Raw genomic sequence first — 144,179 nt, 5'->3', positions numbered from 1 at the left:
GAACACAAAACATAGAATGCCCAGAAGATCACAAATTCAATTCTGAGCCCAGAGGTGAAATTCCCTGGACTCTTATGATAGGTTTATGTACTTCTTTCTATACAGTATGCATATTGCCCTCAGTAGTCCTGGGTAATACTAGAAGCATTAACACTCAATTGATATGCCAATGGTGTTTAATAGTATGGCTTAACTGCAATACTCAATTAAAAATAGCGGTTTCTCAGGTAACCCAGTTTCTTAAGGTTAGTGTAGAGCTCGGCAGAAAAAGTAAAATGCTATGGATCAGATATTAAAATATAGTATGCTGGCGTGATGCAATTCCAAAATGTTCCTGGATTTCTTTTGACAAGGGTGTCAGTAAAATGTAAACAGTGTTGGCAGTGTAGCACGACTATCTCTTTGGTAATTCAGTAATAAATAATGAACTCAACCTATGGGCAGGCCTGGAGACAATGAATGCCTTCAATGTGGTACTCTGTCTGATGCAAAATTCTGAGCTTTTGTGAAAGACTAGGTAAGATATGGAAGGAGTGGATTTCATTAGAAATGTGTTTGAAACATTGCAGAGCTCACCCTGGTATAGTAATTGTAACATCCCACACAACGCAAGTGATGTGGTTGTGCAGAGGAAAGATTCAGCTGTGAAGAATAAACAACTGAAATCGATCACGGTATTGTCAGGGATAAAGAAGCCAGGGCCAAAATCAACCCCACATGCAGAGAAGGACCCATGGAGCTACGACCACTTGATAAGTAGGTGTTTTTTATTCTGGTTCAGCTTGATAGAGTAGCCCAGGCCAATCAATGGAGCACAGAAGAAAACCAAGCACAGGTAAATCCACCACTGGCCGCCTCGTTGAGGTTGAGATTTCAAACTTCGTGATGAGGTCCAGAGTTTCAACTGTCACATCAGCACTTTGCTCTGGACTAACCAGCACGAACTGCTTTGTTAACAGCTGTCTTGGGAGGTGCAACTCTCAACTCTTATTTCATTGACCTCTGACTGCAAGGTTTAATTAACTCTGCAGTCCTAACGGGTGTCTCCAAAGAGTTCTTCCAATTTTTATGTGGGGAGTTCTTGACAGACAGATTCACTTGAACCTAATTGGTTTTGGCACGATTGCCTATTAGCGATCATCTGATTGGCATCAGATAACAAAGTGACTTAGTCTTTTGAGTGATTCAGATCTATCTCTGGGCCTACAATACGTCTTCACATGCCAAGTCATACTGCTGCTCAATTTCAGAATGCATTGTTACGTCCTCTGAGGCACATTTCAATCACTTTGTGGTTGATGGCCTATGTGAAGGAGTCTTTAACCTATACTGGATGTAGGGTCAGGCTATAATCTAACATTTATAGATGCATTTTTCTACTTTATCTTTTGAGGAGACCGACATCCTTACAGACACTTTGATATGGACAGTGTACAAGTGGAGGTAGACAAAATGCATCGCTCTACCTGAGTTTTCTATCAAATAAGCTGGGTAAATACCTTTTGTGTTTGTCCAAATCCCTCTCTTTGGGTATTTGGAAATGCACTTCAATTAAAATGTTCATTATTGATTAAAATATGATTTTGTTTGGGTACGGTTGGCTTTTGTGCACAAATAAGCCCATCACTCACTGAACTCCCACGAGTGCTCCTGCTGTCTTTTCTGCTAACAGACACTTTGTGAATGATCACTCAGCAACGTAATTACCTATATCCTGAAAGCGGTCCACTAACGAGACAAATAACTTTTTGAAACTTTGATTCATAGCAACTGTCCCTCAAACCACGCAGGGGAAGTAATAAAGTAAGGAAGCAGTTTAAAAGTTGGGATGTTCTGGTAGAAGGACGTGTCTGACAGAATCTGTCTGTAGGATGGTCGTCCGTAAAGCAGAGCGGAGTGAGCGGACCTCCCTGGAGGCTGCTGCTATCTGCTGTCCGACGAGGTCTACTGAGAGGATAAGGCAACACTGCCTGGTGATGCCTCCCTGCACGCCTCCCCCGGGATGCCCTGTGAACAGCCTGTCACAAGTACTGAGCACCCAGGCTCCAACTCGCTTCCATTTACACCAGCCTTTAATATGCATACATTCCATCGTTTTCACAAGATGTCGTGTTTTCTCTTTTGGCTATTTTCAGAAAGTTGACACCTATAGCTCACCACCTGAATGGCATCAGCCATTATATTTTGTTGGGATGATGAGAACCTTACCATGGAAACCGATAAATAGGGTGCATCATTTAATTTGCATTCACCCATGTTTACCTGTCTACAAATAGTTTTGCCAGAATATGTGTCTGTTATAGTATGTCTTTGACACTAAACCATAGATTTCACTGACACATACAGTAATGATTGATTCAGGTGTACTGCTGAAATTGTGCTTTAGCTGGGTAAAACAACAACATAAATCTAACTCCCAAGCGATCAGATCTTGCCTCCAGTATATGACCAGTGAATTGCTTAATAAGGAAAGATGTGAAAACTACCAGATGCCCTAGTAACAGTCCCAAACCCCCATCATATCCACAGCCGGGGCCCAATTAGAGCAGCTTTAGTGACAGGTCCTGCATTACTGGGCTCCACAGAGGAAAAAAGACCTCCTGGACTCTGTTTATCTCCATTGTCAATACTTGCTTCCCTGACACCATTAAAAATAGCCTTTGATGGTCTATTAATAAGAGCCAAAACAACATAAGCTGCCTGGCCAATACATGTTCAATTAGGATTATCCAGAGGAATAATTTATGGGAGTTTGGAGTTCATATCTGAGTGAAGCTTGTCAAACTGCAGAAACTTCCATAAGGCTTTTAGGGGTTCAAATTTGCAATTAACTCAAGTGACAGCGAGGAGAACAATGCACCTACCCAGGTCAGCCTCCCCCTAAAGCTTTTCCATTATTTTAACAAGCAAAACAGCATATTGTGTTAATAGATTTTTTCCCCAGTCCTCTGGAGCTAGAGTTTCCTGTTGTCAGTCTTCCTGATTATTAAGGAAGACAATTTGAATTAGAGACACTACATTAGTATTCACAATATGTTCCCCAGTAAAACAATGTCTATTCCCCACAATGTCGCACCTTCGACTCACCCCTTACCTCATCTTAAATGTTCACAATACAGCCTTTAATTCCCAAATGACTCTCCCTGTTTATAAGATACAACCCTCTGTAAAAGCAACACAACTTTGTGTAATCTTGTTGTGAACATTTGGAAGTTGTTAGTCCTAACATATGTTAAGAACGTTTGGTTTGGTCAACAAATCGCGTATAAACATACTATGTGGAAACTTTGTATCTAAAATTGTATTTTTACATTCAGGGAGGTATAGAGAAAATGAATGTATAGCATAGCTGGTGAATAAACCCAGAAAAATGTTGGAATCTCCAATAAGGCTTTCATATTGTATGATGTTAGCAGTTTCTCCGTATGTCGTTATTCAGACAATGACTCATCTATAGTTTACCTAGCTTCATACTGGAAACCAACCCACTGTCAAATACAATTAGATCACCACAATTCCTTTGAATTAATAAAAGACTCATGGAGAAGGCTTTGACACTAGCACTTCTTACTGTGGTGATGAAACGTGTCAATCGCTCCACTTGTTGTTGAAGCAGATAAGAGGTTTGGAGAGGGGAGAAGATCAATCTGAGTGGCATAAACTGGCTCCCAATGTTGGGAAGATGCCTGAACCATGAATCATCAGAACACAATGCTGCATTTAGTTGAGGGACAAGGCAGTCCAGTGGGCCTTCAGGAAGCCTGCATGCAACCGCGTCACCTGCAATGCTCCTGCCTCATCCTTCACAAGACAACATTCAACAACATGTGTCCTGGTGATGAATCTTTGCAGTACACAAGCAAATAAAAAAGGCCATGATTAATCTTCCGTTTTGAAGTTGGTGAAGTGAGGTCTGCTGGAATTACAGGATACTGCGGTTTATTGCAATTCCACAGTTGCCTTCAGCTGCTGCCTACCAGTCAAAGCTCAAGACCCCTGCTGCCAGCCAAAGGCTCCTCCCACGGTGGAACACATTTCACCGTGGGGCCGAGCAGATTCCACCTCACCTCATATTATCTGCGAAAATCCAGTTAACAGCAACAACAAAAAACTCTGAGCTTGTACATGATCTACAGTTTAAAAAAGCTATTTGCTCCCAAGCCCACACTCAAAACAAAACCTGCTGTAAATTGTGTCCTGCTCTCGACTCCTCTCTACTCGACTACAAATTCCAGACAACAGACATTGGAAGCAACTGGCTGAATTCTAATTTTGCTGCCACTGTTAAATTGCTATTTGCTAACAGAGAGAATTGTCCCTCTATTTGAATTTAGAATTTAGAGTTGACGAACACAACCTGTTGGTTTGTGAAGGAATTCCGCTGCATATTTCCCTTACTTCAATCAACGGGCATGTTACAGTATACCATCCTATAAACAAAAGGGATGTGAATGTACAAATCTGCCTATTGAGACAGGAAAACAACACTTTTACCTGATTGAAGTAGTCGGAACAGATCTGCTAAAAGTCCCATTTGAAAACCTGTGAGCAGTCTAGGCTCATTTAACTCTAGACAGCAGCTTCTCATCTAATGTATGAGGATGTACCAACCTCCCGGTAACCTCCATCTTACTGTTACTTTTCATTTAGATAGGAAAACAGATTGACCTAATGGAACCTCCAGGCTCCAGTCAGTACAAATCAATGAATTGTTTAATGGGCAAACAGAGATCACTGATACCTCTGTTAATGGTGTGTGTTGCAACAATAAGGTGGAAAACAACATTGCCGGTTGAGGTGCAAGTCAATACAGCAGATAAGTGAGTAAAACAAACAAAGCAAATGTTTTACTTCCTCCCTCATCTGAGATGCAAAACCTGCCTCTGAAATTGCATTAATAAATCAGTGTTGTACTACACAAACGTATCCTTCATAACAGCCCTGCATATTGAACACTCCACCCACCAATATTTCAAGCACTTATAGCAGCTTGGTAGGTTGTAACAGATGTTCACATTATTCTCATATTAACACAGACTGGTTCCAAAATGGCTCAGGTCCCACCCTCTGCAGTATCTCAACTATAGCGAAATAGTCTCAGTTCTTCGGCCACACAGCGTTTGTAAGTTATATTCTTCGAGAATAGATACAATGTAACTTAAAGCAGGAAAACTTTCAGACGCATGAACAACTGAATTGATCAACTCATTCAAATTTGACATGAATTATTTCAAAGTTCTGGTTGTCATGTTGTCTGGTAACCTTTGTGTTAACTTGGCGCAGTCTTAAGCAATGACAACATTCTCAACTGTTGGTCTCACCATTGTGCACATGAGATGAACGTTGTTACCTGGTTCCATCGAATGCCACCTGGCTGAATTCCCTGGGGACAGTGAACAGAGGGGCTTGTAATACTTGAGCAATTCGCTGAGAGCACAGTCGATTGAAAAATGATTATGGCCCAGCATCTGCAACTTGCTGTCACCATTCAAACAGCATTACAGCAGTTGGCACGAGGACACCTTGTTTTACAGCTGTGCTTGGAACTCAGAAAGCATTGCTGTCTTTTTGTGTGCATTTGATGAACAAAATACATCTGTAGTCCTCAGAAAATTAACCAGCATATTTGATTACACAACAATCAGCCCTGCATGTTGTAGACATTACATTTGAGTTGTGTTTTTGGTGATACATGAAGCCCTTCTAGTGCCTATTACAAATATTAAGCACAAATACATTCAAGGTAATGCGATGATGGTGGGGCAACTTTCCCAATGGGCACAGACGTCATTTCAACATCTATTCCACGTTGGTTCAACGTAATTTCATTGAAATGACATGGAAACAACATTGATTCAACCAGTGTGTGCCCAGCGGTTTAGCTCACCTAAGCAAGGTCACCCTTTCCACCAGTCAAAGGGGAGGGAGTGTTCACACGTCTCCTAGGGACATTTCAAACTGCATTTTTGTTTAAAATGCAACACAGAGTGGACAACAAAACAGGATCCGGAGGACATCTCTCATTTCCTTCCTAATAGTAGGATGAAAGCCCAACGTACCAGCATTATAGGGCAATCATTGAGATCTGCTTTAAATGTCAAGAATAATCCGTTTGAAATGGGTTGGAGATGGTTTGGATGCTTTTGTATCTTCTAACTGAAGGACTTGTATTGCTCCCCTTTGGCTGTCCTTCCACTACAGCTTTGTCATTGTGAGTGACAGGGAAATTATTACACGGTACATAAAAGTGTCTTATCAAGACCTGAGAACAATTGCCTGCCGAAGAAGTAACTTATTTCTTGGGAGGAAAGTCGCATGTGATCTCCCTTCCATCACTGAACTTAAACTTGAGGAGACGTAACTCCTGAGCCCTCTGTCACCCTTTTTTCATGGCACCTGCAGCTGGGGCCCTGAAATGACTCCTATGTCTTTAGCAGCTCAGGAAGTCTATTCTGCGTGAACACAGCAATCAAGAGCAGTCATTTACGTCCCAGGGTTCTCTATCAATCAACAATTCTACCTGATTACTATTGTGTTTTTTTTTTGCATTGCATTTCAATGTGTTCTAATGTGGAGTCTCCAGCAACGGAGAATAATTTGACACAATTCTGAAGATTTCTATGGGTGTCTGCATGTAGCTGATTCTCATGTCATTTCAGTTTAAGACGCACCAAGTGTCTTTGTATTGTACATCATGCCAGTCTTCTGTTCAAGTCATCAGGACACTGACACATCATAATGGCATGACAATGGGGCTCCTTTTGCTTAAATAAGATCTACTCAAATCACTGTTACTTTCCCCAGGTCTCCACAAAGCAGGCCTTGAACATTGGTTTTGAGTTGTGAATAACAAACGTTCATATTTGTATTTGAGACAGGTGGAAATAAAGGACCAATCTGAATGTTGGTGTCAGAATAATGATTATATAACACATTTGTCTGTCATGCGTCATACTTCAGGACAGGAGTGGTAAATTAAAACCCATCAAGCATTGCAGCAATATGACAGACAACCACCTCTTGAAGAGCTTAAGTGCTCAATGCAATATGTATGGAAAATATTTTCCACCAGAAGAACATGATGAGCTTTTAAGCAATGGAAAGACATTGAGAAAGTATTAGTGGTTTATGAAATGAGTTTTATAACTGAATACATTATTATGTTTATAGGGAGTGGATGTGGGGATGAATCCTTAACTGACATCCTCATGTCCTCCATCCGCCAGGATGTCACTCTGGCATAAGAACAAAGGGAGCCAAGTACTAAGTGTTGGCCTCTCTCAGTAACAACATGTACTAAGTGTTGGCCTCGCTCAGTAACAACATGTACTAAGTGTTGGCCTCTCTCAGTAACAACATGTACTAAGTGTTGACCTCTCTCAGTAACAACATGTACTAAGTGTTGGCCTCTCTCAGTAACAACATGTACTAAGTGTTGGCCTCTCTCAGTAACAACATGTACTAAGTGTTGGCCTCTCTCAGTAACAACATGTACTAAGTGTTGACCTCTCTCAGTAACAACATGTACTAAGTGTTGACCTCTCTCAGTAACAACATGTACTAAGTGTTGACCTCTCTCAGTAACAACATGTACTAAGTGTTGACCTCTCTCAGTAACAACATGTACTAAGTGTTGGCCTCTCTCAGTAACAACATGTACTAAGTGTTGACCTCTCTCAGTAACAACATGTACTAAGTGTTGACCTCTCTCAGTAACAACATGTACTAAGTGTTGACCTATCTCAGTAACAACATGTACTAAGTGTTGGCCTCTCTCAGTAACAACATGTACTAAGTGTTGACCTCTCTCAGTAACAACATGTACTAAGTGTTGGCCTCTCTCAGTAACAACATGTACTAAGTGTTGACCTCTCTCAGTAACAACATGTACTAAGTGTTGGCCTCTCTCAGTAACAACATGTACTAAGTGTTGGCCTCTCTCAGTAACAACATGTACTAAGTGTTGACCTCTCTCAGTAACAACATGTACTAAGTGTTGACCTCTCTCAGTAACAACATGTACTAAGTGTTGACCTCTCGCAGTAACAACGTGTACTAAGTGTTGGCCTCTCTCAGTAACAACATGTACTAAGTGTTGGCCTCTCTCAGTAACAACATGTACTAAGTGTTGGCCTCTCTCAGTAACAACATGTACTAAGTGTTGGCCTCTCTCAGTAACAACATGTACTATGTGTTGACCTCTCTCAGTAACAACATGTACTAAGTGTTGGCCTCTCTCAGTAACAACATGTACTAAGTGTTGGCCTCTCTCAGTAACAACATGTACTAAGTGTTGGCCTCTCTCAGTAACAACATGTACTAAGTGGTGGCCTCTCTCAGTAACAACATGTACTAAGTGTTGGCCTCTCTCAGTAACAACATGTACTAAGTGTTGGCCCCTCTCAGTAACAACATGTACTATGTGTTGACCTCTCTCAGTAACAACATGTACTAAGTGTTGGCCTCTCTCAGTAACAACATGTACTAAGTGTTGGCCTCTCTCAGTAACAACATGTACTATGTGTTGACCTCTCTCAGTAACAACATGTACTAAGTGTTGGCCTCTCTCAGTAACAACATGTACTAAGTGTTGACCTCTCTCAGTAACAACATGTACTAAGTGTTGGCCTCTCTCAGTAACAACATGTACTAAGTGTTGACCTCTCTCAGTAACAACATGTACTAAGTGTTGGCCTCTCTCAGTAACAACATGTACTAAGTGTTGGCCTCTCTCAGTAACAACATGTACTAAGTGTTGACCTCTCTCAGTAACAACATGTACTAAGTGGTGACCTCTCTGTGACAACATGTACTAAGTGGTGATCTCTCTCAGTAACAACACGTTCCCCGACCCCAACAGCTCTCTCATCAACCTGTACAAAAGAATGGACAAATACAGACCTAATTTCTCTGTAACACATTATTATTCTGTAAAACACATTTCCTTAATGTTTCCAGGAACATGACAATATCTCCAACCCTGAGGGAAAGGCATAGACAGTTTTACAGATGGTTCAATAGCCTTGTAACAGAGGGGATTGGTGGTGTTAAAATGCATCCATATTAACATTCTGGCTTCTGTACATCCTTCTTTGAGGCATAGAATCTATTTTCTATTCCGTAGCTTTCTCACAGGCACAGCACAACATACTTGTTAATGCATTATCCTGCCAACAACAATAACATGCAAGGTAGGAACATTATACACCAGGCCAACAGCCTATATTCTTGTGCTGACACACTGTCTCTTAACACCTTCTAGGTACTAAACCTCTTTTTACACCTAGTTAGTACTGGACCATTTGAATTCGACATCGATTGGGCAATAGTTGCTGCATTCTCAAACTATATTCAGCTAAAATTAGAAAAATGAAATATTTTTAAGAAATATGTTTCATGAAATACAAGATGCATTTTCATACTGGAAAAAAAGGTGTGCACTTTAAAAATAAATTACCTTTATTTAACTAATTCCAAGTCAGTTAAGAACAAATTCTTATTTACAATGACGGCCTACCCCGTCCAAACCCTAACCCGGACGACACTGGGCCAATTGCGCACCGCCCTATGGGATTCCCAATCACGGCCGGATGTGATACAGCCTGGAATCGAACCAGGGTCTGTAGTGATGCCCCTAGCACTGAGATGCAGTGCCTTGGACCACCGCACCTCACAGGAGCCCCCACTTAGAAATGTCCACTGTGCTCCGTCCACATGTACATTTCAATTGCTAATTTGTTTTTTTATTCCAGTCTGTGGCTTCCCTTTCATTTCTCTGTGTACATGCTCAGAAGAGGAACGACAGAGAAAATATATACAAACAGAAGTCAGTGGTGTCTGGTTGCTTCTGAGGTGTATTAGCATAAGCCCATCTGATTGGAATGGAAGCCACACCACGTAGGAAGAGGCATGGGAAAGATGTGGGCTGTGCCGGTGGTGGGCGGTTGTCAGAAGATATAAATGGTAGTGCGAGTAAGAACCCTTAAACCCTGTGCACACTGGCGGCAGTGGAGCACAAATATAATATATGCAATTCAATGGATACACTTCCACTGACAGAGGGATTACACCGCAGACAAGCCCAGCAGATAGCCTGGAGAGCAGTACTTTCACAGTATTGACCAGTGGCTCTCTCTGTTAGCTCTGTCAGTCACCGGGCAGCTTTTCCAGGCATGTGACATCAGTTATAAATTGTGTGACGAGGCATCCTCATGCTAGATTCTATGCCAGATTTAGCATGGTAGAATGTCAAGTGACGTGACTTCAAATGTGTTTTATGAAGTATGACCTTTGTGTGGTTTTGCATTGCAACTCTTCATTTTCACTCATGCTGTAAAAAAAAAGGATGTCATTACCTTCTCAATATTCACAACATTCCAATCACATGTAAGTTTACAGGTATGTAGCTAAATGCTTTTTGTTGTCAGATATTAATCACATTTAGAGAAATAGACTTACCTGACTTAGATTTTCCTAACTAATTAATAGGAGTCTTATTGGAACAGACACGTATACAACTGAGCTTCACAGCCAATATACAGAAAATACAACTTGAGGTTCACCTTGAAATCCTGACAGATAATTAAGAGTTGTCTCATGTTATTAAAGGTCCAATGCAGCTGTTTTCATCTGAATATCAAATCATTTCTGGGTAACGATTAAGTATCTTAATGTGATTATTTTCAATTAAAAAGGTCAAAAATAAAGAAAAATAGCAATTTATAGCAATACTTTATAGCAATACTTTAGCTAGGACTGTATGGGAGTGGTCTGAGTGAGAAACTGAAAACTAGCTGTTATTGACAGAGAGGTTTGGAACTCTTTCTTATTGGTCTATTAACTAATTTATCGCTTGGTGATGTCACCAGGCAGACAAACTCCATCCCACCAAAACAAGCTGAAATATCAGGTGTTTTTTTCAAACAGCTCTCATACTAAAAGGGCATTATCATAATTTTCACATTATTATTCCAACCTAGTGTGCAAATCGGAAGTCGGGAATGTTCCGGAAGTCAGAAGTTTACAGACACCTTAGCCAAATACATTTAAACTCAGTTTTTCCACAATTCTTGACATTTAATAGGTGTAAAAATTCCCTGTCTTAGGCCAGGTAGGATCACCACTTTATTTTAAGAATGTGAAATGTCAGAATAATAGTAGAGAGAATGATTTATTTCAGCTTTTATTTATTTCATCACATTCCCAGTGAGTCGGAAGTTTACATAAACTCAATTAGTATTTGGTAGTATTGCCTTTAAATTGTTTAACTTGGGTAAAACGTTTCAGGTAGACTTCCACAAGCTTCCCACAATAAGTTGGGTGAATGTTGGCCCATTCCTCCTGACAGAGCTGGTGTATCTGAGTCAGGTTTGTATGGCTCCTTGTTCGCACACGCTTTTTCAGTTCTACCCACATATTTTCTATAGGATTGAGGTCAGGGCTTTGCGATGGCCATACAATATCTTGACTTTGTTGTCCTTAAGCCATTTTGCCACAACTTTGGAAGTATGCTTGGGGTCATTGTCCATTTGGAAAACCCATTTGCGACCAAGCTTTAACTTCCTGACTGATGTCTTGAGATGTTGCTTCAATATATCCACGTAATGTTCCTTTCCTCATGATGCCATCTATTTTGTGAAGTGCACCAGTCCCTCCTGCAGCAAAGCACCCCCATAACATGATGCTGCAACCCCCGTGCTTTACAGTTGGGATGGTGTTCTTCGGCTTGCAAGGCTTGCGAGCAGTGGCTTCTTCCTTGCTGAGCGGCCTTTCAGGTTATGTCAATGTAGGACTCGTTTTACTGTGGATATAGATACTTTTAACCTGTTTCCTCCAGCATCTTCACAAGGTCCTTTGCTGTTGTTCTGGGATTGATTTGCACTTTTCGCACCAAAGTACGTTCATCTCTAGGAGACAGAACCCGTCTCCTTCCTGAGCGGTATGACGGCTGCGTGGTCTCGTGGTGTTTATACTTGTGTACTATTGTTTGTACAGATGAACGTGGTACCTTCAGGCGTTTGGAAATTGCTCCCAAGGATGAACCATATTTTTTCTGAGCAAAGAGGCACTGAGTTTGAAGGTAGGCCTTGAAATACATCCACAGGTACACCTCTAATTGACTCAAATTATGTCAGTTAGCCAGAAGCTTCTAAAGCTATGACATAATTTTCTGGAATTTTCCAAGCTGTTTAAAGTCACAGTCAACTTAGTCTATGTAAACTTCTGACCCACTGGAATTGTGATGCAGGGAATTATAAGTGAAATAATCTGTCTGAAAACAATTGTTGGAAAAATTACTTGTGTCATTCACACAGTAGATGTCCTAACTGACTTGCCAAAACTATAGTTTAGGGATAGCCTCCTTTTTTTCAATTTTCTCCTAAATGACATACCCAAATCTAACTGCCTGTAGCTCAGGCCCTGAAGCAAGGATATGCATATTCTTGGTACCATTTGAAAGGAAACACTTTCACTTTCACTTTCAGTTTGTGGAAATGTGAATTGAATGTAGGAGAATATAACACAATAGATCTGGTAGAAGAAAATACAAAGAAAAAAACAACTGGTCTTTTTCTACCACTATTTTTGAAATGCAAGAGAAAGATCATAGTTCTAGTCATTACTCTGGTTGTAATTCCGATAGTGTCCACAAGATGGCAGTAGTGTATGTGCAAAGTTTCAGATGGATAACTTGAACAATTAGTAAACAAGACTTTCAGTGCGATATCCCCAGGTACATTTGGGCAAATCGTGAAGGAGACATTCGCATTCATATTCCATTTTTCTGCAAGAATATCGTCAAACCTGTATACTTGGACTTTGATTTAGCTTTACAAGTATTGGTAGCCATATAAGTTCAACATTGGCAAAATATCCAGTTTTCATAACTTCATAACTCTGAATATCCAAAATGAAAAGGCATGCTGTCGTACAAGGTTAGTAGCTACATTTTACGACATATACATGGTTTCCTGATACTCCCGTAAAGCCCAGCTCATTGGCTATCTAGCTAGCTTTGTTTGACCCCGATTGGTGCTTATTTGACAAAGATACAGTCGTTCAAGTGACGGCCGCCCGCGTCATCGGCATGCCATGAAGGCGTCGCTCTCTGAACAAATATGGTGTCCTATAGGATATACTACACCCCTAATGAAATAGTGAAGTCTTGTTACCTTCTAGGATCTCTGAGGAATAGATACAAACGTGATTTGGCTGGTTGAAACAACGTTTAGGATGAGATTTTCACAGATTCCTTTCTTTGCAAATTGAACGATTGAAATACAAAATCAATCGTGCATGCTATATGGACCTTTTTAGGATATGAAAAAGGATTCTAACAAAACAACACTTAATGTTATCTCTGGGAACCTTTGGGTGATAAATAAGAGCAAGATTTCAGAATGTAAGTACATATTAAACCTTCAGAGGTGAATTTATCAAACCTATCATGGTGAAAAAGTGTTTTGTTGTTAGGAGCTCTCAAACAATAGCATGGCATTTTTTCGCAGTAATAGCTACCGTAAATTGGACAGTGCAGTTACATTAACAAGAATTTAAGCTTTCAGCCGATAAAATACACTTATGTACCGACATTTGTTGTTTCTCTAAAATCTGCGATCTTGACATAACGTGCTGCATGATTTATAACTGTCCCGTTGACGGAACGCCAATCCTTAAGAAGTTTTAACAAGAAACTTGTGGAGTTGTTGAAAAATGATTTTATTAAATGACTCCAACCTAAATGTATGTAAACTTCCAACTTCAACTGTATATAAAATATAAGGAAATCACGTTTTGGCTGAACTGGGCCTTTAAGCTTTGTCGTTAGTTGAGTAGATACTCAGAGGGATCTTAGTAAATATCAATTTGCTGCTAATATTGATCTTCAAGATCAATTAGAAACTTAAACAAATTCTGTTAGTGTTGGCATCAAATAACCAGGATTAAGATGTCTGTGGGCAGAACATATGTGATATTTGTTTTGCAAAAAATAACAAGTACAAGTTTGTAAAACATTGAAGGAAACCGTATTTCAACTAAATGACAGGCAACCTTATAACACGTCAATCATCAATAATAGTTTATTCATACTTACATTAGTGAAAATAAAGTTATTGAAATGAATCCAACAAATGTCAAAATATCTTGTGACTTGAAAGGAAATATGTTAGATGGCAGTGCAACATAATACCCGTCGTAAAATTAAGTGTTTTGGCTAAGTTTTGGCACATGAGTATTTGTAAATGGTCTAATAGGTGTTAAAAAAAACAGCAATAGCTGGAACAGTGAATCTTTATAAACCCTCTCTCTCATAGTGAGTTTTTCAGATTTTCTAAGATTCTCTGGGGAAGGGTCAATCAAAGCAACTTCAATCTTCATATATGAGTGTTCTGCATGAGCTGTACCTATTAAAAGTCATACATAATGCATTGAAACTATAGCTGCAAAATTCTGAGAAATAACATTTGAAAAATTAGACCGAAGGTCAAAATGGTAACATTGATATAATTTGATGCAGAAATGCTTAACTTCTATTTGAAATGGGAAATATCCGACTGAATATTTGCTTGTGCGTATGCATATACTGAATAGAAAATCAAAGGGTGCAGTAAGCATGATGAATATAGAAGAGATGTATATATGCCTGACTATTTTCCATCCCCTATTTGTGAATGACCTTTTTTGAACTTGTTTTTCATTTCGTTAAAGAATAGGTCACCATATTCAAAGGGTAGAGACCCAGTTTAAATTAATAATAGCTTTTGGTATATTGTAGTTCAGTACAAACTCCTCATTCCACCTTTTTTGACACTTTTCGTTTTGTCTTGTTAGAAGGTAGCACAGGTGCATACAAAGCTCTATACTATTTTATTGGTTGGTCATCTTCATCGTTGCTCAGTCTCAACTAAAGACTCTTCAAAATTAACATTTTGGATTTGGTTCATGTTAGTCTAAATGACATAAGGGGCTGGCATAATAGACACTGTATAATATTAGATGATGCCAATCCTGACAACTGAATCATAATTGTTTTCAAGTTTGCTATGTCACTTTCAATTGCCTTGCACCTCACTGCACAACTGTGATTGTCTTGGATGGGAAAGTACTGTTTCATCACCTAGCCCGAGAGACGGATTGTTCCCAGCGGGGTATGCAGCCCTTTTGCTCTTACCAGCCACAGGGAGAACTAGGCTTTAGTAAAGAGACTAGGATACTACCCTGACAAAACATCACCGATTTTATCCGCACAATTATTCAGACAGTTATTTATTAAATATGTTTTTGTTTCTCTCTGTGTACTCACCCCCCCACCCCCACCCCCCAAGACATTAATTCATCCTAGAATAGACAGTCAAATGTTAGATGAGAAAGATCCCCAGTAACCTAAATGTCAGGCCACCAGTGGTCTAGTTTATTCTGTGTGATATCCTAAAGCATAAAGGAATATAGACTTTAAAATTGAGGTCAAAGTGTCTCCAACTACTCTCAAAGAGGATCTTGGATATATTCTTATCTCAGAGGAGGAGTAGCTTGCACAGCCAAAGTAATGGGGGATATGATGAAGATGAAAACTACAGCCTATGACCAAAATATACTGTAGAGGTGAGACATTTTCATTAAGATTGGTGTTTTTCATTTTAAAACCACGTAACCACATCCTCTTAAAACAATGGCGGTGCATCTGGAAGATACAGTATTTAGGGTTCCTTCATAAAGTTGACAATATAACAAACATTTATCATAATGTTCTAGGAATGCCATTTTTTTTTCACTTTTGTAATCTTTCATGTCCGCATTCCTCTTTATCTGAAAAGAAGAATCTGTCCCTGTCTGACACATTATCTCCTAAACAATATGTAATTTATTATGGGTTACATCACACCATAAGGAAACAGGCCACAATGTGCCATCAGCTATAAACATTTCCCCTAAAGTTTATCTTCCAAAGGACATGTTACATTTGAGTTGAGACATAAATGAATGTGGTCCTAATTTAGGAACAAAAGCAGCGTGAACTGCTGTAGGACACTGTTTCGGTCAGCTCATTAATTGGCTGGCAATTAAGGGAACAATTCCCCCGGGGAGTTTTTGTCTTCAGCAAATGTACAGTATGTCAGCGTCATACTGCACTCTCGGATCTATTAGTCACAGTGTTGTGTGTCAAACAAAAAACGGCTTTAGCTTGAAGACTATGTGATAAGTCAGTCATCATTTCAATTCATGCAAGTAAATAGGAGGCGCTTTTGTGGATTAAGCCAGCTAATGTGTGCAGTGTTCCTCCACTGAGAAATAAACTAAACAAAAAAAAGGTGAGGCGTATCATACTATGATTACTAATACTAGCTCTCTTTGGCTGTGAACTCCTATATCGATGCCAACATGAACAACAGTATCCAATTAAGACCAAGATAGCAAGCATAGGGAACGAGATGGCATTGGCAGGAGTGTATTGAGTGTCCAATGGATCACATTGTTTTTCATTTTTGGCTTTCATTTGGAGCCAATTGGACTTTAATAACAGGGTTTCATTGCAGGGAAATTAAACCCGAAAGCACCAGAGGAGTGGAGTCTGAAAAATGATGAAATTAAATCTGTGAAATTGGTTGACAATTAAAGTAAACAGTGAGCCAAGTCCCACTCAGGCCTTGTTATGAGGAAAGGGCAATTTGTTATGTGGAATTATATTCCACATTATGGGGAGGCAACTCAAAATCAAAGTGTTCATTCTGTACAAAACACCACTAATTGACTACTCTGTGGTGTTGGAATATGATATTAGTAGCATGTCAGGTCTTTCTGCAGCGATCTTCAGAGGTGTCTATCTCCATTTTTGTTTCAGACTCCCTCAACGGGACTTTTCTATGTTGATCCCACATTTTAGTTACGACCGCCTCGGTATTCACTCTGTATTTACTCCTTAAGTGAAGGTGTGTCAAAACTCTAAATGTGTATGATCAACTTTAAACCTGTGGTTCTCAATCCAACTCTCGAAAGAATAAGAAACAAATACAGCTGCAACCCAACTCATCAAGTTACGCTGCAACACTAAATGAGAATAGTTTTACAATAAGCATGCAATTTCACATACTGTAGTAAATGAGAATATTACACATGTATTTGAATACAGTTCCATGTTTCACATTCGACTATAACTGCGATCCATTGGAGGTACTGTATCACCCTCAGCCCCCTCTCAGTCAATGCCTCAGCATTAGTATGGAAATAGTGAGAGGATCCAAGGATATGACAAGCAGGAACGTCCCTGTAATTAACTCTAATCCGCTTTAGACCTGCTCGCCAATCTGTTCCCAAGTCGGGTTGGTACATCCAGCATACAAGCTAGTCACAGCAACCTGCACATTTCAACAATGATTTGAGCATGATTCATACGACACAGAAAGCTGCGTACAAATTGTAAACATGGGCAACTTGTTCACCCTTCGTATCGGTGGTGTGGAGTCTGCAATAACCAGCTCCTAGGCTTAATGAGAACAATAGCAGGATGTTCAAGATTGCACCATATATATACACTACCTTGGCAACATTGAGTTCCACTGATGATTGTTCGTACATAACACTTCTGAAACGCAAAATGTTTGTTGACAGAGACAGTGGCTGCTATTTGTTTCTTCATAATATTTTTAACACGGGCACTCAAGACTGTTGTTTGTGGCATTTGAAAGTACCCAGGACATAGACCTTCTCAAAGCCATATTTATATTTAATCATAGGGTTCTGTTAGAGGTGAAGGTGTGTAGAAATGCTTCTCTCCTAATTACAGACTGTGAAAGCCCCGTAGCACCCAGATGACACGAGTGTCGTTGACTGTTAGACATAATTAGAATTTAGCAAAGGCAATAAAGAGTGCCTGTAAGTCTGCCCAAGTTTCATTTGGTTTGAGAAAACATGGTTGGTGGCACGTTCATAAACCCAACACATTAAAATAAAATAAAACCATTTTTGAAATAAAATATTCCATCCCTGTTTCCTTTTTGCATTCTACAGATTAAACATCGTCATCATCATCATCATCATCATCAGTGCCTGCAGGTCATTTATTTCAACCACTCTCTTTTGTTCCATCGCTGTAACAACTATGTGTTTTTAGGTCAACTACTGTCGTAGTGTCTGTGTGCTTTATTTTAGGACAAAGGTGACCACAACCTCTACCTTCACAGGGTGAAGAGTGCAGTGCTTGTTGGTCCTCTGAGCCCAAACAAAGTGCATGGCTGTGGAGCCTGAGATGTAGTTCCTGGATGACACATACACAGGGTGATGCAGTCATTCATTATAAACAACCTGCTGTATTTATATTCAGCAACAGAACATTATTCACTCATTGTTTCCGCTGAAATCTGACATCACATTCATTCACGCGGTATGTTCAAATTCAGATATTGACAATTGTTTCAAGAATATTGATATTTCTTTTTTTTCCCACACACCCTTAGGCATTGACGTACAGGCCTACAGTTACAGAAAAAGAAAGCGAGTGTGCGGCGAAGCGCATGGAATTCACGCAGTCAAACATCACTTCATCCTCAGGAAAATCAGATGGATACATATTGACAGAAGGGAAATGTGTCCAGATTGAGTGAAGGAAGTGAAAATGAACCCCCATGCCACATGCTGCAACTGACCAAATTCAATGTGAAGGCTAACAAACACTTCTCACATTTACTGCATCCTCTTCTTTTTCCCAGTTCTCAGAAACATGGTATTTTACAACAATGGGGAAGTACAGCTTACAATTCGCAAAGTGAAATATCCTCTATACATGTTAAACGCAAATCAGGATATCAGCCACAAGACGGTTTGCATTCATTTCACAGAGTATAGAAAAGTAGCTATATCCAGCTATATGCAAGTCATCCAACCAGAAGGGATTTGTCTGTGTTTGGCTGTCTATTTTCAACCAGCATCCTGATGATTCGTTATTCATCAATTTCCACTGTGATTGCACATCCTGTGCGACAATATAGACTGAGCTCATTTCAATTTTGTCATGGATAATGGCACTTCATTTTCTGCCGCTGAATCACAACAAAACATCCATCAAACTACCCTCATAATATCATCCCTGACAGGGCATTTAAAAACAAATGCAGAAAACACAGGATAACTCTCAATGCTTTGGAAGTGCATTTGACTCAATCTCAGTGTCGGTTATTGGATGTTAAATTCACATTCAGCACCAGCTATTCTCCAAATGTATCTCCATCATTACCCAAGATTATACTGATTAACACTGACATTTCATTTCGGTTCTGTAGATGACTTGCAATTGCAATGTAACTAAACAAATGTGCACAGTACAATGAAGAGCACAGACAGGTTCATTGTGTCATACAAATCCATATCTTGGGTCTTTGTGCATGTGTGTGTCACTAGCTGACAACTGAGTACCATTGGTGCATTTTTGACACAGCGAGCAGGAATTTGGAATAGATTTTGCAACGCTAACTATCTGGTTCTAGAGACCAGAAACCACCCTCAGCTGGATGGGCCATGTTTGGATGAATATGTAGAATCATGGCTTCGATAAAGACTGATGCAGCCATGCCTTGCAGACAGATTTGCTGTGCTTCTTGTCTGAGAAAGCCAAGGCCTCTGTGTACGCATAAATCAATAAGTCTGAACTACCATCTTCGCCTGGAACGAACCTGAATGACTTGGAATAAGGCCAACACCCTGACAAGAAGGAAGAGCAGTACACTGTCTTAGACACACACAGAGAAATGCTCAATGCCTGGCTTGTTGCTAAAACAAGATAATAGGGAAACTGTAACGTATACACTAGGAGTCAGGAAGCAGGTGAGTTTAATCATGAGTATAAGCAGATAAACAAACCAGGAGACGCATACTGAACGTGAACAAAAGCAATACTGATGGAAAACTGAAGGCTAAATAAAGGGGAAGTAATCAATGTAATGATGAAGTCCAGGTGTGCATAATGATGGTTGCCAGGTGTGTGTAATGTGGGTTGCCAGGACCAGTGGTTAGTTGAGTGCCGGAGAGATGGAACGGGAGTAGGCGTGACAGAAACTCGGCCTATTGACATAATGTACAGTACGACAAGCACATACTCTACTGTATATGGAAGCACATACCAACTGACACAGATGTATGTCATGGTAAATAAGCACCACCAATTGTTTCCCATGTATATCTACCTAATAGAGCAGGTGTTGTGCCTGATAAGAACATTTAATATTAGCCAATAACTCACAATGTTGACAACCAAAACTGGAGGCTTTTTATTTTGATTGTATAAAATGTATATTTAAATTGAGGCCTAATATGGACAAAGGCCCAGCGGTTATCATTTGAGGAAAACCGCTCTCTTCTAGTACCTACTTTTCTCCCCTCCACCATGTATTAATAGATCACAATAAAGTGCTTTGGCTCTCTCCTGATCCCTTAGATATCAATAATAGGCGTTTTAAAGTCAAATCAATAACTTAGAGCAAAAGGAATATAATTGCCTCCATGTTATCATGTAAAACAGACCCTTGAGTCCAGCTACATAATTCAGCTCAAACAAACAGTGTCCAGTTCTGTACAGCGTAGAGTCAATATAGCTAATCAAGAGGTTACTGAAGGACATATACAGTTCTTCATTTGTCTTAGTCGCCTTGCCCATTCGATCTTGAGCTTTAGCTACAATCATTTTGTACTAAGAGAGAAAAAAACAAACAACCAAATTACCAGAGCCTGTTAAAGGACTAGTTCACTATTTTACAATTTCATGTTAGATGGTTCCTTACCCTGAAAGTAGTCTATGGACCAGGAGAAACTGTCATCCATGGTTAAGGTATCTTTAAACAGCCATTACGAACTTTAGCCACCGCTAAAAATCTATGGAAGTGATGGGGGTATATGAGCATGTTTAGAAAAACAACGCTCAAATCAAATCCATATTTGGTTTGATGTTACTTAAAGTTGATTTGGCCATAAACAAACATGCTCACAAGCCTCCCATCACTTCCATTGATTGTTCGTTTATACTGGCTAAAGTTGGCTCAAGTTTGTAATGGCTGTATAACGAAAACTGAACCATGCGTTACAGTTACTCGCTCGAAGTCACGGGTCTACTAACCATTGGTCCTGGCAACCCACACTGCGCACACCTGGCAACAATCATTGCGCACACCTTCTCATCATTTTCTCCTTGATTACTCCCCCTTTATTTAGCCCTCAGTTGGTATTGTTCTCTCTCACGTTCAGTACACTTCTTATGTTTGGTCTTGTTTATCTTTTCATTATTAAATTCACTTACTTCCTGGCGTATACGTTATACATAGATGATTCCTCACCCTGAGGAGTAGTCTAACATCAAGTTGTAAAATAGTGAACTACTCCTTTAACAATAGCACCATAGCCTTATAGTGGAAACTACCCTGTGAAAACAGGGGGGCCCTGTCAAAATGTAAAATATGTGCCTCTTATTTATGGAACATCGATAATATGGACATTCTGTCTGCAACTTGGCCCTTTGATTAACTCACTTCATTTGGATCATCTCTCTGGGGCATGCCCTCGACCCCAGCTTCAGAATGCACTGCAGGCTGGCTACTTGTGGCTTTGTGGCTTTGCCAGTAATAAAAAGATTCCTGTTTACAGTAACACTTTTGCAATGGCATCAGTTAAAGCTACATAATGCCCATCAGCAACTTATTGTAGGCATTTATGAGAAACAAATCTCATAAAAATATGAAACAATTTCATACAAAAAGTTTTACTTGAAAACAAAGGAGAGCCGCACACTCTAGGCGCTCAGATGCAAAAATGTAATATCCAACGTTTCGACAGCCAAGCTGTCTTCATCAGGGTATAATCACAAACACTGCGGGTTGACTCGTTTATATAGTGTCAAAAGACACACAGATGTCTGTAATCATGGCCAAATGTGGCCTAATATCATTGGTTAATTCTCAAATATAAAAAATGGCATACAAAGAACACCATACAGAAAACATTCTTGTGATTATTGTGACTTTGCCATTGTAATTGTTTGTAAGCTTGTGTTGTCTAAAATGAATCTATGACCCTATGCTATCCATTTGTTTTTTGTGTGGTGTTCTTTGTATGCCATTTTTTATATTTGAGAATTAACCAATGATATTAGGCCACATTTGGCCATGATTACAGACATCTGTGTGTCTTTTGACACTATATAAACGAGTCATCCCGCAGTGTTTGTGATTATACCCTGATGAAGACAGCTTGGCTGTCGAAACGTTGGACGTTACATTTTTGCATCTGAGCTCCTAGAGTGTGCGGCTCTCCTTTATTTTCAAGTTTTCTACTCCGCTGGCCAGCACCTCGCCTAAATAGGTGTGCATTTATTTTTCTTCTAGATACAAAAAGTTTTAACCATCTGTTATTCTTCTTGAACTCACAATGCCTGATGTTGTTGGGCCAGACGAGCAACAAGGGCAACTACATTACAACGGCAGTTTCAAGGGTAACTTCAATAACAGAGCCAGTGAAAGTATAAAGCAGAATGTCTCCTTACTCAGAACATGTAACAGAAAGATGCAGCAGATTCCAAAGTAGAGAACGTAATAGACCTTCATTCTTCTCTTTACAGCGGCAACCCTAATGACTCCTTGTCGATACGAGGGAGGATCCTCTGGAGCAAAATAGAGTAATTACCTTGAGACGTTCTCATCATTAAAATAGCTACCTTTGACATGGGTAGCCACTTTATTGATCTCTTGGCCTTGCAGACTGAACCACTTCAAAGTCTAGGCCTGGTGAAAAAGCAAGATGTGTCAATATTGTCGCTTATGGAATATTTTATTTTTATTTTTCAATGAGAATTCCTGTCTCCTGGTTTAACTTTATCACGTTTATGCCAGACTAATTATCTTTTACTTTCATGCATCGACAGGGAGAGAGCCTTTGAATTACTTGCTCAACTCTTGTCAAGCTCGGCCTATCAAGAGGCAACAGCATGCATTATTCATCTCTACAAAACTCCCTGTGCCGTGTCAGAAACTACATCAACAGCCATGACTAGTCCTCTGATTGCTGCAGTGCCTTCAGAAAGTATTCATACCCATTTACTTTTTCCACATTTTGTTGTGTTACTGCCTGAATTTAAAATGGATTCAATTGAGATTTTGTGTCACTGGCCTACACACAATACCCCATAATGTCAAAGTGGAATTATGTTTGTACACATTTTTACAAATGAATTTAAAATGAAAAGCTGAAATGTCTTGAGTCAATAAATATTCAACCCCTTTGTTATGGCAAGCCTAAATAATTCACATAAGTTGCATGGACTCACTCTTTGTGCAATAAGTGTTTAACATCCATTTTGAATGACTACCTCATCTCTGTACCCCACACATACAATTATCTGTAAGGTCCCTCAGTCAAGCAGTGAATTTCAAACACAGATTAAACCCGGCGTCGCCTCTTCACTGTTGACATTGAGACTGGTGTTTTGTGGGTACTATTTAATGAAGCTGCCAGTTGAGGACTTGTGAGGCGTCTGTTTCTCAAACTAGACACTCTAATGTACTTGTCCTCTTGCTCAGTTGTGCACCGGGGCCTTCCACTCCTCTTTCTATTCTGATTAGAGCCGGTTTGCGCTGTTCTGTTAAGGGAGTAGTACACAGCGTTGTACAAGATCTTCAGTTTCTTGGCAATTTCTCGCATAGAATAGCCTTTATTTCTCAGAACAAGAATAGACTGACGAGTTTCAGAAGAAAGGTCTTTGTATCTAGCCATTTTGAGCCTGTAATCGAACCCACAAATGCTGATGCTCCAGACAGCCAGTTTTATTGCTTCTTTAATCAGAACAACAGTTTTCAGCTGTACTAACATAATTGCAAAAGGGTTTTCTAATGATCAGTTAGCCTTTTAAAATGATACACTTGGATTAGCTAACACAACGTGCCATTGGAACACAGGAGTGATGGTTGCTGATAATGGGCCTCTGTACGCCTATGTAGATATTCCATTAAAAATCTGCTGTTTCCAGCTACAATAATCATTTACAACATTAACAATGTCTACACTGTATTTCGGATCAATTTGATGTTATTTTAATGGACAAAATATGTGCTTTTCTTTCAAAAACAAGGACATTTCTAAGTGACCCCAAACTTTTGAACGACAGATTTGACAAAAATGTTTTATAAATCTTACAAAAAGGTTACAAAATAAATTGTTTTAACTTTTTCATTATGGGGTATAGTGTGTGGATGGGTGAGAAAAAGCCACTGTAAACCCATCTACATAACGCCACTATAAGTCTATATCTATTCAGCATTCATCTTAAAAACACAACACTTATACAAATTCAACATACTTTGCTTGTATCAAAAACTGTTTTCCTGGCTCTCTCTCTCTTGCTGTTGTTTCATTGTAAATGTGTTGAGGCCTCTAGACATTGATGCTCACATAATGTTCTTATATGTTTAATGTTGCTTTGCTCCTAACGTTGTGTGTTTGCTATCGTAACCATGCAAATCATTTTTTATTCAATGAAGATGGTCGAGTTTAAATAATTAACAGGGATATATTCTGTGGAACTGAATGTATTATGATGACTTGGCCAGTAGAGCCTGGGTCTTTTACAATAGAAGGTGCAAGCTTTTCCCAAGTCATCTGACTGTCAGCTCAGCTGTTGTTACCATGGCACCCCTGGCTGGTAAAGGAGGAACCACAAACTGCTGCAGACAGCAAATGCAAGAATAGAATAAGAATAGAGAAGAATGGTTGTGTTCTTTGCATAATTTGGAGACCATTTTGTGAAGACTCTCAAGAGTACAATATGCAAAGTCCAGTTAAGTGAATTCACCTCAGTAGGTGAATTTGAAATAAATTGACATGCCATATCTCTGAGCCAGAACTGTTCAAATTATGTACATTACACAGTTATTGTATGTAACTTTGCCACATCATTTGGATAATTGTGTCAAGATAAAGACAGTATATAGTAGATAATTAAGTTCTTAGAAGGGCAGGATATGAATTGAAACAGGCTATCGTAGAGAAACCTTGCACATTAAAGTAAATGGAACTTAAAAAGAATAGAACAAAATAATAACTGGCTTATTTCATTAAAAATAATGCATTAACAATTATTTATTTCTGTCGAGTATTTTTGATAAATGTTTTTCCTTTTGCTAAAATTCATTAAGGGAATACAATTCAATTACAGATGTAAAAGTTTAGAATCACAAAGGCTTTTGGGACATGAGGACAACAATAAAACAGAAATATCTCAGAACCCAAACTCTTTGAGAATACTGGTGAAACGAGAGATTCTCCAAGCCCACTTTCTTCATCACATGTGTCTTTGATAGACATGGTGCTGGTTCCAAAGAGTTAGGGAGCTTTTCACCGGAGTTTGAGGCAGCTTGTGGAAACCATTTATTGTGTGGAAAGTATTGGCAGCTTTTTTACCCCTCGAGGACTCAGCAAACTTCTCTTTAATGAAGGGGAAATATCAAACACCATCCACATCAGTACTCATTGCCTGTAGAGGCTTTCACTTGTTGTTTCACAGCAGTAGAATTACAGTTTAGCTTTTTTGTCTCTTACCACCAGTTAGCGGTGTGCATTGCACAGCACAGAGTGTAACAAGTCTGTGGGGTCTAATTGAAGTCCGAACAACAGATTGTCTTTGATCATCCTTCCAGATGGAATGAAGCACGGAGCGATCTCAATGTCAGTCGCTGGAGCCAAAACCTTTGTCTAATCAAAAAGTCTACCTAATGACACCTCTCACAATGGAGGAAAACTAAGCGATGGCTTTCTGGCATAAGAACGTACATACTAATTGTGCCCCCTTGACTCAGACAAATAGTGACATAACTAAGAACATTAGTTTCAAGTTTTAATGTCACATGCACAACTACAGTGAAATGTCTTTCTTGCAAACCCCAAAACGCAATAATCAATCACAATGTAATACTAGAAAAAAAAACACGAGAAATAAGAAGAAATATGAAGAACACAATAAGTAAGTAAGTAAGCAGACAGGGTCAGTTCCAATACCATATTTACAATGTGCAGGGATACTGGAGTGATGGACGTAGATATGTACAGGGGTAAGGAGACAGGGATACTGGAGTGATGGAGGTAGATATGTATAGGGGTAAGGTGACAGGGATACTGGAGTGATGGAGGTAGATATGTATAGGGGTAAGGTGACAGGGATACTGGAGTGATGGAGGTAGATATGTATAGGGGTAAGGTGACAGGGATACTGGAGTGATGGAGGTAGATATGTATAGGGGTAAGGTGACTAGGCAACTGGATATAAGATAAACAGAATAGCTGTGTGTGTGTGTGTGTGTGTGTGTGTGTGTGTGTGTGTGTGTGTGTGTGTGTGTGTGTGTGTGTGTGTGTGTGTGTGTGTGTGTGTGTGTGTGTGTGTGTGTGTGTGTGTGTGTGTGTGTGTGTGTGTGTGTGTGTGTGTGTGTGTGTGTGTGTGTGTGTGCGTATAGAGTCAGTATAAATGTATGTGTTAGTGAGCAGATGATGGAGTGAGTGTGTGTGTGTATAGGGCCCTGGGAGTGTTTAGGGCTCTGTGAGTGTGTAGGGCTCTGTGAGCGGGCAGGGCCATGTGAGTGTGTATAGAGACAGTGCAAAAGTAAAAGGTCAATAAGGATACAAGGTTATCTCAGATAGTATGTGTAGCTATTTTGTTAGCTATTTATCAGTCTTACTGCTTGGGGATAGAAGCTGTTCAGGAGCCTGTTACTGCTTGCCGTGCGGAAGCATAGAGAATAGTCTATGGCTTGGTGGTTGGAGTCTTTAACGATTTTCCGGGCCTTCCTACCACACCGCCTGATATAGATGTCCTGGATGGCAGGGAGCACGGCCCCCGTGATGTACTGGATGCACCACCCTCTGTAGCGCCGTGCAATCAAGTGCGGTGCTATTGCCATACCAGGCAGTGATGCAGCCAAATGCTCTCAAAGGTACAGCTGTAGAACTTTTTTGAGAATTTGAGGGCCCAAGCCAAACTTTTCCAACCTCCTGAGGAGGAGCAGGCGCTGTCGTGCCTTCTTCATGACTGCATGCGCATTTGGACCATTTTAAGTCTCGTGATTTGGACACCGAGGAACTTGAAGTTCTCAACCTGCTCCACTGTGGCCCCATCGATGTAGTCCACGATCAGCTAATTGGTCTTACTGACGTTGAGGGAGAGGTTGTTGTTCTGGCACCACACTGCCAGGTCACTGACCTCCTCCCTATAGGCTGACTCATCGTCTCCAGTGATCAGGTCTACCACCGTCGTGTCGTCAGCAAACTTGATGACGGTGTTGGAGTTGTGCGTGGCCAATCAGTCCTGGGCGAACAGGCAGTACAGGAGGGGACTAAGCACACAGCCCTGTAGGGCCCCTGAGTTGAGAGTCAGCGTGGTGGAGGTGATGTTGCCTACCCTCACCACCTGGGGTAGGCCCGTCAGGAAGTCTAGGATCCAGTTGCAGAGGGAGGTGTTCAAACCCTAAGTCCTAAGCTTGGTAATGAGCTTCGAGGGGACAATGGTGTTGAACGCTAAGCTGTAGTCAATGAACAGCATTCTCACATAGGTATTCCTCTTATCCAGGTGGGTGAGTGCAGTGTGGAGAGCAATTGAGATTGCGTCATCTATGGATCTGTTGGGGCAGGATGCAAATTGGAGTGGGTCTAGGGTGTTTGTGATGGTGGAGTTAATGTGTGCCATAACCAGCCTCTCAAAGCACTTGATTACATGATTACAGAAGTGAGTGCTACAGGCCAGTAGTCATTGTAGCATGAAGTCTTAGAGTTCTTGGGCACAGGAATGATGGAGGTCACCTTAAAACATGTGGGGATTACAGTCGGGGACAAGGAGAGGTTGAAAATTACCGTGAATATGCCTGCCAGCTGTTCTGCGCATGCTCTGAGATCGCACCCTGGAACACCATCAGGCTCTGCGGCTGTTGACCTGATTTAAAGACCCTTCTCACGTCGGCCTCGGAGAGCGAGATCACCCAGTCCTCTGGGTCGGTGACGGCCCTCACACCCAGCACCATGTTGTCGTTGTCAAAGCGTGCATAACATGCACTGTGTTCGTCTGGTAGAGAGGCATCGTTGGGCAGATCACAGTTGGGTCTTCGTTTGTAACCCGTATTAGCTGTAGCCCCTGCCACATGCGGTGGGCATCGGAGCCTGTGTCAAATGATTCCGCCTTATTCCTATATTGTCCTTTTGTTCTTTATACCTCAGATTTACATCACTCTATATCATCCATAGGTTCATATCCATACGCATTTATGAATGACTTGCCTTATAAATAATGTAGCAATATGGTTAATGCCCTGAATGTAAATAATGTTCACAACGTTATAACTCTCATGTGCGACGCAAAGGCAAGCTCATTTGACTTGCCAGTTGTCATTGACTATCACCAACAGTGTTCTGTTAAGCTGTGATTTAAAGGCACAATCTGTAAGATTTCCCACTGTTTAATGGCAACTTAATGATACATATACCAGCAGGATCAACCTGTTGAAATAACAGATTGTGCCTTTAGGAGGGATATCTGGATTCCTCAGTAAGGGCTTCAGGGTGATTCCCTTGAGTGAGAGACTCCGGTTTGATTCTCATCCAGCTCATTCCTGGCATTTCTGAGTGTTCGGTAGCCCCTTATGTCTGTCACCCATCCATCATTTCTCTTGACAATTGATTACACGTCTTGAACTTTAAAGTACAATGTAATTAGTAATTATTCTTAACGTTTGAGCTGAGAATAATAGTTCATCTTAACCCTAATGGAAGAATGTACCATCTGACAACCTTTCCTGAGTGAATGCATGCATCATTCTCTCTAATGTAGGATAAAAGGAAACGGTCATTTGTCTACTCAACTTGTTGTGTTAAAAAAAGTAAAACACTTTTCCGATTCCCCCACCCCCCCCCCCCCGATTCAGATAGTCCCTTGTCAAAAAGATGTTGTATTGAACACTCATCGGAGCTGTCTAAATGAAAGAGTTGCTTTGAGGGCATCAATTACATGATACACCTACAGTGACCTCTTGATTTCTACACTCGCAGTGCCACGAGATAGCAATTAGATGTCAACTATATTCAAAGCTATGAACTCTGCATGGCTGGAATGGAAAGGCCAATCAGACAATTTCCATTGAAAACATGAAAAGACAGTCAGTGTAAATTCTGTTTAACCTGTCATTTTAAACCCCTTCTTCTCACTATATGATTGGCAGCAATAAACAAATTCATTAGAAAATATATGGTGCTGGACGCTGTAGAGCAGATATATGGTTTTTATGGGATGAAAAAGTTTTCAAAGATTTCATAAACATTAAGATCATGCCTTAGATTGTTAGCAAGCGAACTTCAAAGCCAAACCGAATGCCTTTTTTGTAAGTTCCTGTGGCAATTAGACAAAACAAGAAACATCCCTGAGCAAATCATGTTTATGCCACTCTGTATATACACACTTTCAGAATATCTTATTAAACACCAGTTGATTATTTTCCCGAGGATAAAACGGGTTTGAAATGGAATTTCTCTGCATGTTTTATTTATTTTACTGGAAATATACATTAAGATTACAAAGTAATTTGCAGTTACCCCCTTTCCTCTTTGCAAATGTATCAAAATATCCTTGGCAGAGGCAATGCAAAAGACAGATTACGTTTAATTAAATGCTCCATTTGGTTAAACATCGGGTGAATAAAGTAGTGATGTGCAACTCGTTTTTTTACTTCTTCATATTGAGCCATAGTTAGTGATGACAAACTGGTACTGCATATCCTATGGGGTTGGCACATTCTGACACATTCTGAAGAAAAATCGGTCATTCCATGTTTAAATTCAATTCTGATTCAAGTGAAGTGCTGTACCTCAGAAATGCAAATCTTTAAAAAAAAAATCAGTGTCATTTAAAACAGGTCACATGTATAATTCAAAGCTCTTGTGTAACAGCAAGAAGAGTCGTTTTCCCCCCTTCATTTGTAGACCTCCTGCTGCTTTCCATTCTGAGAGAAATGTTAGATGTCTTACCAAAAAGTCTTGTCTCCTGCTGCTAGCCTAAGAACTATCACCAAAGGTGAGTCAACAGGAATGACCAGCAGAACACTGTGGGAGCTCTCTGGTTCTCCAGACAGCCAGTCAGAATGGTTTAGCAACCAACACCCCTCCATAAACACAGGGGAGGCTGTTACAACATACACCTCTCTATACTGATTCGGGCCATATAGTGGAACTTACTGTAGTGTTGTGTCAAACTCTGCCTTCAGCATCTTTAGAGAGATGAATGACTACATGTAGTCCAAAAGACTCCCCAGTTTACACTGTGAATTCCAAAGTAATCCAGGAGGGCATCCAGCTATAACCAGAGATGCAAAGTGAGGGAATTTGTCTTCAAAGGTTTGGATTTGATATGCAGGGATCATTTATAGCAATTAAGACTTGGCATGAAGGTCTGAAGGGGATGAACATTTGTACGCTTCAGTGATTTGTCAATAATATTCTTTGGGGGGAAAATAAGTTCCCTTAACCATGAGTGAATTTTAAACAGGAATATTTTCAACTGTACACTTACTTACAAATCAGTCAGGGTTAGAATAAATAATTTGTTCAAATATTTTAGTTCTTGCCCTGAGAGGTCTGTTCTATATCATGTTCAAATGACATGGGCTAATTTCATGGGCTAATTTGTAGGAGATAGTTAGAAAGTGCAGATAATAAATGTACTTGGTTTGTTTTTGTGAATAAATCATCAACATCTCCCATGTTTTCCTTGTAGTGGGATCCAAATAATTTCCCCTGTCTGACAGGTAACGAAGCAAGATGCCCCAGAACTAGCCCTTGCACCATCTGTCTCACCATACGCCCCATTCCGGCAGTAACTTCTCATTTACACTGTCCACCAGCCTGCGATCCAGCCCTGCAACCCCAGAAACCAGTTACACACCTGTCCCTTGACAAGTTAATTAAATGAAAGGAATAATTGGTCCATGGCAGAGGATCCTAATAGCTCTGTCAAACTGTCATGCAATTAAAAGAGAAACTTCTAATGGGGACTGTATGGAAGTCCATGTGGCGTATAGGTACTTTATACAGTAAGAACATATATGGGGTTTCAGATACTACCTGAATTAAAGGAGAAACTGCCCTCCGTCTCTCTATTTCCTCCCTCTCTTCAAGATGGAATTCAATTGATCTGCCGTAGACTAGCTGATGAGGAGAGCTAACCCTTGACTACTCCCGGACGGGTGTAATTGTGAACATTTATGCTAGAAAGAGAAATGTCTAATTGAAGAGTGAAGTCTGGACACCTGTCTGAAGCCTTTTGCCTGATTTCAAGACTTCATGGTGTAGAGAGAGCTACTTAAGCACTTACTGTTGTATATTGGCAACCTAATTCCTGAACGGGTATGAATATTCAATTGCATGCCTCATTGTACCCTCCCGCATCCTTCAGGAGGGCCTGCACCTTTGCAGACAAGTTTCTCAGTGTATCCGTGCCAATTGGTGTAGCCGAACCATCAAAACTATGAACTGTAAGTGTCATTGATAACACAAAGAAAGACAAACATACATCAAGAGATTTCTGGATAAGAGCATCTGATAAGAGCATCTGCTAAATGTGTAAAATGTACATTTCAAGTTCATTTAACTGTCAGTGCAGTTATGAATGCTTGGCCAGTCAACCATCATTTGTGCTTGCTTATAAAATTGGATGATGTGGATAATGGCCTAAAAGTCTATTCAACAAGCTAGGGGGTGTGTGTTGGTAATGTAGTTTAACTTCATCCATTACTTCTTCCAAGAAGTGAATGCAACATCCTGATGCAGTGAACTGATTATTGAGTCAACAGTTTTGTTCTACAGTTTTGCCCGCAAGGCATTATGCCTAGCCCTTTCAGCAACAGCAGTAACAAGTGTAAAGGGATTGTAGGATTGCATCTAAATGTGTGTCAGCAGCACACAGTGTTTAGGGAATAATATTAAAATGTGATCTGAATACCAAAAGAAGTGGACGATCAACAAGTAATGAGCAGAAAACAAAATGGGCCAGCTTTTCACATTTTTCTCCATCAACGGAACAATCAATTGGGATTAAAGGTTTCTTCTTTATTAACGTAATTTCAGCATGGCCAGAAATGTGTTCAACAAAGTATACTCAGTCATCATTCCTAAAGAAAGTGACATGTTGCCTATAGGAAACCAAATAAGCAGATTTAATTAATACATTAACATGAACTATCTATTTCAGTGGTGCCATAAATACATGCAAATCAAGTCATAATTAGGTTTAAAAATTCAATTTCATGGGATAATCAGACTTTAAAAAAACTCAATTTGAGGTTTTAATCAGATTTCAACAAGGATATTAACTCGGTGGTAATTTGAAGGGCATTTATTCATGTAGAGTATATTCAGCCTAAGCCTGAGAGCAGTTGATTAATTCAATAAAATTAAACCGTTGAGAGCTTTTATTCATTAGAAATGTTAAAACACTGTTAGGCACTATGCTAAAATAAAGATGTTTTGTTTCACCAATTTAGTATGAACAACCCCAATTGAAAGTAAAATGTCAGATTTTTCAAATAATTTGAAAAGAATATGAATTTAAGAGGTTATCTTTTGTTGTGACCCATAAAATACTTACATATCTCATTCTTTTGCAACTTGTAAAGGCTGTACAATTCTGAAAAGCAGCTGGTAGACATTATACTTGGGGATGGCTGAACACAAAAGCTGGCATCAGAAGTCGTGCCGTGTATCTATTGAATAGTAGGACTATCTTTACATCAGGGTTTGTAAAGATAGCAAAATGCCCATTTATAAACTGGGAGGTTTGAGCTCTGAATGCTGATTGCCTGACAGCTGTGGTATATCAGATCATATACCATGGGTATGACAAAATATTTATTTTTACTGCTCTAATTACGTTGGTAACCAGTTTATAATAGCAATAAGGCACCTCGGGTGTTTGTGGTATATGGCCAATATAGCACGACTAAGGGCTGTGTCAATGCATCGTGCATAATTTTATAATTGGGATTAAACATTTTAAATTAAAATATAGGACAAAACACACATCACGACAAAGAGATACAACACTACATAAAGAGAGACCTAAGACAACAACATAGCAAGGCAGCAACACATGACAACACAGCATGATAGCAACACAACATAACGTGGTAGAATCACAACATGGTAGCAGCACAAAACATGGTACAAACATTACTGGGCACAGACAACAGCACAAAGGGCAAGAAGGTAGAGACAATAATACATAATACGAAGCAGCCACAACTGTCAGGAAGAGTGTCCATGATTGAGTCTTTGAATGAAGAGATTGAGATAAAACTGTCCAGCTTTTATTAAGAACAGCCCTTAGCCATGGTATATTGGCCATATACCACACCCCCTCGCGCCTTATTTATGAATTTGAAATCATTCCCAACTAACTCATGCCTTATAATTGGTATACTAAACCCATCGCTATGAACAGCAGGTAAAGCGGTCTATTTTGTATTTTACCTTCATTTAACCAGGTAGGCTAGTTGAGAACAAGTTCTCATTTGCAACTGCGACCTGGCCAAGATAAAGCAAAGCAGTTCGACACATACAACAACACAGAGTTACACATGGAATAAACAAACATACAATCAACAATACAGTAGAAAAGTCTATATACAGCATGTACAAATGAGGTAGGATAAGGGAGGTAAGGCAATAAATAGGCGAAGTAATAACAATATAGCAATTAAACACTGGAATGGTAGGGTGTGCAGAAGATGAATGTGCAAGTAGAGATACTGGGGTGCAAAGGAGCAAGATAAATAAATAAATACAGTATGGGGATGAGGTAGATTGGATGGGCTATTTACAGATGAGCTATGTACAGGTGCAGTTATCTGTGAGCTGCTCTGACAGCTGGTGCTTAAAGCTAGTGAGGGAGGTAAGAGTCTCCAGCTTCAGAGATTTTTGCAGGTCGTTCCAGTCATTGGCAGCAGAGAACTGGAAGGAGAGGCGGCCAAAGGAAGAATTGGCTTTGGGGGTGACCAGTGAGATATACCTGCTGGAGCGCGTACTACGGGTGGGTGCTGCTATGGTGACCAGTGAGCTGAGATAAGGTGGGACTACCTAGCAGAGACTTGTAGATGACTTGGAGCAAGTGGGTTTGGCGACGAGTATGAAGCGAGGGCCAGCCAATGAGAGCATACAGGTCACAGTGGTGGGTAGTATATGGGGCTTTGGTGACAAAACGGATGGCACTGTGATAGACTGCATCCAATTTGTTGAGTAGAGTGTTGGAGGCTATTTTGTAAATGACATCGCCAAAGTCGAGGATCGGTAGGATGGTCAGTTTTACGAGGGTATGTTTGGCAGCATGAGTAAAGGATGCTTTGTTGCGAAATAGGAAGCCGATTCTAGATTTAATTTTGGATTGAGATGTTTAATGTGAGTCTGGAAGGAGAGTTTACAGTCTAACCAGACACCTAGGTATTTGTAGTTGTCCACATATTCTAAGTCAGAACCGTCCAGGACGGGTGGGTAGGTGCGGGCAGCGAACGGTTGAAGAGCATGCATTTAGTTTTACTTGCATTTAAGAGCAGTTGGAGGCCACAGAAGGAGAGTTGTATGGCATTGAAGCTCATCTGGAGGTTAGTTAACATGGTGTCCAAAGAAGGGCCAGAGGTATACAGAATGGTGTCGTCTGCGTAGAGGTGGATCAAAGAATCACCAGCAGCAAGAGCGACATCATTGATGTATTAAGAGAAGAGAGTCGGCCCGAGAATTGAACCCAGCGGCACCCCCATAGAGACTGCCAGAGGTCCGTACAACAGGCCCTCCGATTTGACATACTTAACTCTATCGGAGAAGTAGTTGGTGAACCAAGCGAGGCAATCATTTGAAAAACCAAGGCTGTTGAGTCTGCCAATAAGAATGTTGTGATTGACAGAGTCGAAAGCCTTAGCCAGGTCGATGAATACGGCTGCACAGTAATGTCTCTTATCGATGGCGGTTATGATATCGTTTAGGACCTTGAGCGTGGCTGAGGTGCACCCATGACCAGCTCTGAAACCAGATTGCATAGCGGAGAAGGTACGGTGAGATTCAAAATGGTCGGTAATCTGTTTGTTAACTTGGCTTTCAAAGACCTTAGAAAGGCAGGGTAGAATAGATATAGATCTGTAGCAGTTTGGGTCAAGAGTGTCTCCCCCTTTGAAGAGGGGGATGACCGCAGCAGCTTTCCAATCTATGGGAATCCCCTGACGATACGAAAGAGAGGTTGAACAGGCTAGTAATAGGGGTTGCAACAATATCGGCAGATCATTTTAGAAAGAGAGGGTCCAGATTGCCTAGCCTGGCTGATTTGTAGGGGTCCAGATTTTGCTGCTCTTTCAGAACATCAGCTATCTGGATTTGGGTGAAGGAGAAGTGGGGGAGGTTTGGGCGAGTTGCTGTGGGTAGCGCAGGGCTGTTGACCGGTGTAGGGGTAGCCAGGTGGAAAGCATGGCCAGCCGTAGAAAAATGCTTATTGAAATTCTCAATTATTGTGGATTTATCGGTGGTGACAGTGTTCCTAGCCTCAGTACAGTGGGCAGCTGGGAGGAGGTGCTCTTATTCTCCATGGACTTTACAGTGTCCCAGAACTTTTTTGACTTTGTGCTACAGGATGCAAATTTCTGTTTGAAAAAGCTAGCCTTAGCTTTCCTAACTGCCTGTGTATATTGGTTCCTAACTTCCCTGAAAAGTTACATATCACGGGGGCTATTCGATGCTAATGCAGAACGCCACAGGATGTTTTTATGCCGTCAAGGGCAGACAGGTCTGGAGTGAACCAAGGGCTATATCTATTCCTGGTTCTACATTTTTTGAATGGAGCATGCTTATTTAAGATGGTGAGGAAGGCACTTTTAAAGAATAACCAGGCATCCTCTACTGACGGGATGAGGTCAATGTCATTCCAGGATACCCCGGCCAGGTCGATTTACCAGAGCCCTATCAGCGCTCTGGTAAAACTCCAGGCACTTCACAACTGCCTGTATTGTGGATTTACACTACATTACAGAAACTGGTGAAACGCAACATGTCCCTGAAGCTGGAAATTGAGGACTCTTCAAAGACAAGAATGGAGGGGCAAATTATTAGAGACAAGGTAGCCTAAACTACACAGAGACTATGAGAAAGATCTGGATCTTCTTACCAAGGCAATCCACCAATATTGGAACATGGAATGCCAAAACAATGTACGATTGTGCTAGGCCTTTACCTTTCACCTCTAAGCATTTCTAGTTTACTTCAGAAGTTCCTTGCACACTTTCCTGTTGGAGCAGGTGAAACCTTCACACGTGTTGTGGTTAATCGTACCACAATGACCTCTGTGTCAGCAGCAATAACAAATCGAACTTGAGGTTACCACGGAGGTGGAAAGAAATCTGGACAGCATATCAGCTCACATAATGTACAACGTAATCTATTATGTTCTCTCCTACCTACACACAATGCTTTATGGTAAAGGTGACTGGCTCCAAACCACTCTATGGTGGAACTTGTATAGCCGGTGCTAGTCTCATTTATGGCAGTGAGTTTGAAGGAGTATTAAATAGAAATGCCTTGCTCATTCAGTCTGTTCTAAGGCATTTAACTGGACATTATTTGTGTCTTTGGTCATCAATGATTTGTGAAAAGTCAAGGCATTTGAAAAACCTAATTCAAGGTAGAGTTCAATGGTCGATACCATGTAGACAATGTTTAAAACGAGGTTGATTTGTCGCGCACGTACCTAATATTTCTGTGCAGGCTCTGATGTCCACATTACTATTCATTCTATGTACTGTGTAACACAAGTCATGTGGAACCCAATACGCCAACAATGAACCCGTTACAATCTAGCTGCTGATCACTTATATAACTGAGGAGATAACAGGGAGGTATCGGTGGCTTGAAAGTCACAGCTCACTGGCTAATTGTATGAAGGTTTATAATATCGTCATGGAGACAGGGCCCCTTCACCAACGTATGGCATCAGATATATGAAACCTTCCATGTGCATCTTTATGGTGAGCTTATTTTCATCATATTCTCTATTTTAAGGGACATTTGTATCCGTTTCTCCTGTCCCCGTCGCATGTGTTCAGTCCATTGCACAGTTCTGATACATTTGTTTCTTTGTTCCTGGTCAAATCAGCAGAGTACTTTCAAACCCTGAGAGCCATATAATTATAGAAAGTAGTCAGTGACGAGAGAGAAAAACAGGCAAAGTAAATAGTGCCAAATCAACACTACTGTGGGCCTTCATCCCGGGGTATTTAGCTCTGTATCTGAGGGAAATCTCAATCAGTGGCCGTCCACTTGGCAAAAATCATTCAAAATCACATCATTTCAAGCAGAGCATTCAAATGCCAGCCTGATGATGTATTGAAGAGCACATCGCCGCTCTCTGAGAGCGAAGACCAACACTATTTATAATGCACGGCTTCAGTGGCATCAGCCTTTTCATTAGTCATGCTGTCCATGGCTCTTTCATCCAGCCCGTTTTCCCTTTATAAGCCCTAAATGAGAGAATGATTACATGTTACTACATGGCTGGCAAAACAGATTATAAGCATTACAAATGGCAAACTGGAATATTTATTATCAAACAAATACCAAATGTACTTTGTAATACTTCAAACACGCCTGGCAAAGGAAGAATAATAGTTCTGACGTGCACAGAAATTTACTTGAGGAACACGGTGGCTCTGATGATAAGGGCTTGATACATACAATACATTCTGGCCCATAGATGTTGATATCACCTTGTCTGTAGGTAAAGATGAAAACAGCCCCTACGGAGAAATTATTGGCCTGCAAATGCACGGCTTATTGATACCTCAAGGGCGCCATCTTCTGGTAGGCTAAATATTTCAGCTCGAGTGAGAAATGAATGATGTATGCTTGATCCAAATTTCTTGTTGGATTTACAGATGTGGTATGGATGTCACTTGTACTTATAAAGTGTGTCCTAAAATATTTTAGTGAATGTTTCAAGAATTGTAGATGTTGACTAATGTAAATCATTGTAGAATATCCATCGATTTTAATGAGTTGGGTAAAGATATCATAGCACACTATAGATTTTTACAAAAAGTACATTCAGGAAGGAGAAATAGAGGGGCTCCTCAAGTGCTTTAGCACCTCAAGCCTTTCTTTTGCAGGTGAACAAAGCTTACAACACACATTATAAAATATACAGTCAGACTTTTTTATTTCTGTACGACCGGGCAAGGAAAAACAACTCTGACGACTCCTTTAGGCTGGCTTTTGGTTTGACTGTCCTGACGTCACGGAACACAGCTGACAGCTTCTGCTGAAGCTGGTGCGCCAATGCCCCGTCCCAATACTTACAAATCAGAGAGCCACCAGTCTGCAACACCTTCTCAGCCAAGTCAATCAATGACAATGACATTGTGATGAGTTTTTCATGGTCCATCTCCTTGAAACCACTGGCATTGGGTGCCATATCACTCATGATGACATGAGCCTGGGCACCAGGGAGAAGTTCAAGCAGCTTGGCATGTGTGACTGGGTCGGTGATGTCATGATTGGACAGGAAGTGAGCTCCATCTAGAGGTGGTATACGCAGAAGGTCAATTCCAACCACAGTGCCACGGGGGAATTCTCCGTCTGGAAGTAACAAAACATGCAAGAGGTCATGACGTGTAGAACCGCGGTCATAACTCATTTTCACAGCTTCTTGTGCTAAAAAGGACATTAGATAACACTGTCAAGCGTTGACAATTAATTTCACTGATGTCACACTGATGTTCTACAGATGATCCTAATGCTTGTCACACAGCTCGCCACAAGAACAACAATGAACTTAAAATGTCAGAAAAGAGAACAATGAGGCAACTGTACATTGATTCCACACCCAAAAGTAACATTCATATTTATTATAACGGTACTGAGACGGTTCAAGGTTCGAAGGCCAGTTTGGATCAATTTGTCCACTACTTCGACCAAATAAAACCTCTTGTTGCTGAACTTAAAACCTCTCCACTCTCACTACCTACAACAGCCTCCACTCCCTCTGTGCCCTGGTATGTAGTCCCCAGTGTCGCTCTTCCTCCCTCGCCTGCAGCAGACACAGCCCTGAGCATGAATCTCTCACGCGTGACACCAGCAGTACCACAGCATCTTCTAGAGGAGGAGATCAGCCTGGTGCTTCAGCATAGGGATGAGGTTGGGAGCTGCAGTGTGCAATGAATAATGTTGAGGAGGAAAACCAGTGTGTAGACTTAGAGAGGAACTGCCCAGCACAGTCAACACCAGCCACATGCACGACCTGCAGAAGGAGCTACATGAGCTAAGGCAGGAATTTTTCAGCCACAACCACTCCACTCTACAAAGAGTCCGACAAAAACCAGGACAACAGCTGAATCAGAACCCACCAACCAACCCAACCAACCAATGCACTGACCCAACTGACCACTCCATCCCCAACTCACAGCCTGTAATTCTCCAATCACTCCTGCCATCCTCCATAGACCTGACGAAAAACCAGACATTATATTAATGATGGATTCAAATGGAAAGTTTATATGAGAGAATGAACTTTTCCCAAATAAAGACGTGTCAAAGTTATGGTGCCCCACAACAGAGAGAGATTTGGAGATATTGACTGTGGCCCAGCTGGTCTCCCCCAGCCATATCCTCATTCACACGGGGACCAATGACCTGTGTGTCCAACAGGAGCGGGTGACCACATCACTAAGGGGAGTGATAGAAAGGGCCTCCACCATCTTCCCCTTCGCGAACATAGTAATATCTACCCTGCTCCAGAGGAGAGATTTCCACCCTGCCACCATCCAGAGGGTAAATGCCAGCCTCTCTCGGGACTGTGTGCTATGGTCCAACGCACACCTGACCCACCATCAGCCTGGACTGTCTTTAAGACAATGTACAACTGTACAAAGAGGCAGTCCCCACCTTCGCCAGGATGTTAAAGGATGTTGCTCTGGGTGGCCAGTCCACCTCACATGAGCAACAGAACAGCCACCAACTCCATGAGACAAATCAGACGCTCCTTTAGGCCTGCATCTGGAGGCGCCTCACAGAGATTGGAGAACAGCCAGCAACACTGACCCCCCCCCCCCCCCCCCTACCACTTCTCTCCGAAGGAACTGCATGCAGATACACTGAGCTATGCCCAAGCCGTACCCAGTAAAAGAGGCCCCATGCAGAGTTTGGAGCATCGCCGGCCACACTGCCCTCCACACCACCCTCTTCAATTCCCCTTACAACCTCCCTCCCAGGCTAGTTTTGGTTACACTCTCTACTCCCATCCCCAGGACGGGCCTGGGATACTCCTGCCCCCCCATAGCAGCTCCAGCCCTGCAACAGGAGCCACACCATGGCCTCCTGTGCACACCCAGAATGGAGCATTGGCAGCCGCCTCCTTTGGCGGGAGCTTCACCAGGTTGGACTGCTCTGCCAACACTGCTCTCCCAGTTCCCGCCCCTATCCACTGCATCCAGCGACTTGAGGGAGGTCTGTCAAATGCTGTCTACTCTGCTCTCACGTGGGTTGGCCAGAGACATTGGCAAAGTCTCAGCTCACTCAACAAATAGCTGCAGATGACCCTGTGCCTGTTAGCTCTTATGGGACTGAGCTGAATACGCACTCTGACTTTAAATCCCGTAGGGGTCTTGGGCTAATGCACCTAAATGTGCAAAGTATGATTTAAAAAAAGACACAATTGACATTTGGGTGCAGGACTCGTGTCCTGACATTCTGGTTCTCTCGGAAACATGGTTAAATGGTTCTGTATCTGATAAAGACATTGAAGTAAATTATTATAATGTATTTAGATGTGACATATTACAGAAAGGGGGAGGAGTGGCCATATATGTCAAATCTGGTGTCCCAATCTTTAAATATATATATTCCCAATAAATTTTTGCTCCTTTTGTATATGTGCCCATAAACCAGAATACACAGTTATTTGTTTCTGGGATTGTTCTTTGCTTCTGGGACATGTTCTACTCTGATTTAGCCACCAGCTCCTGTATTCCTGACCCTGAGTTGGATCTACTACGATTTCAGACCACTCTCATCTGAGTGTGCCAGAGTGCAGAATAACTGATTCATTTTCGAACGCTCAACACCAGTTGAATATGGCCAGTGTCAGTAAACCTCAGCAAAAAGTTGTATTTAAAATTGTTGCCAGCAGCACAGTTAGTCACCAGAACTCAGAATAACATGAAAACAGCCTAACCAGCTCTGCTAGGGTCAGAAAAATGGTCAGAGTGAGGTGTTCTCTCATTTATGCCTAGAAGTAGCTAGCCTGCTAGCCATCTTTAGCCAGTAAGCTTGGGTGCTTGACTGCCGTTGTGAGGTCAGAACACTCGGATCAACCCTACTCCTCAGCCAGAGCGTCCAGTGTGCTCTCTGAATGCTCCGAGAGCGAAACGCTCTGAATTTACAAACAGACAACGCTCTGAATTTATGAACGCCCAGAGCGCAATCTGAGCTCTCTCTGGCAATCCAGAGTGAATTTATGAACGCACCCCTAGTGAATCTTTGTTTTAATTTTTAAAATGTACTATCTGTGATGTGCTAGATGCCTTGCTTAAGATTGGGCTGATATGCTTGATCCATTTTTGCTGCAGCTCTCTGCCCCCGATAGCTGAATCATTAACCCATTTGTTTAACCTGACGATTATATCTGGTACTATCCCCAAGGTTTGGAAGACGGTCCATGTACTCCCCCTTCACAAAGGTGGGGACCCTTGTGACCTAAATAATTATCAGCCTATTTCTAAAAACTTTCTTGCCTAGCTAAAATATTAGAATCCTTGATTCATTCTCAGCTAAGAACTACATCTTTGAAATGTATTCTAAATGTGCATCAGTCGGGTTTTAGACCAGGTCATAGCACTATCGCTGCTGCATCTCTAGTTATAAATGATGTGGTTAACTGTATGGATAAAAGGCAACACTGTGCTGCCCTCTTCATTGACCGTTTGATACTGTTGATAATTCACTGCTAATTCAGAGGCCTTCCTCAAGTGGTCTAGACCAGGCTGAATGTAACTGGTTTAGAAATTACTTGACAGATAGAACTCAATGTGTATCTACTGACGGTGTTCAATCAGGTTTCCTGGATATTACGAAAGGTGTACCATAGGGGTCGATTCTGGGTCCTGTACTTTTTACATGAACAATATCGACTCGCCTGTAAAATAATATTTTACCTGCACTTGTACACCGATGATACTGATGTGTAGGTTATTGCCCCCACAGTTGACCAGGCTCTATCTGAACTACAGTCTGCCTTCATTTTATTGCAGAACAACTTTATTGACCTGAAATTAGTAGCCTCCTGAATGCAGGTAAAACTAAGTACACGTTGTTCTCTAGAGCACATAAAAATAACTGATGATTTAAGCATATGTCCTTGGGATGGTGTTCATATTGATCGTGTCCCTGCTTACATGGATAGATGAAAACTGTCTTTAAAAAGCATGTTGATGACTTAGTAAGAAGCTTCTTCTATAGAAATATAATGGGCTTCTTCTATAGAAATATAATGGGCTTCTTCTATAGAAATATAATGGGCTTCCTCTATAGAAATATAATGGGCTTCCTCTATAGAAATATAATGGGCTTCTTCTATAGAAATATAATGGGCTTCTTCTATAGAAATATAATGGGCTTCTTCTATGGAAATATAATGGGCTTCTTCTATAGAAATATAATGGGCTTCTTCTGTAGAAATATAATGGGCTTCTTTCTATAGAAATATAATGGGCTTCTTCTATAGAAATATAATGGGCTTCTTCTATAGAAATATAATGGGTTTCTTCTATAGAAATATAATGGGCTTCTTCTATAGAAATATAATGGGCTTCTTTCTATAGAAATATAATGGGCTTCTTCTATAGAAATATAATGGGCTTCTTCTATAGAAATATAATGGGCTTCTTCTATAGAAATATAATGGGCTTCTTCTGTAGAAATATAATGGGCTTCTTTCTATAGAAATATAATGGGCTTCTTCTATAGAAATATAATGGGCTTCTTCTATAGAAATATAATGGGCTTCTTCTATAGAAATATAATGGGCTTCTTCTATAGAAATATAATGGGCTTCTTCTATAGAAATATAATGGGCTTCTTCTGTAGAAATATAATGGGCTTCTTCTATAGAAATATAATGGGCTTCTTCTGTAGAAATATAATGGGCTTCTTTCTATAGAAATATAATGGGCTTCTTCTATAGAAATATAATGGGCTTCTTCTATAGAAATATAATGGGCTTCTTCTATAGAAATATAATGGGCTTCTTCTATAGAAATATAATGGGCTTCTTCTATAGAAATATAATGGGCTTCTTCTATAGAAATATAATGGGCTTCTTCTATAGAAATATAATGGGCTTCTTCTGTAGAAATATAATGGGCTTCTTTCTATAGAAATATAATGGGCTTCTTCTATAGAAATATAATGGGCTTCTTCTATAGAAATATAATGGGCTTCTTCTGTAGAAATATAATGGGCTTCTTTCTATAGAAATATAATGGGCTTCTTCTATAGAAATATAATGGGCTTCTTCTATAGAAATATAATGCGGCTTCTTCTATAGAACATATAATGGCGCTTCTTCTATAGAAATATAGATGCGGCTTCTTCTATAGAACATATAATGGGCTTCTTACTGTACGACAATATTACTACTCGGCGCTTCATTCTCTACTAGAAATATAATGGTTGCTTCTTCTGATAGTCAAATATAATGGGCTTCTTCTATAGAAATATAATGGGCTTCGTTCTATAGAAAGTATAACTGGGCTTAACTTCTGTGACGAAACTATAACTTGGGCTTCTTTCTATAGACAATATAATGGGCTTCTTAACTATAGAAATAACTAATGGGCTTCTTCTATAGAAATATAATGCGGCTTCTTCTATAGAACAATCATCAATGGGCTTCTTAACTATAGAAATATAATGGTGCTTCTTGGGCTATTCAGAAGTATAATTGGGCTTCTTCTATAGAAATATAATGGGCTTCTTCTATATGAACATATAATGGGCTTTCTTCTATAGAAATATAATGGGCTTCTTTCTATAGAAATATAATGGGCTTCTTCTATAGAAATATAATGGGCTTCTTCTATAGAAATATAATGGGCTTCTTCTATAGAAATATAATGGGCTTCCTCTATAGAAATATAATGGGCTTCTTTCTATAGAAATATAATGGGCTTCTTTCTATAGAAATATAATGGGCTTCTTCTATAGAAATATAATGGGCTTCTTTCTATAGAAATATAATGGGCTTGTCATGTGTTAATCTGCCAGTTGGGTAAATACAAGATGTACTCACTAGCCCCAGTTGAGTTGACTCTGTGAACAGCTATCTGGCTCCAAGCACCCGGTGCAGCACCACAATCTAGTACGTTGAATCCAGGTTTTAAAAGTTTGTATTTATCATCAATCTCCAGCAGTTTGAAGGCGCTTCTACACCGGTAGATGTGCAAAGGGGCAGCCTTCACAAAGGGGTCATTAAGCTGCCGAACTATCCAACGCTGATCGGCAGTACTCTTTCCTTTCAGATTATGCACAGCCTTTTTTAGATGTACAGAGGTATGTAGATATGATTTTTGTAACACTGAGTACCACATTATGTAGCTAAATGTAATGGCAAAGATGTCCTAATCTGTGCTAATGCTGCTGGCAGACAGCATTTCGTTCGAATTTGTAGTTGCACTTCCTGATCACGTGAGTTTGTTGGACACACTCGATTTAGTCAAAGACAGCCGACTCCGCGAATTAGGTCTCCCGGTAGTCCTGCAGGGCGACATTAGAATCATACGTGATCCGCCAACCCGGCGCGCCGCGCGAGCTAAATTGAGCGCAGCTAATTAATCTGTCCGAGAACGTCAATGATGCACATAATCTGCGCAGATCTACTTGTTGTGGAGAGGTTATAACGCGTGGCAATTATTTTGTTTTCAAACGTGTTAAATTATATGAGGATGTGTAATACTTAATAATACCGTAATACCGTAATACTACAGCAACTGCTATCACCAGCTATGGATAAATTTAAAAAAATGGTGTGGCATTATACTTCTGTTTCCAGTCGACAATATTTGAGGGTAACACATTTTCACAGATCTTTAACTAAAACGACCAATTTTATCCCTGTTTTTATCAATGTCGAATGTTACAGATCAGTGCCCGACTCATTGAATATGATCACATGGCAGGCCTTGCCATTATCAACGCGGGACTGGAGAAATTCGTTATTCATTCTGGATAACTCGAATCTAGGAAAACCATTTAAGGACTAGATTGACAACCTAAAAGTTGCTATAAAGGCAAGATACTTGCATGGCGTTTTACTTCTCGTCTACTTGAAGAATGCAATAAAAGGCTACTAGTTTAAGTTTGCTGCTGTGCACTGCTGTGATGTCTTGCATACCAGAACTCTTACAATAGTGTTTTGGCAGAAAATAACATGACAGAATGCTTCTCAATAATCTGCAATGTGTCATCTCTAGAGATACTGTAGCTTCGATGCAACCAAGAGAGTGAGGTCATCCATGGATTGTGGTCGACCGATTATTACACACTGATTATGTATATTACAGGTACAATGTTTACCAACAAGCTGCTGACCCTGGTGCTGGTGGTGCAGCCTGGACGGGTGCTGCTGGGCATGAAGAAGAGAGGGTTCGGAGCAGGGAAGTGGAATGGGTTTGGTGGCAAAGTCCAACCTGGGGAGACTATTGAAGAGGCTGCCAGGCGGTGAGATTGGTTGCAGTCCTCGGTAGATGTCTTGAAAGGTTTCCCTACAGTTTGGTTTAACAATTTGCATGTAAAATCATGTTAACAGATTTCAGCACTGGGCAGCATCTGATACTACATACCCCCATAAATGTCATATTGTGATGTTACAGTAGGCATGGTCTGATTATTGCCTGTTGTCTGAGGCCTACTATCTACTTTTTCCTACTCTGGTCTGAAAGCGACACACTTTCCTGCTGCTTTCTCTCTACTTACAAATGGTTTGTTTCTTCCAGAGAACTGCAGGAGGAAAGTGGCCTCACAGTGGATGCACTTGATAAGATTGGAAATATCAAATTTGAATTCATCAGAGAAACAGAGCTGCTTGATGCCCATGTTTTCCGAGCTGACAACTACAACGGGGAGCCAACAGAGTCAGATGATATTCATTCTCAATCTCATGCATTCTATTTAGGGCCAGGTTGGTGACCAGGATGAACTCATAGCCCAATAGGCTATAATCATAGACCCCATAGTGTTCCTGGAAAAAACTGCGGTCCTATACTACATGCGTTTTTATGGAGATTTTAGACTGTCTGACGAAGTTCACTAACTTATACCTTTTCTCTTCTAGAGATGAGGCCGCAGTGGTTCGACTCGGATAAGATACCCTTCGGTCAAATGTGGGTTGACAATATTCTGTGGTTTCCACTGATGCTTCAAAAGAAGAAGTTCTTGGGCTACTTCAAATTTCAGGGTCATGACTTGATAATCGATCACAAGTTAGAGGTAGAAAATCTTTAAGACAAACTACTGGCCTCTGACTCATTCATACTGTATCAAAGAGCATTCCCACATTGTTGTCTACCTCAAACATCCCTGGAGAAATACTGCAGAATTCTTACTGATTCCAGCTACCCTTGTTCATATTCAGTGCCAAGATATCCCCAGGTCTTTATAAATTTACAAACACTTTGTTACCAGTGACCATATGCCTGTGAATCAGTAATAATTCCCACTGAGCCAAAACTAAATACTGGATGTGTAAATGTTGCTGACATATGTATCCTATTCCACTATTGTGTTGATATGACATTTTTAAAGTATGTGCGAATGCAGTGTGCTCTTTAGTAAAGTATGTGCGAATGCAGTGTGCTCTTTAGTAAAGTATGTGCGAATGCAGTGTGCTCTTTAGTAAAGTATGTGCGAATGCAGTGTGCTCTTTAGTAAAGTATGTGCGAATGCAGTGTGCTCTTTAGTAAAGTATGTGCGAATGCAGTGTGCTCTTTAGTAAAGTATGTGCGAATGCAGTGTGCTCTTTAGTAAAGTATGTGCGAATGCAGTGTGCTCTTTAGTAAAGTATGTGCGAATGCAGTGTGCACCTCTTTTTTGTTACTTAATCAAACAGGTGGAATGACAATGATTTTGATTGTTAAACATCCTGTTTAATTCAATTCAGTATCAGGGTAATTTTTTATATTTATTTAACCTTTAACTAGGCAAGTCAGTTAAGAATACATTTTTATTTACAATGACGGCCTACTCCGGCCAAACCCGGACGACGCTGGGCCAATTGTGCACCGCCCTATGGGACTCCCAATCACGGCCAGATGTGATACAGCCTGGATTTGAACCAGGTACCGTAGTGACCGAGATGCTGCGCCACTCGGGAGTCCAATAATAATAATGAGACGGGTATTTGATACAATAGTTAAACGTTCCTGTATCTACATCCTTCACCTAGTTCCAATTTTCTTTCTCAAAGATCATAGAAAGCATTTGTTTCCTCTTTTAAGACTTGCCATAAAAAAAAAGTTGTGACTATCTCATGTTGACACAATAATAAGAACTTGTGAGGAACCAATTAACAGTTCCACAGAGAAGACAAGAAAATAATATATTGAATAACAAAACGTATTGCCCCGGAGCTCTCTAATATTACTCCGTTCTAATTGAGACAACATTTTGTTACACAGCCTCATTCATGTACTTTAATTACATGGAAAACACATGCAATTTGCACTTCCTGCAAGAGGGTGAATTTTGCAAGAACAGGTTACGTAAAGCTTCAAAATTGTGAGTGATTTTTTTTTACATTTTTCATCAGATCAAATAATGAGAAACTTTACCAACAATCTTATGCTTTAGACATGGAATCAATGTATACTGTTGAATAAGAGGACAATAAATCATTGGGTATATTCTTGAAAAAAATAAATCTGAATATTCTTGAATATTGCATACACAGAAAAAATATTCAATCTAGTTTTCTTCAAATCTACATTAAGTAAACACTGAACCACCATTGCATCTTAATTGAAACTGAAACATTGCAAACAGGTCAAAAGCATTAACACAGAGCACATTTCATTTCTACCTGAAATAAAATATTACAGGATCATTACTACTTAATTGCACTAATGACTGTGTGGCATTGTAGCATGTTTCTTTGGTATGTTCACCACTGGTCACGTGAAGTGTTATATCAGCCATAAATCATTCATTATTTTCATTTGATCAAACTTCTTCCTCTCGATAGATTGCTCGGCTCAGGCGTAGAAACTGAAGCAGCTTTTCACAGTATTGCAACTAAGATTCGATTGACGCAAGGAATCCGAAGTCCTTTGCATGAATATCAACACAACAAGCTAGCCAGCCCAGTTGCACAAGTGTGGTCAGCAGGATGATTAATACTTATGTTGTACTTCACAACAAACCATTGAATAGCATGCTGCTACTACATTTACTTTAATATATATTGGTTTGCCTGTCTTTTTCAGAAATGAGCCTGTGCCCTGATTAGAATCTTTCTAAACATCTTAAACACAAAAGGTCATGTTGCCACCACCTGGCTGCGGCAAGGAAACCTATCTTCCCTGTGTGGCAACATCTTCAATCAGCTTAATTAGTGTATTCCTACATGCACATACATTCTAACATTTGTCTGCCTGCAATGAGACACTACATTATACCTCAACATAGGCGAATGATCCTCCAAGAAGTGTAGGTAAGAAGTCCCTCATATGGTAAAGGCAGTGAGCTACAAAATAACACAGAAAGGGTCCAGCTTTTCAACAAAATGTTCCCTCTATATCAATTATGAAATCCATATTTTCCTATTCTCATACAGCGGTACACATTCTTCAAAGCACTCTTCCACTTCCCAATGAGCTCCTTTGATCTACCTCTGACATCCCTAGTGAGGATGCACGTACAGTATAATATATCTCGAGCTGCAGACCACATCCACTCATTGAAATCAGTGATGTAGTGGTAAAAAAAAAGAAGTGGGTAAACTGATCGCCGGGTAGCAGAGAAAAAAGTAGCGCTCCCTATACTTCAATGCATTTTTCCCGCAAAAGGTGGATAAACTGTCCCACAAAGAAAATGAAAAAAAAGGTGCGTAAACTGCATTTACTCACCACTGATTGATACTTAAGGCACAGTTTGTAGTGTTTTTCAAGGTTTTATGAAAACAGTTCACCATCAGTCCCTTCTGAGAGTGACTGTATCTTGGCTTGCAAAGCAGCATATTCATCGCTTGTTGAGAGAGAAGGGGACATGGGTGTCTACTTGGGTGTAAGAGGAGGGGATTGCACTTCATCGACACCGAAGAAACACCCAAGCTTCTGCTGGAGATCATTCCACACTGCACCCATCTAGTTATCAAACAAACAAAGTAGTCTGTTAAAGTGAAAGCATCCTCTGACCAAAATTCTATAGACGATTATCTTATAATTGTGCATCTATTAAAGATTAGAATCAACACACACACACACCAACCTAATGAACTGTGTGCTCTACTACATCAACTAAATCCTTAGAAATCCATGCCTGACACTGTATATGTCCAGGTGAGTCTCACCTCTTGGTGACCTTGGACCTGTGAGTTGACGAAGGCTCCCAGGATGTGAGAGGTGATGGGCAGGTATGTGAAGATGAGCTGAGTCTCCTGGTGAAGGCAGAACAGGGAGAAGTAGTTCCGCAGTTCCATGGTCTGAATGGCGTTCTCCTGCTGTTAGGGGAGGATACAAACCATTACTTCACAAACCACAACCATATGATGGTTATCAAGAGGAACAACCTCATTGATCATAAGACTATGCTGTCATGGCCTTGTCTGTAGGAGTCAGTGTTGAAACGCATGACATATGAGATCCATTCTAAAGGCTGAAATGCCCAACTGTCAAATGCAATATCGTCCTAAGATGGTTTAGTATGAGAAATGTGGTAGGATATACAAGGATATCAATCCTTATACCAGGGTATCAACTGCCCAATGACGGCATATAGGAAAATGCTTTCCCTCCTTCCTCTCAATGTCAGAGAGGACACAGTCTCTCCGAGGGAAGGAGGGTGGGTTGGCCTGTGATGACATTATTTAATCTTCATTATCCTGACAACAGTGTTGATTTGACGTGTGACAACCCTGAGTAAATGAGGAAGGAAGAGCGTTTTTCAAGCACACACAGAGAGAGAGAGAGAGAGAGAGAGAGAGAGAGAGAAAGGGGAAGAGAAGGAGATTGAATGAATGAATGAGAGAGAACCTGCACAATGCGAGACTCCAGTTGCTCCACTGACACCTGCTCTTTGGGCTGCACTGTGGCATTCATCATCTGCCTCTTCATCATACCATACTTCTGCAGCGCTCTCTGGTGCTCGTGCAATACTCCCTTCTCATGCCGCTCACACAGATCCTATGGGACACAACAACACACACACGGTAAGAAATAACTAAATAACTACCCTATTTTTACATTATAGTATTTAGCAGACACTTGTCCAGAACGACTTACTACTTACTGTGAGTGCATACTTATTTGTACTGGTCCCACGTGGGAATCAAACCCACAACCCTGGCGTTGCAAGCACCATGCTCTACCAACTGAGCCACACGGGTCAAATATATATTGTTAACACTCTAAATTAAGTTGCTGTTATACCTGTGTAGTGCATTTGTAATAACACTGGTAACATTGCATTAACTTAATACAGAGTTCTTCAGTAAATTTATTTTTTACATTTCTCAAACTCACTCTGTATGATTGCAGCAAATCCAAGAATAGATTCAGTTTTTCCACAACATCGTCCTCTTCTCTCCTCCCCTTAAGATATCAATGAATAAATGATTATGTTTTGCACGCAGGTAGAGTTTGGCAATAGCACATTAGAGCAGGTGGTACGTATATACAGTGAGCTGGATTGTACCTGCTGAGCACCTTTGTCGGCGAGCAGAGCAAACTCCACGGAAAGGCCTTTCAGAGACTGACGGAGAATGCCCCAGGTGCTTTGGGATGAGGCCAGAGAGGGAATGGGTGAACCATCGGAGCCCAGTGTACTGCAACAGAAAGCATAACTAGAGAAGCTGGACCAGTACGGTGTCTTGGCTGACAAAAACGATTTGAAGTGAAAACCCTGAAAAGGAAAAGAAAACAAATCCTTTACAATTGCCAACATTTTCTTCCCCAAAACTGTTGTATGGGTGGGGTAGCTAGCATAATACGTTTCCTTGGGCCAAAACACTTGTCTAGAGAGGGGCGATAGAGAAAGAGAGCTTTATGCCCTATACATGCTGAGTTCTGTACCTGAGCTCCCTTCCAAACATTAGCAAATCAGTGGCGTTTTCCTTGGAGCGCTCGGCCATCTTTTCTGCCCGGTCCCGCAGCTTGTGAAAGCTGTTGTGGATATTCCTGATCAGTTCCCTGCTTGATGAAAACTGGGCCTGGATATCAGCTGGGAGATATTCCTACAGCACAGATGTACCAAGACTCACACTGCTGCATCTCAGTAGGTTTTCAAATAGTCATTTGATGTATTATTTGATAATAGAAACAATACAAACCTTTGCCAGAGTTGCCATTGTATTAGTCATGAATTCATCTCCCATTTTCTTGCAAGCATCACGCATTTTCACTTGAACGTCCTGAGAGTAAGAGAGAGAGAGTAAAGTTGTGTGAGAAGTACAGTCATTATCCATGGCAAGCCAAAGAACAATGTGATCTTTGCATAGACAACTAGCAGAGATGAAGCAAGGTGGTCTTTTCAGTAGCAAGGCTCTGTCATATCCTCACATGGTCTCTCCTATCATTGCTATGCAGACGACACACAATTAATCTTCTCCTTTCCCCCCTCTGATAACCAGGTGGTGAATCGCATCTCTGCATGTCTGGCAGACATATCAGTGTGGATGACGGATCACCACCTCAAGCTGAACCTCGGCAAGACGGAGCTGCTCTTCCTCCCGGGGAAGGACTGTCCGTTCCATGATCTCGCCATCACGGTTGACAACTCCATTGTGTCCTCCTCCCAGAGTGCTAAGAACCTTGGCGTGATCCTGGACAACACCCTGTCGTTCTCAACTAACATCAAGGCGGTGACCCGTTCCTGTAGGTTCATGCTCTACAACATTCGCAGAGTACGACCCTGCCTCACGCAGGAAGCGGCGCAGGTCCTAATCCAGGCACTTGTCATCTCCCGTCTGGATTACTGCAACTCGCTGTTGGCTGGGCTCCCTGCCTGTGCCATTAAACCCCTACAACTCATCCAGAACGCCGCAGCCCGTCTGGTGTTCAACTTTCCCAAGTTCTCTCACGTCACCCCGCTCCTCCGCTCTCTCCACTGGCTTCCAGTTGAAGCTCGCATCCGCTACAAGACCATGGTGCTTGCCTACGGAGCTGTGAGGGGAACGGCACCTCCGTACCTTCAGGCTCTGATCAGGCCCTACACCCAAACAAGGGCACTGCGTTCATCCACCTCTGGCCTGCTCGCCTCCCTACCTCTGAGGAAGTACAGTTCCCGCTCAGCCCAGTCAAAACTGTTCGCTGCTCTGGCACCCAATGGTGGAACAAACTCCCTCACGACGCCAGGTCAGCGGAGTCAATCACCACCTTCCGGAGACACCTGAAACCCCACCTCTTTAAGGAATACCTAGGATAGGATAAAGTAATCCTTCTAACCCCCCCCCCCCCTTAAAAGAGTTAGATGCACTATTGTAAAGTGGTTGTTCCACTGGATATCATAAGGTGAATGCACCAATTTGTAAGTCGCTCTGGATAAGAGCGTCTGCTAAATGACTTAAATGTAAATGTAAATGTAGCAGAGACGTACCGAGCCGTTGAAGGTGAGAAAGGTCTTGACCAGTTCGTCCTCGGAGAAGAAGGGGTGTCGTGCCACTAGGTTGATGAACCGGCCCAGAGCACGCCGCCTTCCCTCTATAAAGTCCCTCTCAGACATAGAGGTCAGGACTGTAGACAGACAGAAATCAGTTAAAGAGCCAGCATATTCATTCACTTGTTCTGCTTCCGTAAAACAGAAGTGATCATACCGTTTTATGTAATACAGTCAGGGTTGGCTCGATGTAACTAATCAACCTGGATTACTTTTTAAAAAGTGTAATCGGATTACTTACATTCTTAAAAACAGCTAATTACTTTCGGGATTACTTCATCTATCTATACTTCATCTTGATAAAACTTTGTCATCATTGCTGTCATTTAGCGCACCATCAGCACTTCTCACATGCTCACAGAGATTCTATTATTCTGCTGATCGCCCATTAAGGGTGGATGGCTTCTTCTGTGGTTGAATGAATTGGTAAGGCTTCCAAAACATTTACACCTGGCTCACTGGTCAATGCAAATCAGCTGGGACTACAGAGGTCCTGCTTGCTGCTTTGAAGCAGTGCAGTTTCAATCTCTTTCCTTCGTGAAATGCTTTCTGATTGCACAATATTTCAAAATGTAGGCCTAAATCATGAGAAAAACCCTACTGAATGCAACCAATGTGGTTACTGTTTAAGAGAAAAGGGTCGAAGCTTTCTGGTCTGAATTGTATTTAATATCCAACAAAGGGCACTCATGTCGGGCATTAAAGGTAGGTGCATAGGCATATACATTAAATGTACTGTTAGTTAGCCGTGAAATCTATATCTATCAGTAATATGCTATATTTTGAGTTAGCGATCTAGCTAACCACTTCTTCATCTGGTGAATTAGTCCCAAATAAATTAGCCTCAAAATATAAATGAGTGCCCAAAAAGATGTAGACAAATGAATATCTATTGAACAAAAAAATATAAAATACTGTAAGCCTATTTTCATCGTAAAATAATAATAATTGCCTAGTTGCCAAACCCCAAATCCATGACAATCACTGGTTTAGGTTGCAATTCAAAATAGCTGGAATCATGCAGTTGTACTTGAACATGATGTAAGAATAAACCATGTATTTCTTGAATCATACCGTGTTAGTAGTCTAGTACACCTCTGAATAAAAAACGCTGAATTACTTTATAAGATGATAAGGCGACCATTTTCTTCTATTGCGTGACCCCACCGCAATTGTGGTGCAACCAAATCATGGGCTGGTGCCAACAAGTGAATATGTTAGTGACTATGCTCTTACACATAGAATATAACATGAATTATAGGATCTTTAGGCTCTCACCCCATTTGGAAATAATAATGTTACTAAATGAAAAAATACTATATTAAATCAACAGTTAAGTGTTTTCAAATATGTCTGGGTGCTAGAAGTGAAAGTAATGCAAAAGTAATCCAAATGTAATCGGATACTTATTTGGAGTAATCCAAAATATTATTTTATCATGTAACTGTAATCAGTAACGGATTACATTTTTCAAGTTATCCGCCCAACCCTGAATAAAGTAATAACATTGGTATCTAATAATGGTAATATAAAGACAGAGTTCATGTCTGGATGTGGGAACACGGGTGAAGTTGGATTAATAGAATTGGAGTTTCTTTGGAGCAGCGGGACCCCAGCTCTGATGCAGAGTGGAACATTTATTTACAGATCAAAGCCTCACTCTCCTCCTAATAATCAAACGTTCTGACTGACATCCTCTATATACCTCCTTTCAGCATTCTCTTAGGCGGCAGTGCAGGCACCATTCTGTAAGCAAACCTCTGCAGCAAGAGCTCGTGGAAGACATCGAAATCACTGTACCGCCGGTAAACAGATATCTTAAAATGCTGAAAAAGTTCAAACAAATATTACATGTGTGAATAACCGAGAAGTGCAAAATAACATAATGCTTTGGCTTGTGAATTCAACAAATATATTGACAATGGATGTGTTTGTCATGCGTTGGCTTTAGGTCATACTGATTGTGAATGCTCACTGCACAGAAACAACACCAGCTCTGTTCAGCTTAGGCACCCAGTGTAAATGATACAATGTACTGTATGTATACATTCATTCTTAGATGGACCCTTACCAACAAGCATTAAAGCCATTCGTTTCACCAAGCCAAAAATGCAGAAATAATTGAGGACCCAGGAATAGAGCCGGAGGGAATTACAGGCTTTTTGTAGTTATGATCAAAATTCCTATTAAAAATGTTGCTTGTAATGCACAAATGTGACCTATTTGAAGTAAAAAGGTAAATACATGGTAAAGTATGTGCCTTACCTTTTCTATTCATAATTTCCTTGACTGTTCTTCTAACAAAGCCCATTTATGTTACACTCATATGTAATTAAATGCAGCCTTCACCTGGCTGGTGATCTGGTACTCCACGTGTTTGAGGAACAGACCCTTCTTTTCAGGAATTAGCTCCACCTGGACTGTATCCCTGGCAAGCAGCTTGCCCAGGGTCTGGGACACCGTGAGGGGGCTCTCCTGAGTTGGCTGCATCCTCAGAGTCTGGAGGTCCTTGAACTCACCAAGTCGGGGCTTAGGGAACTCTGTCAAACAAACACCAAGTCAAACATGAGTAACCAATGCTCTCATCTACTCATTTATCTAGAAGGCCATCAGCACATCTATGCTCACAGACAAAGTGTACACATTCAGCTCTATTGAACTAGTAGACATCATTTATGATTTCCTGTAGTGCAGGTTTGAATATAAAACATTTTCCTACACACATCCATGTTGTGTGGGGAAAGCAAGCATGTTCCAGTGTACATTTGACATTTCACCTCCCTTAGTTGCCCTCTGATCCTTCAGACACTTGAATTCTCCTATTCACATATTTTTGGCAACTTTTATTTAGGAGCCCAATTGAGACCAGTGTCTCATTTGCAATGGTGCCCTGAGGACAAAAACGGCATCAATACAACAACAAAATATAAAAATAAACTACAATTCAGCTATAAATACATTATAACAAGTTATAATAGTCAATTGAAACAATTGCAGACTTCCGTGAACTCATTTACAGAGTTTTAAACTGCCCTATCGGCACCAGGGAATCCAGGTGGAAATTGTTTGTAAGGTATTCAATAACTGTGGTGTGTTAAAACTAAAAAGGCAAATTTACCAAACTTTGTGGAGACAACCGGGACCTCAAGAGTTAAGAACGGGATTGGTATCTCATATTGAAATATTTCAACAGGGAAGTGAGGTATGATGGAATCTTGTGGAGCAGAGCTTTGTAAACAAGAAAGGAGTAATAAAGTGATGTAGAGGATTTTAGTGAGGTCCAGCCAACCTTCTGATACATGATGCAGTGATGAGTATTAAAACTGTCAGTGAAGCGCGCTACGGTAGACGGCATCCAACGGTTTAAGAGTAGCGGCTTGCTGCAGTCTGGTAAAAGTATTTGCCCCCTTTCAGATTTTCTCTATTTTTTGCATATTTTTGATACTGAATGTTATCAGATCTCAAACCAAAACCTAATATTAAATAAAGGGAACCTGAGTTTACAAATAACAAAAAAAGTTATTTGCAGACTCTTGGAAGAATGTTCTATGATTGATTCAAAAGTATAACTTTTTGGACGACATGGTTCCCATTATGCCTGACGAAAACCAAATGCTGCATTCCACAGTAAGAACCTCAAACCAACGGTCAAGCATGGTGGTGGTAGTGTGATGGTTTGCCTCAGGACCTGGACGGCTTGCCTTAGAAGGAACCATGAATTCTGCTCTGTATCAGAGAATTCTACAGGAGAATGTTAGGCCATCCGTCTGGGAGCTGAAGCTGAAGCGCAGCAAGACAATGATCCAAAACACACAATCGAGTCTACATGAAAATGGCTAAAAAGCAATACATTTGAAGTTTTGGAATGGCCTAGTCAAAGTCCAGACCTCAACCCAATTGAGATGTTGTGGCAGGACTTGAAACAAGCAGTTCATGCTTGAAAACCCACAAATATCACTGAGTTACAACAGCTCTGCATGAAAGAGTAGTCCAAAACTCCTCCACAGTGGCGTGAGACTGATAAACAACTACAGGAAGTGTTTGGTTGGAGTCATTGCAGCTAAAGGTGGCACAACCAGTTATTGAGTGTAAGGAGGCACCTACTTTTTCACACTGGGGCATTGGGTGTGGCATAACTTTATTTATGAAATAAATGTAATAAGTATGTAATTGTTGTGTTATTTGCTCACTCAGTTTCCCTTTATTTAATATTAGGATTTGGTTGAAGATCTGACAACATTCAGTATCAAAAATATGCAAAAGTAGAGACAATTAGAAATGGGGCAAATACTTTTTCACAGCACTGTATATAAATAGTAAAGAGCACAGGTCCCAATACCAACCCCGGCGGTACACCTTTCGTAATATTGAGGAAACTAGACTTGACACCATTAGAAAGCACACATGACTCTCCCTGAACTCAAATGTCTCTTAAGTCTTTCAAACAATTATGATGGTGTGATTCATGTGATCCTGAATGTAACCCTCCTTGACATTCCACAGAGATATGAGCAGAGTTAATCGTCCTCCTCCAACAACCAGGAAACCAGCTCTACCATAGCTCAGCAGAGAAAACGTGACATCAGTTTCACAGAAAGCAGTCAGCTGCCATATTGGCAGCACTTGAAATAACACAGAGGGCCCTAAATAATCATATGAGCTTTGGAACAGAGCTCTAACTCAGGGCTGTGTTCGGAGTAATGGCTACCTCTGAAAAACAAAAAGACGACGACTCCTCTCCAACTTAATGGTACTGTACACTGTAACACTCATGCTTTTCAACAGCCACAGAATGTGAAAGTAAACTGATTCACATAATCAAGAAATACAAGTGTACTTGAGAGGGAGGGAAGAGTTCTTCCTGTAACTTTCATTATGATTTTCACAGAGCTGTTCCAGAGGAAAAAAAGGGCAGGGAAAGGTTGTGTGTCTTTTACAGAGACATGGGAAGGGAGCTGGTGTATTCCCAGACGCAATGCCCAGAGGTTAGAGGAAACCGGCCAACAAATACAACACACTATGATAAAACTAGGACCAGCTTTTTAGCACAGCACACTTGCTTGTTTTGTGTGCAAATGCAATGTGTAATTTAGGTTGTCACATGCATATTCAACTTCACACAATATATAGCGAAGTGAACTTTCTCACACAAGCTGTTCATAGGGGTCACAAAGGTTTTTGACCTTAGATACTTAACAGTCAAGCCACTGATTAAGCTACACATTTACTGCCGTGTCCTCACTTGAAAACAACTAGTTAAAAGGCTTACCTTGTATGCAGTTCTCTAAGAGTTTCGGGCTTGGTTGCTTTCCTTGCTGAGCAAGCGCAATCAACGCCAGTGCTTTATATAGGGACAACTTGCTTAAGAATCCATCAGTGTAGTCAACATGCTCAGCAATCTGAAAAAGACAAGGACATTACAGGACTCTCTTAACAGGTCATTGCTCAATCCAAGGTCTAAATTCAGCTGTGGTTGACAAGAAAATGCAGAAAACACTTTAGTAATGATATAATACAGTAAGAAACATCAAACTGAACCATGTGGTCTCAGCTGAAATGCATCTATGAAGCGTTTCCATGGATAATGTGTAACACGTTGTCATTTTTTCACGTCCCATGTGCTCTTGAATAACACAACTTTTAAAACGCCATCCCCTCAAATACCATCACTTTTGAGTAAGCTTTACTGAAGCAAATACCACTAATTAAATGGCAGCAAGGAGATAGTTAGCAGACACCACCCTTTCTAATAACTGGTGTTGGAACGAGTATTGTAATTACCCCTTTAGTACTTAGTGGGAAAACAAATATAGGCTTGAGAGGGTCTTTGAATAGAGTTGAATGGTTTGTATCAAAGAGCGCTAGATGTTTTCAAGTCCTACTTCCTATTCTGCAGAATTTCTTGTTCACTTTTCTTGGAGTTCCAAGAAGGGAAGAGGATAGAAAACCCATCGGTCTAATACATTACAAACCAGTCTGTGCTTCTGTTTCATAACAACATAAACTTGAGCCTAAAAAAAAAAAAAATACACAAACAGCCAGAACTTCCTTTCCACATTTGGCAGGCATTCTAGATCATAGATGTGACAACAAGTGAAGAAAAAGCAGTGTTCACCTGGCCCTGCACAGCACTGGGAAGATCTGTTCTGCTGAGCAACCTCTGAAAGACCTCCACCTGCACTCGTTCATCTATCTTACTCCGGATGGCCTCGTACACCTCCCTGTAGTATGGAGGGACTGATCCTGAGAGAGGAGGTGCACAAACCATTAGGCATGGATTTATGTGGAAGAAGACATTTTAATTAAATTGCATGATTTGTGGTTAAACATCATGGCAAAATCTATTTCATTTAACCTAAACTACTCAATATTAGGAAGGTGTTCCTAATGTTTGGTATACTCAGTGTATGTTTGGTATATCTCCCGGGTGGCGCAGTGGTCTAGGGCACTGCATCGCAGTGCTAGCTGCGCCACCAGAGTCTCTGGGTTCGCGCCCAGGCTCTGTCGCAGCCGGCCGCAACCGGGAGATCCGTGGGGCGACGCACAATTGGCATAGCGTCGTCCGGGTTAGGGAGGGTTTGGCCGGTAGGGAGGGTTTGGCCGGTAGGGATATCCTTGTCTCAGTATGTAAAAAAATAAAAAATAAAAAGTAATAAAAATGTATGCACTCTACTGTAAGTCGCTCTGGATAAGAGCGTCTGCTCTTGGCCGGTAGGGATATCCTTGTCTCAGTATGTAAAAATTTAATAAAATGTATGCACTCTACTGTAAGTCGCTCTGGATAAGAGCGTCTGCTAAATGACTAAAATGTAAATGTAAATAATGGTTGTGAAAATGTGGACAGTATATGAATAGAAAAGGTGTGTACAGCAGTAGTTATATAGGATGAGCCTTGACTAGAATAGCGTATATACATATGAAGTGGGTAAAACAGTATGTAAATATAATTAAAGTGGCCAGTGTTCAATGACTATGTACACAGGGGAGCAGTCTCTAAGGTGCAGGTAGAGCTGAATTCAGGGCTTGTAAAATTATACCTAGGCTAAAAATAAGCCTTCAGCATAAGAGCCACTAATAATATTATTATTTTATCAAAATAGAATAACAAGCATTTTTGCAAAAATCACTGATCTGGCTTTCAAATCAGTCTGCCAAATCAGTCTATCAAAAATGCAATTTTCTTATAATACATATTTTTTACCAGAACCATGCACATCCACTAATAATGACCAACTTCTGGTAACAGGCATTATAGAAAATTAAAGGTGTAAAATTTAACTTTTTGGGCGACACAGCATATTCACATAGAAATGTGTGTTATAGATCTGTCACTCATTGAACGCAAGTCTAAGACATTTTATTTGTGCTATTTCTATGCTTCCTGTACTTAAGTTTCATTTTTGCGTCTTTTACTTTCGGTTTTGTACATCAGCTTCAAACAGCTGAAAATACAATATTTTTCTTATGGAAAATATATTTCACAGTGGTTTAGATGGTACAATGATGCTCTACACTATATTTGCTTGTTTTGTCACAAACTGAAATTAGGCAAACTATTCACATTTTAGTAACCAGGAAATGGCTGAGTGATTTCTGCATAGTGCATCTTTAACACAGATCTCATAAACAATCTCAAGCACAAGCCCACCTGCTAGTGAGTAGCCAGCTAATCTTTATATTTAAAGTCTAGCCAACTTGGATCTACAATGCATTTTGTTGTGTTACAGCCTTAATTTAACATGTATTAAATTGAGATTTTGTGTCACTTGTCCACACACACACAGAACCCCATAATGTCAAATTGGAATTATGTTTTTAGAAATGTTTACTAATTAAAAATGAAAAGCTGAAATGTCTTGAGTGAATATGTATTCAACCCCTGTTATTGCAAGCCTAAATAGGTTCAGTAGTAAAGATTTGCTTAACAAGTCACATAATAAGTTGCATGGACTCACTCTGTGTGCAATAATAGTGTTTAACATGAGTTTTGAATGACTACCTCATCTCTGTACCCCACACACTCTGTAAGGTCCCTCAGTCGAGCACTTAATTTCAAACTCTGATTCCACCACAAAGACCAGGGAGATTTTCCAATGTTTCTCAAAGAAGGGCACCTATTGGTAGATGGGTAAAAAAAAAAAAGCAGACATTGAATATCCCTTTGAGCATGGTGAAGTTATTAATTACACTTTGGATGGTGTGTCGATACACCCAGTCACTACAAAGATACAGGCGTCCTTCCTAACTCAGTTGCCAGGGAGGAAGGAAACAGCTCAGGGATTTCACCATGAGGCCAATGGTGATTTTTAAACAGTTAAAGAGTTTAATAGCTGTGATAGGACAAAACTGAGGATGGATCAACAACAATGTTGTTACTCCACAATACTAACCTAAATGAGAGTTAAAAGAAGGAAGCCTGTACAGAATAAAATATTCAAAAACATGCATCCTGTTTGCAATAAGGCACTAAAGTAGAACTGCAAAAAATGTGTCAAAGAAACAAACTTTATGTCCTGAACACAAAACAATGTTTGGGACAAATCCAACACAACAGATCACTGAGTACAACACTTCATATTATCAAGCATGATGGTCGCTGCATTATGTTATGGGTATGCTTGTCATCAGCAAGGACTAGGGAGTTTCTTAGGATAATAGGAAACACAATATAGCTACAGTAAGCACAGGCAAAATCCTAGAGGAAAACCTGGTTCAGTCTGCTTTCCAACAGACACATGGAGACAAATTCACCTTTCAGCAGGACAATAACCTAAAACACAAGGCCAAATATACACTGGAGTTGCTTACCAAGAAGACAGTAGGCCAGTTTCCATTGACCCAGGTTTATTCGACAAAAGCAATGTTGCAACAAAAAGAATCCTTGCGACATGTGTCATGGAAAGGGCAGATATGAGAAACTTTCTCAAGATTGACAAAAAAAAATTGTTCGACGGGTGGATTTTTATTTTGTCTAACTTTCTTTATTTTGACAAATGATGATTGAAACTGTGTTTTTAGAATAAATGATGATTTCCTAATCATTTTGAAGGTACGCAGGGCATGTGATGTCACTGCATAATTATAAAGCTCCACTCCAGGTTTAATTCTAAATGCCTATTGCTTACAAAATACATGTTTTCCACAAAAAATATATTATGTTTCTTTGCAGAACAAGGATTGTCAAGAATACATGAATTGCTTCGCCTTGCTTGTCTGGTTGGCTGGCAAGTTTCACCATCCAATTCTTTCAGATCTACAGGTGTACAAGTTTTACCATGGCACGGCCTGCAGCGATACGCTGGCACATGAGACTTATTAGAATATGGCAAATATGAGTAAATGATTGCATTCTATACATGTTGGCTTTTGTGGGCTACCTGAGACATGCAACAGATAGGTGGGAGGGCATACAGGTTGTCGCCAATTTATTAATGCGAAATTTGCCTAAATGGGTAATGGAAACACTTCATCCACTACATTTTTACATCGACACTGTCGTTTTTTTTTGTGTGTGATGTCATTACGTCCAGGTGTTTTTATTAAAACGAGATAGTTCAATGGAAACGCACTCCAGCAGGGAATTGTCACATATATTTTCTAAATGTCGACCAAAAAAATAAATCACTGGACAAGTTAATGGAAACATAGCTAGTGAATGTTCCTGGGCGGCTTAGTTACAGTTTTGACTTAAATTGGCTGGAGAACCTATGCCAAGAAAATGGCTGTCTAGCAATGATCAACAACCAACTTACAGAGCTTGAAGAATTTTTTCAAGAATAATGTGAAAATATTGTACAATCCAGGTGTGCAAAGCTCTTAGACTTACCCAGAAAGACTCACAGCTGTAATGCTATGAAAGGTGATTCTGCCAAAGGTGATTCTAACATGTATTGTGTCAGGGGGTTGAATACTTTTAATCAAGATATATTAGTGTTTTATTTTTTTATAAATGCTTTACCAAATGTTAGAATTTATCTTCCACTTTGACAGAGTATTTTGTGTAGATCGTTGACAAAAAAAAGACAATTAAATGCATTTTAATCCCACCTTGTAACACAACAAATTGTGGAAAAAGTCAAGGGGTGTGAATACTTTCTGAAGGCACTGTACATACAGGTAACTGCCAAAATAAAGGAAATGCCAACATAAAGTGTCTTAATAGGGTGCTGGGGCACAACGATCCAGAGCAGCTTTACTGCACCTTGGCTTAGATTCTACAAGCGTCTGGAACTCTATTGGAGGAATGCGACACCATTCGTTTGCAAGAAATTCCATTTGATATTTTGTTGATGGTGGTGGAAAACACTGTCTCAGGCACCACTCCAGAATCTCCCATAAGTGTACAATTGTTCAACCATGGCATATGGTTTACATCGTTTTCATGCTCATCAAACCATTCAGTGGCCACTCGTGCCCTGTGGGATGGGGACATTGTAATCCATAGCATAGCCACGGTAGCCAAAATAATGGCCTGCCCAGCATTTTTGTACATGACCCTAAGCATGATAGGATGTTAATTGCCTAATTAACTCAGGAACCACCTGCTTTCAATATACTTTGTATCCCTCATTTCCATTATTCTGGCAGTTATTTGTATGGGCAAAACAGTGCTTAAAATAATGTATTTTTGTATTGGCAAAAATGTTTACAAAGTAAACTTAATCATATATGTCATTTTCATAATGAAAGAAAATAAAAAATAACTTAGCGACAATTTTCCTATGGTAGTCTGGGTACCAACTAACTTTCCACTCCTGTCATTTGCCAAGAGGCTGGTAAAACAAAAAGCTAAACGCAATCCTCTGCTCTCCCCACGCCCAATGTTATGTTTACAATGACATGCATTACGTCAGAATAGCCAATGTTAGAATGTTTCTAATCAAATGTATGAATTAAATTAATGTATTTCTATCAGTCTAATTTGCATTAATATTGTGATTGGATGATAGCTGTGAGGGTTATCGAATCAGTATCAAATCTTAACGATACAATGTTCATATGAAGATTGCCTAAAGTATCTTAGACAAATGACAGGAGGCAAGTAGTGGAATATAATAGCTAAACAGAAGACAACCAGGCTAGTCCTATGCTATGGAACGTTGAATACGTGATTTGGACAGGTCATAGAAATATAATCTAGATTGTAATTCTATGGGACAGGTAACATCCATAACAGGTGAGAACATGACAATGAGCAGACCAATGCAACAGTACAGCAGCCTACCCTACTGTATAAAAAAAACTACAGATATCTGTCAAATCACCCTTAATTACACCTATCTTATGTTCTTGTCTATTACTGTTCTGTACTTTTATGTATTTGTAAGTTTTATGTGAACCCCAGGAAGGGTAGCTGCTGCATGTGCAGTAACTAATAGGGATCCTAATAAACTAAACACCCTTGCTAAACGTGTAATCTAATGCTCAGATGAGTAGCCTGTATTTTACAATTCGCAGTAAACCTACTATATTACTGTTTATCTTAAAGTTGACAGGTTTTGTAGTTACATCACGAATCGTAGGCTACACGATTTCTCTGAACACTTCAAACCGCGTTCTCTTAGTTTGAATTCAATCACAAGCATAACCCTCCAAAAAAACATTATTTCGCCTGTCGCCACGTAGAACGTTTACAAAAAGCCGAAAACACATTCTTAAATCCAACATAAAGATGTGGAACATAACATGTATTTAGCAAATTACCTTCATTGAGCTCGCCTGCCATAGTTCAGTTTGTCATGTGAGCACGACAGCACCGCCATGTGATTTCCTGAAGAAAAAACCCCGATGAATTAACTATTTCTTAAAGTTGTAGTGAATTTTGGACTTTTGCCAGATTTCAGACCTTATGCAACAGTACTGTATATGTCCAAACATTATTGTAGGCACTAGACAAGACCTGGATTACTGCAAACGGGATATTAGGATTCCAGAACATAGGAGCACTGGTGAACAAGTGTTATTGTATATGGATCCTCCCCCACAAAGGTTTGAAAAATCTCAAATATGCCTCTGCCCTCGAATTTAATTGCTTTCCCACTCTCAGTCCAACTTTGGAAACCGAGCAATTATGACATAGCCTAACCGCAGTGGTGTAAAGTACTTCATAAAAAATACTTTTTAGTACTACTTAAGTAGTTTTTGGGGGGTATCTGTTCTTTACTGTACTATTTATATTGTTGACTACTTTTACTTTCACTTCACTACATTCCTAAAGAAAATTGGGTACTTTTTACTCCATACATTTTCCCTGACAACCAAAAGTACTAGTTACAATTTGAATGCTTAGCAGTAACAGGAAAAAGGTCAAATTCACACACTTATCAAGAGAAAGTCCCTGGTCATTCCTACTGCCTCTGATCTGGTGGACTCACTAAACATAAATGCCTCCTTTGTAAATTATGTCTGAGTGTTGGAGTGTGCCCCTGGCTGTCTAAAAAAAGTTATAAAAAAGGAAATTGTGCCATCTGGTTTGCTAAATATAAGGAATTTGATCTATAGCATTTACTTTTACTTTGTACTTTTACTCAAGTAGTATTTTACTGGGTTACTTTCACTTTTACTTGAGTCATTGTGTATTAAGGTAGCTTTACTTTTACTCAAGTATGACAATTGAGTATTTTTCCACCTCTGCCTAACCATAACTTGATTTGAAAAAAACTCTAGCCAAATAAATCAAACAACATCTCTTTGAGGACCAGTGCGCCAAATCTATTTATTGGATATTGATATACAAATGTGTATATGATTATATTGTAACCAATTTTTACTTGTTGGTCGTTCAATGGGTTCAGACGGTCTTAAAGTTTGAAGGGTGATTTGTGGATTTGTCTCCTCCAATAGAACCTGAAGGAGAGGAAAAAACAGTCAAGTAACTAGCAGGACCCTAAATTGATAATTATAAAAGTGTTGTTATTGTGCAGTGTGTGTCATACGGATTTCCTGGATAGAGCCCAATAGTTTGTTCATTTATCCCTTTACTCAGCAGGTCGACTCGACAACTCGCTCTTACTCAAAATATGCCTGGGTGTGTGCAGCTTCACCATCTCGCCACCAGAGGCCACTACACACAAATTATTTTCACGAGACAGCGGCGCTGCGTGAGGAGTGGGGTTGTTGTGGGTGCGAGCGGGACTGCAATCTGCATCGGATGGTGTGGAGGTTGCAGCGTCGTAGTCCCGTGAACAGTTCACCGGATTGTTGTTCATCTTTAGTGAATGAACAGGAATAGTTGACTTTAAACAACTTAGCAATACAGTAAAAGACTTGGTAGTCATCAAAGCATTAAGAAAAATTGAAGAAAAGACAAAGGGCGCAAATGGTACTGGAGCAACCACGGACGGAGCACGGATATATCCGCTAAGCTAGTTAGCAAGCAAACTAGCCTGCTGCTAACTTGATAAATTGGAACACCAGTAACAATCAACTGGCTATGACTGATAACGAGGAAAGGACAGTCAAATTGTAACCCAGAAGGAATTATTGAGACTCAATCAAATGTTTTAGCTACGCATTTTTTCTTACGAAAGTATTTTAATGGAATGGATGCGTTCTGTAGAATTGTTCAACAACAATAGTTAGCCGGTTAGCTAGCTAAGGTTACTTTCATGTTGAGTTGGGAAGCTATCCAGTTAGCCAACGTTACGTCATCTGTACAGTAGTTAACCAGACGGACAGGCAACTACAACAAGGTGGATGGACTGTCATCTGCGTGGGGGTGTTCGTGAAGTTAACGTTAGTTGACTGGGTAGCCCATTATTCCTCCTTCAGCTTTTTTCGACACAGTTTAGTATTACACATGACAGAAGTGAACATGGGAGTGTTATAGGACAATGGATATAGTTAGCTGCCCGTTTGTTAGTACCGTAGGAAAGAAGTGACAACCGATATCTCAGGTACAGTTTAACGTTGGACTACAATGCATTAGGTCTGACGTTCTCCATTCGGACATAGGGATCTCTTTGGTTTTGCTGGACCGCTTGCTAACAAGAACTTTATGACGCGGGCTCAGTCCATTATTTCATTTTTGACTGACCACAAGTCACCGTTTCCCTAAAGCGTCCACAGCCCTCATACCATGGCAGCGGTTGTCAACTACTCACCGCCGTGGTGGGTCAACCTGCTACACCGACTCCCTCATTTCAACCTTCAATTCGAACAGACAAGCAGTGATTTTCGCCCGGAGGACTCGTCATATCAACAGGTAACTTTATGACATACACTTACTTGAACTGTGTCTTGTGAATCAGAAGCAATTACATGTCTGTCAAACATTATACGTTTGTAAACAAAGGAGTTGCCAGTGGGTTGCTGCTGTATGATAATATTCTGGGATGATGCAATTGATTGAGGATTTTGGGGAGTTGAACAAATGGGGCAGGCATCAGCACAGACCAAGGCAATGTTATACCCCTGTGCACTGACAATGCCTATTAAATTTGTTTGGCGCAGAGCCTTTGCAAGAGTACTCAAGACTCCTTATTAACCGTGGTTCCTTAGGCGTGGTACAGTGTATAGGCCTAGACTTAGTCCCTACTGAGACTGGGGGGTGACTGATAACTACTCTTGCAAGCTATATTTCTCAAACTGTTGTCATGTTGAGTTCCCATTGCAGAAACAGCCACTGTTACCTTCTGACAAGACATGACATGTATGGATTCCAGGGATGGGTGGAGATGGATTAAAGACAGTGGTCTTTAAACCGAGTCATAACAGGGATTCCATATGTCATAAATTGCAGCATAATCATAGCTATTCATCTAGGCCTGTTTTCCGGTTCTCCTAATTAAGTGTGTGTGAGGGGGAGCATAATGCCCATTTACGGTGTGGCCGTTATGGCTTTGGCCTGTGCAACAGCAAACAGAAACTATTGACATTTTAAGTTAGCTAATCACAGGAGATGGGGATTTCCAAAATGAGCTTGTCTGCTTCCAAAGTGTATGGAGGAGGACGAGATTAACAGATGGCTTCCCCTTCCCTGTCAGCTGCGGTGGGTATCACGACGACAGTTGTCCCAACAGGCTCTAAAAAGAGGGCTGTATTTTCTGGCACTGAGTGGGACTGTCAGTTGAGTGCTCAGGGAGAAGGGAAAGGGAGATTGCCAGAGCTGCTCTTTCACAGCTTCTAGGACCAAGATAACCTGTCAGTTATCAGACGTAATACTGGGCCGTGGGCCTGCTGACCAAACACTTCATCCAGCCTACACATCTCAAGATAACCCCAGATGAAGTCATGCTGAAGGAATTTAATGTACTATCCCTGACCTACAAAGTTATTTCTCAAATTTCAAAGCAAGCTGTGGGCCATGTTGGTGTGAATGAGACTCAGTTATGTCTGTAATGTGCCATGTGTTAGCTGATGATTAGTCTATTTTGCATTATTTTCTGCATTCTTTTATACTGTAACTAATTTCCTCAGGAGACAGAGCCCGGCACCAATGGTTCATTAAGACCTTGATGTATGACCTTTGACCTGAGGTCGTCTGGCTGCCCGATTTTACGTTTCAGTCACTTAGCAGACACTCTTATCCAGAGTGACTTAAAGTTAGTGCATTCATCTTAAAGGGGAATTTCACTATTTAGGACCCTCATCTGTATTTTTAGGTTCCAGACAGTTTTATTTGAAATTTGACTTGATTTTGAGAAACTTATCCCACCAGCAATTGACTTCCTGAGCCTTATTCTGGAGTTACAAGGCATCCAGAAAACATGAACTGATGCTCCAAATACGTCCTTTTACAAACGGCAAATCTCTGTATCCTGATGCAGGTCTTTAGATGTTGTACACATGACATTTTGTCATACTGAACTTTATCCACAACTTTATAATATATTTTTTTACGATAATTATTTGCGATAATTTCTAGCGTGCACATATTGGCGTGCATGCGTTTACTTCCTTGTTCCTCTCGCTTCTGCCTATACCTCAGTGACTACTACCAGCATATAAGTTTGGGGGGGGGGGCGTGTTTCATAAACACTAGCCAGTCCACAACAACGTGTCCACTGTAAACGCAGAGCTGCTAGCTAGCTGCCGGTCGCTAATCTACCAAGCAAGCCAATTATTTGTTGTTTTTTACTATGCAACCAACATGTCTGACTAGAAAATACGGGGAGGAAATGTTCGAATTTGCAGGCGAGTCTTATTTATTTGAACCGGCATACACAGACGATCTTCAACAGATGGAGGATGACAGAGAAAGGAGAGGGCGAGACGGAGCAGGCAGGGGCTCAGGCAGATATTCAACCAGCAGCTGAGATGCGACTCAGGACCTCTGGAAACTGGTGGTATACCTGTGGGCAATGCCAAGCGATGCCCACTGAAGACAAATGTCTTTGCTGCGTGGAGTTGGACCTGCTTATACCAGCTTTGGAAAATCTATACTGAACAACAATATAAACGCAACAATTTCAAAAATGTTACTGAGTTACAGTTCATATAAGGGAATCATTCAATTGAAATAAATTAATTAGGCCCTAATCTATGGATTTCACATGACTGGGCAGCGGTACAGCCATGGGTGGGCCTGGAAGGGCATATGCCCACCCACTGGGGTGCCAGGCCCAGCCAATCAGAATGAGTTTTTCCCCACAAAGGGACTTTATTAAAGACAGAAACACTCATCAGTTTCATCAGCTGTCTGGGTGGCTGGTCTCAGATGATCCCGCAGGTGAAGAAGCTGGATGTGGAGGTCCTGGGCTGGCGTGGTAACACGTGGTCTGCGGTTGTGAGGCCAGTTGGACGTGCGGCCAAATTCTCTAAAACGATGTTGAAGGTAGCTTATGGTAGAGAAATGCACATTCAATTCTAACAGCTCTGGTGGACATTACTGCAGTCAGCATGCCAATTGCATCCTCCCTCAATGCTTGAGACATGTGGCATTGTGTTGTGTGACAAAACTGCACATTTTACAGTGGCCTTTTATCTTCCCCATAAGGGGCACCTGTTCCATTTTTCATATGCACAAAAAGCTTATTTCTCTCAAATTCTGCCCACAAATTTGGTTACATCCCTGTTAGTGAGCATTTCTCCTTTGCCAAGATCATCCATCGACCTGACAGGTGTGGCATATCAAGAAGCTGATTAAACAGCATGATCGTTACACCGGTGCACCTTGACGGGATCCTGAGGCCCATTGTCGTGCCATTCATCTGCCGCCATCACTATCATGTTTCAACATGATAATGCACGGCCCCATGTCGAAAGGATTTGTACACAATTCCTGAAAGCTGAAAATGTTCCCAGTTCTTCTGCGGCCTGCATACTCACCAGACATGTCACCCGTTGCAATGCTCTGGATCGACGTGTACGACGTCATGTTCCAGTTCCCGCCAATATCCAGCAACGAGTGGGACGGCATTCTACAGGCCACAATCAACAGCCTGGTCAACTTTATGCGAAAGGAGATGTGTCATGCTGCATGAGGCAAATGGTGGTCACACCAGATACTGACTGGTTTTCTGATCCACGCCCCTACCTTTTTTAAGGTATCTGTGACCAATAGAGCTCTGTATTCCCAGCCATGTGAAATCCATAGATTAGTGCCTAATGAATTTTTTTCAATTGACTGATTTCTTTATATGTACTCTAATTCAGTAAAATCTTAGAAATTGTTACATGTTGCATTTATATTTGTGTTCTGTATACATCTCCTCCTCTGTCTAAATGTCCTTATGTGCTGGAGCAGCTAATTGCTAGATGCGCGGGAGTGTAGAGCGCTGTAGGCTATGGCATTAGTCAATCATGTTTGATGTGTGGACTTTCTTTTATACAATTCATGTTTTCATTGCTTGCTAGTCATTTATATAAATCAATCTTTTTTTTAAAAAGGTGTCTGACTCATTCATTATTTGACAGCAGTCAACAAGGTTGTTCTGGCTCTGAGGCCAAGTGTTGTGACGCAGCTGACGTAGGAGCTCTCGTCACGAACGAGCATCATTTATTTCCTTTTATTAATTGTTTAGGGCGTTCATGTTTCCACGTATATCTAGTAATTAATTTATGCTAAATGTATATACTGTTGCTTCCTCTTTTGCCAGTGTCTAGGTATTTACCGTGCGCAAGGCTAATTTATGTGTCGAGGAAATGTTTGGTCGAGTTGGCATCGTGACTCGTTTCAGTTTCATATTTAAATGCAGTAATTAACCATTTTGCAATCCTCCCAGTGGATGCGATGTTCAGGTGCCCATGAACACTTGCTACACTGGCGAGAAAGAAGTTTGTTTATTTCCATATTGTCATGTGTCCCGTGTTTTGAAGTTATGCGTGTCTGGGATCTCCATGTCTTGTCGGTTTTCTCTGCATAATGGGAGCCCAGCTCCATAAGTAATATGTTTTGCCTCCTGTTAGCCTGCAGAACTATTGTTGTGAATTGTTTATTCATTAATGGAAAGTATTCCCGCATATTATTTAGACAGAATATGTTGATATAGGTATAATGAAGATGTCTGTTACCATTAACCCAAATATGGCATATTAAATCATGTAAGGTTCATAGGGAGGGGCCATAGGTATAAAGGTACCTATTTCACCTGTGAGCTTCAGTTATGTTGTAGCTCTGCTATGTGAGCTGTGTGGGGAGGCTGTCCATTGTCTGGTATACCCCAACCTGCTATAGTTGGTTTGGCAGGGTAGGCCTGATTTTGAGGCTTAGGTTTTTGATTCATATTCAAAACTGTATTTTGAGTCTGTTCATTTTGTAAATATCTTTTGTAGGTTATGTACATTTTCATTGCATTTCGTCATTCACCGGGAATTACCTTTCACTGTTACAGAACTGGGCACTATTTTGCACTTGATCCTGCTACTGACTGCCCTCAAGGCTGCTCCAACATCTGGTCCCTACAACATGTGCCTAATGTTGTGTCAAAAGGACAAAGAATGCACCAATCCTCTCCAACTTGGCATGGTATAATTTGATAGGGAATATTTCCATAATTTATAGACTAATCAACGGTGGTCAGGCCTGGTCCTGGCCGATATGCCGCCCTTGGCGGAACGACAACAAAGAAAATGCCGCCCTCCTATCCCCGCAAAGTAGCCTAGGCTATATGGTGTCGGCCTGCAATTCACTTTTATGAATGTCCGTGTAGCCTACCGTTTGTAAAACAGGTGTGTGTGTGTGTGAGTATGCTGATTCTATCTAGGCCTTTATGTCCATTCAGAAAGTTTCCTAAGGTAGCCTGTCTGGACTCCATCTCTTTATTAAGAGTCAAACGCTCCTGTCTTGATTTGAATCTTGTAAAAAGGCCTGTTTTCAGAAGCTTAGGCTACATTTATTTCTCTCATTACAGCGTCCTCTCGTTGACGAACGTATGCCACTGGCATCGAATGACAGCAGAAGCAGGGTTTGTGACGTTATGTAACTATTTCGGGAAAGGTGGGAGAAAACCCATCGGACTTGGCTTGAATGGTTTTGTGCGTCGAAATAGGATCTGTATTAGAAAATGTTATATGCAGAAAAGCCAACAGACAAGGTAGGCATAGATCATTATTTTGACTTGTTAATGTTGTGTCAATGCAAAAATGCGACAGGTCCTCTCCAACCTGGCATTTCTTAATTTGTTGATTTAATATTTCTAAGTAATCGCCTGAATAATAATGAAATGACACGATAATAACAAAGTTTCAATTAGGTTTTTATTAAGATGCATATCAATGTCATCAAGTGTACAAGCAATTGTTACCTCCCCTTTTTTGATTACAATATGTGTGGTGGCTGAGTGGGTGGCTGAGTCGGCACCAGAGTGGGAATGTTAATTTTGTCCTTTTGGAGAGACTGTGGTAAGGGGCAGGAGTCAGAATCAGCTACAATCTGGGCCTTGTCAGGTCTTGGAACACTAGCAATGTTCTTGGGTGGTCGTGTTGGAAGTTGTACATTGGAGAGCGGGACCTTGTACACCACTGTCTGGTCCTCCTGTCTTTTCAGCACAGCTCTACCAGGTCCACCCGGAAGGTCTGTTTTGATGGCTCGTAAATGTTCTGAGCAACCCAGGGTTTGTTTTTTGGGGGGAGAACCATACTTTACCTGGGTGTGAGGAGAAATGAACCCCCAATTAGCAATTTTCTCACTTCCGCATAAGATTTACACACTAAGTCTGCCTGGTGTCTACCTTTCCCGAAAATAAGATTATAAAGTATGCACAATGACAGTAACAAGCAGTACTGGAAAGAGTGACATTGTGTAAATTTCATCAAGTCTACAAAGACATGAAAACAATGACAATGTGATTAGCTTCTCCCTAGACAATGTCTCCAGTGACCATGGCCCTGTATAGAATCCATGACCTCTCCATTAAAGAATCCATGACCTGTCCATTGGAAAAACCATCACATTTTACCTGCATCAGTGGTTGCCTGTCAGGTGTTTTTGTCCATGGCTACAACAAAAATGTGTGATGTGGGGGTTACTCGGGAACCAGAGTTGGGGAAACACTGATGTAGGTGCAAATTCGAACACATGTTAGAATCCGAAAAGCTTGTGAGAGTACAATGTAATCCACTGATTTGTGGTGCAACTTAATGGGTTGGTTCTGGATGACATGGAGCAGTGGTCAGTAAACTTGAGGTTTCCTGTGACATAAATCCCCCCTATAAGCAATAAGACAACAATGCCAAATCAGTCTTTTATAAAGAAACATTCAACAATATTCAGAAAATTACCTAACAAAAACTACTTCAGTCCCCTTTGTCGTCTCCTGGCTGATCTTGAGAGTGACTAACTGAAAACCTAGCTAGCTAGCTACCTAGTACCTGTTCCGGTAGCACGCCCCCTACTTACACACCCGCAATGGCGAGAGGAACAAGGAAGTACATGCATGCAAGCCAATATGCGAAATTAGCGCTCGTGTAAAACCAAATGGATTATAACATTGTGTATAACGTTTGGCATGACAACTTTATGTGCAACATCTAAAGACCTGCATCATGATACAGGGAGCTTTTCCGTTTATAAAAGGATGTTTGGGGTGTTTTTGGAGCCTCTGTTCATGTCTAGACACAATGAAACTCCAGAATGAAGTTCAGAAAGTACATTTCTGGTGGGGTTGCTTGTACTGGGCTGAGCGGGAGCTTCCTCCCGGTAAGTGTGGGAGGGCCACGGGACCGGAGGTGGCAGGACGGAGTGCTCGGGTTGGGGTGTAAGGGTTTGAGCATAGCCTGAAGGAAGGTAGGGGCAGTTCCCCTTGCTGCTCCCTAGGCAAGTATCATGGTCTTGTAGTGGATGCGATCTTTGACTAGAAGCCAGTGGAGTGTGCAGAGGAGCGGGGTGACATGGGAGAACTTGGCAAGGTTGACAACCAGGCGGGCTGCAGCGTTCTGTATAAGATGAGGTCGTACTCTATGGATGCTGTAGAGCATGCAGGAGCAAGTCACTGGTTTGATGTTTGCAGAGAACAACAGGGTGTTGTCCAGGGTCACACCAAGGTTATTTGCACTCTGGGAGGGGGACACTGTGGCGTTATCAACAGTAATGGAGAGGTCTTGAAGCAGGCAGGCCTTCCCCGGGAGGAACAGCAGCTCCGTCTTGTCAAGGTTGAGCTTGAGGTGGTGCACGGACATCCAAGTTGAGGTATCTGTCAGGCATGAAGAGACGCATGTTGCCACCTGGGTGTCAGAAGGGGATAAGGAAAAAGTAGTTGAGTGTCATCCGCACAAGGTGCACCTGTGCAATGATCCTGCTGTTTAATCAGCTTATTGATATGCCACACCTGTCAAGTGGATGGATTATCTTGGCAAAGGAGAAATGCTCGCTAATAGGGATGTGCACAACATTTTTGCGAAATTAGCTTTACATGTTGCATTTACATTTTTCTTCAGTGTTGTAAAGTACAGATATCCCCAAAAACAACTCAAGTAGTGCTTTAAAGTATTTTTTACTTATGTGCTTTACACCACTGGATGTTACAGACAGTGTTAGCAGGGCAGGCCTGGCTTTATGCTGTCCAGCACACTCTTCACTGGGCTATAATGTGCTTTCAGTCTTCAAAAGGTCTTTCAGGGTTATGGGACAGCTTTTGTCTTGGGCCAAGTATGTCAGGGAATAAGTAGACAGTCGGACAGATTATTGATGCTGACATTCTTGCCGTCCCTGGTGACTAAGGGCTTACCCCCTCCAACATCCCTCTCTCCACAGTCTTTCTTGACGCCACCTAAAAATATTCTACCCATCTTCTACTCTCCAACCCAACTCTTATCTATACCTACATATGCCATTCCTGACTACTGTAAACACGATTTAAACATACAGTATATGACCATCAGTATCCTACCTAATTCCTGCACCCGCAGAGCTCTGTCTGGTTCAAGCAGCAAGGTAATGGCAACAAGGCATACTACTGTAATGGGTAAATCCATTTGAATTCAATCACTTTTTGACAGTGCCCCTTTTTGATTTGATCGCAACCTTCCATACATATTTGCCCGTTGTAGAAAGTGCTCAAAGTGACTTTTTGGACCTGAATGCCAAAGTTGACTTATTTTGCATACCATACCATGAGACATGTCTTCATCACTGGAAAAGATAAACGGTTGAGATATCATTTCTAAGTTTTACAAACAGTGTTGTTAAACTGTGTTATTTTTCCTCCTTTTTTTGTACAATTCAGTCGATTATCTACAATGTCTCCGATTTTTGTTGGATACAAATGTTTTAGTTGTAATGTTTTAGTTGATAAATGTACTAATAGGAATATCATTTACATTTTCGACTTTCAAATGTTACCACATAGCTTATTGGAGGTCCACACATCAGAGAATGTTTACTTGAATGGATATTTATATCCTCCGGAGGAAATCCTCGAAATATAGATACTATAATTGGCATGATCCTTTTAGTTGACATTGCACAGTGGGTGGACCGATGGCCATCTTTGTGGCACTAATTAGAAGTTAAAATTACAATTCACTTAAAATGTCAAAGGTGTTGTAGTGGTCTGAAGGGATAGGTCCATTCTATGTGTTCTATTTCTACGATTGAAATGACACCCGCCCTGTATTCAAGAGCATGTTGTCTCAACCGATGACCGGCACAACACTAAAACCTCAGAGGATCTAAAGTAGGGTCCAAGCTAAAACGTATACGAATATTTGAAAAATCTGAGTTTATCCACTTTTAGATAACCTTTCATGTAATTTAAAAAATGTTATACGTTTTATTCAACAACAAATAACAAATCTAGAATTTATAAAAGTTTGACAAACCTGTTTTGTAAGCTTTTAAACAATATCAAACTCAACTATTTATATATTCCAGTGATGAAGACATGGATCTCATGATATGGTGGGCTATGCAGAACTTTGAGTACCTCGATCTCCTGGATGTGTTGGCCTTCAGGTCCAAAAAGTCACTTTCTGACCACTTTTTCCATGGGCAATCACATATGGAAAGTTTTGTTTTGAAACAAAAGATGCTGTCAAAAAGTGGTTGAATTTACCCTAAGGTCATTTGCTGGAACGAACTGCCCTGGCTATTGCCCATCACCAAGTTCCACTACCATAGATTTAGAGGTTAAGCCAATGAGTGTGTCGTAGAAGATGAGTGAGTGCAGCAGCCCAGTGCAAGCAAGCTGCACAGCTGAAGATTGGGGAGGGGAGAACCCCTCCTGCACTCTGCAGCATGGCACTTGTTCAGAGTCAGAATTAATGGATATTCTCAGCTCATTTAGTTGAGGGTTTCACTCAACCCTCCCTGAAGTAAAATCCACTGTGACCTTGATGCGCTGATCAGTGAACTTTTTCCCATTTCTCTTTTGAAGTGGATTTCAAAATGAGAGATAATTGCCAGTCTGTCGACAGGGTACGACAAAAGCTAGGATTTGTTTTACCCCCGCTTCAAGTTTCCACAAATTGAGTAGGCCTATGTTGCCAAGTACGCCATTTCTCCCCTTAACCTCTGATTTGGCCCACAAAGGAGATGCAACATTTGTCCTGAGGCATACATACAGTAATCACACCTTTCATTCTGATATCCAATGATGTCTTAATGATGACAGACAGTCATCCACTTTCTTCATTGGTGCTTTATAAAGGAGTTTTGGCAATAGTGAGAAACGAGTGAAGTTGGCTGTCTGACAAATTCCTTCTCGTCAGAAGGGCAGCATGGAGGGGGGTTGTCAAGAGGCAGCTTTTGCAAGTTGTGGACCAGAGCCAAGGTTTGCGAGGTGGAAGAAGAGAGGAAGTCTATTGCCATTGTGATGGATGGGAGTGGAACTGGAGCTGGGTTTGTTTGGCTGTGGGCAGACTGGGGTGAGGAGAGTAGACAGGGCCAGCATGGTTTCAGCCTCCTACCTGGGTCAGAGAACCAGGAGAGAGCTCGGGCTAGCCTGAGGAGTGGGGAAATATATATCCTTTAGATTTAGACCATACTTGGCCATAAATACATTTTTTAATGAAGGCTACGTTGGTTAGGGCAAGTATGTTGACATCCACACTGCCAATAGCACAGTGAGATATAGATGTACGAGAGAAACTATTTTTATGTCCCTGGTGTGGTGAAGTGTTTGCATGAGCCAAAAATGAAATTGTGTTTATCCATTTACTTTGTCTTTACATAGTGTCATCTAATGATGTGCCTTGATGCACAGGAAGCGGAAAAGGGCAACGGCGTGCTAATCTGTTTGTTCGCCTGTGTGCTATGTCAGCTTGTTCGCCTGGTGTGACACAAGACTCCTAGCTGTTACAGGAAACAGGCTGTTTGTCACGGCATCCGTCTGCGTATGGTCATCAAGCAGTTCATTTTGAATGTGGGGAATTTGACCTGGAAGTGAAACCTGATTGTAAAGGACAAAGTGGACAGTTGAGTCAGCAAGTGTTACTTCCTCTCTTCCCTTCTTGTCTTGTGATTTGGGTCTGCTTTTCTTTCATGGCAATGTGTCTTATTCAAAGCCATACTTAAGTGCCCTTTAATGGAACACATATGGACCACAATTTGCTCTTTTGACAACTGGTATGTGAAAAACAGAACTCCCATTCCTGAAATTTGAATCGCACCTTAAAACAAGGACCATTTCCTTTTCTTGACAATGGGGAGTGAAAATGAAAGAAATCATGACTAAAAGGTAGAGAAGGACTTAAATTGAAGAAGGTCATTATTAGTCAGCATTGAATTCCCATCGTCTTGGATCAGAAGCTGGGAAGATGAGAAGGGGTTGAAACAATGCCAGCATCCTGTTCACAGGATGGTACGGCTCCTCTCCAGCCCCTTTGAGCTTCACTTAGTCAGACAGTGACATTGCCTATTTTCCATTTATTTAATTTCCCGTACTTGCATTTCAGCATATGTAGTATTTTAAAATGTTTGCACAGTGTATTGCACAGATGGCTGCCCAGGAGATGGAGCTCAGTGAGATACTGTAATTGAGTTCAGATATTGTTTCTCCAGGGTGGGGAAACCATCTCAATAAAGCCCTTCAATGGAGAGGCCTCTATTCACCAAGAGCCCAGGGGCAGCCCATTAGGCTGATCTTACTGAAAAATGCATCTGTTTGGAGAACCAGAGTGCTGGTATTTTCCTGTTTAATATATGCGACTACTAGGGGAAGAGAAACTGTCTGGATCGAAATCTGTGTAATTACAATGAACTCCCAACCTGTATTTCCCCCACAGGAATACAAACGTGAGCGAGAGGCCTGTGTGAACTACATATGACGTGCCTGCCCTCTCCCTGTGTGCTGCAGGCTGAAGTATGGGACTGGTGCTGGACCTACAGTACTCAGCAATAGACCCGTTTCTCTAGCACAATACTTAACATGTCATCAGGCCGTGAGATGCATTTGATAATAGGTGTTATGCTGTTTCTGTTTGATCATATTGAGCCTAAGCTGGTTCACTTAAGCTATTCAGTTTGATAGTTCACTCACTGACATGCCTTTTCATTACTTAAACACCTCTCATGTTCGCTTGCTTGCGCTCTCTCTTCTTCACCTCTTTCTTTCTAGCCTAGTGGTTAGAGCGTTGGACTAGTAACCGAAAGGTTGCCAGATCGAATCCCCGAGCTGACAAGGTAAAAATCTGTCGTTCTGCCCCTGAACAAGGCAGTTAACCCACTGTTCCTAGGCCATCATTGGAAATAAGAACTTGTACTTAACTGACTTGCCTCTTTAAATAAAGGTAAAAGAAAAAATTATATTCAAGGGGCTTCATTGTCATGGGAAACATATGTTAACATTGCCAAAGCAAGTGAAGTAGATAATATACAAAAGTGAAATAAACAATAAAAATGAACAGTAAACATTACACTCACAGAAGTTCCAAAAGAATAAAGACATTACAAATGTCATACTATGTATATATACAGTGTTGTAACGATGTACACATGGTTAAAGTACAAAAGGGAAAATAAATCTCTCTCTCGCTCTCTGAAACACACGCACGTTCACACTGAGACTTCCAAGGTTCAGCAGATGGGTGCCTTTTCACATCAACGCTCTATATCGTAAGATCTGATCCCAGACCATATGACATCTACCTTGCAGCCTATCATTTTGATCCACACTACCTGTGGGTGAATAAAGTGTCCTCCTACATAAATTGTCTTGCTGATATGAGTTTACACTCCAAGTTGAGAAGGCTACACTGCCAATAGAGAAGACCAGCTCTTGCTATTCTTTCGACATTAGGCTAAGTCAGGGGAGCAGTCATATCTTCATTGATACGGGCCGTGCTCCCAGATTGGCTTGTTTTCGCTGCATTCCTGCTCAGTTGCAGCTTTCCGTTTCCCGTTCACTTTTGCCTTACTTTTAAACCAGTTGGCAGTTTCCACATTGACCCTTAGCCTCATCTCAGAACCGGGAAAAGAGAACATGTGAGAGAGATTCATTTGCCACTATAGCACACTCCACACCATGTCTTAATGGTTGATTCATGCTTTATAAAGCTCTTAACTAGCTCTGCTCAGTTGGTTACAATTATCAAATCTAACTTTATTTGTCTCATGCTTCATAAACAACAGTGAAATGCTTACATACGTATCCTTGCCAACAACTTAGAGAAAGTAAAAAGAGAGATTATAGAAAAACCTGGCTGTATACACTGGGTGAATGTGCAGGGGTACGATGTAATTGAGGTAGATATGTACATATACGTATGGGTAAAGTGACTAGGCAGCTGGATAGATAATTAACAGTAACCCGACACTCATTTAACACCATCCAAAATAATGTGTTCATTTAAGCAGCAAGGCACAGGGGGGTGTGGTTTATGGCCAATATACCACGGCTAATGGCTGTTCTTAAGCACGACACAACGCGGAGTGCCTGCCAATCAGCTGTCAGCCAATCTGCATTCAGGGCTCAAAGCACCCAGTTTATAAAAACGGATAGTTACCAGCTTCTGTGAATATCCTTTTTCATTTAAGGACTGTGAATTATTTGTTTTCTAAACAATCTGTACTTGGCATACAGTTGGCAGTATAAAGTCTATTTTGTTTTTCCTGTGCAAGAATGAATGCATTTTTGCCTGAGATGGGCTAGATAAGTAAATGCATCTAAAAACTCATTAAAGTTAAGAAGTCTTAATGGATTTACTTCGAGAGCCTTCATTTCCCTTTATCTACTGTTCCATTTTAGGGAGAATGCTTAGTTTTTTTTGTTCGCTTTTCACTGTCCGCACGTATGAACAGAAGACTGGAGCCCAGGCAGCGCCTAAAATTAGATCCTTATTTAGCATTTGCCCAAAGGAGCTGGGCTGTCTTGCATTTTGGAAATAATTTCCTATCTCAAAGGAGCTCAGAGCAGCTGTTGTTGAGGGAACGTGCGGTAATACTGGCTTCATTCTCATTTAAGGCGTTACAACAACAGGAAAAGGTGGAGAAGAACAATCGGAAAGACCATTTCCTATGCACATTTTTTCTCAACTTGATATCCATGAGGTAGTGAAGCCAAATAATTACCACTGCTATCTGGGCATTTTAATCATATACAGTATTGCAATGGGCAAATCACTGCAAATGTACATCTGACAGCAGTAAAGAGTGAGCGGTGCTAAGCCCAAACCACAGTGGCCTTCCCCTCAGTCACCCCAGGGCCCTGGTCACTCAAGACTTTCTGTGTCACTCCACTCCAGACAGTTCTCTCTTCCCTCTGGTGGAGAAGTACTTCGCCTCCTCACACGAACCCTGACTCTCTTTACCCCACTTCCTATAAAGTCACAAGCTGTCTGGCCTGAGCCAACACAATGCTCTCTCCAGCACCCCGTACTGTATGCCCACACAGAGTAGGTGAGACGTACTTTGCACACGTTGCAAGGGAAACGATGGCAGCAGATTCCAGTCATTTTGAAGTGCTCACATGGAAACAGGAGGTCACAGTTATTTGATATCAAGCCCAAATTTCGTACAGGAGATATCCATTACGATGAATCATAAGACTGAAGTTACTGTACAGCAGACAGATTGGGAGCATAATATGCTTTACAATATCTTCTGTTTGTATGATTCATCGTAATGGATATATCCTGTATGAAATTTGGGCTTGATTTGAAATAATTGTGGCCTTCCCCTGTATTATGAGAACTGGCTTTAAGTGAAACTTCAAAATGAGGCCAGGGAAACACACACATTATTCATGTGTGATGACGTTCGGTACTAGGATTATATGGTTTCTATGTGTTTCAGTAGGCTTTGTCAGAGGATGCGTCTTGTGGTGGTGTGTTTGTGCTTGTTCACGATGGGGGGTTTTAATGAGGCTTGAGGCTTTTCTCCTCTGCCTTCTACGTTATTCTCAAAGTTATGACGATAACCCTTAATTAACTGTGATCTGGTGTAAATGAGCTCTGACGAGCCAAAGGGCATAGCTAATAATCAGAGAGACCATCTCATTGCCATGTGACTCCTCTGGGTGGTCAGAGTGTATATCTGCTTTAAATAGCTTCTCATTCCTTGCAGACTGGATGTGCAGTATAGCCTAGAGGTTAGAGCGTTGGGCCAGTAACCAAAAGGTTGCTGGTTTGAAGCCCCGAGCCGGCAAGGTGGAAAAATCTGCCGTTCTGCCCTTGAGCAAGGCAGTTAACCCCCAACAACAAATGCTCCCCGGGCTCTGATGATGTGGACGTCCCCCGCACCTCTCTGATTGAGGGGTTGCGTTAAATGCGGAAGACACATTTCGGTTGAATGCGTTGTTGTGTAACTGACTAGGTATCCCCTTTCCTCCAATATCATTCCAACAGGCAACAGCTATGCAATAAAAAAATGTTTTTTTGTCTAAATTAGTTCTAGGACCACAAAATGGATCCTGGATGCTTGGCTCCTGTATCTCTACATCCTACATAGTCTCTCTGAAAGCTTTCCCCAGCAGTTGTGTGTTTGTGTAATAACCGCAAAACTTTCCATGGCTATTATTCATTATGTGTGTGAGATGACGTCTCATCGTCCTCTTGTTCCTCCCTCAGTCCATCCTGCTGCTGGGAGGCGTGGCTCTAGCCTGCCTGGTCCTGGACCTCCTCTTCCTGCTCTTCTACTCCTTCTGGCTGTGCTGCCGGCGGAAGAAGAGCGAGGAGCAGCCCAACGCCGACTGCTGCTGCACCGCCTGGTGTGTCATCATCGCCACGCTCGTCTGCAGGTGAGTCCCACCTGGAAAGACGTAAGGCTCTGATCACTCATTGGTTCACTACCCAAAATACAGGCCTCGCTGTAATGAGGTGGGCCATCTCTAATTTCAACATGTAAAGCCTGGGACTGCAGACGACAATGCAAGGATTAGCCATGTTCACCATCACCCCTTAACCTCCTCGGATTAGCCATGTTCACCATCACCCCTTAACCTCCTCGATTGGCCATGTTCACCATCACCCCTTAACCTCCTCGATTGGCCATGTACTGCACAAGCATAAACGTATTTCATGCATGATGGAGCAGTTTGTGCCTTTTTAATCTCCTTGATGCCTTTATCTAACACATTGCCAGCAGTCTTGCTCTGAGATGAATGAGCACCACCCACAGTGTCATATGTGACTGGTTTTAAGACCTCACGCATAGTCTGCCTGAGGGAATTTATTAGGGGTTTAACGGTACATGTATTTGTACCGAACCATTCGGTACAGGGACCTCGGTTCGGTCCATACTGTGAACCCGAATGAATACATAAAAGATATTTACAGTCCAAAATACAAACACTAGTCCTATGTCTCTTGAGTACATTCCAGGCTATTCCGTTAAAACAGCTAGAGCCTTTGCGCACGTTTTAATCAACATTTACATTTTAATTGGCGCATATCCAACTGTCCTTTTGTGAGGCGCAGAAGTGAATTATTTTTGTATGATGGCGAGTGGTGGGGTTGATTAACCATAATTGGAGGATCTTCATTCATCGTTTAAATCTCCAGTTTGGGAACATTTTGGCTTCCCAGTAGATTGCAGCGCCGATGGACAGAGGGTTGTGGATAAATGCTTAACAGTGTGTCGTTCCGCTCAAGGAGAATAGCCTATGCAGCTGCCAACACCTCATGTTGACGCCCCAGTATACCGGAGCAAGACAGAAACGCTAAGAAATAACAACAACATCGTCTCCCCTCTGCATTCAAGCATTCTTTTGCAGCTGATTCTGACCTGGCCAAAGAAATTACAAGAGCGATTGGTAGACTGTTTCATTTTTTACCGTCTTCGGTTTATAGCCCCGGACATGCGCCCGTTCACGGTGGTTGAGAATGGGGGGTTTCAGCCCCTCGTAAACGTGCTCGAGCAACTATCATGGTGTGTTCATAACCAAGAGGGAAGGGTATATTTTATATATACTGGGAAAAATCCACTTGAACGGCCCTCCAGCTGGTAATTAGTAGTTGGAAACTCTCCTATCATCCTGAGCACCCACTTCTCCCACATGGTGACCTCTAATATCACCTACTAAGGACATTACCTTAAATGCAACAGCAAAACATTATTTATAAAAATCGATCTATTATTATAATTTTTTTTACTTTATAATTTGTTTACACGCATGGTAGATTTAGTTTATGGTTGACACAGCTTGTTGGCCGTTAGCTAATTGGAGTTTCTCAACAAATTCAAATCACATGAATGCATCCAGCTGGTATTTACGTCTTCACAACAGGTAAATTCCCACCTCTCACATATCAGAGTGGAAACTTGAGAGGCCCAACATAACAATTCTGTCACAACAGACAATGCCAGGAACATTGTGAATGCTGAACATAGTGAATAGCATTTAATTGTCCCGCTGTACCAAAACCAAACTGAAACGTGACACCAAAACCCCAATACGTACCGAACCGTGGGTTCGGGGAACCGTTAGACCCCTAGAATTGATGGATAGTTTACTTTGCTGGTGGCTGAGCTCTAAGGAGAGCAGAACTGTGACCTGTCTCCTAACTCATAATGGACACAGGAGGTATTTGACACACTGATGCCGCTTTTATTGTTGTTTACACCTCTCCTCTTCTGAACTGAAGATACAAGAGCAGACCTTCATTTGACATTGGACTTCACAAACCATGGGTTGCATGTTGTAGTCTGGGGATGACAGACAGGACCCCCACAATTCTTCTAAACTTTGACCTGTAAACTTAATGATTCTGTTTTTGTGTAGGCAAACAACGTCTCTGCAGTGGAAGGGATGTAGTGTTTAAGTTTGTGGTAGAGTGTAGCATCTGAAAGCTGCTGCTGCAGGTTTAGTGTCTAACTACTGTTGTGAGATGGTGGTATTCTTCATTGGAGCTCTCAGTTGGATGGTACTTGGGTGCTTGGTGGCTGGTGTTAACCTCTTCCTCAGCTGGTGTTTTAAAAAATGTGAACAATCTAGCAGCTGTAAAATGTGCTGAAGCAGAGAATGAGAGGTGCACAGGGTTAAAAGGCTTGAAAGCACAAATCCATCTTGGTAGTTTCTTCAGTCTGCCTCAAATGAAATAACCCTCAGTCACTGCTACTTTTTTATGTCTAGGCTATTAGCTCTCCTTTCTTAGTCTAGGTTATCTAACTATTATACTTATATATATATACAGTGGGGAGAACAAGTATTTGATACACTGACGATTTTGCAGGTTTTCCTACTTACAAAGCATGTAGAGGTCTGTAATTTTTATCATAGGTACACTTCAACTGTGAGAGAAGGAATCTAAAACAAAAATCCAGAAAATCATACAATGTGAGTAATTAATTAATTTGCATTTTATTGCATGACATAAGTATTTGATACATCAGAAAAGCAGAACTTAATATTTGGTACAGAAACCTTTGTTTGCAGTTACAGAGATCATACGTTTCCTGTAGTTCTTGACTAGGTTTGCACACACTGCAGCAGGGATTTTGGCCCACTCCTCCCTACAGATCTTCTCCAGATCCTTCAGGTTTCGGGGCTGTCGCTGGGCAATACGGACTTTCAGCTCCCTCCAAAGATTTTCTATTGGGTTCAGGTCTGGAGACTGGCTAGACCACTCCAGGACCTTGAGATGCTTCTTACGGAGCCACTCCTTAGTTGCCATGGCTGTGTGCTTTGTGTCGTTGTCATGCTGGAAGACCCAGCCACGACCCATCTTCAATGCTCTTACTGAGGGAAGGAGGTTGTTGGCCAAGATCTCGCGATACATGGCCCCATCCATCCTCCCCTCAATACGGTGCAGTCGTCCTGTCCCCTTTGCAGAAAAGCATCCCCAAAGAATGATGTTTCCACCTCCATGCTTCACGGTTGGGATGGTGTTCTTGGGGTTGTACTCATCCTTCTATTCCTCCAAACACGGCGAGTGGAGTTTAGAGCAAAAAGCTCTATTTTTGTCTCATCAGACCACATGACCTTCTCCCATTCCTCCTCTGGATCATCCAGATGGTCATTGGCAAACTTCAGACGGGCCTGGACATGCGCTGGCTTGAGCAGGGGGACCTTGCGTGCGCTGCAGGATTTTAATCCATGACGGCGTAGTGTGTTACTAATGGTTTTCTTTGAGACTGTGGTCCCAGCTCTCTTCAGGTCATTGACCAGGTCCTGCCGTGTAGTTCTGGGCTGATCCCTCACATTCCTCATGATCATTGATGCCCCACGAGGTGAGATCTTGCATGGAGCCCCAGACCGAGGGTGATTGACCGTCATCTTGAACTTCTTCCATTTTCTAATAATTGTGCCAACAGTTGTTGCCTTCTCACCAAGCTGCTTGGCTATTGTCCTGTAGCCCATCCCAGCCTTGTACAGGTCTACAATTTATCCCTGATGTCCTTACACAGCTCTCTGGTCTTGGCCATTGTGGAGAGGTTGGAGTCTGTTTGATTGAGTGTGTGGACAGGTGTCTTTTATACAGGTAACGAGTTCAAACAGGTGCAGTTAATACAGGTAATGAGTGGAGAACAGGAGGGCTTCTTAAAGAAAAACTAACAGGTCTGTGAGAGCCGGAATTCTTACTGGTTGGTAGGTGATCAGATACTTATGTCATGCAATAAAATGCAAATTAATTACTTAAAAATCATACAATGTGATTTTCTGGATTTTTGTTTTAGATTCCGTCTCTCACAGTTGAAGTGTACCTATGATAAAAATGACAGACCTCTACATGCTTTGTAAGTAGGAAAACCTGCAAAATCGGCAGTGTATCAAATACTCCCCACTGTATATATACACAACATACAACAAAAATCACATATGTTTAGTCTAACTAGGTCTAATTAAGGAAAAGCCAGGTCTTTCTGGGATTCTCAATGAGTTTCTTGTGACTTCCTGGATTAACATAGTATGTGGATTAATTATAGTTTGAGTGGTATTGATTTTGTTAAAAGCTGATGAAGTGGTTGTTGTCTGACTGAGAGACGCTGTTATGAAGATGAGGACATATTGATTCTATTTCTAGAGTAAGTTGATGCCACAGAACACTGAATAAGTGGAGCGAGGAAGTTGGAGAGGCATTGTTGTGCCACGTAATCTGTATGCTTATGAACAGTGAAGTGTTACACAGAACATTTTTTGTGGTCATGTGATGGGTCTCAGCTGTTGAACGGCTCTCAGCTGTTATTTTTATTTATTTTATTTAACCTTTATTTAACTTGGCATGTCAGCTGTTGAACAGCTCTAGACTGAACCACAACTTGTTTTAATGGCCAGCCATCCATATTTAGGCTTTAGTTTGCGTCATTTGTATATGCAAGTTCCTGCGCTGCACTGCAGTCAAAATTAGCCATAGAATCATGTTTTCAGCGTCTCTGTCTGAAATGTTGGTTCCTTACCAAACACCATGCCAACGTCCCTATGCTCTGGGATAGACATGATAGCCGTGAGCTTGTGAGTCCTCATCTCTGCAGGTAGTCCTCAAGCAATGTACTGGAAAACAAAGGATTTCCCACATTCAAACTGAAATCATGTGACAAATGAGCCCCGGCTGTAGTTTCCATGGCAACATTCTCTCAGAGGCCAACTCAGGACACAGAAGAAGACCCAGAGGACTGGCTCAGAGCAGGCGGAGGGATACTCAAGTACTCTGGTGGTTTGGAGTTAGAACCCTTTGAATGACAATAAAATGGTGGTGTATTTTCAGGAATTAGGCCACCCCAAGAAATCTGCAAAAGTGTAAATCTTGCAGAGCTAATCACACTAGATGCCTACTATATAGTATACTATACTATACAAGATCCCAGACATTTTCCATATGCACAAAAAGCTTATTTCTCACTAATATTGTGCACAAATTTGTGTACATCCCTGTTAGTGAGCATTTCTCCTTTGTCATGTCAAGAAGCTGATTAAACAGCATGATCATTACACAGGCGCACCTTGTGCTGAGGACAATAAAAGGCCACTCTAAAATGTGCAGTGTTGTCACACAACACAATGCCACAGATGTCTTAAGTTTTGAGTGAGCATGCAATTGGCATGCTGACTGCAGGAATGTCCAATGGAGCTGTTGTAGGAGAATTTAATGTTAATTTCTCTACCACAAGCCACCTCCAACATTTTATAGAATTTGTTAATACCGTGCTGAGGAGTATTTATGTCTGTAATAAAGCCCTTTTGTGGGGAAAAACTCATTCTGATTGGCTGAGCATGGCTCCCATGGCTGCGCCTCTGCCCAGTCATGTGAAATCTATAGATTATTATTTATTTCAATTGACTGATTTCCTTCTATGAACTGTAACTCAGTAAAATCTTTGAAATGTTGCATGTTGCGTTTTATATTTTTGTACAGTATACTTCAATGGGATGGCAAAGTATCACATTGGGGTAAATGCTAAGGACAATATGCCCTTTCACTATCAAAGAGTAGCTCTGTGTCTAGTACAGTGGGAAACCAGACCAAACTGTTGTCTGTTTCTGAGTCCTTCCTTCCAGAGTCCCTCCCAACCAATGATTTACACGGCTGTCTGGAAGAACGACAGGCGAGTCCACCCGCAGTCACACAGAGAAGCTTTGGAATCCCTGGGTCTCACAAAGGGTCATGTTCTGAGTGGCAGTGCCAGATAAGTGAATGAACAGTGCTGTCTGTCAAAATAATGGACCTAGAATTCCTAGAAAAACCTTCCTTTTCGATTATGCAGCCCCTTTGTATGTGATCTCTTAAGACAAAGCTATTGGCCAGAATGGCCACTGTAGTGTCTGGGGCACAGCCGAGTATTTATGACTGATGAAGGGTTTTTTGTCTTCTCATCACAGTCTCCATCCGTCTGTGGGATAGGCACTTCCCAGCCTTCTGTTTCAAGGCGCTGTGAACCAGATGGAGGATGGTACCTCTCCCTGAACTGTAATTGCATCTCTGGCTGAATGTGAATGATGGATATCTGGCCTCCCTGAACCCCCAGTGAGTAATGACAGTCTGCACCTGTTGCTGCCATAACAGTGAGCTTCTGGAGTCTCTCTGCCTGCCTCTCTGGCCCTTCTGTGAGAACGAATCCATCCACATGATGCAAGTCTCTGCAAGCCCAGGTAGCTGAAAATATTTCTTCCCGGTTGTGGGAGTCTTATCGACTCCCATCTATGCTTGTAGGGAGAAGAGATTCATCAAACTCACTTCGCCCTGCCCTCCTTTCACAGGCTGAGAGGGTCTCTCCCCATTGGGAAGGAGCACAACCCATAATAAGCAGCGTAGGTATCATGAATTGAGCAAGACTACTCTCTGTGCTTAATGCTATTGTATAATTCATGTGGTCTGTGCTAGGGATGGGCCCGATTTAATCGATCGAACGTTAGTTTTTGATTATTTGTGAGTGTACATTTTTTGCTGCAAAAATGTATAGGCCTATTTTAACATTGAAAAGGCTTTGTCTGAATTAACTAAAATGATCCATGATGTGACATTCCTACATACAAGTATATACTGTGACATTTGACATTCTTCATTTAATAAAACAACAAACCTTTGAATATAGTTTTTATGATGTGTGCCCTATTAAAAAAAGAAACACCGGTAGCCTTCACACATTTCACGCGTGTAAACCGGTAGCCGATGTGAACAAAACCTTTTAAAAGGTCAACATTCACGAAGCCGCAGGGCCAGACGGATTACCGGGACGTGTACTCAAAGCATGCGCGGACCAACTGTCAAGTGTCACTGACATTTTCAACCTCTCCCTGACCGAGTCTGTAATACCTACATATTTCAAGCAGACCACCATAGTCCCTATGCCCAAGGTAACCTGCCTAAATTATTACCGGCCCGTGGCACTCACGTCAGTAGCCATGAAGTGCTTTGAAAGGCTGGTCATGGCTCACAACAACATCATCTCGGAAACCCTAGACCCACTCCAATTCACATACCACCCCAACAGATCCACAGATGATGCAATCTCAATCGCACTCCACACTGCCCTTTCTCACCTGGACAAAGGGAACACATATGTGAGAATGCTGTTCATTGACTTCAGCTCAGCGTTCAACACCATAGTGCCCACGAAGCTCATCACTAAGCTAAGGACGGCAGGTAGCCTAGTGGTTAGAGCGTTGGACTAGTAAACGAAAGGTTGCAAGTTCGAATCCCCGAGCTGACAAGGTAAAAATCGGTTCTGCCCCTGAACGAGGCAGTTAACCCACTGTTCCTAGGCCATCATTGAAAATAAGAATTTGTTCTTAACTGACTTGCCTAATTAAATAAAGGTAAAACTTTTTTTTTTTAAGGACTCTGGGACTAAATACCTCCCTCTGCAACTGGATCCTGGACTTCCTAACGGGCTGCCCCCAGGTGGTAAAAGTAGGAAACAACACATCTGCCACGCTGATCCTTAACACTGGGGCCCCTTAGGGGTGTGTACTTAGGCCCCTCCTGTATTCCCTGTTCACCCACGACTGCGTGGCCAAACACAACTCCAACAACATCATTAAGTTTGCTGACGACACAACAGTGGTAGTAGGCCTGATCACCGACAACGATGAGACGGCCTATAAGGAGGTCAGAGAACTGGCAGTGTGGTGCCAGGACAACAACCTCTCCCTCAATGTGAGCAAGACTAAGGAGCTGATCGTGGACTACGGGAAAGGGCATTCCGAACAGGCCCACATTAATATCGACGTGGCTGTAGTGGAGCGGGTCGAGAGTTTCAAGTTCCTTGGTGTCCACATCACCAACAAACTATCATGGTCCAAACATACCAAGACAGTCGTGAGGAGGGCACGAAAAAACCTTTTCCCTCTCAGGAGACTGAAAAGATTTGGCATGGGTCCCCAGATCCTTAAAAGGTTCTACAGCTGCACCATCGAGAGCTTCCTGACCGGTTGCAACACCGCCTGGTATGGCAACTGCTTATCATCTGACCGTAAGGCGCTACAGAGGGTAGTGCGAACGGCCCAGTACATCAGTGAGGCCAAGCTTCCTGCCACCCAGGACCTATATAATAGGTGGTGTCAGAGGAAAGGCCATAAAATTGTCAGAGACTCCAGTCAAGTTAGACTGTTTTCTCTGCTACCGCACGGCAAGTGTACCAGAGCGCCAAGTCTAGGACCAAAAGGCTCTGTTGAAGCTTCTACCCCCAAGCAATTAGACTGCTGAACAATTAATCAAACCGCCCCAGGCAATTTACATTTAACCCCCTGTACACTGCTGCTGCTCGCTGTTTGTTATCTATGCATAGTCACTTCGCCCCCACCTACATGTACAGATTACCTCTACTAACCTGTACCCCCGCACACTGACTAGGTACCGGTGCCCCCTGTATATAGCCTCGTTACTGTTATTCTTATTGTGTTACTTTTTATTATTACTTTTTATTTTAGTCTACTTGGTAAATATTTCCTTTTTGAACTGCACTGTTGGTTAAGGGCTTGTAAGTAAGCATTTCACGGTGAAGTCTACACTTGTTGTGTTCGGCGCATGTGACAAATAAAGTTTGATCTGATTTATTGTGAGGCAATCAAAGCGGCACTACAGTCAGAGGCTCCGTACTGTATGTAGCCTAGCAGGTGACGTGGGGACATTTCTAATCAATGCACAAAGGAATAGAAATGACGGAAGGAAGTTACCTTAATGAGAAGGTAACGGACTGTTGTTTAATCTGAAGCTCGCCGTCACGTAAACAGTTAATGTTCCGTTTGTAGGGCATTACATAGGAGAAGCGTGAGAGATTAGTACTCTGCCAATGACTGTACCTGTTATAGCAGCACGTGTCCCGCGTTGGACTGTATCTGTAATCGGTAGATGGTTCTGATGCAAAGCTTGTCATGCATGGCGAGCAGTGCCAAAGAAAGTTTTCAATCAAATAGTTTGATGCCACCACCACCCCTTTAAATGAAAAGCTAACAACGGGTTGGGACATAACTCTCAAGGTGGGTATATGTTATAAGCTTAGACCCAGAGTTCCACTCTGGGTTAGGAGTTGTTGTACTTGTAGACAAGGAAAGGGAGCGCGGTCTCACACACACTGACCCCTGCTACAGCAGCAAGCAGAGTTTTACAAAAGTTTCACGAAAAAACACATGTATTTCGGATATCCGATTTAAAAAAATATATGTATTATGTTATTCGAGTAGTGAAAATATTTCAGATGCCCATCCCTAGTCTGTATGCATGGAAGCATTTTTGGAGGGGGAGAATACAAATCCAGTCTGCCATTAATGATAGGAACAGTAACCAAAGTAGTGGGTGGTTTTGTAACAGAGACCTGCTGTGGAGCCAAAGTGAATCTTAACTGGCATGCACTTTGTGTTGTGTGTTTAATAATCTGCCAATAAAGATTTGGGAGGATGAGGAAACAGCTCCTTCAGATGTAATTTAGAAAACATGAGCTTTGTGTTGTGGGTTCAGCCCCCAGGCCACCCAGACAAGTAAACAGTTTAGTCTGTTTCCTCTATTTGTTTAGTACTTCTCAGATCATGGCATCATTGTCTACACAGAGGCCCAGCCAGGAGTCTCAAGGCGCTGAAATGGAAGTCGTTCTGCTCATCTAGGGACGGACAGACGGACAGCAAACTGTAGACAGTCACTGTCTGTAGCTCAAACATATATGATCAAGGTGGAAATAGGAAAGCAGCCACAAACGCAGAGTAAAATAGCCTCATGGCAAGTGACGAAGGAAGGAAGGAAGGAAGGAAGGAAGGAAGGAAGGAAGGAAGGAAGGACATTAAAAAGGGCCAATATCTTCTTCTCATGATCTTAGTCAGTGTTTTCCTGTTCGCCTGTTGACCACATGGAAAAAGAGGCCTTGGCTCTTCATGGATCCACCCAAATAAATGCAATAAGTCAGTTTTCTGTATTGTGTTCAAGGACACCTTTTAAGAATCCAACCATCTGCTTTGTGCCATTTATGTTCAGCATTGTGGAGGTGTGAAAACACAGCCTTAAAAAATAATCCACTACAAATCTACCTGGAAACAAAGCCTATTCTCTCATGTATAGATGAGAGGCCATCATTGTAAGTAAGAATTTGTTCTTAACTGACTTGCCTAGTTAAATAAAGGTTAAATAAATATATATATATATATATATAGTATTATTATTATATATATATATATATAATAATAATACTATGTAAGTAATCCTCTGGGGTTTGACTGTTAGGCCAGATACTTGTATATGCATGCAGTCTCAGAGGGGTCATGAGAAAGGGAAGAACAACATGAGAGCAGAGCAAAGAACTCCCACAGAAAACTGAAAAATGTCTTACAAATGGAGGACGCCCAAGAGAGAGACCCACAAAAGCTTCCATATCCCCAATAAATAGTTAATTTATTTGGGAGAGCTTGTGAAATCCAAGCATGAGCTTCTTTGCTGACTCAATTGTGGAATCTTCCTGTTTTTGTCACATCCATTTTAACACTGGGCTGAATCCTGCTTTCACTCCCCCTGAGTTGGATCAGTTCAGAGCCATGTTGTTGGATTCAGCTGAAATCACTGCAGAGCGGCTCACAAAAGCATGGAGACCTGATGAGCATGTGGGCTGCATGACAATTACTCTCTCCCTGTGTCTTCGTCGTGTGTGTGTGTGTGTGTGTGTGTGTGTGTGTGTGTGTGTGTGTGTGTGTGTGTGTGTGTGTGTGTGTGTGTGTGTGTGTGTGTGTGTGTGGTGAGAGCGCGGGCAAAGTGGGATTAGAGCAGTGAGTAACAATGCCGCATGCGGTATGTCAATTCAGTTTAATGCCACGTGAATGACAGGCAGTGTAAGTTTATGGTCCAACTGTCATGAAACTTGAGAGAATCTTGATGCATTTTTTTTCTTCATTTTTTTCTTTTTCTTTCTTGCACAAAGCTCATGATTTGAGGGAGTCCTCACAGTCACATGCCCATCCTCTGTCACTCTGTTACGTTTTGGCTGCGTAACTTGAGGTTGTTGAGATCAAAGGAGCTGTTGCTGCTTGCCTAATTAAAGATGATGGGAATCCCAGGCAAGAGCCTAGGAAGCAGAACTGCCTTTCGATGACAGGGAGATGGAACTCAGATATGTCATTTCTGGCGTTGTCTTTTTAAACACCTAAACAGAAAGCACTTAAACAGTCATGTTGTCTGGCTGCTTTGGCAGTCCTGAATCACTGCTAGCAACAACAACGCTCTGTACGTTTCTGTGAAACGGCACGGGGGTGTAATATGCACGACACAAACCGGTTGTGTCTAGAAAACATTACAAACTCAAACTATCAGGGCGGTCGAAGAGAACACTAAACCAACAAACTAGTGGGGTTGCTGTGTATTTAATCCCTGGCTGTGTTTCCTGTTCGACGTTTCCACCACAGTTTACCAGTCCCCAGAGGGAGATGTGCGTTGTTTGCCCTGATCACAAACCCATAGCTCCAGCTCACCTTTCCATCCTTCAGAGTATGAGAGGAAGAGATTGCCCTAGCTAGCAGCAGTTCAGGAAATGGCCAATCCCATCCACCTATTGGATGCAGGGTGAAGAGGAGTGGACTGGCTCCCATTTTAACAGGTGTTTCCCTTGTCAACATGCCATTTGATTTAATCCCCTCTGACGTCAGATGCTCTTGTGTGTGGGGAGAGGGACTGGGGATGTTATGTCACGGGCATGAAGAGTTAAGCCTATACAGACCTGCTTTTAAAAATGGAAAGATCTGAGCTTCAAATTCACTGCTTGGTTTTTATGGGGGGGGGGCACTTGATATTATGTATCTTACTGGTAGGGTGGTCCGTTGAAGTCTGTTTTTTTCACACAATGTCTAGACAGCGTAGGAGGGCTAGATCAGCTTAGTCTTCACAATATACACGGATTATACAAAACATTAAGAACACCTGCACTTTCCATGACTTAGACTATACAGGTGAAAGCTATGATCCCTTATTGTTGTCACTTGTTAAATCTGCTTCAGTCAGTGTAGACGAAGGGGAGAAGACCAGTTAAAGAAGGATTTTTAAGCCTTGAGACATTTGAGACGTGGATTGTGTATGTCTGCCATTGAAGGTGAATGATTTAAGTGCCTTTGAAGGGAGCATGGTAGTAGGTGCCAGGCGCATCTGTTTATGTAAAGAACTGCAACACTGTTGGGTGTTTCACGCTCAACGGTTTCCCGTGTGTATCACGAATGGTCCACCGCCCAAAGGACATCCAGCCAACTTGACACAACTGTGGGAAGCATTGGAATCAACATGGGCCAGCATCCCTGTGGAACGCTTTCGACACTTTGTCTATATATTTTATGCAGGGGGTGATTGAATGTCTTTCTCCAGGTTTGTTCTGAAGTAGTTTACCTTCTCTTATGTCTATAATGGTTGTCTCTACCTCAGGGACGGGAGAAAGAAGCAATTGTCGTATTGTACAGCTTTAACTTTTCTCAAATGTGGTTGCCATGGCAATTTCATAAGTCATTGATGGTGTGTCAATGTGATATCACTGTTGCTGTGGCTGAATCGTAGAACTCAGTTCGACTCTGTTTAGAGATATTTTCCTCATCTCTCCTTGAAGATTCTCTACTTAAACTGAGACATTATGTTGAGTATGGCAATTTCATAAGTCATTAATGGTACGTCAATGTGATATCGCTGTGGCTGAATCGTAGAATTCAGTTCGACTCTTGTGTTTAGAGATATTCTCCTCATCTGTCCTTGAAGATGCTCTATTTCAACTGAGACATTATGTTGAGTAAGCCTAATGTCTGTTGATGTAGCCTAGTTATTGCTGCAGCCTTAAATGCATGACACTCAAACTTCTCTTTTGAAATGTTTGAGGTTTTGGTTACTGCAATGGCCTGGTCTTGGCTCCATTGGTGCTGAACAAGCTAGATGTTTATCAATGCCAGAGGAACCCTTTGTTTGTCCTTACCCCAGACCCACACCCTATACAGATCATCCTGGCAGATTTACTGCCTTGCAGGAATGATGGGAACTCTGCTACGACTGCAGAAAACCATGTATAGCCTTAGGAAGATTACATCTGTCTGAGAACATCAACTGAACCTACCTGCTTTAAACATACTGTTTATAATGGCAGTGAAGCTTTGAAATCCTGCAATACAATGTTAAAAGCCAGGCTGTTTGATACACTGCCCTCAGACCTTCCATCTTGCTTGTACAGTCCCTCCAACTGCCTTATAATGATGTCGGCCTATTTGCTTTAGTTTATAGCGCTGAAGGACTCTCTGTATGGAGCCTGTCCTCCATCTGATGTCACGTGTGTGAACTGTAGATGGACTGTCCTTCAACAAGCTGCTGTACACATAGAACACTCCTCCAGTTTGCATGTGTTCAGCTGAGAGTGGCCATATGGTCAATAGGCTATTGTTTGGGCTGGATGGCTGGCTCGGCTGTCTCTCAGTCAGCGGGGAGGCAGTGATTGTGACGCCTATTGAACTGCTCACAATGGGAGGGAATTGGAGAATATTGGTTATTATTTTAATTATGTTAATATTGTACATCTCCAAAGTAAGCTTTGGCAATATGTACGTTTTTATGTCATGCCAATAAAGCGAATTGAATTGAGAGAGAGCGAGAGAGAGAGATATAGTGACCCCTGGTGGTGAGGTATTTGTTTCCCAAAGGGGAAAGAGGTTAAAAGTAGTGACAACTCCTCCTTAGACAAGGCTGATATCATTCTCGTTGTTGATTCAATTGATTACCCCCCCACATGTATTGAGCAACAGTCCCACTCTCACCAGGTCTTCAGTTTCTACTGAGTTTCCTGGGTTTCACTGCTGAGCAAAATTCAATCGCGTTCTAATCTAAAGGACAACACAGACTTCTAAAGGCCTACTGGAAGTAGTTTTTAATAGGTAGCTAATATTCTGAATGTTTATGTAAGTAATTAGATGGTACTTGTATCAGAAATTCAGCGTTGCGTATTGCCACCTCTAATTGATTTGATTACACTTGTTTATAGGTTAGCTCATTGGTTCCCATGCCTGTCTAGACCAGTGGTTCCCAACGTTTTTCTGGCTACTGTACCACCATCTGAACTTTGCTCTGCCCAGAGTACCCCTGAAGTGCCCCCTCATGTGCATTTTACCAGTAGGCCTATGGTCTCACGAGTCTTCTCAAGTACCCCCTGTGGATAGGCCAAGTACCCCCAGGGCTCCTGGTACTCCTGGTTGGGAACCACTGGTCTAGTGCTAGCTGGCAGGCAGTAGGTCTTTGATAGCCAGGACGGCTTCCCCTATAATCTCCGGCCTCCATGAATGGGCAAGGGTTGATGTCCTGTGTCAGTGCAGCCTTTGTCAGCTCTATGGTGGGGCTCTGGGCATTGCTGACCCATTCCTCTTGGTTGCTATGGACTCTGTATAGAGAGGCTTTCTGCTGGAGCTCAATGCTGCCTGTTCAGTGGTATCTATCCCTGGCAGGGTTCACATGCCGACCCCTTTCGTCTGTCTGTCTGCCGTGCTATGCCGACCCCTCTTCCTCCTCCTAACCGCTTCCTCTCCTACCCTTTGTCTCCCTTCAGCGCCGGCATTGCTGTTGGTTTCTATGGGAATGGCGAGACCTGTGACGGAGTGAACAGGCTGACGTACTCCCTGCGCCACGCCAACCGCACGGTGGCAGGAGTGCAGAAACTGGTAATACTCAGAACTCTCATTGAAACAATGACACCGCAGCAAAATCTCTACTGTCACAGCCATAACATGGACTGGGCCCACCATTCACAGTCATCATACTGTTGATCACTATAAGGAGCAATGATTCCCCTGCTAACCCCAAATAGATACGATATAATATAATTAACACTATTGATTTTGTCTATCCCCATAAGGAGTGGGTTGTTAGTGACCTTGGGTGTCCCTCTCTGTGCCTACTACCTAGGTATCAGACAGCACGGGCTCCCTGAAGCAGACGGCGGATGGCAGTCTGGAGCAGCTGGAGGGCCAGTACGCCAAGCACACAGACTATCTGTCTATCATCCAGAAGCTGCAGGGCCAGCTGGACGAGCTGGTGAGGCAGATGGTGGCGATCCCCTTCTGGGACAACAGAGACATCTCCCTGGAGGAGCTGGCCGTCAACATCGAGCTCTACGACTGGTACAGGTGAGAGATGGGCAGACTTGGGAGACTCAATACATGACATCTCAGGACATACAATTTCTATTGTTCACCAAAACCATTACCAGAACTGAGGCCTGTTTGTTTTAGTACATCATTTGGCTATTGTAGGTGAATGTAGTTGGAGTTTGTTTTCCTGTCTTGTTGTATGATACATTGCTTGTATTTCAAGTTGGGGATTATTAGCTACTTTTGCTGCTGCCTCATTTACATACAGGAGCTCACAGCAACGTGGGTTTAATGGAGTGTGAACAGAGCTACACAGCTTCCACTCTGAGAGGAATCCTGCACTAGAGGATTAGCAGTTTACGCGAACAGTACGTCATCCCTCGTAGATTTATGTTTATGCTGGTGTCGTGCTGCATAATTCTACTGCTAGGCCTTTTAGAGAGAATCATATCAGTTGATACTCAGAAAAGGCTAATATGAACCAGATCAGACCTCTGATTTTTCTGGGAAAACCCTTCAAATGAACCATGTAGTGGGAGGAGACACTGGATGAAACCCGAAACACACAACACAGTCCTCCCTCCTGAAACTCGTGTTAACAACCCTGCAGTGTAAGATGAGTTTATATATCCTCAGCACATTTCACAGTTGGATAGTTCATCTCTCTCCTGGCGAGACCGTCCAGCCAGCCAGCCAGTGATGTTCAGTTGGATCTGTATGAATGTGAAAGTAGTTAACGGCGACGGCTGCAGTCAACGGTGGAAACGCCTTTTACAGTTAAATCAGTCTGATTCAGCAGCCGACCCTCCCTGCTACTTCCTCTCGACGTCTCAAACACTTCCTCCCTCAGCATCTCGCAGGGGAAGTGGTCTTCAAATCACATCTTTTTGTTTTATGCATGTTTGAAGCAATCCCCATGTTTGTACCCTTTTCATTTCTTTAGCAGTACCGATGTGATTTGTACAGTGGTCATAGATAACATCTTCTTCTTTCTCTACTGTGCTGCGTTTGTCAGCAGGTGTTTGGGTTTCTTCAGTCAGTCGGTCTATAGTTCTGTTGTGTTTGTGGTTGGGTGTTGGTTTTGTGACTGTTGTTATTGTTGTTTTCCACCTCAGGTGGCTGGGCTACTTAGGACTGCTGCTTTTCAACATCCTCATCTGCCTGCTCGTGCTGTTTGGCCTCATTCGCAACTCCAAGGGAACACTTATTGGGTGAGTCCTACCATGTGAGGGAGTGAACCAAAAAGAACTGTGGGGAGGGGGACCATATTCTGCTAGGCCATATATTTATAGCAATTGTCATGCTATTCAATTATTTAAATAAAACGAAAGCCTCCCAACGTGTCAGAAGTTTTATCTCGTGTATCACTTTGTACGCCCGTTGCAAATGACTTTTGACTGTACGCTGAATAACCTTGTCATTGCGATTATGTGAGACGAATTCACGCTTCATAAAGTGTCCGCCGGTCACAGTCCATTTGGCACGTGCATTAAAACTAATCTCTCCGAAAAATCCTCTGTCTCAACTCTTGACAACTCTGCAGGAAAGTATGTTAGATCCTTTTTAAAAGGCATCAAGGACACAGGCTCAGCACTGCCTGTCCTCCTCTTCAGTCTCTCCCCTTCTATTTCATTTAATGATCTGTGTCTGTGGATACAGCGGGGTCAGTTTGGGTGGCTCATTGTCATGTGAGTCAGTTCCAGAGCATTGGGCTTTATGGTTCCCCCAGGTCCCCCTCTCCTATCCCTCCTATGTCCTTTCATCTCACGCATCCTCAGTGAATCAGACCCAGGTCATCCTCAAGCCCTGCCCAGAGACCAATGAAGGGGTACTTCCTCTAACATAATTAACCCTAACTCTCCTTGTGAGATGAGGGAAACATTATCCCAAGTCCCTGTGGGGGTTTAGGGTTGAAATCAAGGTTTCCTTTTTCATAGCTCAACATTAAACCCTCCAGCATCTTATTTACATCAGTCATAATGTGTAATAGCCATCGTTTGGTGTTAAGGCTAAGCAACTCCCAGTCCCAGGCAATGTTCCCTCAATTTTTTTGCGGCATTGAGAACATTTTTGTCTCCTTCAAGCGAACTTGAATGTTATGAAAATTCTGTGCAACTTCCAGTGCCTTTTTACTGTGTGAACTGAGGCTGTACCCAGTTTTTTGGTTAGTTTTAACAGTGGCCAAGTGGGCTACTGTGGCTATTTGATCATAATGTTGGCATACCAGAGTGGCCTACCATAAAAAACTATGGAGAAAATGTAATCATAACATTTTAGCATGGATTAACTATAGCAATAACTGTTCTATGATACAGGCCTACATTCCATGAGACTTTTGAAAACATGCAGGGCTTGACATTAACCTGTTTTAGCTACTTGCAAAAGGCTACTTTACAAAATAAAATGCATTATTATTCCCATAACATTATTATTTCAGAGGATCAGACAAAAATGTATGCTACCCTCTGCATATTGCCTACTCTTAAAATACAATATTGCCACTTGAAGCCATAAAAAAATATCTTTACCTGACTCGCTTTTCAAAGAGTGCTAGAAATGTACACATTTTGTGAAGGCTGGGAATTGCCAAGGACCTCACAATACAATGTTTTCGTGGTTAGGTGCCAATATGATATGTATTGAGATTCTCACGATTCTATATGTATTAGTGATTCGATACTGTCATTTTATTGCGTTCTGAACATATTGCTCACGAGGGAGAGCCATGAGAAAATTAGTTTTGAACAGTCATGGAAATGAAAGTGCATAAAACAAATGGGCTTTATAAAGAAGATGGAGAACAAGCTATGAAGGACAAATAGTGGAGTTTTGGTGCAGGTACAGCCAACTAGCGCAAAAATAATAATTGCGACATTGTCAAAACGATACGAAATATCATAAAAATGATATCCGGATATGTAACTGTATCGATTAAAAAAATTAAAAATAATTCATCAATAGTTTTGTGCTCTTGTAGGAAACAATCACTCCTCCATTGCTTACCAAAAATGTGCTACAGTATAATTTGGCTAATAACTCACTAACTATCAAAGAATCCCTGACAAAAAAAATACAACTATCCCTGACAAAAAAATTATAATAATAAACTTTGTCGCCCGAGAGTCGTCTGCTCTTTCGACCAATCTATTGGTCAGAATTTTTAAACGTGTATTTTTCATATATAGACACATCCTATGTGTGTTAATCAAATCAACGATATGCACTGAGCTTGTCTGATGCTTTAAGCACACTGTTTGATTTAAATAATTAAGACACACAAATGACTAGAGGGACTCCGACCGCAATTGATTTGATTGTGCCAGACCGGGCTCAGACTTGCTGCACTTGTGTTAAAAAAAATAAAAAATGGCAGCAAATGACTGTGTGACTAGCACCCGTTGTCTCTCTTCTCCCTGCTGCAGCGACCACCACATACAGTGGGGAGAACAAGTATTTGATACACTGCCGATTTTGCAGGTTTTCCTACTTACAAAGCATGTAGAGGTCTGTCATTTTTATCATAGGTACACTTCAACTGTGAGAGACGGAATCTAAAACAAAAATCCAGAAAATCACATTGTATGATTTTTAAGTAATTAATTTGCATTTTATTGCATGACATAAGTATTTGATCACCTACCAACCAGTAAGAATTCCGGCTCTCACAGACCTGTTAGTTTTTCTTTAAGAAGCCCTCCTGTTCTCCACTCATTACCTGTATTAACTGCACATGTTTGAACTCGTTACCTGTATAAAAGACACCTGTCCACACACTCAATCAAACAGACTCCAACCTCTCCACAATGGCCAAGACCAGAGAGCTGTGTAAGGACATCAGGGATGAAATTGTAGACCTGCACAAGGCTGGGATGGGCTACAGGATAATAGGCAAGCAGCTTGGTGAGAAGGCAACAGCTGTTGGTGCAATTATAAAAAAATTGAAGAAGTTCAAGATGATGGTCAATCACCCTCGGTCTGGGGCTCCATGCAAGATCTCACCTCGTGGGGAATCAATGATCATGAGGAAGGTGAGGGATCAGCCCAGAACTACACGGCAGGACCTGGTCAATGACCTGAAGAGAGCTGGGACCACAGTCTCAAAGAAAACCATTAGTAACACACTACGCCGCCATGGATTAAAATCCTGCAGCGCACGCAAGGTCCCCCTGCTCAAGCCAGCGCATGTCCAGGTTCGTCTGAAGTTTGCCAATGACCATCTGGATGATCCAGAGGAGGAATGGGAGAAGGTCATGTGGTTTGATGTGACAAAAATAGAGCTTTTTGGTCTAAACTCCACTCGCCGTGTTTGGAGGAAGAAGAAGGATGAGTACAACCCCAAGAACACCATCCCAACCGTGAGGCATGGAGGTGGAAACATCATTCTTTGGGGATGCTTTTCTGCAAAGGGCACAGGGCGGCTGCACTGTATTGAGGGGAGGATGGATGGGGCCATGTATCGCGAGATCTTGGCCAACAACCTCCTTCCCTCAGTAAGAGCATTGAGATGGGTCGTGGCTGGGTCTTCCAGCATGACAACGACCCGAAACACACAGCCAGGGCAACTAAGGAGTTGCTCCGTAAGAAGCATCTCAAGGTCCTGGAGTGGCCTACCCAGTCTCCAGACCTGAACCCAATAGAAAATCTTTGGAGGGAGCTGAAAGTCCGTATTGCCCAGCGACAGCCCCGAAACCTGAAGGATCTGGAGAACGTCTGTATGGAGGAGTGGGCCAAAATCCCTGCTGCAGTGTGTACAAACCTGGTCAAGAACTACAGGAAACGTATGATCTCTGTAATTGCAAACAAAGGTTTCTGTACCCAATATTAAGTTCTGCTTTTCTGATGTATCAAATACTTATGTCATGCAATAAAATGCAAATGAATTACTTAAAAATCATACAATGTGATTTTCTGGATTTTTGTTTTAGATTCTGTCTCTCACAGTTGAAGTGTATCTATGATAAAAATTACAGACCTCTACATGCTTTGTAAGTAGGAAAACCTGCAAAATCGGCAGTGTATCAAATACTTGTTCTCCCCACTGTAACATCAACAGAGTTTATCGATCTGTCCATGTTGTTGAAGATGCAACATAATTACAACCATTTCTGACTGAAAAGTTCTGTTACCTAAATCCCTCATTTGTTTAGGAAAAACATTCCCTATTCCCTTGACCCTTGCTCTTAACGTGACACATGTATGCATCGCATGCACGTGACCAATAGGGCCTGACCTATAGCATATCATAATTACATCAATCAATTAGTTATAACAAACTCTGAACACCGTAACACGTGACAGCAAAAGGGATGCAGAGGACGTGACAAATAAATTCGAAACGGGAATGTTTACTGGTTGCTCAGGAGGTAAAGGGGAAGTCAGATGTGTGGAATGAATTTGACTAGTTGTGGAAAATACTAGAGATCAAGAAAAAGAAGGTAAGGAGCAGGCGCTGAGTGCTTTATTTTATTTTTTAGCTAAAACGCTTGATTGCATTTCAAATTATTAATGACTCGTATGCTGTGCGATGACATGAACAGCTGAATGATTGATTGATACAGTACTGTACCCTATTTAACTATTGAAATATAGTCCTAAGTAAGTTACGGTATTAAGACTAAGCAGGAGGTGCTCTTAGGCCTACAGCTCGATGGTGGATATACAAGGCTGCTATACTAAGCCTACTAATGATAATGACATTACTTATTATTATTATAATGATGATCATATTAGTAATAATAACAAGGAGATCAAGAAAAAGGAGGGTTGTTATTATGATTTATAAATATAATTTTTCGGACAATTTGGAACCGTGCAAACACTAAATAAATGATAAATAATACCAGAGAGGCTGTTCTAATGAAGAAAATGTGTAACGACTTTATTACAGCATAGCAAAGATTAAAAACAGCCGTATCTGTGAAATTGTTTATCCGACTTTTTGTGGTTGCGTGAGGCTTGGTGCTCACGGAATCAGTAGGCTATTAAGCAAACACTCAAACAGGCAACAGAAGCAGATTCTGTCTTATTTATGTAGATGTATATGGATGATTTATAAAGCCAATCCCATTTAACATTTAGGGCTATTGATTATAGACCTAATTAAGTTTCCTCCTCACTTTTCTTAGACAATTAAGGCAAGAGCTTTTTTCTCGTCTCCAAACTCTGCTGCTGCCTCCCACATATGCTGGCTAACTTTGCTATTATGCACATAGCAACATGGTTTAGGAAAAGCACCAATTCAACACCGTACTGATATTTCAGAACCACGGACAGCGACTACTATCCAACGCGGGAGAAAGCGCATTTGTTATAGTGTTGCACCATTGTTCTTAGGTAATATAACCATATAAAATTTCAGTAGCACGTCTTAGTGATGGACTGTGCCATCCCCACGGCTTCCACAATGGATTAGTCCAATCAGACAGGTGTCTTGTAGACAATGATGATAAATAAAAATCTCGGTCAACCAAAAAATCTACTAAATGGGGTCAGCCCTAAAATGTGCACGCAGGTGGGTACATGCGGTTCTTCACTTTGATCTCAAAACAAGTGCATCAACTCGCGGTCGCTCGTGCCTGTCAATGCAATAGAATCCTCCTCCGATGCGCTCTGCCTATAACAAAATATCACTTTTTTCCCTTGTATGTTGCATTGAAAGGGACAAATATTATGTTGATTCGATCACAATTCCCACAGTAGAGGGAAACGTTGCAAGTGTAAACTAACGGGGTGAATCTGTAGTAAAGTTGAGTGAAGTTCAATCTCGTGCGTCTCTGTGCGGGCTGGCATTTCTTCTGGGCGGCAGTCCTGTTCTAACCTCTGTCCTCGCTCTCTCTCTCTCTCCTTCCCCAGAGTGTGTCTTCTGGGCATCCTGGCTCTGGTTATCAGCTGGGCCTCCCTGGGTCTGGAGTTGGCTGTGTCTGCCGTGAGTGTCTCCATGGGAACATGGCTCTATATCTCTATGTTGAGGCTTGGAACCCAGAGCTCAGCCCCACAGTAGTGTGGGAGTTAGAACCTGTACAACCTTTTACCTGAGTCACTGCAGTGGGCCAGCTGACACTGAACAAAATAGAATGTTTGGCATGAGGTACTATTATCAGTATGATTCATGAAGTTAGGTTTGTTAACACTTGCCAAGTTTATCGAGGGACAATTGCGAGGCAGACTAGCTACTACAATTTATAGCTGGTGCAGTGTGCCGTTGGTTGTGCCTTTATCAAATATGTAGGACCCGGTGGGATCTGTCTTTATGCAAATCCCCCTCCCACACCATTTCAAATGGATAATTCCCTCCCCTGCATATGAATCAGAGATGACCCCCCCCCTGCCTCGTCTTCCTTCCGGGACACGATGGTGCATGTGATCTTTATTATCTCCTGATGGAGTCCTCTAGTGAGACTGATTCTCCTACAGACTATGCATTCTCATTATTCGAACTACTGTGTTGTTGGGAAATGTCCTGTTGTGCTTTCTGACTGTTTGGTTTTTCCCCACCGTGTGAATGTGTTTTTACTCCCTCTCTGCAGACCTCCAGTGACTTCTGCGTTGCTCCTGACATGTTCGTCGCCCAAATGACCGAACAGTATGGAGTGCTCAATAAAGGTATAGATTCATTAAGATTTGTCACGTTTATTGTGAGATCAATCATAAAGTGAAATACAGACACTGCTCTCTGTGAGATTCACGTCTTACTCTACTTTTTAAGTTGTTTGTGCAAGAACGCTGAGAGGCAAGTTTTTGTTACATTTCACAGTCACAAGCGTTCATATCCTGTTTTTTTTTGGAGGAGAACCGTCTGCTGACTATGAATTGCGTTCTCTCTTCAACTTGACAGAACACTACAGCAGTTGTAGAAAATAGAAAATCGTTGTAGGGGGAAATGCATAACACCAATGACAAGTCTGGCTCTAACACTGTCTGTGATAAAATATAAGTGTTTCTTTTGTTGTGGGGTACTCTCATCTGGATGTTTTTGATAGCTCTGACAAATGATTGGATTCATTCCCTTCAGTAGCATACACACTGGGATATGATGCGGAAATAATGACAGAGCAACGACACAAATGCCAAAAGCGCTTTAATATGTGCCAGACAAGCCCAATCACTGTGATGCTCAATCAATCCCCCATCCCACCCTGGGGAGAGAGATAAAACTTTATTTTCTCTGGCCAGCGGTGAAATGTATTGCTTTCAGATTTATGGACCTGAGCTGGGGTGCATGAGCTACCTCCTCAAACCTGTAATAGGACTCAATAAATTACCCCCAGAGCATCTGTGGCCGGGCAGACAAGCCAGGGGTGACGGGCTGCGCTGTATTTTAAGTGTCTAATACGGCCTGTGGCGTAATTGGCCAATCTGGTCCCATGATGAGGGGAGAGAGAGATTGAGCCAGGGGTGTGTGAAGTAGTCTGTGTGTGAATGACATAAGACCAGTGGAGGAGGGGGATGAGGAGAGACATGTTATGGTGAGGGAGGAAGGCCGGCAGGCAGGCAGTGTGTGTGTGTGTGTGTGTGTGTGTTTCTACTGCAGTCGACGGTATCTGTGGAAAAGTACCGCATAATTTAACACAGTCATCAGTAGGGCTGGGAATTGCCAGGGACGATATAATCACGATACTTAGGTGCCTTGCGATTCTCACAAAGGAGCCATGAGAAAACAAGTTTTGATCAGTCATGGAAATAAAAGTGCTGAAAACAAATTGGCTCCATATTTCATATAAGTTTTGGTGCAGGTACAGCCAACTAGCGCAAAAATAATATTACGATATTGTCAAAACGATACATGGTCAAAAATACCCCGATATGTAACTGTATCGATTATCAATGTTTTTCCCCTAACACTATTGCCAAGTTAGTGTCATCCTCTTTCTAAATCACCACTCCATTGTCAAGTCATTGCTGGAGAAAATAGAGCTCTCTACCCTGTCATTGTGAAGCCCTCTCTGTCTACTCTCAGTAGGAATACTAGAGGAGGGAGCTCCAGTTAGGAAAGCCAACATTAACTATAGATCCTGGCTAGTTGAACTGTTGTTAAGACCTATGTCTTCACCCACTGCCTTGGGGCTGGACTCGGACATTCAGGGGTGTTACTGTGTTCTGTTTTCCCTGTGTGTTAACATGCCTGTGTGTTTATAAGCAGAAATGATTAGAATGTACGGTGGTTTAGACTCAGAAGGGAGCTGAACATTTTTGTGGAGTTGCAAGACTTGATTTTAAATTGGTACGCTGTTGGTGATATGACTCTGAGAGAGTCTCTCTCTCTTCAACATGGTGTCTAGTGCATGTTTGTGACCCCTAAGAATGACCTTGCCTTCCGCCCCTAAGGTTGTTGTTCTCAATTCGCAAACGGCAGCCTTTGAAAAGGTCCCCCTTTTCGTGACCTTTATTCCGTTCTGTCCTTATTTCATACCTGTCACTCGACATCAGGAGAAGAAAGTGGCCGTCCTGGACAAGCCGTTGGTTTTATTACTGCACGCGATTTCCTGTTTTATTTTGCCCTGGTAAATGAACCCTACAGGGCAGGTTATAGTTCACTCTGCAACAGCTCTGGTTCCATTCTTCATCTTATCTGTTGTTCCTCGCTGGCTGTAATATGTCTATCTTTACTGCCCTGTCCTAGCCCCCAACAGAAAGGCTGTTCTATTCTCCCGCTCTCTGCTTAACGTTTCGGCCGTTGTTTCTCTTTTACATCACTGCCGATATGGTAGTAAAATCCTGAACCCAATTATTGCAGCTCCCACAAAGATAAGTTATGAGTCTGTCATCTCTGACTGGCTGCTTTAAACACTATTACAAGCTGTAAATGAGAGGTCTTCTATTCAGCCTGTTGTATATGGCCATCCAAGGATATCATTGAATGAGCAGTTCATTTCCCTTGTCAGTGCCATAATTACACTGTTTATGAGACTCACAGGGAGGGAGCTCAGTTTAGAGGAGCTACGGCAGATGTGAACTGGCCCATCCATAACCAGAGCAGACTTGCTCTTCTCTCTACCACGCTGTGTGTGTGTGCGTGTTAGATATCCGGAACCCACCTGACTGTGTGGGAATCAGTGGACGTCACAGGCCAGTGTGACATCAGAAATAGGATGCCATGTGTTATATTGGTGGTGCTGGTGATGTTCTCTGTGATTAATACTGGGGACCAGAAGGAGAGCCACTCTGATTCAAACCTCTGCCATGCTGTGCTATGTTTGAGTCACGCACTCCCAAATAGCATTATTTATTAAATTGCATGAGTGTGTGGGTGAGAATACATGTCTCCTCCTCACACCGTCCCAGATTGAGTTCCCTAAAGCAGGATACTTTTCATCCTACTGGCACAGTGTGCCTGACTGTGCTGCTAGCTAACCCATTAGCATTGTTTACGGAGCTCTGAACCGTCACCATCGACCCAGGTTCTGTCCCAAATGTCACTCTATTCCCTATATAGTGCTCTACTACTATTGACCAGGGTGTAGGGTGCCATTAGAGACGCAACCCCAATCTCCTCTCCTCACGAGCCCCCGGTCTCCTCTCCTCACGAGCTCCCGGTCTCCTCTCCTCTCGAGCCCCCGGTCTCCTCTCCTCTCGAGCTCCCGGTCTCCTCTCCTCTCGAGCCCCCGGTCTCCTCTCCTCTCGAGCTCCCGGTCTCCTCTCCTCACGAGCCCCCGGTCTCCTCTCCTCTCGAGCCCCCGGTCTCCTCTCCTCTCGAGCCCCCGGTCTCCTCTCCTCTCGAGCCCCCGGTCTCCTCTCCTCACGAGCCCCCGGTCTCCTCTCCTCACGAGCCCCCGGTCTCCTCTCCTCTCGAGCCCCCGGTCTCCTCTCCTCTCGAGCTCCCGGTCTCCTCTCCTCTCGAGCCCCCAGCTAATCGGCAGCCATTGATTACTCTGCAGGCCCTCCCAAAGATCATTATTCACCCTCCTTCAGAAAAGCAACCCCAAAAAATAACCCAATCTCTGTCCATTTCTCTCTGTCTCTGGGGAAGCTGACCTGAGATGATACCACATCACTGTAGGTTATGGGGTTCACCAGCTGACATTCAGTAGACTAGGCACTGCTTCAGGCAGTGGCATATAAAGGCTATGGGATGTCAAGGTCAGGGAATAGAAATACCATCCAGTAAGTCACCATGGTGGTGAATGAAAGCTCCCACATACTGCAGCTTCTAAAGGACCTGCTTTCACAGGGGAAATGGTTGGAGAGAAAACATGATGGCCTCTGTGAGAATGTGTTCATGCAATTCACCGTGTAGTAATAGTAGTGTCACTGTACAACTAACTAGACTGAGGTTGTCTGCGGTACTGCTCACATCATCTGATCCAGGCCTGTTGTGTGTGTTTTTCCACAGACATTTTGCAGTACTACATGACATGCAGTGTGGGCCAAACCAACCCATTCCAACAGGTAGGCTACTTCAAACAGACTTTTTACTGGCCATCATATTTTAGCAAAGCGCTTTGATATAGGCCTCACAGACACCAGGGATGTGTTTGTTTTTATAGCATGTTTAGTATTCGTATCTTTTTCAGTATACAGTATATGTGTGAATCAGGCTAGCATGTAACTTTGATGCCGGTTATAATTGATCTGATCTAATGAGGCTGAACAGTGAAATGACTCTCATCTAGCTAATGCGTCTCACCACATACATACTGTATAATGTATGCACATATCTTCTCTCTGATCTATGACCTCTTTGTGTAAATGAGGCGATCCCATTGGACGAAAGGAAGGGAGATGATGATCATATGCAGCCTTTCTAGATTCCTCTGTGGACTGCCGTCTCAGATTAACATTTCAAACCAACGCCTCGGACCCAGCGGGCGAAGTTGGTGGAAATGACGTCATTAGTACCTGTTCAGGCTGAAAATACAGTCTCAGTAAGAGGAGTAAGACTAGTCAACAACCGCTACTTCAGAGGGAAAATATTGTCTTTTCACTTAGACTTTGTAGCTTTTTTATTGGCTAATTAAAGTGTCGCAAAACGTAGATCTAGGCGAAAAAAACGTATCTCCCAGAAAAGCTTTTTGTTCGAAGAATACTGGTCAAGGCTGCAAGACTGTTTTTTGGGGGGGCCGCATATTATGACATACACTCACTGTACCAGTCCAACTAGAGAGGAGCAGTCTTGCTGGGAGAGACAGAACAGAGTGCACTCTCCCTGTGCCTTTCATCTTTTAGGCCAAATGTCAGCTTTTCCTGGAGGTTTAAATGTAGAACTGCGAAACGGCCACTAAGGCCATTGCCAGTGTCAAATATTAACGTGATTTGAAGACCCTACCATAAGACTCTATCCGTGACTTGCTTTTAATGGACTGTAGTATTTCTTTCCTCTTCTCAGTGCAGCACAAGCCCAGGCTAGCTATCACAGGTACATCTGTTAAGAAAAAGGGTTGATACATAATATATCTGACAGGTACCAGGGTGTCAATGTGCCGACATTGAGTTGAGTGTAAAGGGACGTATTTGACCATCAGAAAGGACTAGAGTTCTCTAGCAGGTTGTTGTTTTTCTGTGTTCTGGTCAGGAGGTTTCTCACCAAGATTGGTTAAAAGCAGTGGTTCGCGCTTTCAGTTTCACGCGAATGCTGCCGTCAATCCACGGTTTCTGGTTTGGGAATGTTTTTATCGTTGCTGTGGGTACGACATCGTCAATGCACTTCCTAATGAACTCGCTCACCGAATCAGCATATTCGTCAATATTGTTGTTGGACGCGATGCGGAACATATTCCAATCTGCGTGATCGAAGCAGTCTTGAAGCGTGGATTCAGATTGGTCGGACCAGCGTTGAACAGACCTGAGCGCGGGAGCTTGTTGTTTGAGTTTTTGTTTGTAGGCTGGAATCAACAAAATGGAGTCGTGGTCAGCTTTTCCGAAAGGGGGGCGGGGGAGGGCCTTATAAGCGTCGCGGAAATTAGTGTAACAATGGTCTAGTGTTTTTCCAGCCCTGGTAGCACAATCGATATGCTGATAGAATTTAGGGAGTTTTGTTTTTAGATTAGCCTTGTTAAAATCCCCAGCTACGATGAATGCAGCCTCAGGGTGTGTGGTTTCCAGTTTACAAAGAGTCAGATAAAGTTCGTTCAGGGCCATCGATGTGTCTGCTTGGGGGGGAATGTATACGGCTGTGATTATGATTGACGAGAATTCCCTTGGTAGATAATGCGGTCGACATTTGATTGTGAGGAGTTCTAGATCAGGTGAACAGAACGACTTGAGTTCTTGTGTGTTGTTATGATGATCACACCACTTCTCGTTAATCATAAGGCATACCCCCCCGCCCCTCTTCTTACCGGAAAGATGTTTGTTTCTGTCGGCGCGATGCATGGAGAAACCAGCTGGCTGCACCGACTCCGTTAGCGTCCCTTGAGTTAGCCATGTTTCCGTGAAGCAGAGCACGTTGCAATCCCTGATGTCTCTCTGGAATGCTACCCGTGCTCGGATTTCATCAACCTTATTGTCAAGAGACTGGACATTGGCGAGTAGTATGCTAGGGAGTGGAGCGCGATGTGCCCGTCTCCGAAGCCTGACCACGAGACCGCCACGTTTTCCGAACAAGTAGCGCAGTTCTCAGTGCCATGTCTGATACAGGCGGTTGTGTTTTCCTCTTGTGTTGTAGAAGTTGTCCGGGAGCCACAAAGCCTTAGTGGAGATGCAGGACGACGTGTCTGAGCTGCTCCGCTCGGCCACCAGAGAGTATCCCCAAACTAAGGTGAGCGCCCTGACTCCTGACATCCATCGCATTACTTCCTGCTGTGAACGCCACCTGCCAGAGTACTGATACTACTGTATACCTGCTGGCTCAGTCACGCCACACAAACACGCCCTGCCTTTCCCCCTGCTCTGAATACACCGGCTGTACTATTGTAGCAATTCTAAGGGTTGAACAGTCCACTGAATGGAACCAATGGACCAAGAGGCAGAGAGAGGGAGGAGACGAGTGCACCTGGCCACAAAAGTCTACTGGCACTTCACCTTTGCGTTATGCTCATGTTACTTTCACTGGCCTCCTCTGTACAGCCCTGTGTTGTATTGTCCAGCGCTGAGCTTTCCGCTGTGTGCACAGAGCAACAAATGAGGCCTGACATTTGGGACGTGTTGGAAAATCGAGAGAGGCACGCAGGCCTGCTTCAGTGGCACAGTGAAGAGAGAAAATGCTGAGTTCATGGAAACATTTCACGTTCTGTTGGGCTACCAGAAATGTAGAACTCCATCAACACTCATCAGCTCTCGTGTCCCATTTAGTCATTTAAAATAGACCTCTGGACAGACGCTGTTCTCTGCCGGCCGTTACGGCCCATAGGAGAATCCGGACGTGGTTTGTTATTACACCTCGTGCAGACAGACGGCGGTATAGCCTTAGTTTGAGGTTTCGGAGGAAGTACCTTCATTTCAATGGAATGTGGTGCGCACCATTAAAACCCTGGAGTCTGTCTGCACGAGGCGTCAGGGTTGCTGACTCTGTTCTGGTTTGGGAGTTTTATTCAAGTTTCGCCGACTCTCTACTTTTGTTGACGTCATACCAACCTCCTTTACTAGTTTAAGTAGGACACCAAATGTAAGTACTGCCAGTATCTCTCTCATACACTCACACGCACACCGAGACAGTGGTCTGGCCTAATTTGCTGTGTTAAATGTCGACCCGGCCCTGTTTTTAAAGCGTTTGTGTGTTTGTGTGTGTCTTGCAGGGGAATCTAGAGCAGATCCAGGGGGTGCTGAACACCACAGAGATCGGCCTGCATCAGCTCACTGCCCTGGTGGACTGCCGAAGCCTGCACATGGTGAGCTGCCTTCCTGCCTGGGACACCAGGGGGACCATGGCTAACATCCTTACTCCACGGGGGATGTCGTATGGTCTCTGTGTTGCGTGGTCACGGTCTACATGTGTACATATCCCTCTCTGGGATGTGGTTGTTAGCGTGTACGGTACGTTCGGTGCATGTCCAGTCCGATGATGTTTGCAGATGTGTGCGCAAGCTGTGTCTAAACGGTCCATTGAGTCGTTGCGTGACCCGCAGTTGGCTTTCCCCTCTGCCTGTGTGATGGAGAGGACCACGTTCACGGTTCACACTCCTGTGCACGTGCAGCTGAGCTCAACTCTGGTCCACTGCTCTTGGTTCAACCCTGTATTCAGACCTGCTCCTCTCTGCCTGCAGTGCATCCTCCGCCCTGGGCTGAGCTGCATATCTCTCTGATCTGTAGTAGCAGCCCTCCCTGACAGCTCTTCACGTCCTCCCCTGTTAACCCCTATGTGGCCGATGCCCACTGTCACACTGTCAGAACCCTGCCTGGGTCTCACTGTTCCTACTGTCACTTCCACTCTCATCCCCACCACTCACAGCCCTCACAGCGGAGGGCAGGAGAACCTGAGCCAATCAAGTAGTAGCCCAGGAGCTTACATTCGGCCTAAACCAGGGCCACTTTCAGGAGCAGATAGAAATGTCATGACGTGAATAGAGCTGACGTGGTTTGTTCTTCTACAGAGAGGGATGTTTGTTCTGCATCGTATATTTCTTTCTGAACATTGTGCTGAGCATGACCCAGGAGGATGGTGTAACGCGCCTGCCACTACATCACATGTAATCATGCTGTACCTAGAGGGAACAACCAAGACGTCTCTCAGTGCAAATGTAGGAAGCAGAAGCGGCCGTCGTGAAATGTTTTCTTTAAAAGCTGGACAATATTATTCCCAACTTACTCTGCTTTTGTCATGTTGAATAGCGCTCCCGGGTATTGCACATGTTGTTGAGTTACTTCCTCTCGATAATGACTGTAATTTGCTTGGCTCTGAAGCAAGGCGCTGGAAAAGCACCGTCTTGGCCTGCTTTCACTCCTCCACGCGATGCATCATTAAATAGTCATGTCTAACCTCCCTCCCCCAGCTTGTGTAGCATGTGTGTCAGATAGGGCGCTGGGTACAGTAACCCAGTGTAGCTGACAGGCAAAATGTAGCATCTGTTTGGTAGGTTAGTTGTGTTTCTATGAAGTGATGTGAACCTCTAGCCTGTGCACTAGTTGTCATAGATACATGTATATGACATGGCAACCAGACGGTAGTGATGGGAGGAAAGTTCCATGCAGTTACATAACGGGTTATTATTTTTGAAGGTATACCTCATAGTTTTGACAATATCGCAGTATTATTTTTGCGCTAGTTGGCTGTACCTGCACCAAAACTCCACTATTTGTTCTCCATCTTCTTTTTAAATAGGGAGCCCATTTTATTTTCAGCACTTTTATTTCCGTGACTGATCAAACCTCATTTTCTCATGGCTCTGTCTTGTCCCTCTGCAGCAGCAGTATTTTTGAATGATCGACTCGCAATAAAGTCACAGTGTGGAACCGCAGTACATATTAGAATTGTGAGAATCGCAATACATATCGTATTGGCACCTAAGTAACGCCCTACTAGACAGTGGAGCAGACAGATCTGTGACCATGTTAGTGGTATTGTATCCAGGCATTGCAAAACGTCACATTTGCATCACTGTCCTGTCATACAGGCCTACTGTACATGTATGTATGTATGTACAGTTGAAGTCGGAAGTTTACATATACCTTAGCCAAGTACATTTCAACAAATTTTTTCACAGTTCCTGACATGGCGTCATGAGGAAGGAAAATAATGTGGATATATTGAAGCAACATCTCAAGACATCAGTCAGGAAGTTAAAGCTTGGTCACAAATGGGTCTTCCAAATGGACAATGACACCAAGCATACTTCCAAAGTTGTGGCAAAATGGCTTAAAGACAACAAAGTCAAGGTATTGGAGTGGCCATCACAAAGCCCTGACCTCAATCCAATCGAAAATGTGTGGGCAGAACTGAAAAAGCATGTGCGAGCAAGGAGGCTTACAAACCTGACTCAGTTACACCAGCTCTGTCAGGAGGAATGGGCCAATATTTACCCAACTTATTGTGGGAAGCTTGTGGAAGGCTACCTGAAGCGTTTGACCCATGTTAAACAATTTTAAGGCAATGCTACCAAATACTAATTGACTGTATGTAAACGTCTGACCCACTGGAAATGTGATGAAAGAAATAAAAGCTGAAATAAATCATTCTCTCTACTATTATTCTGACATTTCACATTCTTAAAATAAAGTGGTGATCCTAACTGACCTACAACAGGGAATTTTCACTTGGATTAAATGTCAGGAGTTGTGACATACTGAGTTTAAATGTATTTGGCTAAGGTGTATGTATGTAAACTTCCGACTTCAACTGGTATGTATGTATGTATGTACAGTGAAGGAAAAAAGTATTTGATCCCCTGCTGATTTTGTACGTTTGCCCACTGACAAAGAAATTATCAGTCTGTAATTTTAATGGTAGGTTTATTTGAACAGTGAGAGACAGAATAACAACAACAAAATCCAGAATAACAACAACAAAATCCAGAAAAACCCATGTCAAAAATGTTATATATTGATTTGCATTTTAATGAGGGAAATAAGTATTTGACCCCCTATCAATCAGAAAGATTTCTGGCTCCCAGGTGTCTTTTATACAGGTAACGAGCTGAGATTAGGAGCACACTCTTAAAGGTAGTGCTCTTAAACTCAGCTGGTTACCTGTATAAAAGACACCTGTCCACAGAAGCAATCAATCAATCAGATTCCAAACTCTCCACCATGGCCAAGACCAAAGAGCTCTCCAAGGATGTCAGGGACAAGATTGTAGACCTACACAAGGCTGGAATAGGCTACAAGACCATCGCCAAGCAGCTTGGTGAGAAGGTGACAACAGTTGGTGCGATTATTCGCAAATGGAAGAAACACAAAAGAACTGTCAATCTCCCTCGGCCTGGGGCTCCATGCAAGATCTCACCTCGTGGAGTTGCAATGATCATGAGAACGGTGAGGAATCAGCCCAGAACTACATGGGAAGATCTTGTCAATGATCTCAAGGCAGCTGGGACCATAGTCACCAAGAAAACAATTGGTAACACACTACGCCGTGAAGGACTGAAATCCTGCAGCGCCCGCAAGGACCCCTGCTCAAGAAAGCACATATACATGCCCGTCTGAAGTTTGCCAATGAACATCTGAATGATTCAGAGGACAACTGGGTGAAAGTGTTGTGGTCAGATGAGACCAAAATGGAGCTCTTTGGCATCAACTCAACTCGCCGTGTTTGGAGGAGGAGGAATGCTGCCTATGACCCCAAGAACACCATCCCCACCGTCAAACATGGAGGTGGAAACATTATGCTTTGGGGGTGTTTTTCTGCTAAGGGGACAGGACAACTTCACCGCATCAAAGGGACGATGGACGGGTCCATGTACCGTCAAATCTTGGGTGAGAACCTCCTTCCCTCAGCCAGGGCATTGAAAATGGGTTGTGAGGGCCTCCCGGGTGGCGCAGTGGTCTAGAGCACTGCATCGCAGTGCTATGCTGCGCCACCAGAGTCTGGGTTCGCGCCCAGGCTCTGTCGCAGCCGGCCGCGACCGGGAGGTCCGTGGGGCGACGCACAATTGGCTTAGCGTCGTCCGGGTTAGGGAGGGTTTGGCCGGTAGGGATATCCTTGTCTCATCGCGCTCCAGCGACTCCTGTGGCGGGCCGGGCGCAGTGCGCGCTAACCGAGGGGGCGGGTGCACGGTGTTTCCTCCGACACATTGGTGCGGCTGGCTTCCGGGTTGGAGGCGCGCTGTGTTAAGAAGCAGTGCGGCTAGGTTGGGTTGTGCTTCGGAGGACGCATGACTTTCGACCTTCGTCTCTCCCGAGCCCGTACGGGAGTTGTAGCGATGAGACAAGATAGTAATTACTAGCGATTGGATACCACGAAAAATTGGGGAGAAAAGGGGATAAAAATTTAAAAAAAAAAAAAAAAAAAAAAAAAAAAAAAAAAATGGGTTGTGGATGGGTATTCCAGCATGACAATGACCCAAAACACACGGCCAAGACAACAAAGGAGTGGATCAAGAAGAAGCACATTAAGGTCCTGGAGTGGCCTAGCCAGTCTCCAGACCTTAATCCCATAGAAAATCTGTGGAGGGAGCTGAAGGTTCGAGTTGCCAAACATCAGCCTCAACCTTGAAGACTTGGAGAAGATCTGCAAAGGGGAGTGGGACAAAATCCCTCCTGAGATGTGTGCAAACCTGGTGGCCAACTACAAGAAACGTCTGACCTCTGTGATTACCAACAAGGGTTTTGCCACCAAGTACTAAGTCATGTTTTGCAGAGGGGTCAAATACTTATTTCCTTCATTAAAATGCAAATCAATTAAAACATTTTTGACATGTGTTTTTCTGGATTTTGTTGTTGTTATTCTGTCTCTCACTGTTCAAATAAACCTACCATTAAAATTATAGACTGATCATTTCTTTGTCAGTGGGCAAACGTACAAAATCAGCAGGGGATCAAATACTTTTTTCCCTCACTGTATGTATGTATGTATGTATGACATCTACTAATGATCTAACGTCATGCACCATCACATAATTGAAGAGACTGATGCACTGTACCACCCTGTGCATACTGTGATCATAAATAATGTCAGGTACCATTATAAATTACTTCTCTGTTGCTGTGTTGTGTTCCATGACTATGTCCAGGCTATAACAGGGTTGTGTTCCAGGACTATGTCCAGGCTATAACAGGCTTGTGTTATTAACTGTGTTGTTGTGTTCCAGGACTATGTCCAGGCTATAACAGGGTTGTGTTATGATGGACTGGAGGGCCTGATCTACCTGGTGGTGTTCTCCTTCGTCACGGCGTTCATGTTCAGCGCCATCGTCTGCAGCCTACCTCACACCTGGAACAACAAGAGGTCAGAACCCATCTCCCGTACACACCACTATTTTCCAATACCACATACAGTCCAATTGGACCTCAATGCTATTTCTGTTTCTATGTTAGTGCTCCATGTCTATGAGGAAAATGGTTCAGAAAATAAACGATGTTTTAAGTATTTCAGGGTTTGAGAAACCTTTTAGAATTGCTTCCTATAGAACTCATACGTTAGTTAATAGAGCTTTTGCCTGAACCACGGACTGTAGCCTCTTGAGTCCCATTTTTACATTACACGGAAATTACTCAAATTATTTGCCTGTAGACAGAGACAATAAGATTATAGAATTGAATCTGTTTTTTTCCTGAAGAGTTTCTAAACCCCTGACTAAATGTGTTAGCTGCTTTAAGTCTTCCGTTGCTAGTGTGTAGAACACTGGCAACGTGTTCCATCGGACCTGGCCAGGAGGGCTCAGCTGCTTCCCCAAATATATCACTTCCTGTTATCCCCCTCTCCCTAATCGTGCAAAGCTTTGCTTAAATCTATTGCAACCATTGCATGGAGTGGTGTAATTTTGGAGGTTGACGACGTACTTTATGAAATCCATCTGATTTCCCTCCGCTGGGTGACCCTATCAGCAGCCGATGGAGAGGATTAATCATAATGCCTTGTAAGAGACGAGAGTTAGCTGTCCCAGGCCACGCCTCCAGTTTAACTCCACTATGTAATTAGCAGAGTTCTGAGGAGACTGGTGGATATGTTCTGCAGTTTGATCTCAGCTCGCTGTTCCTGTTATACAGCAAAGGGCTTTGTATAGGTATGCATCTTCTAAATGACATACAGTTGTTTGAGTAATAACTCGTTGTTGTAATGACGCATGTAGTTCTTAATAACCCGCCATTAAGCTTTACTGCTTTTAGTGCCATAAGCCATTCCATTGATATGTTTTATATATGAACACGGTAATGTTGGAAATTAGTTACGCCCCCCCCCCACTACACACTGTCTTCGTAATGTTCTGTATGGGTGAATGCGTGCTGATCCGAATGGGATGATGTCATTAATTAGCTGTGTGGAGGAGAACGCTGTGGGTGGTGTGTTGAACACTAGAGGGAGACAAGCTCCACCATGTCATCATCATCATCATCAGCAGCGCTGTTCACTGCAGCGCCGCAAAGGCTATTTTTGTCTTCTTTTGTTGTCCATGTTTTATACCTTGACCATTGTGCTACAGGGGGAAATGTCTTTGTTTTTTGGAAATGTGACAGTGGGCTTTCAGTGGTGCCCTTGCGCTAGTTACTATCACAGCTCCTGTTTGGACAGAAATGGCAAAGTAAACCAATCCGTACTGTAGCAGATCAATCTGTAATATTTGTGTGGAAACTGAATACATGTTTATCTTAGTGGAGCGTGGTTTTATACCTTAAGCTCAGTGGGGATTTGCTGCTTTCCCTTTTTCAAAGAGAAGACATCTTTCGTCTCCCCTTGGGCAGTGAAGAAATTGACTAGAAACGTGGCCGAGGATGAATGCAAAACGTGACTGTGAATGTGCCTGTTTTTGTGCCGCTGCTGCTCTCCCCATCAGTGGGAGAGGGCTCCACCTTGTGGCCGTTTGTCACTCTGCAGGATTGTAGTCAATTCCATTTCAAAATAAACTGTCATTCCAATGTTTGTCCCCCACGATGAAATTGAGAATGGTACTGTGGATGTGTCCTTGTACGTTCGTCACTTGGGTGAATGATGGATCTTTCCATAGAGATCCAACATTTACAAAATTACACTGATTTGCCCAAGGCAGGAGCTATAGTAATTAACTGAAATGTGTTAGTCACATGTAGTATCTCATTTGGTCGAAGCAGGGGGCGCTGCATCCTTAGGGTATGACATGTTTTCTGTTGCCTTTTCCTCAATGATTTCCTATGAGAAAATGTGGAAGTCGGATTGGAATTTCTGTTTTCTTCCTGAATTGAAACGGAATTGACTCCAACCCTGGTAGTATGTGTCCTGGTGGATGTGTGACTCAGCAGTGTCTCTCTCTCTCTGTCTCGTATAGGAACGAGGCGGACAGCGAGGAGGAGTCCGTGGCCCACGGAGGCAGACTGCAGAACCACGACAACCTGTACCGCGTCCACATGCCCAGCCTGTACAGCTGTGGCAGCAGCTACGGCAGCGAGACCAGCATCCCTGCTGCAGCACACACCGTCAGCAACGCCCCCGTCACAGAGTACATGTGAGTACAGTAACACCAGTCCCGTGGAACACTCGTCTCAAAGAGAATCACTGGGGAACAGTGGGTGCACTTCCCCTCCACTTTCTCAGTGTTGAAAGGTTCAAAGCAGGCTGTGGTGGTGAGGATTGAGGAATGTGAGATACCATGTGACCCAGGGCTGTACTAGCACAGCCTCCACGTTTAGGGCACCGCTGAGAAAGAGGAGCTGTGCTCTGCTCTCCCATAGTGTCACATTCTGGCGGCCACGAGCGATGCAGCTGTTGCTCTCCAGCTGTGGCCCTTTGAAACCCAACAGCCTTATGAATGGACCTCTTAGGATTTAGGATGGGGGCTGGGGGAGGGGATTTGGTGGTACTCTGGTTTTGCTGGATTGTACAGTACAGTACAGCCATGGATGTTCTGTGTCTGATGTGCCTGTTGGGGTTTAAATGGTATCATGAACTATTTGTAGATGTGGATGTATGTGCTTCTGTGGCATGGAAAGTATATTTTGAGGGTCAGTAAGTCATGTACGTGTTTGTGCACCTGTTTCTGTGCGTGTGTGCGCACGCAGGTTCTGCAGCTGTAGTTCCATCCCTGCCTGTGTTTAACCTTGGAGTGTGTGTTTGTTCTGTTACACAGGACCCAGAATGCCAATGCCTTCCAGAACCCGCGGTGTGAGAACACCCCACTGATAGAGAGAGAGTCCCCTCCTCCCTCGGTAAGTGTCCCAATGTCTACGTTATTCACTGATGGACAGAACACCTCCACTGACTGGGTCATTTGGCAGCCGTTGTGTAGGACACGATAATGATGATGATAATGAAAGCTCTTTCCGATGAGATCTTGTTTTAAAGTAAACAGTCTGCCAACGGGGCCTGGTTTTGGAAATGTCTCAGAGTAGTCGGTGTTTTGTTTTTGCCTCTTATTTTGACATATTCAAGTGAGTTTGGTTCACAGTAAGCGCTAGAGTCAACATGACGATCCTAGCTACCAGTCTCCACAGGTTGTGTGTTGTAAGTCAACCTGGTTCCCTCAGTCCCTGGTCCTCCCTGGCTGCTTGCCCTCCTGTCCTGGAGGCTGAGCCCCTCCTTGGTGTCAGTGTGTCTGCTTGGGCCTAGACTCTATACTCTATACTACATCTTCTCTATACTGTCTTGTCGCTGTTGTTTTCTTTCCTGCAAACCCACACAGTTGTATTTGACTGCCGGCATGGACAGTTACAGCAGCTGCAGCTGGCAGTTAAAGCCCTCGGCGAGTGAGAGATCGTTTTGGTAACCTCCTCCGCTATGCTAACAGGTACAGACAATGGCCCGCCCACCCACCTTCACTTACTGGCCTGTGTTCCCCCCAAACCAAGTCTACTCCCCCCCAACCCCAACCACCCACGCCCTATCCAGAGTTACCTGCCACCCCACTGCCCTCCTGTGTTTTGCTAGTGTAACTCCTAACGCGTGTCCCCTGACTGTGGCCTTGGGCAGCATGCCTTCCGATCCCCCAGCACTGCAGCTGTGTTAGGTGATACACGTCACGTTCTTGTCCTGCCTTCAGGCCCACTATGGCCTTTCTTTCATCAACATTGAAGCCTACGTCCGACAGAAAACGACATTCACGTAACTGCGTTGCAGTCTGCAGTCTGCTTCAGACTGTTGCATTCCCCTTTCCACCTGAACCAGGGAGGGTCTGGAAAGGAGTGGACACTATGAATGACATCTGAGTGGACTTTTTTAGGGATGGACGGTTTTGAAAAATGAACAAGTTAATTACTATAGAAGAGAACAACTTTATCCAGTTTGTTGCCAGGAGATTCCCCTGGTCCAGGACTTGTACTGGTTCATTCTGGAAGTCTTGAGTTGTTCTGTGAGCCAGAACATCTTTCTGCTATTGTCAGGTTGTGCCACCTATGTCTCCGTCTCTTTCCTGGAGAGCTCATAGATGTACACTATAAAGGGTAGAATGGCTCCTGAGTGTGGAGTGGGATGATCTCCACCTCACTTTACCTCTAAGTCTAAGAGACTCCCATTGAAAGTCATGATGATCTGGCAAGGCCACTTTTCAGTACATCCGTGTGTAGGATATAACGTCTGGTTATATCCAGTTGGCCGAGCATGGCGCTGGAAACGCTGATGATCCTGGGTGCACGCATGACTGCAAGTCGCTTTGGATAAAAGCTGAATGGCATGTATATTATATAGGAGCTATAGGCAAGTGGAATAAGTCCTGTTCTGTAAACCTGTCACATCCTTTCACAGAGTATGTACTGCAAGTGCACCTGGTTTTGTGTCTGCTCCTTCCTTTGCAGTAAATACATTAATGTACACAGATGTGACAACCCAATTCCAGTATGGTTTATTACCTCTAAGTACAGTATGATAAGCCCTTACTTTCCCATGTAGAAACATACTATATATACACTGGATAGATGGATGGATAGATACGGTAGATAGGTACTGTAGGTAGATTTCTGATCTCACACACAGACCGTTCAGAGCCAAATCTGAGGTTAGGGGAATCTGAGATATTCTGTACATATTGCTGATCCTAGGTGTCCACAATAGGCTGTCCAAATGACTCCCCGGGTGACATTCCCACAATGCAAAACCCCGGTTCTGTATCCCGCATGGCCTCTGCGCAGTTACTCAATTTAAAATGAATGAATGGACCCTGAATGTTTTCTCTGTTGGTGTTGTCATCTGTGATGTGTGGAGCTTGTTCATTCTCCAGCCCTCACAGCCAAACCCTCTCTATTGATTTGTTAAGGTGACCTGTTGTTCTCAGCTTGTTACATTAGTCATGCTTTTTTGGTGTCAGGGAAAAGACCTGCACTTTCAAACATAGAAAATATCAAATATACACCACTAAGGCAGAGGCATCATGTAAAGACTTATGTTTTCCGGAGGCCCTTTCATGACTTTTCCATTTTTTTATACTTCTCTATTGGATGAAAATGTTTTATCTGTGAATACACGGGTCATCCCATGCTGTTTTGTTACGCCTACTTGTCTCTTTCTCTCAACAGTACACCTCCAGCATGAGGGCCAAGTACCTGGCCAACAGCGGACCGGGTCCCAGTACCTCCACCCCCGTAGCTCCACAGCACCCATCACAGCACCAAGAACACGAATCGGCACACCACTCACGACAGCACACTCCACACCGCCCACCACATCACCCAGCGGCACAGCTCTAGACAACACCGGGGGCGTGACCCACCAACAGACACACCCGTGTGGAACCGCCTGGCCTCTGGAACCTCTTCTCCAATGCCCCTCAACATCTCTGTGACATCATCTCCATCCTCAACCAGGCTAGAGTCCCAATCTCCTTTCCTCTTCGCTCTTACTAGCCCTCTTCCCCCAGCAACAACTTCAAACATCTGAGCCAAATATGTCTTTTGAAGTGTGCTTGATGACCGAGCTAAGAAAGGAACGTGCAAGGCAGACGCATCGTGTAAATAGTTCTGTCGTCATTACAATGTTTTCCGTAGGCCCTTTCATGATGTTTCCAGATGGCCAGTCTGGGCTGGGCCACACAGCGGAGCCGCTAGCCAGTGCAGGGTGAGGGCCAATGGGAGGTTATTTCCAGCATCGTGTGATCTCTGTCATCTGCTTCATGGGCTGCTAGTGGACTGACTGAGTGGTGGCCCTTGTTCCCCTGCTACCCCCTACCACCGCCCCGCCTCAGTGCTGGGCCATCCTCATGGCCCAGGGACAATACAGACTAATGAGGCAACTGGCCTCCAGCTCTTCATGAACGATCTCTGCTCCTTTTCCACTCCTCTGTCTGCTCAGTCCACCAAATATCATCTTGAACGGAGTGATAATGTCTTACGTGAGGATATGTTGCTCCAACAACATCTTTTGGTTTTATTTGTCTGCCACTTTTGGGGTCTTCTTGTATTTGATATTGTATGAAGGAGACATCCACCATCAAATGGTCTCCATGTTAACCACTGCAAAACCCACTAGTTGTGGTGCTGTGAAGGAGAGAACACCTGACTAGATGATGAAACTAAACTGCCATTGCTTTGGTGAGGACTGAGACAGTTATGGGACCATCTAGGCTAGCACTGATTACTATTGATAGTGATTTTGTTCAATATGTTGCTACGTACTGTACTCTCTCTCGCTCATTGCTGGAGGAGATGTTGAGCAATGCCTTTACACAGAGAGCTGTGGAAAGGCCTAGAAACCACTGTTCCCTCACACCCTTTTACAGACCTAGTCCTCTGTCATAGCAAGTTGGGATCCAGGCACGGTTCCTCAACGGTTGGATGTACCTCAACAATACTATGGCAATGATATGTCTGAAAGACAAAGACCAGTGTTTCTCCAGCATTCCGTGTGAGTGTTCTTCATAATAGTGAAACATCTCAGTTCCTCATGTGATCCTGTTATCTGGAGGACTTGCAACACGACCAGTAGAACGCCTGGTCGAGGAAAGGGCATTAACATCAGTTGTATTATCCGGTCTCTCAATCCATGTGTCTGTCGAGATCACGTTGACATATGATTACTACTGTCTAACAAGCTGAGACTACTGATTTCTTATCGACGTAGCCATCCGCTTGTTATTGCATTTGTCTCAGACTGTGAGTGGGACCAGTTATCTTATTTCCTAATGTCTTACAGTAGTAGGTCTATGACTGGAAAAGACTGGGACCTCTTAACTCTTACATTAGTCCTGACCTGCATGTTTGTGGCTGTTGTCCCCCCCCCCCAGGGGGAGGTTTTTCATTGGAGTGATGCAGTGTGCCACTATTCCTGAAAAATGACTGAAGCTACATGGAATTTTGAACTGGAGAGTTTTGCTGTGGAAAAACGAGTTTATTTGCGATTCCAGCGTCTGCTCTTGGATGATGTGAACTGAAAAGACGGACGACGCTCACTAAAGAAGAGGAGCTGTGAACGGTGGGACCCGCTGTCCTCTCATCAATACCACAGACCGCTGTTATCAGGTTTTGTTCCCAAACCGAAAGACCATTCAGACGAGGAAAGGAAACATTTCGAAAACTAACAGAAGCTTTTTTTCAACAGACCGATATGAGGACTGGTTCCTGATTGCTGAGAGACGAAACAAAAGAAGAATTTTCCTCCACCATTTATAAGACTCTCATTTAAAGTCTCATTTGCAGTGCTCTTCTATTAGCCAGGTATCTTGTGTTGGTGTTCCTCTGTGTACAGTGGTCGGTGTTTTTGCTTGCCAGTCTCCTGTCCTCCCAACAGATCTCTGACCGCCTCGCAACGTTCTCCTCTGCTGAACCCCATGGATATAGTCACAGACTGTAACATCACGTTACATCCCGTGTCTGGAGGCTGTGTACATTAATTAGTATGTGTTTCTTCTAAAGAGGTGTAGAGTACATGTATTCTAGTATACAATTATGCATGTTACAACAGCCAAGGCAACTGCAACATGGACGTCCTAATGCTCCAGCATTTCATGGTCACAAAGATGTGTTTTAGCATAAAGAACGATTTTTGGAGAGACAAAAAATGAAACTGCGGTAGTTTCAAAATGGGTAAATTGAAGAAATGCTGTGGTGACACGGGTTCACTTGTACCATTTACCTTTTCAGCAAGAGCGTCCTACTTTCCTGTGGACTCCTAAAGCATGGTGCCCCTTCAAACGTACAGTGAAATATTGTTGTACGTTGTTGCTACCGACGCTTCTCTTGGCGCCCCTTCGTTCTGCGTTGTAATCAATATGAGAGGTGTGGTTCTTTCGTCAGACTGTGCCAATAACCAAACACAACACCTTACCTTTACTAGGATCTTTTTAAATGTCTCACTTAGGCCTGTTTGTACAGTTCACAGCACTGTGGTTGCCTGAGCAACCAAACGAGGAAAATGAGCCCTACATTTTGAGCTGAAAATGACTTGTTCTTTTATTTTCTGTGTGAAAGACCATTTATTATAGTAATGGTGGATTTTTACTGTTTTTAGAGTAGTCATATTCTCTTTGTTGATATTGTAATGCTAGATCAATGTACAGACTTTAAAGGGATACTTCAGGATTTTGGCTATTATGCCCTTTATCTACTTCCCCAGAGTCAGATGAACTAATAGACCACCGTCTCTGCATCCAGTATGAGTTAGAGGTAGATCTGCGAGCCAATGCTAACTAGCGATAGCTGAATGAGTGGAAGTGTATGGTATCTACTAGCAAATGCACTAACGCTAGTTAGAAACTTCCTTCAAACTGCATGCAGAGACAAAAAAAATGGAATCCACCAGTGCATCTGACTCTGGGGAAGTCGATAAAGGGCTTAATAGCCAAAATCCTGAAGTATCCCTTTAAAACAAGTTTGCTAAATGAGCTGGTGAAGTTGACATTTCCTTTGTCATGGTGATGAAATCTTTTTTCCTTCATAAAAATAAAAAGTAATTTACCATTTGATTCTTTTTAGTGTTCATTGCATATATTACGATGTGTAGCAGGCAGAACATTTTTGTTGCTTTTATGGGAATACGATATAGTTTTTGTCTTTCATTGCTTTGTTTTGATAACAATTCCCTGTAGATTTACTCATTGTTTTCATATAATTTTAAAGCAATTACTAAAATATTGTACATGTTAAACCTGTGGTTTTATTGAGCTTGAACTCAGTGTTTTGAAATTAAACCAACGTTAACTGTTGAACCCTGACTTGTCTTTACATGTAGTGAGGAATAGACAATGTTGATCATAACTGTTTTGAAATGGACAGAAATGCATGATTTTTATGAGAGTTTGATTTTAACTTAGGCTACATTATTTTACAGTGGAAGCCTATGTGCAGCTATCAATGGTGAACAAAGATAACAGATTGCTTGCTCCACTTGGCTGATATTGTGACTAGTAGCACTAGGTAGCAGCAGAACTACACAGTGTCTCAGTAAATATATCTGTGCTATAGTACTCTGAGGTGATGGTTGTTTGTTGATACAAGTATTTTGATATTCAACACAGCAGGCTTTGTTACAGGCAGTAATATAGCTCCAATGTATTTCTGGGATGTGCTATTGTTCTCTGTAGTGTGCAGATTGAAAGGCTATAGGCCTGGATGTCCTGTTGACTGGAGGAGAAAGGCCGTGTTGTCTGTGTAACCTCACTGGGCCGACGGCAGGCGAGAGGCCAGTGTCACAAACAGGACAGACGTCCAGCATTGTCTCCTTCCTGTAGGGCAGAACGTCAGGCAGCTGCTGTCTCTCCAAGACTGGCGTCCTGTCTAGTCTAAGAGGGGTTGGAGGGATGGGAACGGGGAGGGATGAGTGAATGGTCCCTCGATCCTGAATGATCATGAGCCAAAGTACTTTAATCCTAGTATTTTGTTCATCCCATTTTACTACAAATGTAATGTTAGGAACTCAGCCTTTACGATACATGAATTTAACAAACATGACAGAAATGTCCAACAAATCCTTTTAAATCAAATCAGTTTTGTCACGTGTTCTTCCAACATAGTATGAACAAAGAGAAGTGGTCAACACTTCTTCCTGGATCGTAGGATGATGATAAGTGAACAGCTGGAGAAGTAGATGAACTCAGCAGCTGTCCGTTCCTTCTGGCCACTCACTGCACTGTCATCAGTTTGGAAGGTCCATTTAGTATCTCACACCAGATGTGAACTTTTTGGTAACTCTTTAGGGTATACGTTAAGTATGCATGGAGACAACAATGCCTATCAGATTATCTTTTTTTGGTCTTACATGTAAATGGTTAGTGATGCTTACGATATTCGATTATTATTATTATTTTTTAATTCTAATTCAATGTTCTTGTCTGAATATGTAGCAATCACATCTACCCCCTTCCTTCCCTGCTTCTCAAACGTTTCAGTTTGACTGAGAAGTAAAGAAACAAAGCAGAACGGTGTTTAAATAGTCTTGTTTCTCCTGAAGAGGCAGCCAAGTCTTTTGCAAATGCACCGGAAATGTATTCAGCGAGAAGGAGCGCGCTAATGAAATTTCACACAGTCTTACTCTTGAGGAAATTGAATTACTCCCCATTGTTGGATTGGAGGAATGCATTGCTAATGCATTGAGGTGGAGGGCTGAATAGCGGAGCAGGGGCGAGATGGTGCCAGGGCCCTCTGACCCCCAGCAGATACTTCCTGAGTCGGGCCTGGGCGCACAGCCAGATGCTCCTACACTAGCACAGCTAACTCTCCTCTGGAGGATTCTAACCCCAGCTATCTCTCCAGGACTCAGAGCATGACAGAGCAGACGGAAGAAGCCTATTAGTGTAGATGCCTCTCTAAATTGTCATCCATTTTAGCTAGAATTAGAAAAGTCTAATTCTAGAGGATGTCTCAGTGTATTCTGATCCACCCTTTTTTAACACAATGTACAGTAGTGTCCTGTGGGACTGAGCCCGGCAAAGAGCAGTGAATGCAGGTCCCAGGCATCTTTGACTGGAGGGACGTCCTACCAGGCACATTGTAGTTGGAGTCATGGGAGGGCCTGGGAGTCAAGGAGACAGGTCGTGTTGCTTGTCCCTCCTTTGTGGCTGGACTCAAAAGAGAGAGGCAGCTGTATCCTGGGGGGTGTGTCTGTGTTACTCACATCCCAGCAGCTCTTTTACACACATCCCCCACACACCAGGAGGGGGAATGAGGGATCGCTAGAGCTACCCTGTTGCCCCCTCCCTAACCTTTTATTCCATGGCTGTGTGGAAAGCCAGTCATTTTCAAAAGCAAGCATTGGTATTGGTGCAGGGTAGTTATCTTCTCGAGCAAATCCCCTCCTCCCTCTCACTGTCCTACTTTTTACATTGATCTAAACCGTATCCCTTTTCGTTCCTAGGCTTTGAGGGGAGTCTTGCCTCCTGGGCAAAACTACTGTCTTGAACCAGTGTTTTTCCACCACCTCCGGTTTAACAGGTTTAACAAGGTACATTTTCACATTAGTTTGCCACACTTGCCGTGAATGTGGCCACGTTCCTCCTGTAGAAGCAACAATGGCTGGAAATGGCGTTTACAGAACGAGCTATTGTGTTAGAAGGCAGGGTGACTTGTATATCGCTACAAAGAACTGGTCTTCCTCTGTTGGGACGATTGTCTTGTTGCTGGTTGGTTGCTGGTTGGCTCTTAGGCCTAATACATAAATACTGCAATGGAATGATTGAACTGAGACCCATTTGAAGGGTGGCACACCTATAACAGTAATCCTAGATCACAGATGCATTAGTTGGATTTGGTGTAGGTTATGAATAAACAGCATTATGCAGTAGCTGTAATATACTGTATTTAACTGAAAATCTCCGGACAGGCGGCTATGAGGCATACATGGCAGTAATCAAGCTACAGTCAACACTCGTAGCTTGGAGTCCTATATCTCTCTTGTGTGTCTGCCGGGGCAGAGGCCTGGAGAAGGAGCTGTCTGTCCAGAGAATTCATTTGCCTCCTGATTTGCATTCCATGCAAAAGCTTGTGTCTCGCACACCCCTAAGACACTTACACCAAAAAAACAATTTCTTCAGTTCAATATGTGCTTGAGTCCCTAAGTTAGGACTGTTTCCCAACATTTTTTAAGGAAATGTTCTATTTTGTTGCATCCTCTATCAAATCAACCTTTCCTGCATATCTCTGGTGAAGATCCCTTTGGTGTTCTACCGTAAGATTAGGCCTCCTTCCTTGTGTACATTTCAGAATGTGTTGTAATGGGGGTCAAATTACTTTAGGCGTGTCAACCTAGTGTTCAACTGGTAAAGATGATCAGTCTTCATCTCCCCGACATCCAGCATGTCTTACGCTGACGGTGATATTTGCATATCTGAGAGTAGCATCAAGATTGATGGTGTTACTGTTAGGACGTTAACGCAGAGGGTGTGGGCCCAAGCATCACTCAACAGCCCTGCAGGTGCCAATGTTGTCACTGTCGAACACTGGAGTGGGAAGAGTATTAAACCCCAGGGCATACGGTACTGACTTCACGAGCTAATCCTTGTTCCCCAGGTATAATGGACTTAGCGTTCCTCCCTCACAGTGGAGCTCCCTTGTACACTGAGTTTACCAGACATTAGGAACACCTTGAGTTGTACCCCTCCCCCTTTGCCCTCAGAACAGCCTCAATTCATCGGGGCATGGACTCTACAAGGTGTCAAGCGTTCCACAGGGATGCTGGCCCATGTTGACTCCAATGCTTCCCACAGTTGTGTCAAGTTTGCTGGATGTCCTTTGGGGCGGTGGACCATTCATGATACACATGAGAAACTGTTGAGCGTGGTAAAAAAAAAAACAGCAGCGTTGCAGTTCCTGACACAAACTGATGCGCCTGGCACCTACTACCATACCCCGTTCTAAGGCGCTTAAATCTTTTGTCTTGCCCATTCACCCTCTGAATGACGCAATCCTTCTTTAACCTATCAAATTGTATTGGTCACATACACAAGGTTAGCAGATGGTAATGCGAGTGTAGCGAAATGCTTGTGCTTCTAGTTCCGACCGTGCCGTAATATCTAACAAGTAATCTAACAATTTCACAACAACTACCATATACACACAAGTGTAAAGGAATGAATAAGAATATGTACATATAAATATATGGATGAGCGATGGCCGAACGGCATAGGCAAGATGCAGTAGATGGTATAGAGTACAGTATATACATATGAGATGAGTAATGTAGGGTATGTAAACATTATATAAAGTGGCATTGTTTAAAGTGACTAGTGATACATTTATTACATCCTCCCATTCATCTACACTGATTGAAGTGGATTTAACAAGTGACATTAATAAGAGATGGTCAGTCTATGTCATGGACAGAGAAGATATTCCTAATGTTTTGTATACTCAGTGTATGTTTCTTTAAGTGTAGGAAAGTACTTTGGGCCTAGGGCAGCGATGGTATATGAGTGAGGAATGGGCAGGACAGCCTTTCATGTCTTTGATGAAATAAGTGGATGTTTTCAGATAATTCAAATGATTCAATTAGGACAATGTCATGGAAAGTGGTCGAGTACATTATCATTGTCACTATAAGACTGTTGATAGATAATTCAATTACAGCTTGTGCCAACAGGAATTAATTGCCCAGCACTCAGATCAAATTATTCAATAATCATGAGTTACAGGCACGGCCTTTCCGAGTCAATGTGGGATGGATGGGTGAGATCAAGCTATTGGCTGAACACACAGGAACTGTTTTGCCTGCTGTGGGACACTGTAGAAGGTCCCTTATGTATTACCTTACCCAATGGACCTTTCAAGAGGCTACGGTATATGGATGGATCGGTCTGGGAGGAGCCTGCAGCACTCCTCTAAGGCTGGATCTTCACTATAGTCTGTTCAAGGACACTGTCTTCACAAATAATAGCCACTCTGAAGTTCAAGCGAGCCCTCACTTCTAGAGATATATGTGATACCTGGATTATGGTAAAGACAGCCTTTACAGCTTTTGAGTACATGTTGAGAAAGCGGATTAAGCCCTCAGCCAGTTGCTGTGAGTGCTCCCTCCCAGTGGGGCTATACAGAACCGTCCTGCCACTCCAGCCGCTCCTAATCCTACAGACACCGTGGGCTGTTAATTGGAGACTGGTTGGGTGAGTGATCTGCAGGGGAAAGCCACGGTGACAGCGTGCGAGTCACCAGCGTCTCCGCAATCCCCGGCGCGCTGTGGAATGTTTGTCTCCTGGCAGTTGTTCCAATGTTGGATGCCTTCCATACCTCGCCAGATTTTAGCCTTGTGCCAGGATTCACCATGAACATCACTGCAGGAGTTTCCTAATCCACACCACCACTGCCCCACCATTGGCCCAGCGTCGTCCGGGTTTGGCCAGTGTAGGCCGTCATTGTAAATAAGAATTTGTTCTTAACTGACTTGCCTAGTGAAATAAAGGTTATATTTAAAAAATGGAATTGAAATGTGGAAGGTGTTGATTAAACCAGTGTGTGCCCAGTGGGTATGAATGAAAACAAGGCAGACCTCCCTGATAAAACATACTTTTCGTGTGTACTTTGACACGTCTGAACCAACAGCAAGCAGGGAGGTGTGAGATGTAACACCTATGAGGCTGTAGATTCTCCGAGGTGTTAAAGTGTCTTATCAGCAGGATACAGACAGTTCCAGATCATCACCATCTAATAGCCATCTCTGACACTTCTCTGTAGATAAAATGATCGTTGGATTAATGTTGAGTGTGTCCACCAAATGAGTCAGAGTGAGTCAACTACCTTACCTCAAGAGTGTTTAACAGGTTTGCTTTCACGTTTCATTATCAAGGCACAAGTTGTTCTGGCCTTTACATTGCACATTTTTGGGGTGGATTTCATGATTTAAATATAGTTATAGTTGTAATGTTTGGAATCCTACTCGCTCTATTATTGGCCTACACATTCTCAAGTAGGTTGGGAGCTTTTTTTAGACAGGAAGCACCCATTAAATGGACCGTCTGGGAAAAGGCGGAACTCAGACAGTCTGTAGCGTCTGAAGTGGAGGGGAACCAGTCAAAACAAATAGAAAACCTTAAGTCCATGTGTGTTTAAAGTACTTATGAATTCATGTCAAATGCCACATGGGAATTCTCAGAACTAACTATCATTAAAAGGGTGGCAGAGCAGACAGACAGAGACTAGATACATCAGCTATTCATGATGACTGACGCCCAGGGTTAAAGCCACAAGTACGGCTAGGGTGAGAGCAGACAGTTTGACTGACACGATTCTGGAGAAGCTAACACAAGGAAGACTGGAGATTGAGTGTTGACTGGCATCATTGTGTGCAGAAACAACTATGTGGACAATTCATAATTTAAAAAACGGAATTTGGATAGTGGACTGGTTTGGTTCCTAAAATCTTTATCAGTGATAACAAGATGTGGCACAACACCCCCGGTTCTATTTCAACATTATGTCTAGTCACCAAAAGAGATGAGGTAACAGGGCTGTAGCATCTTGTTGTTGCTATCTGATAACCCTCTCACCAGTTACATGTCTTTCTGTTTGTCATCTGTCACCTGCTGTTGTGTCTGTAACTACACGTCTATGGTTGTCTGGCTCATACACTCAGGCTACAGTCCCACTGAATGGAAGTCCTATCTCTCAAAGCATATTTTAATCTTTTGACGGGACATCTCTCCATCTGGACATGGCAGCAGTGATGTATGAAGGGACATCTCTCCATCTGGACATGGCAGCAGTGATGTATGAAGGGACATCTCTCCATCTGGACATGGCAGCAGTGATGTCCCCACTTTACATTTACAGTCATCTGTCCATTTAGAAAACATTTCATGCGAAGGGATGAAGGACCCGTCAGTGAAGCTGAGCATGTGAGACAAATTACCAGAGAAAACATCCAGGCCACAAAGCCATAATCATAGCTTGGCTTGGTGATATGTAGTGGGAAAAGTTACGGGCCCTTTGTGTCTGAAGCTCCGTTTCAAACATCAAGCTCTCTCTGCCATCAAGCTCTCTCTCTCTCTGTTCTCTCCTCTCCAGTGACACATGAAATGATAACCCCCCCCCCCCCAATCTTTATGGAGGTTTGAAATAAGGGTGAAATGTATTATATGACACAAGCATGTTAAAGCCATCACTCTAGTAACCGTATCCATTTAACCAGTGGCTATTAGTTGGGTGAAACTGTATCATGACTGTAGAGGAAGTAGGGGGTTCTTTACTGGCACTGGACCCATGTGAACAGCATCAACATGGCTCAAGTATATCAACTCTTGTACAACTAAGTGGTAAGTCGCGGATGTGTCCTCATAATAACATGTCTTCGGCACCGAGAGCAGTTTGATCTTTCACTTAGAAAAACAAAGGTTTTATATGAATAACAAATTCTTAATTGAAGAGTTATGTGATCTCGTACAGCTTTGGCTCTAAAGTCTGGTCTGACTCACAGGGTTACAGAAACATTACCTTGGTCAGTCATTTCAAAACCTAGAGGGATGAAAACTTCTGAGAAGCTTTTCTGCGCTATGCTATAGGTGAGACTGCATTGGTTGAGTGATGGACGTTGTTGGGTCTAATATCTTTCAGATCAGGCAGGGCTACTGTTTATGTACTGTAAGAGGGGTACAATGCGTTACCCACAATTCATCATTGCCAAACTGTTTTCCCAAGGCTCGGTGTCACACTATGATGAGTGATGTCCTCCGTCTTCTGCATAGAATTCTGTCTGAAGAAAAGCGGTGGCTCCTTTCTGACAGACACACAGAAATGTCACGTCTGATCACATCAGTGGAATTAGGATTGTGACACATGGAGAACTGTGGTTCCACACTGCGGGTCTGTTAATTCCTCACAATCCTTTTCAATCGCAACAATGTCCTTTCCCATACCCAGTGTTGTAGACTAATAAATTAATTCCGAGTTGTGGCTTTTAAGTGTGTCCCATTAACATTATAATTTACACGCTGGGCCTCGGCCAACATTCAGACTCACTGGGAGAGGTTGTTTGCCTAAATGCTTTAGTGAGATGAGCACAGAGCTTTAGACAGAGTGCATAAGAATTTGGGCATTGCCATTTCTAGTCAGCCATTTTCTTTGGCATGGTTGTGAGAGATGACTGAGTTTACAATGACAGTTTTTAAATCGTCATGCCTGGGTGTGCCCTCTAACAGACAGTTACATAAAATCATGGCAAGTCATGACACCCTATGTCATCCCTTCTAAATAATGACGTGATTGAATAAGCTGATATTTTTTTCACAAACACTATCTGTAAAAAAGTATGGTTTATTCCATTCTAACCTTTATGTAGAAGTAGATCTGTAACCTCATGCTATGAATGGAATGTCATAGAAAACAAAATACGAAACTAAAATTGTTTCTCAGCGGTTATCCAACTTTATTTCAAAGCGTCATGTTCAGGCACCACAGTGGTTCATATGGTAATAACATCAGGATTTGATCGTAATCCCTGAGAAGCAAACATTAGAACCATCCAGATACTGGAGGATAAATAACAGCCATTTAGCGCAGTTACAACAAGCAGTAAAGAACATGTCCAGGTCATCAAAATCGTTTACATTCTAATCCGCAATATACACATTTAGCATTTCAACAAAAAAGGCACAGTACACAAGTACTGCTTTATAATTAACATATACAATCCTACCCAATATGGGTCGTTTACAGAGGAAGAACACCTCTGTGTGTGTAAACACTGGTGTTGCTCTTGCAAAGCTCAATACAAAACCAACCCGCATACTCACTGAGGAATAAGTTAGACTAGTGTACATGGCTCTCCATCAATCCATTTTGTGCAAAAGTTATCAGAGAGTATTACATGTGTAGATGGTAATGTAAATATAAACTCAGTGGAAGAGTTGGAGGTAATTTAGCTACTTCACAAGAGCAAGCAAAAGTTAATTTGAAACTCAGCTGTGCAATTTTTAAACAAGACCATGTTCAAACAAATCAACAGTTGATTGTAACAGAAAAAAAAATATCGATATCTTTGCTATATATTATTTTCCCTGATTCTATCAAATGCAAGGAATGTTCTTAAATACAATCAAATCTAGAGATATTGATATTTTGGGGGTTATGTTATTACATCTGTTGGTTTTGACACAGCTGTGAAACATATCTAAGGACATCAATTCATTCATTTAAAACTACCAATAAGGGAGAAAGTGCTTATTCCTGATGTACCTTAGATTTTATAACCTGACGGCACATTTGGAAAACTGCCTTCTGCCAGCTCAAATCATATTAGTAATAACACTGACAAATCATTAACAAAAAGCACCAAAATATCTTCATATTATTGTTTTTGTCCGGAGTCTTGAGATGAACAAAAAAATAAACCACAACCAAAAATCCCCAAATGAAAACCATTTCCTCCACAATCTCAGAAATTCTGACCGTCTGATTATTTCTATAGAACCTAAAAAAGATTGTCTTGAATGGCTTCCAAACCCCAGAAGAAACAAAAATAAATTGAACAATGAGGGAAATAATTCAGCGGAAATTCAACAAATGAATCATGTAAAGCTGGCAAAAGGCTTGGATATATAAGTAGTGTATTCTATAAGAATTGCAAATACATTTACAAGCAACATTTAAAACAAAGCACTGATTGCCTGCAAAGCCATAATGCTGAAAGCTCCTTCCTACTAAGTGCCTGCCTGGCTCCTCTGCCCCTATGCCAGGGGAGGAAGCCAAGACACCACACAGGAAGGAAATGTCCCAAGGTGGGCCGCACAGCAGCCCAGTAAAACTATCAGAGTCCGTGTGCCACTGAAACAAAAATACAGTGACATCACAGTCCGATACCAAACACGGGTCCCCACCAGCCTTTCAGATACCGAGGCACGGCGGGGACGAGGATACCAAAGGAGCCGGTCACCTAGTAGGCAACCTGAAGCGGGCACCAAGGGGTGTCTGGGTACAGCAAACAGTGCACAGACTTAAACCTGGAACACAAGGAGCGAGAGAGCGAGACATGGAGGTTAGATTAACAGAGAAAAAAAGATATACCCTCTTTACAGTCAAGATAGTTCAAGTAGAGTAGGATCGCCATTTGTGTATTAGTTGTCATGCAGAGGGTAATGTCTCACCTTGATGGGTCTTCCTCCACTGGGAAAGCCCCTTTCATATTGATGATGTTCCTCTTGTTCTCAAACATTCCATAACTCAATGTGATCTGGAATAAGCAAATACAAAAAAGAAATTAGTACCCATGCCCAATAAGTTCTGATAAATGCTGAAACTCTATTCTCACAGAAACGACGGACGGACAAACGTGCACATCTCACCTGTTTGTGAAGTTCAGATCTGGACACCTGTTGCAGGTTCTCCAGATGGGAGTGGAAGAAGTTGCTGCGGGTCAGAGGCACCCCCAGCACCGACTCGATGATGTAGCCGATGGTGCAGTCGTCAGGCAGACGAATCTTCTCTGCCGTGTTCATAAAATGGCCGCCACTGGCCCATGGGCTCATCTTCAAAGCCAGGCCTCGACTCACACAGAAGCCGGCTCCCCCAGTAGCAAACCAGAAGTTTACTGGACGCTGGAAGAAAAAAAAAAAAGAGACCACGAGCATGTTAGGTTGTTGTTATGCAACCCTTCTGAAGCATCTCAAACTTTTAATAACCAATTGAAAAGTTGTTATAAGCCAGGAGGGCTAAGTCCACCTACCATCTTGTTGTCTCCTAGCCTCTCTGTGGCCTCGATGGGCCGGTCCAGGCTGGGCTTGCCAATGTACATGTCCTGGGTGTGGGGGTAGTGGGACAGCAGCTTCACCAGAGTCCTCATGTTAACGTAGTTATCATCATCCACGTGACAAAACCACCTAAGAGGGGAAAACATTGTTAAAGCGTTCTAATATTTCAATTAGAACAATAATCACTATCAAATCTAGAATGACATACAGCCTGGGTAAATTCATCACTTTAAATAGACACTGACTTTTTCCCAGACTCAATGAACTTGTCGTACTCCACAGCCATCTTGCAGGATAGAGCTTGGCGGCTGTGTGCTGCTGAACAGTTGGTGTTGATTGCGTGACTCCCTGTAGGAACAATGAGGGAGGAGATAGTGAGTTACAAACTAGTACCTTACAAGCTAGCTAATGCAAGTAATTGTAACTATAGCGCTGTTAGAGCCTTTTTCACACAGTTTAATGCCATCTGCCACATGTCCCAGGAGCTCAAAGCAACAAATTCCATGGGGATTCAAATAGGGGCTTGGTTTATCACCATCAAATCTGGACATTTAATGGTGAACTAATCCCAGCTACTGTTCAGGTTAAAACAAATATAAAATGAGAACTAAAATGTTTCAAAAGAAAATCTAAAACTCACCAATTTTCTTCTTCAGCTCCTCATCTTCTCCGTCTGTGAAGATGTATGTCTGAAAAGGAGGGAAAACACATCAGATCACGTTGTGGGAGTGGAAATCCATGAAATCAAAGCCCCTCACAGAACAAGTGGTGGCACAAGAATCAGCTGGATTCCAAACTACAGTATGTCTGATGTCCTTGTTCACCATACATCGAATTCAGTGTGATGACCATCTATCAGCAGTCTTCTATGCATGTGGAGAACACATGGCGTTAAACAAGCCCCACTCTAATAAAGGCCTCTTATGCAATGTTCCCCTCTCTCCATAGCAACTGTGCATGCCCCCCAAAAGTATCCCAGACATAGAACAAAAAGGGAGGCACCCCCCCCCCTCCCCAACCCCCACCTCCACTGACCCCCAACACCCTTAAGACCCAATTCCATTCTGGATCTGTACCCACTCCCTAGCTCCAACATGTTGACTAGAATACAAATATAAATCGATGGCCATCATACAGATATCAATGGGGACATCACCAATGATCATTTCAGCACCACCTGTGTGACACAGAGTAAGGTCTTAGCAGCCAAAGAATAAAGCTGTCAAGGTTAGAATACTGCAGGCTGGTGTTTAGTTAACAACAAAAGGCAGCCTCAGTGGCACACTTAAAAGAGCAGGTAGGGATTAGGAGTTGTTTTATGGTGGGTAGGGCTTAGCAGGTGCTAGGCAGCCCTCCCTCAGTCAGACAGACAGGGCTGATGAAAGGGCCCCCATGGCCTGTTTGTGTCTGCCGTTGCCTGTTTGTGTGCGTGTGTCTGCCGTTGCCTGTTTGTGTGCGTGTGTCTGCCGTTGCCTGTTTGTGTGCGTGTGTCTGCCGTTGCCTGTTTGTGTGCGTGTGTCTGCCGTTGCCTGTTTGTGTGCGTGTGTCTGCCGTTGCCTGTTTGTGTGCGTGTGTCTGCCGTTGCCTGTTTGTGTGCGTGTGTCTGCCGTTGCCTGTTTGTGTGCGTGTGTCTGCCGTTGCCCGTTTACTTTTCCCCTCTCGTGAGACAGCACCTGCCTTATCTCCGCCGCGTGCCCCAACACGCCAGGTAGCAGCGCCCACTCAGCCCCACTCCCTCCTTCCCTTTCTCGCTGCTCGCGACCTCCCAACAGCTAATGACAACTGAACCAACCCCACGTTCCCACTAATTGCTTGCTGCCTCTGACTGTTGAGCAGCAACAGCCATCTGAGATCTGTATCCTAACAGTGGCGCTGGCTGAGTTCATGCCACAGGGCGATAAGGCAAAGATATTCACCTTTCTAATAACTCCCCTCCCATTTCTACAGTTCAGCACTATCTGCCATCGGTGCCAAAGCTTTATCTGATTGGTTTGCACAACAAACTGGGAGCAGATGTTGTGCGATGGATGCTGCAAGGCCCTGGGCCTGTGTTTGTTTAAGGAAGGGTGGTGGTTTCACTGGTAAAGGGATCAGAGGCTGGCGCTGTTTGCTTTAAGTCCCGCTGAATGGACAGCCTAATCACTGAGGCAGCTGCCAGAGCGGCCCGGGTACTGACAGAAAGGGTTCGAGAGGGGCTGATGGGGGGGGTCTCACTCACTGCTGATTAGTAAAATCGAAATCTGTGTGTGGTCACTCACCCCCACTTCAAGCCCCTACCCATCCCCCCGTTCCCCCTTCTCTCACCACCCCATACGCTGGCCCTCTTCAATAGAACAATGCCGGGTGTTTTCATGCTGGTTAAAGTCCTCCACTGGGTAAATTCTAACTATGTTTGCTGGTATTTGCATACAGCTGCAGCAGTTAACTAAAAGAGAAGTCTACAAAGGGCTAAATGGCTTTTGTCTTAACTGAAACATGAAAGAAAAGTAGTCACTCAAATGGAATACTAATTCATTTACCCCCGTAGTTTGATAAATCCTGTCCTGTGAGGAGAATAAACTGTTTTTTTTATGATGACTGTCTGAACCACAGATGAGATGAGGGCTGGGGTTGGGGGGGGGGGGGGGGGAGACTGCACTCCTCCCCACTAAAGAAAGGCCTGGCACGGCCCAGTCTGAGCAGAGCATGGTGCCTGGCTGGCTGTCTCAAGATCCCCGGGAAGGAAGGGCACGGACTACACCCCACTCCACTCATCTCCCTCCATCAACAACCACCTACACCCCCTCACTCAACCATGCCGCTTTCTCCCTTCCCTTTAGCACTGCACTGAAGTCACTGAAGTGTGGACTACAGTACAGGACAGAGAACAGGCCACCTACAGACACAGAATGACACTTTCCCACTCTGACCAGCTGGATATTCACACACTCATTCCTTCATACTGTGAAGGGCCATTTGATTAACTCAACAATGGAGCCAAGTCTTCTTCCAAACTACCAGACGTACAGACGCTCATTTTGGGAGTGCTGGCGAATTAGTATAATCTCAATTAAAAATGGAATGCATATCAAACCACTATGATGTCACTGCCAGGCTACCAGCTGTCCTGTCCAGACACAACCAAAGTCAATACCTTTATAATGCCCATTGATGTGTAGTTTAGAGCTAGATTTCAACTTGTGTTTTGTTGCTAGTTATGTACTGCAGGGCCCAGAGTACTACAAGCCAGAGAATGCTGTTCCTGCACAGTTTGTTCTCTCATTGTTTTGAGGCTCACTCACTAGGGAAGCTGCATTGTTCCAGGGGGGAAATCTGCTGAAACACCGGAAACAAGGGCCTACTATTTGAACAACCCGTGCATAATAGCAAGTTGTAAAAAAAAAAACATCGTATTTATCATGTTACGTCACAGTACTTTTGCTTACTCACTAACTTATGACTCACAAAAAACAATTGGGCCTTTCACTAAAACTATTCTCTGAACCAAATAATTTCCCCCCCCCAATAACATCTTTAATTTGATGTAATAAAAAACAAACATCTGACCATAATACTAAATCAGATATATTATTCTGCCAGACACAGTAAGCCACAGGCACAATTCTATCATGGTAATCACAGATTGGATCTACCCTCTCTATTTACATATAAACATTATCTGATAGCAAGTCCGTTGGCTTACGGAAACTGTGCTGGAAATACTAAATCAGGGCTCTGATCTGCCCAGTGAACCAGTGCACAGTTCTAGTCAGGCCTCACCTGCTGGCAGAATGGCATGATATCTCGACCAGCTTCAGATACCAGCTACAGACATGATCAACTGGATTCAGTCAGCTGAGCTCCACAAGTGTTCGTCAGTTGAGCATTATCATTTAACCTGGGTGCAGATGTCCATATGTGCTGGGAATGACCTGATTCCTATGACTGGCATTAGAACCATCCTTTGTTCTCTAACTTCTGGCCACCTGCCGGCCTTCCTCCAGGAACTCCCATTTGTATTGTGTGCCCAGGCTGTCCTTTATGCCTGCACTGGCTCCCACCAGCTGCCTGATTAAACCCTGCTGTTAACCCATCTCAGAGAGAGAGAGAGTTAACTTACATCATCCACTACAGTAAGCACAACACACTCAATGGCCATGTAAACTGCTACTCCCCAAACTCTATTGACAGCACATCTTCCTGAGCAGAAACCTGTCCCGAAGTGGGGGGGGGGGGGGGTAGTTTAAGAACTAGGACAGGTGTCGGATAGACTTTCCCTGTATCGGACCAGACTTTCCCTGTATCGGACCAGACCATTATGTAATGGAGGGAGTTTTTTGAATGGGCTACTGTATTTGATAATGTGATGCATCTTATGTGTTCAAAGTTCCATTTTCATGGCAACAGACTCAACTCACCCCACCTCCTCTGCATACAAAGAGACAGTGTTGCCATGACTAACCTTGCCATTTTCAAAACACCCAACACAGAGTGGGGTTTGGCTTGGGATGGAGAGAAGAGTTCTCAAAAGAAGGTGGATAAAGAATGTGTGATTGTGCCCGAAGAGAATGTAATTGACTTTTGAAAAATATGCGTGACAATTCTGGGTAGTGGATAAAATCACTTTGACTAGCCTCTGTTTCCTCTCGACTATGGCTGTGAGTGCCTTTGTGCACCAGTCTAAAAGAGCTTGGTTCTCAGGGCTGCATTTTCAAACTCAGCGTGCTACTCCCAGCACAAACTTCCCTATAGATGCACCCCTTTGTCCCAAGCATCCCCTTAACGAAGCCCCCGTTTTACCATCCCTTGGCTGCTTGACCCAGACTCAGCTCCCACGTTCCCATGGAGCGGCTGAGACAAGGGGGCTGGGAAAGCTTTTCTTCCCCCCTTCAGAAAGACGCTTTGTTAGCCCTGGAAAGGGGACAGCACTGGAGCTGCTGCTGTGAGACACCAGGGCATTCACAGGGACACCCAAGAAAGCGGGATAATAGAGAGAGGGGGAAAAGGAGGGGGTGCAGAGTCCTGAAACTGCTCTCTATGTTCTCAGGGGCATCACTCAAGGCAGAATACAAAGTGACAGAGCCTAAGGAACTCTGAATAATTAAGAGGGTAACATGGACAGTTGAGGAACAAACAGTTGTCACCCATCTCACCTGACATGAGTGGGACAGATGTTTCAGTGGGTCAGCAGTAACACTTAACTCTCATTGGTGGCTTGTTGTAAAGCATCTTTTGTGGGAGAAGATTAGGCCTTTTGCCCATTTTTGTAAAAGCATTGTGTTCTATAGTAAATCGCCTAGCCTAAGCCTACTAAAGGAAACCTCGTGAAAATATGTGCTTGTTTTATTCTAGACTTTGTCCATGGAAGATTTAAAATGAACCATAGTCTTCTGATAATAATGTAGTATTGTTGGCTTACCTGCTGCATGTTTCTAGAGATCCAGGTATCCAGAAGGAGATTCAGTCGAGACTGATGGAACTTCTTTGTGGTTTTGACAGCGATGAAGATGTCATCTGCACTGATGTCCTCTGCGGGGGAGGCATCTGTCGCTGACTGAGCGGACCCTGCAGGCTTGTCCGCCTCTCTCCGTCCCCGGGTCAACTTGGAAAAATACGCAGATAATCCTTTTTTTGCCTGCGCATCCGAATTGACCTGTTGCTGAACATCCTTCACTCCGTCCGTAGCCACGGTGTCCATGCTCTGGAGTGAGCGCGTCCCCATCTCTCTCTGGTTTGGAACCTCGTCTACCTGAACTCTGTGATGCTGCGCGACCACCAAGAGCAACAGAAGGCAGGTGACTCCTGCACTGGTTATAGAGATAACCGTTTTCTTACCATAACTTTTCGACATGTTGATATATTTCAAAACTACAACATGTAGTTGTATACTGAGAAACACGTATATTTAAAGTCCAAATAGTAATTCTCTCCAGAATGAACACAGAAATCAAACAACTTTCCCGTGCGTCTGCATTATTGTAATAAAATGCAATTTTGTTCTAGCCTACTTTATAAGCTACCCGCCAAGCTAGCCACGCCTCATGGGCGGTCTGTAATGTGCCATTGCGCTCTATTGTGGAGACCCTGAGAAAAGACTCTCCCCCCGGGCGGGATCTACATCGTAGACACGCCCACGTTTGGAGGGCGTGTGTGTGCGCGCGTGCGTGTGTGTGAAATTCATTTTTGTAAACCCATTGTTACTTTTGAATTCCTTGCCCGCCAACTATTTCTATAGGCTCTTTGATTGTTTTTGAATCTACCACAGGTAGGCCTTCATAGTACTTTGGTAAATAGAACATAAAAATATGTTGCTGTGTGAGCATGTGACATATACATTTGAATAAAGAAGTCATATTAGCTGGAGGAGATTAAGGAGGGGATCAGATCCTATGGTTTTCCTTATCAGGGAAGTCCCGTGGCAGTTACAGATAAGAGTGAAAGATTTACTCTAAGAAAGCAGCAGATGGACATTGCTCATGTTTTCAGTTAGCACCTTGTCTGCAGCTGGTGCTGGTGAAAAGTACCATTTTTCAAGTAGGCTTGAATAATTAACAACCCTATCTGGCTTTAGTTGGCCTGTTTGTGATTGTCATCATAGCCTCACAATCTACAAGAGAGGATGCCTAATTGAATAAATGTTGATTATATTTAGGCTACTTATACGTACATCCTTGTGATTTTTGGGGGGTTTGGTTACAGAGCAGGCTTCTGAGTTTACAATGATTGATTAGGCCTACCATTGGAAACTTCCATTTAGAACCGGTGAATCCTGTAACATTTGGCTACGTTCCACGTCTTACAAATGTCTCTCAGATATAAAAAGTTGGACTCCTCATTGAAATTCTTTGTGAATTTATTCAAATTCTGCCAAGTGTGGACAGCTTGTTCACCAGCCAAGCAAATGCAATTATTCTGCATTGACCTTTTAAGGGCTTTAAACAGTTGGCAATTCCTCAGCCCTTGTTATTTAAATTCTGTCTCTCAAGCAGTGGGGTGGCTGACCCCTGGACGTGACATGAGTTCCAGCAGACCGACTGCCCTGCAGCTGGCAGTGACAGGTCTGAATACCCACACTCACTCCCACCAGTCTCAGTCTCAGTCTCAGAGAATGGCCAATGGACCAATCAAACTATTGGATGAGAATTATAATCTCATGTTTCTCAATAATAATTTTTAAAAACAGTTTGATGTGAAAAAGCATGTGAATCATGTGAAATCATCTTTTGGTTAGAGGGGTTAGCTTTAAAGTCATATGGAGAATAGTCTAACACTGACTATCCTTATTTGCAAAGTCGTCTAGCTAAAGCCCTACCCCACCACTTCTATTGTTGAGCTAAGTAAACCAGAGTAAATTGGTATGGATACCAGCTTTATACTTCTAGGCCTCTTTTTTTCCTGACATCACAAGGACTGGTTGAGCCAAAAGAGAAGTTCTTCTCCTCCGTTTTACAGTAAGAGAACACACTGTAAAACAGAGGCGAAG

The 144,179-nt window shown here is 42.6% G+C and overlaps 5 protein-coding genes and 1 long non-coding RNA gene across 7 annotated transcripts; 3 read left to right on the top strand and 3 right to left on the bottom strand.

Moving 5' to 3' along the window:
- The first annotated feature begins 22,102 nt into the window (after positions 1-22,102).
- Positions 22,103-23,246, top strand: LOC139564745 (uncharacterized). The gene is made up of 3 exons (XR_011672823.1): positions 22,103-22,468; positions 22,595-22,651; positions 22,898-23,246. It is a non-coding gene; the product is annotated as an uncharacterized lncRNA (long non-coding RNA).
- A 14,799-nt stretch (positions 23,247-38,045) lies between these two features.
- Positions 38,046-44,788, bottom strand: LOC139564821 (rRNA methyltransferase 2, mitochondrial-like). The gene is made up of 2 exons (XM_071384666.1): positions 44,363-44,788; positions 38,046-38,655 (listed from the first exon to the last, which is right to left on the bottom strand). Exons 1-2 carry the CDS (start codon positions 44,658-44,660, stop codon positions 38,225-38,227), a joined length of 729 nt encoding a protein of 242 aa, XP_071240767.1. The 5' UTR covers positions 44,661-44,788; the 3' UTR covers positions 38,046-38,224.
- A 434-nt stretch (positions 44,789-45,222) lies between these two features.
- Positions 45,223-46,859, top strand: LOC139564822 (oxidized purine nucleoside triphosphate hydrolase-like). Its single transcript, XM_071384667.1, has 4 exons — positions 45,223-45,359; positions 45,633-45,789; positions 46,065-46,209; positions 46,402-46,859. The coding sequence occupies exons 2-4, from the start codon at positions 45,638-45,640 to the stop codon at positions 46,570-46,572; spliced, it is 468 nt and encodes a 155-aa protein (XP_071240768.1). The 5' UTR covers positions 45,223-45,359; positions 45,633-45,637; the 3' UTR covers positions 46,573-46,859.
- Positions 46,860-47,745: 886 nt separating this feature from the next.
- LOC139564820 (sorting nexin-8-like) lies at positions 47,746-64,888 on the bottom strand. 2 transcript variants are annotated; one of them, XM_071384665.1, is made up of 14 exons: positions 64,835-64,852; positions 64,639-64,705; positions 59,051-59,178; positions 58,205-58,334; positions 55,285-55,475; positions 54,641-54,761; positions 52,876-53,012; positions 51,611-51,691; positions 51,354-51,514; positions 50,977-51,106; positions 50,805-50,873; positions 50,316-50,465; positions 49,634-49,783; positions 47,746-49,427 (listed from the first exon to the last, which is right to left on the bottom strand). In XM_071384665.1, the coding sequence occupies exons 2-14, from the start codon at positions 64,658-64,660 to the stop codon at positions 49,338-49,340; spliced, it is 1,560 nt and encodes a 519-aa protein (XP_071240766.1). In that variant the 5' UTR covers positions 64,661-64,705; positions 64,835-64,852; the 3' UTR covers positions 47,746-49,337. The 2 variants fall into 2 exon arrangements, with proteins under 2 accessions (XP_071240766.1, XP_071240765.1); XM_071384664.1 differs by having other exon boundaries at positions 64,639-64,888.
- Positions 64,889-66,058: 1,170 nt separating this feature from the next.
- On the top strand, positions 66,059-126,259 carry LOC139564819 (protein tweety homolog 3-like). The gene is made up of 14 exons (XM_071384663.1): positions 66,059-67,138; positions 82,318-82,487; positions 97,154-97,265; positions 97,510-97,730; positions 98,810-98,905; positions 104,547-104,619; positions 105,221-105,296; positions 109,024-109,079; positions 111,295-111,387; positions 112,364-112,456; positions 117,311-117,447; positions 119,462-119,638; positions 120,260-120,338; positions 122,637-126,259. Exons 1-14 carry the CDS (start codon positions 67,013-67,015, stop codon positions 122,805-122,807), a joined length of 1,680 nt encoding a protein of 559 aa, XP_071240764.1. The 5' UTR covers positions 66,059-67,012; the 3' UTR covers positions 122,808-126,259.
- Positions 126,260-134,373: 8,114 nt separating this feature from the next.
- Positions 134,374-142,679, bottom strand: LOC139564878 (beta-1,3-N-acetylglucosaminyltransferase lunatic fringe-like). Its single transcript, XM_071384719.1, has 7 exons — positions 142,116-142,679; positions 137,358-137,406; positions 136,963-137,065; positions 136,693-136,846; positions 136,313-136,564; positions 136,115-136,200; positions 134,374-135,970 (listed from the first exon to the last, which is right to left on the bottom strand). The coding sequence occupies exons 1-7, from the start codon at positions 142,545-142,547 to the stop codon at positions 135,904-135,906; spliced, it is 1,143 nt and encodes a 380-aa protein (XP_071240820.1). The 5' UTR covers positions 142,548-142,679; the 3' UTR covers positions 134,374-135,903.
- Positions 142,680-144,179: the final 1,500 nt, after the last annotated feature.

Source organism: Salvelinus alpinus, chromosome 36, assembly GCF_045679555.1.
Source record: "Salvelinus alpinus chromosome 36, SLU_Salpinus.1, whole genome shotgun sequence".
Taxonomy (NCBI): domain Eukaryota; kingdom Metazoa; phylum Chordata; class Actinopteri; order Salmoniformes; family Salmonidae; genus Salvelinus; species Salvelinus alpinus.
The sequence above is the reverse complement of the archived record's forward strand: the minus strand, read 5'-3'. Positions and strand labels throughout refer to the sequence as shown.

Bases quoted from the DNA above. Each gene is read 5' to 3' on its own strand.
- LOC139564820 (XM_071384664.1), bottom strand. From the start codon at position 64,660: ATGGCAGGCGAGCTCAATGAAG. The intron at 58,335-59,050 runs GTGAACACTGCT...TGTCTTTTTCAG, and splicing joins CCAGTGCTGTGCAGGGCCAG to ATTGCTGAGCATGTTGACTA. The intron at 50,874-50,976 runs GTACAATCCAGC...TGATATCTTAAG, and splicing joins CCGACAAAGGTGCTCAGCAG to GGGAGGAGAGAAGAGGACGA.
- LOC139564819 (XM_071384663.1), top strand. From the start codon at position 67,013: ATGGCAGCGGTTGTCAACTACTCACCGCCGTGGTGGGTCAACCTGCTA. The intron at 119,639-120,259 runs GTGAGTACAGTA...TCTGTTACACAG, and splicing joins GCCCCCGTCACAGAGTACAT to GACCCAGAATGCCAATGCCT. The intron at 120,339-122,636 runs GTAAGTGTCCCA...TTCTCTCAACAG, and splicing joins GAGAGTCCCCTCCTCCCTCG to TACACCTCCAGCATGAGGGC.
- LOC139564822 (XM_071384667.1), top strand. From the start codon at position 45,638: ATGTTTACCAACAAGCTGCTGACCCTGGTGCTGGTGGTGCAGCCTGGA. The intron at 45,790-46,064 runs GTGAGATTGGTT...TGTTTCTTCCAG, and splicing joins ATTGAAGAGGCTGCCAGGCG to AGAACTGCAGGAGGAAAGTG. The intron at 46,210-46,401 runs GATATTCATTCT...TTTTCTCTTCTA, and splicing joins GGGAGCCAACAGAGTCAGAT to GAGATGAGGCCGCAGTGGTT.
- LOC139564821 (XM_071384666.1), bottom strand. From the start codon at position 44,660: ATGTGGTACTCAGTGTTACAAAAATCATATCTACATACCTCTGTACAT. The intron at 38,656-44,362 runs GTGAGTACATCT...TGTTACTTCCAG, and splicing joins AGTCAACTCAACTGGGGCTA to ACGGAGAATTCCCCCGTGGC.
- LOC139564878 (XM_071384719.1), bottom strand. From the start codon at position 142,547: ATGTCGAAAAGTTATGGTAAGAAAACGGTTATCTCTATAACCAGTGCA. The intron at 137,407-142,115 runs GTAAGCCAACAA...CCTCCTTTTCAG, and splicing joins TCTCTAGAAACATGCAGCAG to ACATACATCTTCACAGACGG. The intron at 137,066-137,357 runs GTGAGTTTTAGA...TTGTTCCTACAG, and splicing joins GGAGCTGAAGAAGAAAATTG to GGAGTCACGCAATCAACACC.